At 51.5% G+C, this 122,819-nt stretch overlaps 1 protein-coding gene across 1 annotated transcript; it reads right to left on the bottom strand.

Moving 5' to 3' along the window:
* Positions 1-6,487: 6,487 nt before the first annotated feature.
* On the bottom strand, positions 6,488-99,413 carry LOC115648253 (beta-arrestin-1). The gene is made up of 17 exons (XM_030555567.1): positions 99,186-99,413; positions 98,779-98,840; positions 96,979-97,009; positions 62,979-63,039; positions 52,487-52,531; positions 48,972-49,168; positions 41,265-41,324; positions 39,584-39,651; positions 34,753-34,888; positions 34,218-34,302; positions 25,732-25,804; positions 23,399-23,536; positions 22,076-22,159; positions 19,357-19,380; positions 15,605-15,675; positions 14,717-14,768; positions 6,488-12,191 (listed from the first exon to the last, which is right to left on the bottom strand). The coding sequence occupies exons 1-17, from the start codon at positions 99,411-99,413 to the stop codon at positions 12,080-12,082; spliced, it is 1,527 nt and encodes a 508-aa protein (XP_030411427.1). The 3' UTR covers positions 6,488-12,079.
* Positions 99,414-122,819: the final 23,406 nt, after the last annotated feature.

Raw genomic sequence — 122,819 nt, 5'->3', positions numbered from 1 at the left:
AAGGCAGGTAGCAGACTGGGAAGGGGTAGAGGATGATGTAAAAACATGGGTGCAAAATTGTGTGCGCTGTGCAAATGACAAAGCTCGTCCCCCGCACTGGCAACCAACGATGCCCCAGAGACGGTTGGGACCATGGCACAGAATACAGATGGATTTTATTGATAAGTTGCCTAGAAGTAAAGAAGGATTCCAATATTTGCTGGTTATTATAGATTCATTTTCAGGATCAGTGGAAGCATTCCCCACTAGGGATAATAGTGCTAGAACTGCAGCTAAAAAGCTCTTCGCTGAAGTAGTGTGCAGATATGGAACCCCTGAGGTCATAGAATCAGATAATGGAAGTGCATTTGTGGGGCAAATTTTCACCATAATGTTACAAGCCCTAGGGATCACCCAGAAATTCCACATTCCATACCGACCCCAGTCCTCTGGCCAGGTGGAAAGGATGAATCGCACTATTAAAGAAGCACTGCGAAAAGTAGTAAACCATACTGGTAAGGACTGGCCTGAGAAACTACCTCTAATCTTAGCTGCCATTCGCAGTAGTGACAGGCTGAGAACTAAGATCCAGCCATACCAAATTCTTTTTGGACAATCAATGAAGTTAATGATTGATCCTGAACATTTTACTATACACCCAGAGGATCATCCGACAGCCACCCAGAATGATTATTTCCAATGGCTAAAACAATTACAAGAGGATAAAACCACATTACAGTACAGGATCAATCAGGCTATTGAACATATGAATGAAAAAATGCAAAAACAAAGAACCAATGAACCCACTTTGTGGGAAGTTGGAGATCGAGTAATGTATTTAAAATTGGGTAAGAAGGATCACACCTTAGAATCTAAATGGGTAGGTCCATATTCCATAGTTGACCGTCTCAGTCCTCTGGTATATCGCATTGAGAAAGATGGTAAACTTAAATGGGTCCATGTATCCCAGATAAAACTGTTTTCTTAATAGCATGTGCTTCATCCCTTTGTAGGTATCACTGTCATCGAATCCCTTATAAGGAATCTAGAGAGCTTCAGCTGATTGCCTCCAACCAGAATACTGGTATCATAAACTAATCAACAATTTTATTTCCCTCACAAACTGCGCAAGCGTTTACAGGAGAACTCCGGTGGAAACTGATTGAAGGACATAACAAAAATGTTACTATTTTGGGGATTCCTGGCACAATTATTCACCTTGGGGACATCCAGTGCGCATTGGGGGATCCAGTGGTTTAATTTTACCACTGGAAACCAGATCCAAATTGTACCAATATCTAACCATACGTTACATGAACCCTTTGAACTACTTACATTACATGTCTGGGTAAATATCACACCTTATGATCATGATTGTGTATTTGAGGTTAGCTCACCTACCCAGCCTATAGTAGATTATAATCATCATTGTCACCCCATCCTCCCTGGATACCATACATTCCCACCCTTTAAACCAGGATCCCTAGAGACCCGGACAATAACAGTATGGGTGAATGAAACCAAATTAGTAGGAAGTACAACAGTGCTGTTTTTAAATGGTCCACAACCCATAAAAGTGCCCTGTCCTCATTTGCTTAAGATGCAGCCTCCCATAGAGGCACAAGTGGCGCCATTAATTGTAACCTTACACCTTTCAATAAACTGGACCAGGAATAATTTAACTCTAACTCGGCCAGAATGTGCACACTATAGCTCCCCCCTATTTGAAGCGTGGTTCAAATCCTTACAACCAGAACATCCCTTCCCTCATCAGTGATGAGGGATAACAGATACCTTGTTAGGAGGTATAGGAGCAGGGACCGGAATTCTAAATTCGGTAGATCTAGAAGCACTGAAAAATAAGGCCAGAATGGTAGAAACATTGCATCATACTATTGTCCAGGGGCAAGAGCACCAGATTGCTGAATTGGTGCAAACTGGGGTAGACACAATGAACTTGCAATGGCAGACTTGGAAACATGTTAACCAGGCATTCTGGGCTCAATATGCCACCATGAGGGACATAACGAACAAAACAGCATTAGCTTTGTGGTGTTCTGAACAACAAATATTAGTGATTATGCTGACAGAAAGGGAAATGGACTGGGTACGAGCTAAAGATATGACAGTCTTAACTCCTCTGCTGACAAAACATAAAAATAACCTTTTCCTCCCTTATATTTCTGGATGGTACAAGGCCCTGGAATCAAATGTGTACACACTGACCCTCATGGGGCACATCACTATACAAGTAATAAGGGTCCAACCCCACAAATATAAAGTTACTCTGTGGCCCTTCATAGCCCTCCCAGTTCTCCAGGGCAGACATCCTTGGGCTCCTCGATTGGTGGGAACATATTTAAATGAACAAGGGGAAATCATAGACCATCGCTTGTGTTCCAGGTGGACTGCACAACAATGGGTATGTCCTACCTTACCAAAATTAGAAGAGCCCTGCTCCTTACAACATAAAAGTTTGGCAACTTGTTACTGGGATGAACTAGATAACAGTACCACAAAAGTGTATTTTGATAGGAAAAGTTGTGTCTGTGCCATTGGATTAGAGAGGCTTGTATGGCAAGACAAATACATCTCAGAACCACCAGTAGAGCAGTGTATGTGTAATATAACTATGTTAAAAACTCCCACCCTAACCTATTACTTCCCAACTCATGAGGATAAAAGAACTAACACACTGGATACCAGTAATATTCTAGACTTTAACTTCACTTTGAGGGTCAATTGGACAAATCTGTACAAACTAATACAGGAAAATAAACAAATTAGCCAACTGACTGAAACCACACGGACCCAGGTTCAAACATGCAGTTTGGCTATTTTACATCAGGGATCTAATATATTAAGAGTATCTGCACAAGCAGAACAAATCATGACGCATCATTGGTATGATATTTTAAAGGGATGGTCCCCCTCTTGGTCTTCAACTTTAACAATTATGTTACATCCAATTGTTGTTTTCTTTATTCTGATAAGCTTAATGTTAATTATAATGTGTGGTATGTGCTGCTGGATGAAAAGGCTGTATTTTAAGCTAAAACCACAAGCTCACATTGTTTCCCAATATATAGCCTTAAAACAATTGCATAAAATGTGACCCATTCAATGCCTCTGGATTGAAGGGTCAAAAGGGGGATAATGTAGAACTGATGTGAATGAAATTGTTTTTAGTTATTCACTGTATCATTGTAACTTCTGTTCACCATTTCATTACAATTGCCATTTTGTCTACATTGTAACTTCTGTTCACCATTTCATTACAATTGTCATTTTGCCTACATTGTAGTAACTTCTGTGCACTATTGTAATTCAAAACCCATTTTAAAATACTTACTCCATTTTGTGGAAGGCTTGTGCTACAGCCCCCATTTTTGCAAGCCATGCTGTAATATTATTAGTCTAGTTTAAATGTGTGAATGAGGTATGTATGGGTGATAGAATCAACCTCCAGCGCCAAGCCCGTCCTAATGAGATAAAGATCAAATACCAGCGGCTGAAGACGTAGACAACAGCCCTAAACAAAGTAAGAAGCATCCACCCTAAAAAGAAAAGGACAAAAGAAACAACAAAAGGAAAATCAAAGCCAGGTTCGAGGCTGAAAGTCACACCTGCAATTGACGGGTGATCCAGCACCAAAGCCAGAGGCGACGTGACACAGCAAGACCTATAGACTTTGAATCCAAACTAAAAGCCTATAAAAAGGAAGGCTGAGATGAAAGACTTTGGGTAATGTTCTGCTATCAACATCAAGGGGCATCGGTGCGCGCCCAACAGAGACCTGGCTCCTCCTCGTGCTCAGCTTTCCTGGCCAGTTAGCTGCCACGAGCTACGATCCCGAGCTGCAAACTCAAGCCACGAACGCAAGCTACAATCAGGACTTGTAACTATCCAGCAGCTGCAGAACGTACGTGTGTGTGCGTGCGTGCGCGCGTGCGCGCATTGAGGTATTTGCTAGTAGTTATAGATCAATAATAAATGTGGCATCTTTGTCTTGACCCCTAAAACGATCCTGTGTGGGTTTGTCTGTACAACAGTCCCTGCCCGCATCCCGCGCAGTTTGCATTGGCTGGTTCAGGGAGAGGGGCCTGCTTCCTGCTCCTCCCACCACAGAGAACCCACCATCAGGAGGCACCCCCTAGAGGCTGCAGGGGGCCAAAGGCTGCTGTGACCCCCTGTCCCCGTCCCCACCGGAGGGGCTTTTCACTGCTGTCTTGCACAGCAGCATGGTGCTGGTCGGTCCATCACACGCAGCGCCCGCTGCTTATGGGAACCAGCAGCAGGCTTTGCTGAGGTCCCAGCCGTACGGACCCAAGACCACTCTCAGGCTCATTGCACATACAGAGGGGGAACCGGATTACCACACGGGTGGGAACGTTCCCCCAGGATACACAGGCAGGGACCACAGACGTTCAGCACCTTTGTGTGGTGCACTGTTGGGGCAGGGCAGCATACCCCACGTGATCAATTTAATGCCAGCATTGAAAGGATGGGGCTCAAGTACCTTGGTCCTTCTCAGCTGCTTCTGCCTCCAGGACCAGGAAGACCTGATCATTTATAAAGGGCCTTATTTGGGACCAGACTCTGCGTTCAGTAAAACCAGCCTAAATCCAGAATAACACCACCAAAGACAACAGGGAAGCCAATCTTCTCAGTCCAAAAGCCCTATCAGAGCCGCAAGCGATGAGCACGGCCCCATGGAAAGGCCAGGTCCGTGGAAGAACGGGAAGCAGCACATTCAAAATATCTTTCTGCAGGCGCAAGGAGGTCCCAGCCATGGACTGAGTGAAAGTTGTAGGCCCACTTCAGGCTTAGACTCAAAGGGTATAACCCCTGCGTGAGTCTCGTGAGCCAGACTTGATGGGCTGTATGGAGCTAGCGTACACAGTGCATGCAAAGTGGCCCAGAGATCACCAAGAAGCTGGACATGCCAGGCCTCAGGGTACCACATGAACGTATATACTGAGCACTGGCCACATAGTTGGCTCTTTACTGAAAGGCAATTCGGGGGAGAGGGTTCCAGGTGTCAGGGCTGGCATGGCCGATGGTATCACATCTTGGTGAGTTCTCTGTGCGTGTGCAGGCCTCACTGGAAGCCAAAGGCTGCCATGTCTGTGCATCTGACAGCAGGTGTCATCCGGCTGGCTAAACTCTACCCCGTGCTATTACTGTAAGTCCAGTGTGACGGTGCACTCTATATGATTTTATGAAACGATGCTAATGAGTGTAAGCATAATGTAACTGGAATATGCTTCATGCAGAAGGTTTCTTGTAAGGTATCATTACAAAGCTTATAATCTACTGAGTGTGTTCATCCTGTGTGTATGAATGTATCATTCTTGTATCTGAAACTAGAAATATGAAATATAACTCGGAGGGCCTACTGTAATTATGCAAAGTGTGGGCCATTAATGGTGGTTTGGAATCTTGATGGCTCCCATTAACCAGGACAATTGACTGTGGATGGCTCTGCTTACTTGCAAGCCTTCGTATGAGTCAGGCCAGGAAGAATGAAGGCTTGGAGTCTCACAGGACATGTGACCATGTCACCTGGTACTGGAATCTATCTTAAACCTGGTGCTTTTCCATTTAGAAGGAGGGGTGGGGACCCAGAGAGACAAAAGATTCCCGTCTTGTGCCAAAGCTATGAAAGGGGGGAACAGAACAGAGGAGGCTGCAGTCATGAGAAATCCCCTAGTTACCACCTGAGCTGGAACAACTGCTGTACCAGGGGAAAGGATTATGCCCAGACTAGGAAGGCGTCCAGTCTGTGAAAGAAGCTTATTGAAACATCTCTGAGGGTGAGATTTACCTGCATTTAGTCTCCTACAGTAATAGGCTTAGACTTCGGTTTTTTTTTAATTTTGTTTGGTAATTCACTTTGTTATGTCTGTTATTACTTGAAGCCACTTTAAATCCTACTTTTTGTATTTAATAAAATCACTTTTTACTTATTAACCCAGAGCAAGTAATTATTACCTGGGGGAGCAAATAGCTGTGCATATCTCTCTGTCAGTATTATAGAGGGTGAACAATTTATGAGTTTACCCTGTATAAGCTTTAAATGGATTTATTTGGGGTTTCGACCTCATTGGGAGCTGGGTATCTGGGTGCTGGAGACAGAAGCGCTTCTCAAGCTGTTTTCAGTTAAGCCTGCAGCTTGTGGGGGACGTGCTTCAGACTTGGATCTGTGTTTGCAGAAGAGAAGCATGTTTGGCTCAACAGGACAGGGTATTGAAGTCCCAAGCTGGCAGGGAAAACGGGCTCAGAGATAGTCCCAACACATCAGGTGGCAGTTCCCAAGGGGGTTTCTGTGACCCAGTCTATCACATCCTGAATCACTGAATGGGTTCTTTCAGCTTTACACCAGTCTAGCCACATCAGCATTTGCCCCTTAATGGCCTCATCTGCGGCTCCCAGGACCCAATACTAAGTGAACCCAGCCACCCTTAACCTACAAAACAAACCCTCAGACACGGCAGGGCTGTGGTTTCTTCTCTGAGTTTAATAAACTAGAATAATTTATTTGACAGAACACAGAAACGTCACAGATACAGGGGAGAAACCGAAGAAGCAAGTTCTCAATGAACAGTACAAAGTAACCACTTTACAAAAAGTACCACATTGCCCAGTCAGGTTACCTAAAAATAACAACGGTTGGTTTTCTCTGTCTCTCTCTAGCGTGCCCGACGTGCGTATATACAGATCGAATGGCCAATGCACGGTCTCCGAACGTTCATGCTGAATGCAGGTGAGTAATGAATAAGGGCAAAGATAGTTATTGAATAGAACTAACTCATCGGTGAGATCGCTGCCGCCTCGATGGGTGTGTCGGGGATGGTACAGAAGGCGCTGTCTGACTATACATGATCTCATCCACTGTTGTCTGGGTTATTTTTTTCTCCCAGAGGATGGATTGTTACTTCTTTCATTGGGTGTAATGCTACAGAGCTTAACGTCCAACTAGCAAGCCTCGAAGTGTCGCTGGGCCCTCGCTAGAGCCAGGAGCACTGCCTAAGCTAGCGAGCACCGCTGGCTGTGAGAGCGCCTGTGACGGGGGTAAATCACCCACTGGCACATGCAGTTGCCCGAAATCCAGCACGGTGTTGGCAGGGAAATTTTACACACACCTGGTGGTGGAAGTGATACACTGTTAATGGCCTGATCCAAAACCTCTGAAGTCAAGTGGAGTCTGAATGAGGCACCCACTAGTTTCAGTGGACTTTGGCTCAGGCCCTAGGGAATTTTCACTGGGGCACGTTAATCACTCCGCTTGGTACAATGCAATTCCACCAGGAATGACTTCAGCCCACAAAGCAAAATGCTGAGCTGAGTTACGCTGGGATCTCTGCAGCAGCTCTGCTGGGGGTCAATGGTGCTATTCTGGAGCTACACCTGCGCAAATGAGATCAGCATCTGAGCACGGGGGGCGAGGGGGGCTGAGAGCCACTGAACCATGCTGTAAATCCTGTACATAATGGAATCCACTTCAAGTCACAGGGTACTGCCGCACCCCCCAGCACTCGCAATTCCAGCACCTATGGCCTCCAACTCACCCAGTGTAAGGAAGCCTAAGCTGGTAGAACACACATGCCGATGGACTGGGAGAGAGGCCAATAGCTGGGAAAGCAGGTCACAGCAGCTGTCAGTCAAAGTAGCCTCCCCGCACACACCATGACCTAAACACCATGCTCACGCCACTTCTCTTTGGCACGCTGCTCCGTCTCAACCACTCGTAACTTCCCTATCCCTAGGGCACACATGGCCACCTTCCCTTCCCCCTATTAGGTATGGCTCTGACGTGTTCCTCAGCATTTACTAAATGGGAGACTTTTCCTTGGCTACTCCCCACCCCTCCCCCAACCTAGCGAGTGCCCAAACGAACTGTCGCACAAGGCTGCTGTTACTATAAGTGCTTCCCTGCGAGATCTTAGCCAGCGCTGGATTCAAACCAGACTCAACAGAACGTCCTGAGCCCCACCTGCCAGTCAGGGATATTCCCAGCCGCTGCCTCCATTCTACAGTCATCCTGGGCTCTGCCTGCGAGGGAGTGACCACCTGGCAGCAATCAGCCAATGCGTCAGACCAACTAGCTCAGGGGCCTGTCTTCGCCATTGGTCAGGAACAGATGTTTCCAAGATAGATGCAAGGAGCTTCCCAGTGGATAGAACATTCTTGCCATAGGGGAAATGTCTTCCTATCCTGCCCTCGCCCACTGCACCAGTTAGAAGTCGGCTAATGCCTGAAGCCTACAGGTTTTGATCCCTTCTAAAAATAAAATTTTTATCTCCTCTCCTGAAATTGTGGCTGTTGTCACATCTGACTTTCAGCTCCTCTTTTAAACCCTCCTCTGTTCTGTGCTCGGATGTCCTGTGGTAGTGAGTTCCACAAGTTATTCTTGTTGTGTGTAAGGAATCAGTTTCACAGAGTGCCCCTTTGTCCTTGTGTTGTGAAATAAGAGCAGCTGATTTCCTTTCTCCATCCCATTACTTTGTATGCCTTCCTCATGCCCTCTCTTACTCATCTCCACTCTGAAGAGTCCCAGCATTTCAATCTTTCCTGAACCCACTCTTCTGGCCTTCAAATAACACCCCCAAACCTGCCAACCTCATCTGCAGAAGCAAGACACATCCAGGCCCATCAACTGAGAGCGGCACCAGACTCTGCCAGAACAGATGTGAAACCTGCAGACATCTCTCCACTGTTACAGTGACCAGCACTCCCCTCAACCTGCCTTTCACAACACATGGGCCCTACATGTGCCTATCTCAACATGTGATGTACATGACCCATTACAGCAAATGCCCCAACAATAACTGTGTGGGTGAAACCAGACTGTTGAATGAACTCACTCACATAGCAAAATTATGAGACCAAAACACCCTATCATCACGGGTGAACACTTCTCCCACTCCTGCTCCTCAAAGGAAATCTTCACGCTGCCTTCAAAAGACGAGCCTGGGAACTTAAATTGAGAATGCGGCTAGACACCAAAAGGCATGGTCCTGGTTTTATGGCTTGTTACAATTTGTAACCTACTAACCAGCCTTTGTCCTAGGACTGCAGAGGTGTTAATTTCCCACTTCACTGTAATTGATCTCTGGCAACATATGTTACCTCCTTATGTCTAATAACCTGTCCCACCTTGCTCTGAGCTGTGACTCCGAGTACCAGCCCCAGACCTGGAGAAGAGCTCAAAAGCTTGGCTCTTTCACCCCCATAAAGGCTATTCCCTCACCCAGCTTGTCGCTCTCATATTCTGGGACCAACACAGTCACAACATTGCGAACACCAGTATCAGCAGGCCTCGAGGTACCCAGAAAAGGCGTGGAGAATATATCAGATGGAGCGCGCTCACACTGGGTTCTCTGAGGGTTGACAGGAGAAGATGGTTTCTCATGGGCCCAGAAGAGCCCGCATGGATGCAGCTCACCACAACAGAACTTTATCCCAAGGGGCATCTTTCCTCTAAACTGTCTCTCAAATCATTTAGACAGTTAAATAATCCTTGAGGGCAGAGGAAGAGAGGGGAGCAAAGATGGACCAAATCTAGCCCTGAGGGAAGCCCAAAAACATCACTGGAGTTGCACCAGGGATGATTTTTGTCCATTGTGTGGAAAGGAGAGAGAAAATCAACAGTGGGCAGCAGGAGCTGCAGAACAGGTTCCTTCAGTACAGAGCATGGAGATGGGGGTTGTCTGAGTCCTCAGTGTCCTAAGAGGCCCACGAGGGAGGAATGGATTACGGGCTGAAGACTGCCACGGGAGAGCTGGCTATTTCTTTCTCCCAGTGTGAAAGGTTTTGTTTAAATCTAAGCTGGCCGCTATTGACTAGCCAGTGAGAGAGTGTGTGTGTGTGTGATATACATACACACGCATGCAGTCCTGGCACAGAAGATAAAAACGTTGCGGGTTTCCAAGACTCAACGATACTTTGGCTTCAACGTGTTATCTTCAGTCACAGGATCAGCCTCGTCCAATCCCATTGGCCCTGCAAATCAAACACCACCGACCTCTCCTGGATTTCTGTCTCCTGCATTCCTAGGGTCAGGCGTGTGCGTGGCCGTGGAGCTGAATAAACGCAAACACCAAATGTGCAGCTCACCGCCCTGTTCCAGCCACTCTGCGGGGACTTGTCCTAAGGCCAAAACTCAGCCAAAACTCATACAGGCTGCAGAGCATTTTGCCTTGGTCTCTTATGACTCAAACAACCTCGTCCATAGCCTTTATGGAGGAACTAGAAAGGCAAAGCCTAGGAGGCAGTTACTTCCTTCTAAGGCCTCACCCTAGGACCATTCCCTTGCTCCCGTGCTGGAAGGGACTGGGACTAGCATCTTGCCTGTTTCTCTCGTCATGCCTAGGCCCGGAAATTGCCACTTTCACCTTCCTCTCTTAACCCGAGGGATCCCAGCGCTCAGCATTTCACAGCCCCCCAGCCACACGCCAGACCTATGGGGTAGGGAACAGCGTGGGACAGCGCACGGCCTGGTCTATGCACAGCCGTGCGCGCCGGCTGGCGGGAGAGAAGGTGGCTGTGTTCACAGTGAGGCACATGTATCCCCGTGCTAACAACTGAGCAGTCGCCATAGACTATCAGCCTGACTGACTGATTCCTGCCTCCTGCAGCTGGCCCCTCTCACCTGCCACAGAACCTCTCACCACCTGGCAATGTCCAAACGCAGTCGGTCTCGTCCTTAAAGAGCAATGATGCCAGTTCGCCAGGCTGAGGCTGGGCCGGCTGGTGCCCACTGCCTCCCATGTGCCAGCGGGCATCAGAACTCACTCGGAACGGCTGCAGCTTGCGATCACGAGCAGCCCAAGTCCATGGCACGGCACACAAGGTGCAGAATGGGAGACAGGCAGCAGATCCCAGAGCAGCGGTTCCCCAGCCCTACGGTCTCCACCCTGGGAGCCAGCGCTCTGAGCACATGTCTGAACTGCTGGTGACCATCTCTCTCTCTGGTGACGGACACAAAAACCGTTTCCTGTCATACCTCCTCTAAACACGCCGGACTAGGGGGGCCAGTGTGTTGCAGAAGAAACTAAGATAGTGAGGTCGATCCCCTAGTGGCCCCTTTCTCCTGACTCTGTAGGAGCTGACTGGAACTGGCAGGGATCACGTAAGGGGATGCTTCCCTCAGGCAGCAACCCTTGTCCAGCCCTGCCTGCAGCTAACAGGGGGCTCTGCACAGCCTCCCTGAGTGGCCAGCAGGAGCGCCCTGGCCCAGCCAGTCCTCCCCCACTTCCTGCAAGACCCTGTGTGGGGCTAGGATCCTGGTGGGAGTACAGGGGTCAAAGCAGGGCCAGCATGGGACCCACACTGGGGAGTCTAGTTGCCCTCGAGCGAGGGAGATCCTTGCCATCAGCCAGCAAGGTGAGGGACAGGGGCTGGGGGCCAACAGTGCTGAGGTTGGGGCTCGGGCTCTGTGCTAACGGTCGGCAAGGCTCTTGGCCCAGATGAGCCATGCACAGACCGGCCTGCTTTGCCAATAGGCTGTGAACCGCAGGGAGGGCGGGTCACAGCCCGGGACTCAGTGTGGTCAGCAGATTGGTGTCACAACTGTTCTCCAGCCAGGGTGTAGCACTGTGCCCACTTTATACACTGTCCCATCTGCAGTGAAAAGAATTTGCCTAGAAAATAAACCCCTTTCACAGGCGTTGTCCGCCCCACCCCTTCCTCCCACCCCTGTAACAAAGATTTGTCTTGTGTGGATTATATAAAATGCATAAAAGATGCAGATCATATGAAAGGCTGAGAGCAGCTGCTCCAGAGTGAAAACAGGGCTAGGGACTAGAGGGGGCCAAATCCTAAGGGGTGCGGAGCGTCGGTGACACCTGATTGCTGCAGTTCCCCTTGGATCTGGCCCACCACCCTGTGCTCGTTCTCGAGACAGCTGACGAGACTTCAGCATAGGTAGCTAGATGCACAGTGATAACATGGCACAGCTGTAAGGTTATACTTGCCGTCACCATCTGGGTGATCCATAGGCTCCCGGTACATGTAGAAAAAAAAATCATACAAAATATAAGAAGCCTACTGCAGAGATGTTACCGGAAACAAACAAAACTGGTTAAAAGAATCCCGTTTATCTGTCATTCAGCTGCGGCGAGTTTGTCCCCTCCTCGTCTTCCTCCTTGTCGTCTTTCATGCCCTTCAGTCTCTGTCGGGCGAAGTCTTCGAACACAATGTCGTCATCACTGGCAGAAGACACAAGGAGAAGGTTACAGTGGAACAGGTGGGAGGCAACAGCATCCCCTGGTGCCCGTGCTGGCTCTGGCCTCACCTGATCATAAAAGTTGGGAAGGCTCGTTTGGTCTCTGCTGTTACTGGGTTCACTGTGGGGAAAAAGGGGCCGAGGGAGCGGCAAGCAGAAGCAGCCACTGAGAAATGCGTGCCAGAGGGAGCAGAGAGGGGGAGATGTAGTATATATAGGGCATCCTGTGGGGCCAGCTGAGTTTAGGGCTATGGGGATCCTATCCTCACCACAGCAGAAACCCCTTGAGCTAAAGAAACATCTTTATGTTTTGTAAGGGGAGGGGAGTGTGGATCAGATGTCGGTTACAGAAGCAAAGGGTTTGAAAGGCGCCTTCTGCCATGATCAGAACCTCAGAGGCCGTCGCTGCTCAGTACAGGCTCTGCGAGGGCTGGTCCTGCCAGGCACCAAGTGAGACATCACAGCTGGAAACAACCTCACGCCATCGTATCGTGCAAGGGAGCAGGATCTGAGAGAGAGAGGTTGACATCAAAGCCACAGACAGAGGTCTAGTCACCTCTTGGTTCTCCCAGCGAGCCCAGAGTGATTTTTAGTGGGGGAGTTACCCTAGGCACAGCAAAAGGAGATACTGGCACCTGCCAACTAACCATGGTCTGAACCCGCAGCGTCTGAGTTTCAAATAACTCCCAAAGTTTGGAGTTGTTTGGGCCCAAGGTTTTGATCTCTGCTCCCAGATCACCCCCTGAACCCTTTTAATCCTCTGGGCTTTTTTCACCCTCATAACTGAGGGCTGAAGAGGAACGAAGGAGTCTTTTCATCAGGAACTGTGTAGCATGTAGAGAGGGCTGGGGGATGAAGAAATTTGGGTGATGCAAGATGACGCGTGCTATAAAAATAATCAGGGCTGAGTTGCTAGGCAGAGCATTAGCTTTCCTCTTGTTGGGCAGATTAGGCCTGTTTAAAGGGGGTTGATTTTGTGTTAACACACAGAAATCAATCGAGCTAGCGTTGTCCGCTCTCTTCAGCCGCTGCGAGAGGATGTGTCCGAGACAGGTGGACGCAAACCACTGACCGACACAAACCAGTGCAGCTGGCACATGAGTACATGGGGGATTTCTGCATCACACCTTAGCTCAGAAGGTGCACGGGACACCCAGGACCAGGGGACACCTGGATGATGCGGTGGCTCCTCCTTCCAGCTCTACTGTACTGCTTAGTCTTAGGGAAGCATTAGCATAGTAGGGGTGTATAGTGACATTGAGCACAGCGTACAGGATGTACTTCCTTTGGTTAAAAAGCCCATCAGCCTTTGGAGAATAAAGGTACTTCCTGTGAACTGTCAACTCAAAGCTTTATTACTGGAACTGGATCCCACAATTCCAGCGGGGTCGGGGGCTCCAAGTACCACAGGGGTGGATGGAAGCAGATCCCTACAGAGTGACACAGACTCAGCATCATCCATACAGCTGCTTTCACTTCCAAGCTACCAGTTTGCTAGATAGGGTGGAGGGGACGTGGACTATGCAATAAGGCGCAGGGAAGGCAGGAAAAACTAGGCAGCGTTTCCAGCGGACAGGTACCAGACATGGTCTGATGAAGAGAGCCCTGAATTTCCATTCTGCGTGGAGAATTTACCATCTCATGACACAGCTGGGAAACGGCTTTGATTTAGTCCCCAAATTAAACACATTTTCATGCTGAGGCGGACAGCACAGTGGAATTCTGGTAAAAGGAGTGATGTGGTGCGTCAGGCCACGTGAGAGCGAGCTCCCTGGATCACATTGTATGGAGAAGCCAGATCTCCACAGTGCCAGGACTGGGTTTCTAACAGGCTGAAGGCAACAAGAGCTGCATCTGCCTCTTTGTGGAGCCAGGGGCTTGGTGGTGCCACGTCATGTTACCCCAAAATTTGAGGCACCCAAAATCAGTGGCCACTTCTGAAAATGTGTCCGTTAGCATCTGACTTGTGCCTGGGTTGCCTCCAACAGTAGGGGCTGGACTCCGTGAAGTCCATGAGAGCTGCTGAGACGCTCAGCCCCTCTGAAAAATCAGGCCATCCTTAACATTAGGTGGCTAAATATGGATTCAGTTTTAAGCACCCAAGGGTGGCCTATGGTTTGATCCATAGAACTTAACGTCTCCCACAAGCGACACTCACTAAACCCAGATTCCACTGTGTGAAGTCCAGCTGTGACAACACAATGACATGGATGCAACAGAGCAAAATACAACTCAGAGACAGAGAAGGTGGTTTCTTACTGTGCTTTTCCTGTTGCAAAACACATGCAAGATGGTTATCATGCCAAAAAGAAAGAAAAGAAACCCCATGCATTAAACGTTACATGCACGAGTTAATCATTGACTGTTACATGGAAATGATATTGACTGAATTACGTCTAGATGAGTTAGCTGGTTATTGAGTTACATGCAAATGAGTTGATCACTGATTGAGTTCATATGCAAATGATTCAACATTCCCATATAGGCCCTGGGATGATTTTAGCTTACTTTGTATCAAGCTCTATCAGATTTGTATCTATGGGAGCTTCATTCTCTGGAACTAAACACAGGGAATTATTGCACAGGGTTAGTTACTTGACAAAATAATTTAAATAACCGTTACACAGTTTCTTTCATCCTACAGCACCACAAGCTCTGGGCACAATCCTGCCAGCCTTGCTTGGACCAAACTCCTTTTGGAAATCAATGGGAATGGGATTTGGCCTCAAATGCACCAGACCAGGACTGAAATGCAGCCATCTCTGGGGTGAAGAGTGGCAATCAACCCATACATGGCATGGGATAATACTTAGTCCTGCCATGAGTGCAGGGGACTGGACCAGCTGACTTCTCGAGGTCCCTTCCAGGCCTATGGATTCTATGGCAGCATTGGCGAGAGGATACTTTAGCCGTAACATTGGAATCAACATGTAAAGAGAACCACGGCTCTTTCCCACCCACATGGAGCAGCCAGCTAGTCCTTCTGTGGCAATCCACATGGAGATCAGTGTATCTGCCTCAGAAGGATGAAGGACCTGGACCACATCTACTGCACCATTTACATGGGGAAAGGGATATTTGCAGCTGTGTCACCGCACATGCGACATGGTCTCTAGGCAATTCCAGGGTCTGCAGGACCAGCAGGAGCCCACACACTATGGGACTTTCAGCGGCTACTAATCTGACCCCTCCCCTCCCCGCAGTATTCTGCTTGTTAAGTGTTTACACAGACTCCTTTTCGAACACAAGTGGTGTCTGAAATCTCAGTTCCAGCACAGGCCAGTTCTGTATCTAACAAACCCACCCAGCCAGCGACATCCCTGCCCACCAGGCTTGGTTCACAACAGCAGAGCACGTCCCAAAGCCAAGAGGGCACTAGAAAAGGGGGAAACTTACCATCCCGGTGCAAGGGCTCTTCCTTGGGCTTGGGGTGCATCAGTGTGAAAGGCAGCTCCACCGCAACGTCACTGAAACAGACCCGGATGAGAAGCGATGCATGAGGGCGACCAGGTCTGCGGGGGCTTTGGTAGCTGGCTCCAGAATGACACTGCAGCTATTTTAATTAAATACTTTCCCCGGCCCTGGGAAGAGCCCGATTCCTGCCCCCAACTGACCTTCTGCCACGGATGCCCACAGAGCAGGCCCCAGCCCTGAAGCATGTGGTGTGGACTCTGAGCAGTGCAGTCTGTCTACATGACACTGCTGACCAGAGCTGGTTTGACAGCAGCTCTCTCGCGCCACCTGCTGGCGAGTTTGAGTATTGTGGCGGCCCTAACAAACTGAAGTGTTTTTCCAATTGCAAAAGAAGCGTCACCTGGTGTGGAGGCCAGATTCTGCTCCCTGTGACATCAGTGTAAATCTGCGCACTTTGATCCTGGATTTATAGTCGCCATTTTGATTCTCCTCTCACACCCATGTTTCACTAGGAGGGTGGTGAAGCACTGGAATGGGTTACCTAGGGAGGTGGTGGAATCTCCATCCTTAGAGGTTTTTAAGGTCAGGCTTGACAAAGCCCTTGCTGGGATGACTTAGTTGGGGTTGGTCCTGCTTTGAGCAGGGGGGTTGGACTAGATGACCTCCTGAGGTCCCTTCCAACCCTGATGTTCTATGATTCTAAGGCAGGCAGGACTCCATTGAAGTCAGCGGAGCACCTATCACTGTAGTAGCTATGCTCCAGGTGAAACTAAGCTACAGGCTGACACGTGCACACTGAAGTCAATGGAGTCTCAAGGAGTAAAGTTGGAGCTAATGAGAACAGCATTATACCCCTGAAATGATTGTGTCTCCTCACTACCCTTCCTCTAGCAGGCTCAGTGGCCTTGTCGGTTATAACGGCCGGAGAGCCCTACTCCTGGACGCGAATTGCCAGCCATCTCCCTAGAAGCATGCGCAACAGCTGTGGGGGCAGAAGGGGGAGAGACTTGGAAAGCTGAGCTCTGCATTTCTATTTTAGGAACTTCTGCATTTGGCTAGAGTCAGAGAAGCTCTCTGCCGCCAGTTTACTCTGAGATTAGCTGCAGGCCCCGTGAAAACAAGGATGGCTCGGTCAGGCTTGTTTTCAGTGCCGGGGCAAGGAGCTAGCCTTGCCGACTGACATCTGGCTTAGCCACAGCATAAATATGGGATCAGCAGAGACTGAGCAGGTTTCCCCCAAACTGCTCACCTCTGCGAGTGAGAGGGGAGATCAGGCACAGGGACCCATTCAATCCGTGGCCTCTCCACCAAAAGCTGCCAACAATGAGCCAAATGTGAGAGCAGCTGTGTGGCTACCTGTCTCTGACGGAGTGGACTGAGGCCACCTGCTGCCTACACCTGGCCAACGCACAGCTGCCGGGTGGTAGCAGCTCTTGAGCACTGCTAAATCTGAATTGGCAGCCACAAGACGCCAGGTGCTCTCTCTGTTACCAACCCGAGCAGCCATCCATTCCCCATCATGAAATAACAGAACAGAAGCTGGTTTCAATGGTGGAGAGGGAGATTGTCTGAGAAGGGGACATAATTCAAACCCTCCATCTCAGAAACACGTCCAACGCATAAACGCATGCGTTGCAGCTGCTCTAGCTGGAGTGCCTCTCGCTGCACCATTGAGCCTCTGAGCCATACTAAGCCACACCCTGAGGCATGTGATAACGGGCTACTGAGCGAGGTGGAAGAATCATACAGACCGCAAGCAGCAATCAGTCGTGTCACACGTCCAGCCAGGAGCAGAAGGACAATCCAGGCAGTCAGTCTGCACTCAGCCTGGGAACATGTTTTTGGCAGCTTACCCAGCAAAAGGTAAATGCTGGCTTTAGTTGTGATTTCTATCTCTTGTTTAAAGGCCGCTGTGTCTGGACAGGCTGTAGCTGGCACAAGGCTCCTCTCACTGTCCTACGTAGTGTGTGTGAGGCCGAGTTTAATAAGTGATAAAGCCATCACGCTGTGTGACATCCACATTTCTGAATGGAAAGGCTCGATTCATGCCCTTGCATGGTCCCCATAATTAGCGCCAGTTATCCTCCGCCTCATTAAAGCCGATTCCTCCCAGCACAGGTACACAAGTCAGGGCCTGCAGAATGTGCAATGTAACGGGCCAGGTGGTGATTGACAGGGAAGGCCAGGAAAGGACGACAGAGAAAAGGATGCGACAAGAAGGTTGCACAAAACTGTCTAGTTCTGCACTGTACTGACAAACTCTGCAGTTTATCTTTTGGATGTCTGGGACATTTGCAAAATGGACTCTAATTAGTTGCAAATTAAACAACCATCTGGAAAACATCTTTCTACAGACTTAGGTAGAGAGACAAATTGAAATTCATGGCCCGGGATGAAAGGGAATTCCAGCCCCACCGGCTGAGCAGCATTTGTTTATTCTCACTGAAATATCGGTTTCCATTCTTTGTGGCTCAGCACCACTGAGTTGGCAGAACATCAGTTCCACTTGGCTCCCTCCCTCTTCTCCTTTCACCTCCCTTCCCTGGGCTCCAAAGAGCTTTGTGGTTAGTCACTTGCTGAGACTGGCTCTGTGGAAAGACTTTCATGCCACAGCAGCAGCAAATCTTTCTTGGTGGCCTATTGGTAGAGAACAATTGATTGGATAAATCCAGCCCCGCTCACAGATTCCCCACTGCTGCTGGAGCACTTTTGTGAAGATGCTACTACACCCATGGCAGAGTTTCTCCCATCAGTCAGTCAGTCCATCCCCACAAGAGGCGGTGGGTATGTTGACAGAAGAAGCTCTCCTGTCGCCAGCTGTTTACATCGAGGGGGCAGGTTGCTGGAACTGCGTCGCTCAGGGCTGTGGATTTTTCACACCCTGGAGCGACTTAGTTTTACCAATGTTTGTTTGTAGTGCAGACCTGGCCAGAGACTGACTGTTTTTAAATGACAGAAACAAGGCAGGTCAGGTAATATTTGTTAGTGGACCAACGCCTGTTAGTGAAAGAGACGAGCTTTTTACACAAAGCTCTGAGGCGCTCGGAAGCTGGTCTCTTTCACCAACAGAAGTTTGTCCAATATAAGTAATTACCTCACCCACCCTGTGTCTCTCATCTGCTGGGACTGACAGAGCTGCAGCACCACTGAAAACAATGGAGGAGAGATTTTAAATGACAGCAGAGATGCTGAAGAACAAGACAGCAGCTCAGAGACCTGCTGGTTTGCCATACGAGCACATAGTGAGTGTCTCCGAGCTCTTCCCCTCACCCGTGGCTCGCCTCATTCTGCAACCCCTAGGCACAGCTCCTACCGGCGCAGAGCATCTAACAGCACGTCAGTAAAAGGCCTGAGTTACAGATACAATACGCCCTGACAGGTAAATTTAATTCTTACAATGATCCTGCAGTTATATAGCCAATGGCCCTGAACCAACAGAGGGCAACGCCTCCCAGTCTAGGGATTGATAAAGGCAGCAAAAAAGGAATCGAATGAATGGTTTAGCTGCAGAGTTTGTCATCTTCCTCCAGTTGGGAAGCCGGGAAGACATGCTGGGGTGTGGGTGGAGAAGGAATAGAAGGAAAAAGAAAAGACGAAGTGGGTGAATGAAAAGCTGGAGAGGGGTGACCAGGGTGAGGCGAACCACAGAGGGGTCTGAAATATCATGCATGAAAAAGCTGGGCTGCTGGTGTCCGGGTGGCACCGCCAGAGCGGGCAGAGCTGGAAAGCATTACCTGGATGCAAGATCTCCCAGCAGGCTGGCATAGTTCAAAGGAGACAAGAGAATTAGTCACCAGTTTCAAAAAAAAAAAAGCACAGGCAGCCAACAGGTCTGAACGCAGGAACAAGGCCCGAAATCAGCTTCCAGCTCCACAGCCCCTGGCTTGATTACATCGCCTTGAGCTACACGTGAATATGGGTGTCTAGCCCAGGTCCTGCTGGGAGTCCACATTATACCCCTCTCAAGCAGGCCTCTCGGTGACATAGGCCGCTTCTTGCCATGTCTGTGGGAACCCGCAGAGCAGTTTGTGGGGTGCTGCAGGACCTGAGGAGGAACTGGGGAAGTGGGGGCTAGAGACAGGACATAACAACCAGCCTTTCTCACCAGGCAGCTGGTAGAATCATAGAAATGCAGGACTGGAAAGGACCTTGAGAGGTTACCTAGACCAGCCCCTTGCACAGAGGCAGGACCAAGTCTTTCAGTGGCGCCTGCCCATCAAAGGATCCTGTCCTGTGACTTGCCAGGACCCGGTAGCAGGATGTCAGCAGATAACGTCAGGGGAAGGTTGCACAGCGGATAAGTGAGGCCTCCTCCCTACAAGCCGAGATACCTCACGCCTCTACCTGGGGAGGAGCCATTGCGCTGTGAGCTCACCTGAGTTGGCCCCTCTCAGTCAGGTCCTGCCCCACAGGTGGGAAGTGATGGATTTGGGACGGAGATTATGGATGTCTGTGTCCAGCACTAGGGCTGAGAATCTGAGCATTCAGCCTGGCACGAAGACAGAGGCAGGGCACAGGCGATGTGCACAGCGTGGCATTAGGGCCCAGGCTGCCGAGGGAAGAGTTAGCCAGAAAGGGGCTCAAACCTGAGGCTAGATCAGAGCCCGCAAGGAGGGGCCGGGCTCAAATACGTGGGACACGGGGGTCGGAGCAGAGCTGGGAGCTGGTTTAGTAAAAGGAGCAACAGAGACTAGTTCAGATCAGAAGGCAAAGCTCCAGCCAAGGAGCCTGACTCCCATTGGAGAAAACAGCAGTCTGGGCCAACCCATCAGGAGCCCACACCCAGATAGCGGCTGAGACCAGCAAGTACCCAGCATTCATCGGCCCCACTGAGAGCTCCCTAAAGATCATGGGGTTGCCAAGGGGGGTGGGGGGTTGGAGCCAGGTCTCCTCCACCGGGCAGCTCCCTGGAGCCATGGGTGGGTTTCTGAGCCACGTCTCTCCCAGCACGCGTCCCCAGTGGCTGCTCTGTTGTGCCATCCTGTAGTGGCTAAGCATCTCCCCCTGACTGTCATTTGCTGAGCCCGCCTGTCTGCGGGATCTAATCAGCACCAACAGGGCCTCATCACATCACTTCCCTGCAGCTGCTTGAGCTGCATGCAGCTGCTAGTCTTGCCACTCCCCGTACTAGGGGAGAGGGTCCTCATAATCTCGCCCCCTTTCCCAGCAGGCCTTGCTCTTAGCCTATAGTTCTAATACTCCCTGGGACTACAAGTCCCAGAATGCCTCAGATTTTTCACCACTACAGGGCAGGCCTGTGCTCAGCCTCCAGCCTGCCTTTAAGGAGCCTGCACCAAACTCTTCCACTGACATCTCTGAAGAAATCATTACAGTCCTCACCCCTTCCCCCTCACCCTCCCACTCGGGAAGTACTGAGACTGAATGAAGTTTTTGTCAGGTGCCATTCTCTGGCAGCGAAGGTTGCTGGCAAAGCTGAGCCTTCTGGCCAGGTGGCAGGATGTTTTGGGGCTTTGCCAGTCTAGGCTACAGAACGCTTAACTCCAGCCATAAACACCTGCCTCCAAAACCTTCTCCCCAGCTGCAGTCAGAGTCAAGGGGTGATTGTCACCTGACAGTTCAAGGCTCAGCCAAACAGTAGCAGCAGAGAGCACACACCAGACTGAGGGAAGAGGAGCTGTTGATGAGAAATCGGGACTCTTAGCTTCCATAGCTGGCTCTGCCACTGATTCACTGCATGGCCCTGGGCAAGCTGCTCAGAGAATTAACCAGTGCTTGTAAAGTGCTTTGAGATCTGCAGAGGAAAGGCACTGAGGGTTTGAGCCAAAGCTCACCGAAGTCACTAGAAGCAAACACTGCCACCCATCCAGATTCACCTGCATTAGAGCCGGAGCTGCTCCAGCCAGGAGAGGGAGGTTTGGAGCAGCACAAGCATCACTGCAGGCTACAGCGTACTTAAATGAAGGGGCCGTGTGGAGCGGCGACCACATCACTCAGAGCATGTATTGGGCGGCCATGCAGAGAGTTAACCAGCACGTTGTTAGGCCAAAGCAAGGAGCCGATAGCCCAGTCCTGTGAACATTATCCCGATTCAGGGCCAGACAAAAGAAGATTCAACAAACCCTCAATGTAAAAAACACCTCAAAAGTTTCTTCCTTCATGAATGTTTGAAAGCTCCCTGCAGCTTCTTTCTCAAACTTTGGGGGCATGGCCATGTGCTGGAGGGTGTGGCCATGGGGGCACAGCCAAGTGTGAGAGGGTGTGGCCATGGGGTATGGCCATGTGATGGATGGTGTGGCCATGGGGTGTGACCATGTGATGGAGGGCGTGGTCATAGGGTGTGATCATGTGCAGGAGAGCGTGGTCTATGAAGGCAGAGCTCTAAGTGACTGGATACATTTGCAGCAAGTTGCCCTTGCCTTCGTTTGGTGCAAAGGAAAGGTTGGTTTGATTTTTCCTGGCTGCGACTGGCCGCAGAAGTAAGAAGATACTCACCCTCCCCGAGACACCACCAGCTTCACTTTCACTTTATATGAGACAATGATTCCCAGAATCTCCTTATTGGCTCCATCTCTTAGTCTAGAAGAAAGAACAGATGAGGGATTTGTAAGGAAACGACTGCCAGGAGTTTGTATTAGAACCAGATGAAAATAGTAGCTCCCCTTCCCCACAAAGTACCCAAACACAGACTCACAATACGAGGCCATCTCCCAATTCTCCAAACCTCACCACAGTTTTGAAAAATGGCAGCAGTTTCCTCAGGGAATCAGGCAACATTTTGAAATTTCACATATTTAAAAGGGAAAAGTGACTAACTGGGAAGTATCAGAGGGGTAGCCGTGTTAGTCTGGATCTGTAAAAAGCGACAAAGAGTCCTATAACACCTTATAGACTAACAGAAATATTGGAGCATGAGCTTTCATGGGTGAATACGTCTGTGCATGCCTCTGACGAAGTGGGTATTCACCCACGAAAGCTTATGCTCCAATACATCTGTTAGTCTAACTGGGAAGGGATGTCAAATTTGGAAAATTACACCCTTTTCACCCGCAACAAATAGGTGAAGTGAAAATCAGCCAAACAGTTTTGGGAGTGAAAATGGGCTCCTCACTCTAACCATCCCAGAGGCTCTCCCAGGCTCTCCTCTGATAATGGAAGGAAAGAGACATACACACAAAGGAAAATCAATAGAAAGTGAAAGCGAGGAGGGTTAGGCACCTAAATACCTTTGTAAATCCCACCCAGAGTGACTAGCTAAGGACTTTGGCAGAAGTTTTCAAACCTGGGTGCGCAGGCTCCTCAATCCATTGTGGGGACCTAGAGTGGCATTTGGGGGGGGTGTCTACCTTTAAGCAGCCAGGTGTGAAAGTTTTTGCAATCATCTTTTTAGAATCCCAGAAATTAGCAATAGAAAGCGCTACCATTAGGTCTCCCATGCCATCCCTTGAAAGGCAGGCAGGCACTGCAGTACTGCCCCTACAGGGTATCCAACAGGGCCCTGGCCAGGGCACTTTTAAATGTCTCACTTCTACGACATCTGATCCTGGTGCCAACACTGAGGTTCCAACCCCAATGCAGCAAAGCACTTGAGCACATGTTTAGCCCATGGGCAGCCCCACTGAAGCCAGCTGGTATTGACATCAACAGGGCTACTCGTGTACTTAGAGTTAAGGCCAAGTGCTCTGCAGGACTGGCGCCTCAGCTGGTGTTTAGTAGCACAGAGATTCTTCACGATGGTCATTCTTTAGGTGACCCAGCTGCATTGCTGGGAGAAACAAACCACTCAGACATGCAGGGCAGGGAGGAAGGAGCTCTCACAACGTGCTGGAAGCCAGATTGGTGTCTTCATGTTTAAGCTTCCCATCCAGGGCCAGGCCCCGCTTCTCCCGGTTGTTGGCGAGAAAGGGGGTCAGCGTGTAGACTTTGCAGAACGTCGAACTCGGAGCCACCACATCACTGAGGGCAACAACGTGGGAGAATGAAACTAAGGTAACATGGGACCAAACCAACACCCGCACCTCCCCATCAGGTCCTAGAGCTCCCATCTCTCTAGGAGAAAGGAAAGTCTCTGAAGCACAATGCAGCGGCAAATCCCACTGGAGATCATGTGAATGCCTGACACCATCACGGTGGTTCCCATTGTGGAGCTGGGACGTGGCTTCCTCTCTGTGACACAGTGAAATCCTTATGCAAGAACTACCCATGGGGCTCTGAACAAGCCCATCTCACCCTTCACAGGACAATCGCAAGAAACGGTGTTCGCTGCAGATTCCTGACAACACCCGAAAACTGAAATTCACCTACGACCCCCCATCTTTCAAGGGAACTCAGAGCAAGTTGCCAGCTGACCAAGAGATTTCAGGCAGGAGCCATGTAACGCTCAGTGGTTTTGACTGCGTTTCACTCTGAGTTTTGAGATGTGATCAAAAGCCAGTCCAAACAAAGGCTGCCATGGCCCCAAGCAGAGCAGAATCGCTCTGTTATGTGCAGCAGTGACGCTGCGTTACAACGTCTGCAGCTTTCCACGGCATATTGATGCCACCTCCCCAGGGGTGATGGAATATCACAACTCTGAGCCATGTCACGACATGACAATGCAACAGCACTATACGCATCCAGTGCTATTTACAGGGACGGTCTAAAAATACCACCGTGGGGCCTCCCTGTTTCTTGTCTCAAGGACTCCAGATCACAAGTCAAGAGATGTTTCTCCACCAAACTCAGCCTGGGCCTTACAAGTCAAGCTGGGGTCTTTACACACCAGCAACATTAAAGATCCTGGACTCAGAACATGACCGACTGGAGTGAAAAGCAGTAAAGCCATGGCAAATCAGCAGGCCCAAGTTCAGAGGGGGGAAAAGAAACAGTGCTAACATTTCCTTTAAAAAAAAAAAAAAAAAAAGAACAGCGTATCCCTTTCCATCAGATCACATCACATCACTCCATTTACCCAGTCAAAGTTCTTCCTATGCCTCAGAACAGGCCTTCCTCCCCAGCCCCATGGGCAAACTACAGCCCCTGGGCCACATATGACCCATGGGACTGTCCTACCCAGCCCCTGAGCTCCCAGCTGAGGAGCCTAGTCCCTGGCCCCTCCCTCACTTTCCCCCCTCCCCCACAGCCATGCTGCCATGTGGGTCGTGCTTTGGCCCGCCGGTCCTGCTGGGCAGCGTGGGGAGTGCAGTTGGCTCTGGCCAGGTGGCGTGGCTGTGAGCTCCTGCTGCTGGTAAGGGGGTAGGGAGTGGCGGGGGAGGGGTTGGATAAGGGACCGGGGGGTCCTGAGGGGCACTCAGGGAGCAGGGGGTGGTTGGATGGGGTGGAGGTTCTGGGGGGGCGGTCAGGGGATGGAGAACAGGGAGGGTTGGGAGTGGGAGTCCCAGGGAGCCTGTCAGGGGGGTATGTGGATAGGGGTCGGGAGGGCAGTCGGGACGGAGGGGTTAGATGAGGGAGTGAGATCCGGGGGGGGCAGTTATGGGGGGGTCCCGGGAGGGGGTAGTCAGGGTACGAGGAGCAGAGGGTGGTTGGATCGGGGGTGGGAGTCCTGGGGGGGCTGTCAGTGGGCGGGGGTGTGGATAGGGGTCGGGGCAGTCGGGACAGGGAGCAGGGGGATTGGATAGGGGAAGGGGGTCCTGGGAGGGGGCGGTCAGGGGACAAGGAGCAGGGGATTTGGATGGGTTGAGGGTTCTGAGGGGGGCAGTCAGGGGGTGGGAAGTGGGAGGGGGCGGATGGGGGCGGGGGCCAGGCTGTTTGGGGAGGCACAGCCTTCACTACCCAGCCCTAAATACGTTTGTGCAACCCCGATGTGGCCCTCAGGCCAAAAGGTTTGCCCACCCCTGGTCTAGCCAATCAGTTCTTTCTCTCCTTCACCCCACCACATAAGCTTTATTTACGTAAGTAAACTCAGCTGCTCTGACTCTGGCACACACACGGGGCGCAGGGCTGTGAGTCAGAAGAGACCAGTTTTGCATAATCCTGGAGATCGGTTCTTTTATGGTCCTCAAGCTTGTAGGAAGCAGACGAGAACCATAAAAATCTGAGCTCCCCTGCTAACCTTGGGCTCAGTGGAGAGCCCCAGCAGGGCGAGATGTGACCTGGTCTCTGGAGACTAGCACAGCGTGATGCCACCAAACGAAGCAAGTGGGCATACTCACTCTGCCTCTTCCACAGCCACGGGGCACTTGTACTGAGCAGTGTTGAACAGGCAGATGTCCGCGTACTGGCGCACTGGGGAGGAGAGACAGACCCCATGGTTAGGGTGTGCTTCAGTGCAGCAGGCGTGAGAGCACCGGCCAACCTGTGCCATGTTGTTGGGCAGCCAGGACATGTGGTGGCACCACAGGCAGTGGCGGCTGGTCTCAGCACCACTTCTGGGGATAGTGAGACATAAGGGATCACCCTCCCCCCACCCCCTATTCCTGGTACCGCAGCCCAGCAATGACATGGGAGAATGGGGACAGGAAGACACACCTGGACATTTAGTGCATAACATCTTATATAGAGTTTAAGGCTAAAAGGTACTTTTAGATCTTCTACTCTGCCCTCCTGCCTATCACACGCCATTACATTTTACCCAGTTACCTCCCTACTGAGCCCGTTAACTTGTGTTTGAGCAAAGTTAAACTTGTGTTTGGCGAAGGCACGTCTCCCAGAAAGGCAGCCAGTCTGGATCTGAAGACATCAAAAGATGGAGAATCCACCACTTCCCTTGGGAGTTGGTTTCAGTTGCTAATCACCTTCACAGTTAGACATTTGAGTCTTATTTCTAATTTGAATGCGTCTGGATTCAGCCTCCAGCCACTGGTTCTTGGTCTGCCTTCGTCAGCTAGATCAGTGGTTCTCAAACTTCTTGTATTGGCGACCCCTGTCAGACAGCAAGTCTCTTAGGGTGACCCCGTCTTATAAATTAAAAACAACAGTTTTGATATGTAACACTATTTTAAATGCTAAATTTATAATCCTATTGTTTAAAGAGAACTGACCTTTTCTCACCGCTTTGAAATTATGACTAAAACACATTTTTGTCGAATTATCGTTATAAGCAGACAAGTTCTCTCTTTAATAGTTACTGTTTAATCCTGGGGGGGTGGGGAGGACACGTGAAGAAACTTTGTCAGTCTCACTTTTCACAGCAGACCCAGGGCCCCATTGCTCCCTGTGCTGCTGTTGGCAGCAGTGCTGCCTTCAGAGCTCGGCAGCAGCACTGCAGAAGTTGGGGGGGGCAATGGGGCACCAAGTCTGCTGCGGAAAGGTGCAGCTGTATGTTTGTTAATATCACTTTTCACAGCAGACTTGCTAGCTAGCTGGGAGGCTGTGGAAAGTGATATTAACAACTATCCAGAAATGACTTTTCACAGCAGGCTTATTAGCTAGCGGGTCTGCTGTGGAAAGTGATCTTTGTACGTTTGTTAATATCGACCCTCTCATGTTGCCTCAGTCTCACCCTTTTAGTCTCAAGATCACAAACCTGCACAACACAATACTACAGTCCTCAGAGTCCAATTTCCTTCATGTGGTGACAATACAAACATATATATTGTTGAGGAACAACGATCACTGCATGAGATGTTTATAATACTTTTTGAAGTAAATGCACTACATTGCAAGGGAAAGGAGTGTGTAATTTTCTAAAACGCTAGATTTAAATTAGCTGTTTCATAGTAGTTGCTGTCTGTTTCGTGCATGTACTCACGACCCCCACGTAATAACCTCAGGGGGTTCAGACCCACAGTTTGAGAACCCCTGAGCTAGATCAAAGAGCCTGTTAGCACCCATTATTTTTGCCCCATTAAAGTACTTATACCCTGTCATCAAGTCATCTCACAACCTTTTTGATAAACCAAACGAACGGAGCTCTTTGAGTCTCATCTGAAGCCTTTTCTCCAGCCCTCGGATCACTCTGTGGCTCTGTACCATATCCATCCTTTTCAAAGTGGGGACACCAGCTCTAGACCCAGTATTCCAGTACTGGTCTCACTAGCGCAGTATACAGAGGTAAGATCGCCTCCCTACTCACTGCGCCCTGGTTTATACATACAAGGATCTCATTAATCCTTGTTGCTCCAGCATCGCCTGGCCTCTTCCTGCCCCACCCGTGCCCCGCCCCGTTCTGCCCCCGCACCTCCCCCTCCCTCCCAGCACCTCCTGCATGCCGTGGAACAGCTGATCGTGGAGGGTAGGAGGTGCTGGGGGGAGGGGGAGAAGCTGATCCGCAGGGCTGCCAGTGGGTACTGAGCACCCAGTATTTTTTTCTGTGGGTGCTTCAGCCCCAGAACACCCCGGAGTCGGTGCCTGTGCCTGTGCAGAAACAAAGGACCCACGGCTGGCCCGGGTCAGTTGACTCAGGCTCCTAGGGCTCAGGCTGGCGCCTGGGCTCTGAGACTCCATGTGGGGGGAAGGGTCTCAGAACCTGGGCTCCAGCCTGAGCAGCGACACTGCAATTTTATGGCTCTCCAGCCCCAGCTCGAGCCAGCTGATCTGGGCGCTGAGACTCAGTGCCATGGGGGTTTTATCGCAGTGTGGCCATGTCCTGCATGTTGTTCCTCAGTTCTTCCCAACGTTGGCCATTCCTCCCCATTTACGGGCCCGGGGGAGGGATTCAGCATGTGGGGGAGGGTCAGGGCAGCTGCTGGGGGTCAGGGAAGGCCGGGGAGAGGGTTTCAAGGGACCCCAATGGAAGGAGGGGGTAGCCCAGCTGCGACAGCTTGTGACGGTCCCCTCCTGCCATTGTGCGCAGCCGATACAGGGAATGCAGGCTGTGATGCAGTAGGGACTGTCTGTGTGGGGAGTGGGAGAGCAGAGGAGGACTTTAGGGAATGGACGATGCCAGGGCCTGTAACCTGAGCTAGGTAAGGGAGGGGAAAGGTCAACACCTTTGCCCGGGAAGGGGAACAAAGGAAGGGAGTGGCAGGAGGGAAGCAGTTTGAGTTTTGGCTTGGGGCTGTGTGGGCGGAATTCAGGGTATCCTAGCTAGGATCCAAGCACCCTGAAAGCCCAGAAGGACTCGGTGGAGGGGTCCTGACTGTGCCTGCAAGCTCTGCTGTAACCTGTGTTCCTGTTGTCCAATAAACCTTCTGTTTTACTGGCTGGCCGAGAGTCACTGTGGGTCCCAGGAAGACGGGTGCAGGACCGGACTCCCCCACACTCCGTGACAACTGGTGGCAGCGGCGGGAGATACTGCACCCCGTGGACGGCGCTTCCTGCAGTAAGTGACTGGGGAGCAGTAAAACGAAGGGGTGGTTAACCCCTGGGAGTGTGTGCCCAGTGAGAAGGACTTTGCAGTAACAGGGTCCCCCGGGGGATTGCAGTGAGCAGTCCCAGGGGCGGAGGAGTCTGCAGCTCGACCCTGGCAGAGAGGTGGTGACTTCACGAAGGGCTGGTGCACTAGGGGTCCCCCTGGAAACCGTGGGGAGCGGCGAGCACCCCGGCCTGTGAGTGGCCAGCAGGAAGATGTATGCCAAGCGGCGCAAGTGCGACCTGCTGGAGCTGTGCAAGCAGAGGGGGTTGCGCCCGGGGAGGCTCAGCAAGGACCAGCTGATTGCCCAGCTGGAGCAGGGAGACCACAGGAATGAACCGAGCCCTGTCTCTGAGATGCAGCGCAGGCACCAGTGTCTGTCCCCGCTGGGAGTGGTCAGCCGGCAGACGAGGGCTTCCCGAGACCCCCCCTTCCTAGGTGTAGGGGAAGGGCGGGGAGGAGCCCAGTGTATACCGAGGGCACCGTGACACCCCCGGCCAGCAGGGGAGACTCACGGCGAAGCTCACCCCCCAGCAGGGGATCCTCCCGGCAACGCTCGGCATCCGTGGAGCGGAGGCGGCTGGAATATGAAAGGGAGCTGAGACGGGAAGAACTCGAGTTAAAGAGGCGAGAGCTGGAGGAGAAGGCGAAACAGCGTGAACATGAGGAGAACCAGCGTAAACATGAGGAGAACCAGCGCCAGCGTGAGTGGGAGGAGAAGGAGAAACAGCGTAAACATGAGCTGGACCTGGCCCGGCTGAGGAAAAGTGAGGCTCCGGCTGCGGTGAGTGAGGGGGGACCCAAGCCTACAAAGAGCTTTGATAAGCACTTGCTGCCCCGGCGTAAGGAGGGGGAGGACATAGATACCTTCCTGACGGCCTTTGAGAATGCCTGCGAGCTGCACAGGGTTGACCCTGCAGACAGGATCGCAGTTCTCACCCCCTTACTGGACTCCACAGCCGTGGAGGTGTACAGCCGACTGAAAGGGGCGGAGGCAGGGGACTACGAACTGTTCAAACAGGCCCTGCTCCGCGAGTTTGGGCTGACTCCTGAGATGTACCGGAAAAAGTTCCAGAGCCTGCGTAAAACCCGTGAGGTCACATACCTACAACTGGTCAACCGGGCGCAGGGGTATGCCCGCAAGTGGACAGCTGGGGCCCAAACTAAAGAGGACCTGCTTGACCTATTCATACTGGAGCACCTGTACGAGCAGTGCCCGTCCGACCTGAGGCTGTGGTTGATGGACCAGAAGCCGGAGAACCCACAGCATGCAGGCCAGCTGGCCGACCAATTTGTGGACAGTCGGGCAGGGGATGGCAGGGAGGACTCTCGAAGGAGCAGGCCTGCCTCAACACAGAGAGAGAGTCATCATGTGACCTCCCAAAGGGGGCCTATGGAGAACCCCCCCAAAAGGGGAACATCCAGCGGCAGGTCCCTCCGACCCACTCAAGGGGACCCACGAGATATGGGCTGCTATCGCTGTGGCCAACGAGGTCCCATACGGGCCCAGTGCCCCAAGCTCAGGGACAGACCAAGCAGACCCAACCGGCAGAGGGTGGACTGGGTAAAAACCCAATCGGAGGAGGGGCTACATTCCCAGGAAAGGGGGGTTGGCAACATACCACCTGTGGATGCTCCAGGTTCCGGGTTTTTGGTTTACCGGGTGGGTGCAGGGCTGCCCCTCCGGAAAGAGTGCATTGTTTCCCTGGAAGTGGATGGGAGGAAGGTCACTGGGTACTGGGACACAGGCGCAGAGGTGACGCTGGCCCGGCCCGAGGTGGTGGCCTCAGATCGGATGGTGCCTGACACCTACCTGACCATGATGGGCGTGGGCGTGACCCCATTCAAGGTACCCGTGGCAAGGGTACACCTGAAATGGGGGGCCAAGGAGGGCCCCAAGGATGTGGGGGTACACCAATATTTGCCCACTGACGTGTTAATGGGAGGGGACCTTGAGGACTGGCCTAGTAACACCCAGAGTGCCCTGGTCGTGACTCGTAGTCAGAGTCGGCAAATGGCCCTGCTCCCCGACAACGGGGAAGGTACTCGACCTGAGGTGCAGGACCCTAACTCAGGGAGCGGGGAACGCCCAGGGGCACAGTGCAGAGAGGCTGCGGCCTCAGACCCAGCCCGCAAGAGAGAGCCGGTCCCCATTCCTGTCCCAGCTGCTGAGTTCCAGGCCGAGTTGCAGAAAGATCCCTCCTTGCGGAAGCACAGGGACCGGGCTGACCTTAGTGCGGTACAGACCATGAGGAGAGGTTGCAAGGAGAGGTTCCTGTGGGAGAAGGGGTTCCTGTACCGAGAATGGGCTCCCCCAGGGGAAGTAGAGTCATGGGGGATCAGGAGGCAGCTGGTGGTTCCCCAGAAGTTCCGTCACAAGCTGTTGTACCTGGCCCATGACATCCCTCTCGCAGGGCACCAGGGAATCCGGCGCACCAGGCAGAGGCTGCTACAAAACTTTTACTGGCCTGGGGTCTTTACCCATGTCCGACAGTACTGCCAATCCTGTGACCCCTGCCAGAGGGTGGGGAAGGCCCGGGACAAGGGGAAAGCGGCTTTGAGGCCTTTACCCATCATAGAAGAACCTTTCCAGAAGGTGGCCATGGACATAGTGGGACCCCTCAGCAAGACGACCCGGTCAGGGAAGAAATACATCCTGGTGGTGGTGGATTTTGCCACTCGCTACCCCGAGGCGGTGGCCTTGTCCTCTATCGAAGCAGACACAGTGGCAGATGCGCTGCTGACAATTTTCAGCCGGGTGGGGTTCCCCAAGGAGGTCTTAACAGACCAGGGGTCCAACTTCATGTCGGCCCTGCTCCGGTCCTTATGGCAGAAATGTGGGGTCCAGCACAACTGGGCCTCAGCGTATCACCCCCAGTCCAACGGGCTGGTAGAAAGGTTCAACGGGACGCTGAAGATGATGCTAAAAACATTTATAAACCAGCATCCGCAAGATTGGGACAAGTACTAACCTCACCTGCTGTTTGCGTACAGGGAGGTACCCCAGGAATCTACTGGGTTTTCACCTTTCGAACTGTTGTATGGAAGGCGGGTGAGGGGGCCCCTAGACCTGATGAGGGACGAATGGGAGGGGAAGGCCGCTCCCGAGGGAGAGTCAGTGGTGGAGTATGTCCTGACCTTCCGGGAAAGACTGGCCGAGCTCATGGGCCTGGCCAGGGAGAATCTGGCCCGAGCCCAGAGGAGGCAGAAGGTCTGGTATGACCGCACAGCACGAGCCCGTGCCTTCGCCACCGGGGATCAGGTGATGGTTCTTATCCCCGTGAGGAGAAACAAACTCCAGGCCGCCTGGGAAGGGCCCTTCAAGGTTATCAAGCAACTGAATGAGGTAAACTATGTGGTGGAGCTGTCAAACCGGGCACATCACCGTCGGGTGTACCATGTGAACATGATGAAACCATACTATGACAGGGGGAATCTGGTGTTGGCCGTGTGTGGACATTGGGAGGGACAGGGAGATGACCCCTGAGTGGATCTATTCCCTGGGACAAAAGCTGGTTCCCCCCTGGGGGCGATTCCCCTCTCTGAGCAACTGACCCCGGGCCAGCACGCTGAGATCAGAGGGGTGCTGCATCTGTATTGACAGCTGTTTTCCAACCAGCCTGGACGCACTAATTTGACTGTCCACCGGGTGGAGACCGGGTCACATGCCCCTATAAGATGCTCCCCTTTTCGGGTCACTGGGAAAACTGCCCAGGATCTTGAAAGAGAGGTCAGGGACATGCTGGCTTTAGGGGTGATCCAGCCGTCTTCCAGCCCTTGGGCCTCGCCAGTGGTGCTAGTCCCCAAGAAGGATGGGTCAATCCGGTTCTGTGTGGACTATCGAAAGCTCAATGCTATCATCGTATCTGATGCCTACCCTATGCCCAGGCCTGACGAGCTCCTAGACAAGCTGGGAGGTGCTCGGTACCTCACCACTATGGATCTTACCAAAGGCTACTGGCAAGTGCCGCTGGACGCAGATGCCAGGCTGAAATCGGCCTTTATCACCCCTCTGGGGCTCTATGAGTTTCTGACCCTGCCCTTCGGCCTCAAGGGCGCGCCGGCCACCTTCCAGCGCCTGGTGGATCAGCTACTGAGGGGGATGGAGAGTTTTGCCGTGGCGTATATTGACGACATCTGCATCTTTAGCCAGACCTGGGAGGACCACATGTCCCAGGTTAAACAAGTCCTAGACCGACTCCGAAAGGCTGGGTTAACAGTAAAGGCTGAGAAGTGCAAGGTGGGGATGGCTGAAGTATCTTACCTGGGCCATCGGGTGGGGAGCGGCTGCCTGAAGCCGGAACCAGCCAAGGTGGAGGTGATCAGAGACTGGCCTGCTCCCCAAACCAAAAGCAGGTCCAGGCCTTTATTGGGATGGCGGGGTACTATCGAAGGTTCGTGCCCCACTTTAGTGCCATAGCCGGCCCCATCACTGAACTGTGCAAAAAGGGGAAGCCAGACAAGGTGATCTGGACTGAGCAGTGCCAGGAGGCTTTCCGGGCGCTGAAGGAGGCTCTGGTTAGTGGCCCAGTTCTGGCAAACCCAGATTTTGACAAACCCTTTATGGTGTTCACTGATGCCTCAGACACGGGACTGGGGGCAGTGTTAATGCAGGAGGATGAAAAGGGGGAGAGACACCCTATCGTGTACCTGAGTAAGAAGCTGCTACCCCGGGAACAAAGCTACGCGGCCATCGAGAAGGAATGCCTGGCCATGGTGTGGGCCCTTAAGAAACTAGAGCCATATCTCTTTAGGCGACACTTCACCATGTACACCGACCACTCTCCCCTGACCTGGCTGCACCAGATGAAAGGAGCCAACGCCAAGCTCCTGAGGTGGAGCCTGCTCCTGCAGGACTATGACATGGACGTGGTCCATGTGAAGGGAAGTGCCAACCTGACAGCGGATGCGTTGTCCCGGAGAGGGGGCCCTGAACTTCCCCAGGTCACTGGGCAGAGTGACCCCGCTCAGTTCAGTCTCGAAGGGGGGAGAGATGTGATGCAGTAGGGGCTGTCTGTGTGGGGAGTGGGAGAGCAGGGGAGGACTTTAGGGGATGGACGATGCCAGGGCCTGTAACCTGAGCTAGGTAAGGGAGGGGAAAGGTCAACACCTTTGCCCGGGAAGGGGACAAAGGAAGGGAGTGGCAGGAGGGAAGCAGTTTGAGTTTGGGCTTGGGGCTGTGTGGGCGGAATTCAGGGTATCCTAGCTAGGATCCAAGCACCCTGAAAGCCCAGAAGGACTCGGTGGAGGGGTCCTGACTGTGCCTGCAAGCTGTGCTGTAACCGGTGTTCCTGTTGTCCAATAAACCTTCTGTTTTACTGGCTGGCTGAGAGTCACTGTGGGTCCCAGGAAGAGGGGTGCAGGGCCGGACTCCCCCACACTCCGTGACACAGGCGCCCCCTTTACCTGAGATTTTAATCTTCTTCACTGTCTTGTTTGTATTGTTTGTCACATGGACGTTGACGTTGATTGGCTCGCCATGGTAGTAAATCTGCAGGAACAAGGGCCCCGGCCCATGTCAGCAGGAGGCAGGTGTGAGGGGGCTTCCTGCCTGTGCAGGTCAGGGCACCCCCCAATCAGGGGATGGCTTGTGGAGGGGGACCCTCACACCAATGTTTATTAACAACCCACAGAAGGTCTCCCCCCAGCAAGAGCCGTGCGGGGATCAAACAGCCAGGGTCTCTGCCAACCCTTTGCGGTGTTGAATCACCAGGCCCAGGGCCGCACTCAGCACTGCATTAAGCGGTGGGGTGGGAGGGCTTCCATGGTGTGGAACCCGTTTGCACCTGCTGTGAAGTTGGGCACCAGGATATTTCCCCAGTATTTCCCTTGGGACCTGCTCCTCGTTCGAAGGGCTCAGGGCAGCCGTTAGGCACCGGCGTGAGGGCCCCACGCTGCCGAGTGGCACAGCAGCCCCAGGGATAGGTGGGGTGTGTCGTACCTCCTTGTCCAGGGACGCCTCCAGATGCAGCGGCTTGTCGGACATTAGGAACTGCCTGGTGGTCTCTGCCATGGGCTGGGGGCCCGGTCGCTCCGGCGCGTACTGCACTTTGCGGATCACCAGGCGCACGGAATTCCTGCCAGCACATGTGGAAGCAGAGGCTGAGCCCGAGCCTGCAGGGATCTGCCCCGAACTCAGACCAATTAACCCTGCCAACCCCCCTCAGGGGGAGGGAGAGTTTTAACCACCTCTTCCTGAGGGAGGGGCTGAGACCCAGAGCCAGGGGTGGGGTCAGAATGACGCGGAACCTGATCCAGTCCTGCCATGGCGCCAACAAATCAAAGCGGCCTCCCATCTCCCTCTCTTTCACCCTTCTTTCCTGGCAGCGCCTCAGGGCTCCACGAGCCCCTTCCCAGCCCAGTCCGACTCCTTGGATCCTGCCTTTAGCCAGCTGCAGGGAGACAGGGGAAGTGACTTTTTAGAGGCAGCGCTAAGGACAGGACCCTTGTTACCACACTCAGTTCTAACCACTAGGTGACTCAGTCACTTGACTTGGCTCAGGCCAAATCCCCCCATCAATCATGCGCCACTGTCACAGCACGTCAGGACATGTGCTCAGGGCGAATGAAATACAAGGTTCCTGTCACCTCCTGACGGGACAGGCACAGAAACACCACCAGTGGCAACTCCCCCTTTGTAGGCTCAGGTGAGCCAGGCTGGAGCTTCCAAGGTCTGCGTGTGAGTCACTTCGCTTTGACCACAAGATGGTGCAGCTGGCTCTCCCAGCCAGGGCCAAGCCTGTGTGGAGTCAGCAAATGCACCCTTCCCTTCCCGCTTGGGAAGGCGGGTGCTTCTCAGCTGTTCCCTGAGAGCCAGGTTCAGTGTTGGCTCTAGTGAGGCTCAGTTCATCCAGACTTCCCCTGGACCTGTCACAGCAGCTAACACTGACACAACCTCACCAACAGCCAGTCATATTGAGCCCCACACACAAAGTGTCATAGACCCACACATGCGGGGGAAACGAAACAGTGGGGTGGGAGAGGAAGGGGCCTGTGTTTTTGCTCTTCACACATTAACAGCTGGCTTGGAAATTCACTGTACATATGCAAACGAACCCAAAAAGCTCTCCAAGCGCAATAATCAAAACGTACAGCTAGGCAAAGGAAGAACAGGCTGCTGGAGAACCGAGAGTTTTAGACACGATTTGGGTTTTAATGTTCCTAGAGCTTGAACTTTTTGGAATCTCTGCATCGCTTGGCATTACGTAATGCTTGTCGGGTTCCCCCAGAACTTCCTGTTACTGTGAGAATTTAAATCAAAATCAGGAAAAATACTTGGAAAGAAACACCAGTAATATCCATCCAAATGACAAAAAAATAAAAATTGAATTCTGCCAAGCCTAATTAAGAGCATGAGGAAAGCACAGGGGCACAGTGGGCCTTCAGCTCAGCCTGTTAATAAACGTACAAACACCCAAAGCTAGCTCCCTCGCCACTGGTGTACAAACACCCAAAGCTAGCTACCTCGCCATTGGTGTACAAACACCCAAAGCTAGCTACCTCGCCATTGGTGTACAAACACCCAAAGCTAGCTCCCTCGCCACTGGTGTACAAACACCCAAAGCTAGCTCCCTCACCATTAGTGTACAAACACCCAAAGCTAGCTCCCTCGCCATTGGTGTACAAACACCCAAAGCTAGCTACCTCGCCATTGGTGTACAAACACCCAAAGCTAGCTACCTCGCCATTAGTGTACAAACACACAGAGAGCTCCCTTGCCATTGGTGTACAAACACCCAAAGCTAGCTCCCTCGCCATTGGTGTACAAACACCCAAAGCTAGCTACCTCGCCACTGGTGTACAAACGCCCAAAGCTAGCTACCTCGCCATTAGTGTACAAACACACAGAGAGCTCCCTCGCCATTGGTGTACAAACACCCAAAGCTAGCTCCCTCGCCATTGGTGTACAAACACCCAAAGCTAGCTCCCTCGCCATTGGTGTACAAACACCCAAAGCTAGCTACCTCGCCACTGGTGTACAAACACCCAAAGCTAGCTACCTCGCCACTGGTGTACAAACACCCAAAGCTAGCTACCTCGCCACTGGTGTACAAACACCCAAAGCTAGCTCCCTCGCCATTGGTGTACAAACACCCAAAGCTAGCTACCTCGCCATTGGTGTACAAACACCCAAAGCTAGCTCCCTCGCCACTGGTGTACAAACACCCAAAGCTAGCTCCCTCGCCACTGGTGTACAAACACCCAAAGCTAGCTACCTCGCCATTAGTGTACAAACACACAGAGAGCTCCTTCGCCATTGGTGTACAAACACCCAAAGCTAGCTACCTCGCCATTGGTGTACAAACACCCAAAGCTAGCTCCCTCGCCACTGGTGTACAAACACCCAAAGCTAGCTACCTCGCCATTGGTGTACAAACACCCAAAGCTAGCTACCTCGCCATTGGTGTACAAACACCCAAAGCTAGCTCCCTCGCCACTGGTGTACAAACACCCAAAGCTAGCTCCCTCACCATTAGTGTACAAACACCCAAAGCTAGCTCCCTCGCCATTGGTGTACAAACACCCAAAGCTAGCTACCTCGCCATTGGTGTACAAACACCCAAAGCTAGCTACCTCGCCATTAGTGTACAAACACACAGAGAGCTCCCTTGCCATTGGTGTACAAACACCCAAAGCTAGCTCCCTCGCCATTGGTGTACAAACACCCAAAGCTAGCTCCCTCGCCATTGGTGTACAAACACCCAAAGCTAGCTACCTCGCCACTGGTGTACAAACGCCCAAAGCTAGCTACCTCGCCATTAGTGTACAAACACACAGAGAGCTCCCTCGCCATTGGTGTACAAACACCCAAAGCTAGCTCCCTCGCCATTGGTGTACAAACACCCAAAGCTAGCTCCCTCGCCATTGGTGTACAAACACCCAAAGCTAGCTACCTCGCCACTGGTGTACAAACACCCAAAGCTAGCTACCTCGCCACTGGTGTACAAACACCCAAAGCTAGCTACCTCGCCACTGGTGTACAAACACCCAAAGCTAGCTCCCTCGCCATTGGTGTACAAACACCCAAAGCTAGCTACCTCGCCATTGGTGTACAAACACCCAAAGCTAGCTCCCTCGCCACTGGTGTACAAACACCCAAAGCTAGCTCCCTCGCCACTGGTGTACAAACACCCAAAGCTAGCTACCTCGCCATTAGTGTACAAACACACAGAGAGCTCCTTCGCCATTGGTGTACAAACACCCAAAGCTAGCTACCTCGCCATTGGTGTACAAACACCCAAAGCTAGCTCCCTCGCCACTGGTGTACAAACACCCAAAGCTAGCTACCTCGCCATTGGTGTACAAACACCCAAAGCTAGCTACCTCGCCATTGGTGTACAAACACACAGAGAGCTACCTCGCCACTGGTGTACAAACACGCAAAGGAGCTACCTCGCCATTGGCTCTGGGGGCCCACTAGAGGGCAGTCACAATATTTAAAGGGTTAGTACCCAATTCCTACACACTAGAGTGGGGTTGGCACCCACTAGTACTGACACATGTGCCACAAGCGCTAACCCATCCCCCCACAGCTCCCTGGATAACAGGCTTCCTTGGTCTGGTCATTTACCCTCTTGGTACCTCAGTTTCCCCATCTGTATAACAAGGAGGATAATACTGATCTGTCTGGCAGCGTAACCATGCCACAAGTGGGGACCAGAGCCTAGAACTACCGGAGAGGGAGGCCTGGACAGTTACTACCTGAGCTTAATGACTCTGTGACATGGGGGGAGCTGTGAACCCAGTCATGTTTCTGAGGGGGAAACAGCTTCCGTGCCGCTCAGTGGGTTGCCAGCGCTGGAGCTCACCTGCTGTTCTCCCTCAGCGCATCTGCTCCAGCCCCACCATACCCCTAACAGGATCTCTCTGACTAGCACTTCCACCATCCACCCCCAGCGGGCCCCAAACGCTGTGCTCCCTGTCATTGGGGGAAATCTCTGGGCTAGCGACCCACTGGGCCACCCAACAAGGGCTGCGAGGGGTTAGTGTGGGGCTCTGCCCCCGCCTGCATGGAGACCTGGGAGGGGCTAGATGCTACCCTGGAGCAGGATACACCCAGAGACCCTCTGTGCTGTCTGCGGGCTGGGGAGCTCCAGCACAAGCTGCGTTCAAAGGGCACTGCTGCTGCCTGTTGCTGGGCTGGTGACAAGATGCTCGAGGGGATCATGGAGTTAGCTTCCGACGGCTGTTCGGGGGAGAGGGCGACTGTTCCCTGTCCCTGCCCACTTGCGTCAGGATGCGCTGTGGACGAACGGAAACCAACCACCCCAGTGGCTGGCGTAGGGAACGCTACCAGCCTAGCGCAGCTGGAGCCCATGCGGGCAGTTGGGCTCCAGCCCTCGGAGGGGCAGACCAGACTGGGGTGGGAACCTGGCTCCTTGCCTAGCTGGGGGAAACCGCTGGCCCCATGGGCGAGTGGAAGGAAGCGAGCAGCAGACTAGATATCAGAACAAGGCGTGTGGAAGGCCCACAAAGGCCATCAATGGCTGTGGAGGATGGGGTGTATAGGGCAAGCCGCTGGTATTTCCAACTAACACCGACCAGCTGCTGCCGGTTGGTGGAGCCGCCATTATGGGACCGAGCAACAGCTCTGCTCCGCTTTCAGCCTGCCGTGTCAGCATCCTCGGCTCCATCAGGGCAGTGGCACCGGCTTCCCCAAGAGCTGATCTCCAAGGCCTGTTCACAGCTGGCTGAACCGTTACGTCCCCTGGCTCTGTGTTCTCTCCCCAGTGCCGCCGGGTGGTGTCAATACAAACATAAGCCCCGTTTACCTCTTGTGGATTTTCTCCTCCAGGTTCTCTGCACAGAAAGCTTTCACCTCGTAGTCAACGCCACAGGCCTACAATGCAGAACAAAGTGGGGTAGGAAGTTGGGAAATCATCTCTCCTGGCCCTTGCTTATCTCCCCAGCCGGGGTCTAACGGCTTTGACATGTCCGTACACGGTAAGGTGCCAGCTGGAGCGTGTGTGCGTGCCACTCTGCACTCCTAGACCAGTTGTGTGCACCACTATCTGTGTGCACCACTATCTCTATTTGAAGGCCTCAGAAATGCTCAACTTTATCATAGCCCCCATACCGCTAATGGAGATTCTCCTTTAGCTCATGTGGCAGGGATCTGGGCCTTTGAAACAAAAGGATTTAAGTTCCAGCCCGAGTATTACCACCACGTTCCAAGCGGCTAGCCTGCTTATGAATCCTAGGTATTACAGCATCTACATTTGAGCTGTGGTCTCGTAGCGATCGCTAAGACTAAGTAACCAATTCCCGTTTCCACATGCTCCTACCCTTCCACAAAGCTCATCTTCTGGGCTGACATGTTCAGGATCTGGTCTCAGTGCAAAGGGTCATTTTTTGGGAGGGAGGAATGTGGAGGAGTTGGAGCAGAATCCCCGTAGCTGATTTGGAATGGTGAGTGAGTGGAGAAAACTCGACTTTTCCCCCAGGCAGAAGTTTTCCACCTGCCATGAGGGTGGCAGGCAAGAAGCACCTGAAAATCAGGCTGGTGGAGGGTGAAAATCAGGCTGGTGGAGGGTACAGACAATGGGGCAAATGCCACCATGCTAAGTTTAATGGCGTTTATTACTATGGGATCATTAATAGTCATACAGAGACAGGACACCCTTGAGTTGTAAGGGGCTGTTCTTGTAGAAATTGCCCTTCCTTGCTCAGCAGATCTGCCTGTTGTGCATGTCAGAGCCAGAGCTGCTGGCTTTAGTGACCACAAGTCTGAGCCCCCTTTAGCCTTGCAGAGCAAGCAGGGCTCTGGGAGAGGAAGCTGGAGTCTGTTTGGGGGGGGCATCAATGGAATTGTTCATTTACAGGGCCAGTCTGCAAGTCCATGGAAAACCCATCGTGACCCCTTTGCTATTAAGGGTGCCATTTGGCCTGTGGACCATTTATTTGGTTATGAAGCATAAGAAGGGAGGAACCCAGCTTGACTCTCAGATCCTGGGGGAGCTGGTAGGGCAGGCAGTACTGGGGATCTCTGTACTGCGTAGTGACTTTGACGTCATTCCACCAGCACAGCTGGGCCAGGATGATAATCCCAGTACTGAGAATCCCTTAGCAGAAATCTTTTTGTTTGAAGCTGGTCTGGAAAGGACTGAGACACAATAAATAAGGAGCCTCCCACCTTGCCGTTGGCTTACAGTCCCCTTTCAGAGGGCAGCCATCTCTTTAAGGCCACCTCGTCATCCCCTGGAAGCTGCATGGAATTCGCTCCATGCTCCTCAGACACGTGAAGAGCTCCGAGTGGCGTGAGACAGCGCCACCAGTCCAAGACGCTGCCACCCGTTGCTCGGGCACTCAGAATGTCTGAGCCAACCCAGGCCTTCTGGAGCAACCCACCCGCCCCGGGATTGGAGGAATCTGGCTGAGTGATCACCATGCCTCTGAGGAGCAGGGGAGAAGCTGGGAGCTACTGACCGACAGAGAGGACACAAACGAAGTTACCTTCCCCGTGTCCTCCGGTCCAGGCTGCAGTGTGACGGAACACGGCAGGTTGGGAGGGATCTGAAACAGAAATGAAAGGCGGGGTTGGATTGTAACCAGGGGTAGCCCACAGAAGAGACCAAGTACCCGCCTGCTCCACACACACTCGCTAAACTGCAGCATGGGACTTTAGTGACCTACCTTGGAAGGATGAAGGGCTCAGCCGGCCTCCCAGGGATTTGAACCTGCACTTCCAGGGTGTCTCAGCGTCCCAGGTCGAAGCAGGGTTGAATTTGGGGGCCCGAAGGGTGAGTTACACCGGGGGAATTTGGCCCTGGTGCTGAGTGGCCCAATCCTGCAAGGTGCTGAAACCTCCTGCAGGATGTTGTGCGCTCCTTGCCCCTGGCTGAGGGCAGGTGCTTGGCATCTCACCGGAGATAGCCAGCCCCTTGGAGCACTGGAGTCAAAACGCAAGAGGCAACCCGGCCTGCATCCATATCCCGGCTACTGAGGGTTGCTGCAGCCGGCCTTAGGGAGCTCTGGCATCTCCTGAATGTTTCCCAGCACTTTGCAGAGCAGCCCCACACACATATCTGTGGGCTGCTTTCTGCTCTGCTGCTATCCCCAATGACCTGCACGGACTCTCACTGCACCTCAGTGTGCAAACAGCTCTCTGGCTAAGCCAGGGGTGGTGGGCAAGCAGGGAGTGTGATCCAGAGACCTCTTGGTGCCAGCTAGCGATGGCTCAGGGGATGCATGGAGTTTTACAGGGCCCTCTGGCTCAGATAGATGCACGATAATTCGCTAAAGGGTGGCTTGTGACATCTCCACCAAGACCCAGAAAGCCACAGGTCATGGTAATTGCTGTGAAATGTGCGTATTTAGAAGTTGTGTGTCTCCAGTGAAAATTCTGTTCTTACGGCAGGAAACCAGGAAGTAACAGATGCCTCACCCTCTGTGTGCACATCTCACAATGGACACAGTTAGCAAACTGCGCCAGGCGCTAGTGAACAGACTGTGAAATCTTCAAGAGGGGAGAATTTACAGGGAGAATAACCAGCAGGAGAGGAATCCTGCTCAGGAGTAAAGACACTGGATGGCTGGGGTATCTATGGGAATGCAGAGACATGCCCTGAATCTTTCATTGAGAAGGGCTTGTCTCATAAATGGGAGATCCCAGCTGAGGAGCTGTGAAAAGCTGGAAGGACCTCAGGCAAGCAGCGATCTAGTTAAATCTAGGCTCTAGGAGGAGTGTTGTGATTTGATTATATATGTAACAATGTGCTTCCAATACTCCTACTTGAGTCTTTATACCGGTAAATAAACTTTTCCTTGTTTTCACCATAAACTTATCTAAGAGTTGCGTGGTAGCGGAGCAATGACCTGAGGTGGACCTGGTAAGCTGGGGTGTCCTGCTACTTTGGAATCAGCATATCAGGGGCTGTATGCTCCGGGGGTGCTCGAAGGACTCAGGGGTTGGGCTGTGCCTGTCACTGCGCAGGCCTAGAGGGGAGGGTTTGGGTTGCCTGTGGGGCTGAGGAGCTGACCCCTGACAGGCTTCCTCATGCTAACGGCCGGTGGCAGCAACTCCGGGAAGCGTCACAGCGAACATTCTGCATGAGACGGAGACCCTGGAGCCGCAGCTTCAAATCCCCTGTGTCCAGCTCTCACTCACCCCTAAGGGCTGTTAACGAAACAGCATCACAGCAACAGCAGCTAAACTGCACGGCCCTTTAAGGAGCAGAAGGGCGACAGAGGCCAGCAGCATGCCCTGCTCCCTTTGCAATGGCTGTCCCAGGGAGGAGCGGTTCCTTGCTCCAGCCCAGATGTGCGGACAAGGCAGTGACCTCCAGCAGCAGTTCCAACAGTCAGCCACTAGGGGGCACAATTTAACAACAGCAGGCCAGATCCCCTGCCGGCAACCATCCCAGTAGCAGTATGGAAGTAAATGGAGATTCTGGCCCAGTAGGTTTCCCCTTCCGTCCAAGGCTCTCAAAACTCCAGTTCTGATATTATCCCCAAGAGCAAGCTGTAGGATACGTAGCAGGCTCATAGGCTCAGAAACTTTAAGGCCAGATGGGACCATCATGATCATCTAGTCCAGTGGTTCCTGTACCCCAAAGTGGGTCACGACCCTATTTTAATGGGGTCGCCAGGGCTGGCTTAGATTTGCTGGGGCCCAGGGCCGAAGCCCACGCCCCACTGCACGGGCCCAAAGCCCTCGGGCTTCAGCCCTGGGTGGGAGGGCTCAGGATTAAGGCCCTCTGCCTGGGGCTGGAGCCCTGGGGCTTCAGTTTTGGCCCCCTCGCCCAGAGCGGCAGGGCTCGGAGGGGGCTCATGCTTCCATCCCCCATCCTGGGGTCGTGGAGTCACTTTTATTATCAGAAGAGGATTATGGTGCAATGAAGTTTGAGAAACCTTGATCTAGTCTGATCTCCTGCGCATTGCAGGCCACAGAACCTCACCTACCCACTCCTGTGATAGACCCAGAACCTCTGGCTGAGTCACTGACGTCCTCAGGTCATGGTTTAAAGACTTCGAGTTACAGAGAATCCACCATTTACACTAGTTTAAACCTGCAAGTGACCCATGCCACACCCTGCAGAGGAAGGCGAAAACCCCTCCAATCTGACTCGGGGAAAAATTCTTTCCCAACCCCAATTATGGGGATCAGTTAGACCCTGAGCATGTGAGCGAGTCCCACCAGCCAGACCCAAGAGAGAATCTCACCCATCACTGAAATGCAGCCACCTCGGAGGGGGAACACAGCACATGTGTAACAGCTGAGTGAAGAATGCTGTATCCAATTTAAAGCACAGATGAGAGACGGGGGAATGTAGACAGGCAGAACAGAATTAGCTGAGTAAACGTTATCCAGGGTGTTGGATCCAAATCTCTTACAAAATGTGCCATGTGATATTTAATGAGCACGAATAGCAAGACCTCAGCACCCGTGCTCATCTGACAGAACTTCCAGAGCATGGTGCCCCCTAGTGCCACACTAGGGCATTGGGCCTGCCATTACTCAGAGGGAAGAGCACCCCCTACTGACTCAGTAATTCCATAGCTTAATGGAGTAGAGACTGTCTTATTTAGATACAGGGTAACATTTTCTAAGGGTCTTACATGACTAAGGAGCACAAGTCCCATTGACTTTCAATGGAATTTGGGTGCCTAAATCCCTTGGGCACTTTTGAAAATGTTACCCACAATGGCCAGCACAATGGGGGCATTATTCTTATTGGGGCTCTGGGCATTACTGTAACACAACTAACTCATCTTCATGACAATTGGTCAATTTCTAATCAGTTTCACTTACTGGTTTTCAGGCACTACAGTATGCACTGGGAAACTGTCAGGTTTAAATAGAGGGTGAGAACCATTTTCACTGAAATGAAGAAACCATCAGAAACATTCTGTTCAGATTAGACTTTGCAACGCTCCCTACTTTTAAAAAGAAACAACCAATCCCTCAGTTCAGGATCTAGTTTAAAGCAAGTGGGCCTTTAAATATCCCAAACCCAAGAAGTTATTAAATGTATAAACACATTTTTAATCTGTGGGTTTCAGCGGAATTAAGGTTGCTTTACAGGGACGTGGGAGTGTTTACAAATCTGGTGACCCAGGGGAGCTTAGCTGCAGCCTGAGGCATGGGAAATATTGCTGCTTTGGTTTTCTGCTCTGCCATGGTGGAGCCCCATGTGCCTGTGCTCGCCAGCTGGGCACAGCCTGCGATCTCAAACAACTCCCTCATTGTCCTCCTCACCTCTTTTTGCCAGGAGGCCGACGAGTGTCAGGCTACTGGTGTGCAGAGACCACGGCTTGTCCTGCCGACCAATTCGGTCTCATTGTGTCCTGACACTCCCCGTCAGTCTGTCTGTCTCCCTCTCTTATCTTATACTTAGATTGTAAACTGCCTGGGGCAGGAATCAGCTTGTTCTCTGTTTGAACAGCGCCTGGCACAATGGTGTCCTGGTCACGGCCGGCTCCAGCATTTTTGCTGCCCCAAGCGGCGAAAAAAAAAGAAAAGCCGCAATCGGCGGCAGCTCTACCACCACCACTTCATTCTTCAGCAGCAATTTGGGACCCGCTGCCGAATTGCGGCCGAAGAGCCAGACGTGCCGTCCGTTTCCATTGGCAGCCTCAAGCACCTGCTTGCTGGGCTGGTGCCTGGAGCTGGTCCTGGTCCTGGGCGGCCAGTCCCCCGGCCTCCCGGGGAGGCTAACCCCTGGGCCCTCCCCTTGTGCCCGAGGCCCTGCCCCTCCCCTTCTGCCCCCCCTCCCGCACAGGACCCCAAAGCACCCCCACCGCGGCCCCCTGACCCCAGCGCCAGATGGCCGAAGGCGAGGCCCCAGCAGCCCTGGTGTGCCGCAGCCTCAGCACCCACAGCCCCAGATGGCCCCCCAGCCCTAGGGCTCCAGGTGTCTGGGCAATGCGGTTACTGCACCCCCGGCTGCCCCCAGTCCTGGTATTTGGGCAGCAGCCCCGGAGCACCGGACAGGCAGCCCAGCCCAGCACCAGCTGCCGTGGCAGCCCTGAGTCTCTGCAGGAGGCAGGCTGGCCTGGAGGCACGGCCATGGTAGGCTATTTGGGGAGGCACAGCCTCCCCCTGCCTACAGTACCGCCACCCATGGTGCTGATCCATGGCTGGGTCTCCTTGGCACTACGGTAACACAAATAATAATTCACCCCTAGCCCAAGCCCTTTCGCGACCCAGCTATAGGTTTTTATGCAGTCTGTATCACTGTGGTACCTACGTGCTGCTTTCCCTCCTATTCCACCAGCTATTGCAATCTGTAGCATTTAGTGCAGGGGAGTGGAGTCTGGGCTTGCCCTGCTCCAGAGTTCTCGCCGGGGTACAGGGTGGGGGGTTGCACCATGCTGCTCCTGGAAGCAGCGGCATGGCCCCCGCTCCGGCTCCTACGTGCTCCAATGGCCCCCTCTGGCGCCCCAAAAGAAGGACACGAGGTAAGCGCCACCTGGAACCGGCATCCTGGAGCCTCTCCCTGTGCCCCAAACCCTGCCCTAGCCCTGATCCCCCTCCCACCCTCCAAACCCCTTGGTCCCAGCCCAGAGCACCCTCCTGCACCCCAAACCCCTCATCCCCAGCCCCACCCCAGAGCCCACACTCCCAGCTGGAGCCTGCACCCCTCCACCCCAATCCCCAGCCTTGATCCTCCTCCCACCCTCCAAACTCCTCGGTCCAAGCCCAGAGCACACTCCTGCAACCCTAAACCCCTCATCCCCAGCCCCACCCCAGAGCCCGCACCCCCCAGCCAAAGTCCTCACCCCCCCCGCCCGACTCCCCCACCCCATCCCAGAGCCCCCTCCCACACCCTGAACTCCTCATTTCTGGCCCCATCCCGGAGCCCGCACCCCAACCCCAATTTTGTGAGTGTTCGTGGTCCACCATACAATTTCTATTCCCAGATGTGGCCCTCGGGACAAAAAGTCTGCCTCCCCCCCCCACCTCCGACTGCCTCGCCTCTGTTGTGTCTGCAGGATTCTCAGACCAGGGCATGTTTTAGTGGCTCTAATGGGATGTCTGTCTGGTTACTGGATGCTGTGAGATCTATTTAATTGTGGAATAGTTTCCCCATGGAAGAGGCAGAAACTTCACCAACTGAGTAATTCTGAGCTAGACTGAACATAGCACTGGAGAATATGCTGCAGGAAACAACCGTGTGCCAGACTAGATGCATTGAGCCAATGTGAGGCAGCACACCACCGCTGCAGGGTATTTTTAAGGTCCCATCAGTGTCTGCAGAATTAAAAATGTTATGTTACAAACAGCTCCTAGCTCTAAGGGTTGCAAAGAAAGCTTTCCCTATGCGGCCCACTGCAGCTCTGCCTTCCTGAATCTGCAGAAAGCCTGCAACAGCAGCTCTGACGACTGGCACAAACTACAATGGGGCATTTGCTCTGATGCAAAATGAGCATAATATCAACCCTGTTAACTATCTCACTGTATATGTGCAGCTCCTAGCACATTGCGTGTGATACTTGTTGTCCCATTTTTTTTCCAGCACTGCTGGTAAAGCAGAAATGTGCAGCTATTCTGGGATGGTGGGCGGAGCATTGGTTTGTGGGTGGGGCTTTAATAGAGCACAAAGTTTATTTATTTTTGCCCCTAGTCTGATGCCTGGGACTTTCTCCAGTTGAAAACTGTTCAGTTTGGGCTATCATCTGTGATCCAGTTTATTCGCACATGGGCTGGTCAAAGGGTAGAGGGGAAACCGGAGTTTATAAACCCAGAAACAGAGAAGCATGAGAAATTTAGGAGGTTTGCGGCCTTGCGTGGGATCATGCCTGATTGTCTTGTCAAATCTGCAAGTGAGAGCACTTACAGAACCGTTTCATTCTGGATGACTTGCGGATGGGGTATTTGGCTGTAATCTGTAACTGCCCTGTGCACGGCCCTGGGCTCTGCGTAGCATTTATAACTGGGCAGTACTGCCGAAATGCTGTTCTAGTGCGATTCTTTATCAAAAGACATAAGTCAGAAAAGGCTCTTCTGGGTGTGATTTCAACCTGACTCAAACCAGGAATGACCAGGGAGCTCCAGGAAAAGACAAAATCTGGGCCCCGTTGTGCTAAATGCTGAATATACATGTTGTGAGAGATACGCCCTGCCCCAAACAGCTGTCTAAATAGGCAAAGGATGGGAGGGGAAACTGAGGCATGGAGGGGCGATGTGACATGCCCGTGGTCACCCAGCAGGTAGAGGCAGGAATAGAGACAGATCTTGTGACTGTCCGATCAGTACAGCAAAGTGCCTGTCCAGGATCAGGGGAGGTAGCAGATGCAACAGAAACAGATGTTAGACCACTCCCTTATAACTGGATATTTTTCTTTTCGTTACACTTTAATCAGTATGGGAGGTCACAGGACAGGCCTCTTTGCTTCTCTGCATTTTAGACAACATTTTCCAACCACCCAGCAAGCTGCTCCTTTTTGCACTCCAGACACCAGGGAGAGCTCATTTCGCTCAGAGCAATTACAACTCGGTGCAGAGCAACTGTTTGAAATTGCTGAGCTGATAATAATGATGGACATTTAGAGAGTGGCTCTCAGCCAAGCGCTTCACAAACTTAGATTAAAAATTCTGCATTATCAAGGGATCACTTCAGCCCGTCGTCAAAACGCAGGCACCTCCGGGGTGGAAAGCAACGGCCTTTAAACAGCGCGCAGCAACCCTGCCCAGCAGCTTGGGACAAGAAGGGAAAATGAATCCTGTATCCAACTGAAACTATTGGGAGAATTTAAGGTCCAAAATGTAAATACAGATTCCAAGAGTCCAACGCCAGCAAAGACCATTGTGATCATCTAGTTTGACCTCCTGCAGAACCCAGGCCAGAGACCTGTATGGGCTCACTACAGCCATTGTTCTTAGACTGCATGAGCAGTTCTTAATGGACAGGTTCAGGGCCCATTGTTGCTGGATCAGACCCTTTGACAGTAAGAGTTTGCACCTTCCCTGTATATGTGCAGCTCCTAGCACATTGCAGGTGATACTTGCAGTCCCATTTTTTTCCCCAGCATAGATAGCAAAGCACCACCTACCATGTTGCCAGGACCATTTCCTGCAGTGATATGGTGTTTCTATGGAGACATCTCCTCCAAGTTCCGATCTGGCTCAGCCCTGCCTTGGCTTGGGACGAAGGCACTGCCCACGGGGCATGAGAGATGAAGGAAGACAAAGGAGAACGAAATGGGAGAGACTCCTACCTCGAAAGTGAAGGGGTAAGCATGCTCGCCGAGCTTCTTCATCAGCCGCTCCTGGAGTCGAGTCAGGGGTTTCTTCTCCTCAGGGACCGGGGGGAAGGCCTGGATGTTGGCCACAAACAGGTCCTTCCGAAAGGTCAGTCCCAGCACGTCCAGATCCTCCCGTCCGTAGCGGAAGGCGCATGTCAGCGTGACAAAGACTGCGGGGGACAGAAGGTATCAAACAGGAGAGATCAGCAACAATCCCCTCATCGGCGCTAGCATCAGTGATAGGCAACCGGCAGACAAAGTGCTCTGCCCAAGTTCCCACAGGCGACGTGTGGCACAGCTGGGACTGGAGCCTACATTTCCTGCCACAAGAGCAGGCCCATAAATGAGGCTGGTTCTCCTGATTCCCACGGGTGTGACGGGAGGGTCAGGGCCATGGGCAGCTGCGAGCATGGCATGTTTTCGTGGGTTTGATGAAAGATGTGGGTGCAGACGTGCCTTCATGTGTGCGTGGGGGTGGGGGAATGAGGAGGGGAACAGACGGAGCTGGCAGTCGAGACACGAGGGTGGGAGCCTGGATTTAATTCCACAAGTCAAGGGGCGGTTTGCAGCCATTGCCTTGTGTGTCTCGCAGTACTGCAGCCAGACACAGACAATGACATGATCAAACCAAGCACCCAGGAGAAACGACTCAGACTAGGGGGATGGGACCCAGCTGCTGCGCTCCAAATCTGGGTGGCAAGTATCAGAGGGGTAGCTATGTTAGTCTGGATCTGTAAAAGCAGCAAAGAATCCTGTGGCAACTTATAGACTAACAGACGTTTTGGAGCATGAGCTTTTGTGAGTGAATACCCACTTTGTCGGATGCATGTAGTGGAAATTTCCAGGAGCAGGTATATATATGCAGGCAAGCTAGAGATAATGAGGACTCTGTGTGGCTGTCTCCAGTCTCATCGGCCCTGCTGCCTGCAGCAAGGTCCAGCAGTCTCTCACGCTGCCCTGTCCCGCGCCGGAGTGCGGGTGACTGTGGGGGGCAGGAGGGTTCGGAATGAGTTCGACCCCTAGATCAGTCTCTTCCCCAGTCAAACATGTCGTTAGCAAAGCTGGGCCAATATCACCTTGTTCATTAGCTTGGACATTAGATCCCCACCCTTCTGCTGCTCATGTCTCTCGTGGATTGCAGAGCAGGGACTGTCTCTAGCTGCATGCTCGGTATCTCTGCTCCAGCACAATTAGTGTTTCCATTACAGTCGTGGCTAGAGCCTGAGATGGAGGGTGCTGTGTCGGCCTTGCCTTTTGCCCACAAAAGCCCCAAGCCCAGCTCCCATGCAATACAAAAAGGACCCTGCGCCAGCCTGGAAAACGAAGGGAGAAAGGACAAACCCCAGGTGCCAGTCACTGCGCTCAGATACTCTGGAGATGGGCGCGCTGTGTAAGAACCGGAATAGAACCGACTAGTGCTAGAGACTGTACACAAGTTGTACGAGACAGTCCCTACTGCAGAGAGCTTGCAATCTAAGACGACACGTAAAAGGGGGTTAAAAGGAAATACCCTCCCTTGTCCTGTAGCACCCTCTTCTGGCTGAATGTGGTGCTGCAGGCACTCCCTGCCTCAGTTTCCTCTGCAAGGCTTTCTGTCTCTCCTGTGGGGTTCGTAGGGCTTCAAGTTCAGTTCCCTTTTGGGTAGCAAAAGTCCAAACAAACAAGAAGTTCTTTTGATCCATTTGGGTTTTTCTGCCCCTCCTTCTGGACTCAGCTCCCAGCCCGTTCTGAGCTACCTTTGCATTTCTGTGTCGTGGGACAGAGTGCTGACTCCCTGGCTGCTTCCCTTGAGTCCATTCCCCACCCCAGACCCTATTTCAGGGTCTTCCATGGGCACCCAACATGCTGCCTGCGGTTCCTCCTTTACACTGAGTTTTCTTAGCCCTTTTAAAGAAATCCCCCCGCTTGGGAGGAGAGCGGAGGTGTGGTGTTTAGATGTTGCTTGTAATTATTAGAACTGGGAGCACTGGCTGTTGGGAGTCTGAAAGGAGAGGAAACAGGAAGGAGCGGGGAAGAGTTGAGGCAGAGCGAGAGTTACAAGGGTGCAGCAGCAGCTTGGTAAAGAGGTTTCCACTGTCAAAGTCCTGTTGAAGTTGTTAGTACCTTGCCTGGTTGTTACAACAGAGTGCTAATCTGGTACAGGCAGGGCTGAGCCCAACTCCCCTTAAAGGGCCAGCCAACCTGTGATACCCTGTTGCAGGCTGGCAGGTCCCTGAAGGCAAGCCTGGCCTATGACTGAGCAGCTACCCATCAGCCTTGCCCCCAGCCTAGGGCAGTTCGTGATGGAGCTAGAATGACTGACCCCAGCCGCAGAGGCCTACTCAGACACCGCTGGGGGAGACAACCCAAGAGAGAGGAGGCAGAGAGCTCCCTCTCTGGGACAGGCCTGGGACAGGCAGACCGAGGCAGGCTGCAGGAACAGAATTAATCCTGCGGCAGCAAGATCCAGGCAGAGATAGCAAACAAGGCAGGACGCTCCTACATAAAGAAAGCCCAGGGAGCAGGGTAGGTTGCTGTGGGAGGGAGTTCTGAGACAGGGGTGGGAGGTGAACACAGAACTACTTCTACAGCCCCAAGGGGTGGAAGGATCATTCAGATTTGCCAGGACTTTCATTTGGACCTTTTGGTTACCCTGAACTTTGTGACTTGGCCGGAGGGTCGAGCCCCAGAAGACCCAGTGAGAGGCAGGCAGCCTGTAGGAGGCGCTAGGGCCAAGGACACCAGTGACATTACACACACAGAGACATAAGGGGGCGCTCTAAGGGTGAGCATGCCCCATCGCACACCCCCATTTCACAGACAGGAAAGTGAGAGGTTGAGTAACTTATCCAGGAGCACAGGGGAAGTCCCTGACAGACCTGGGACTCGAACTCAGTTCTCCCCTGAGTTCTAGTCAAGCACCTTAACCAAACAAGCCTCCTTCTTTCTCTGTGACCCAGGGCGCAGTTTTCCAGCTGAATGAAATACTTTGTACTCACCAGTCTTCACAATCAAGACCCCCTAAGAGAACGGAATTCTAGTCTTGAGGTTTCCTCCCGTCGCCACATGGGACCTTTCGGAGCTTTGGTTATTTGGTGGCAATCCCCGCCCCTATTCTCTAGGCTGAGATTATCTGTGTGATTTCTTCTAGTAGAGGTGCTGAAAACGGCTGCTAATCCTGAATGAGCCCTGCGCACCGGGTGCTCTCCTTGCTCTTGGGAGATCCCTAGCCCCTGCTTTGGTGCAGCGGATAACTGACCTACCTGCACCCCCCAGCGATATTTAGGAGCCATGTCTGTGTTTTTCTGTTGCCATATAAAGCAAGCACCTTTTCAATGGGGCTCCTGTTCCTTGCTGGTCAGTGTAACCTACAGGCTTGGAGAAGGGGATGGGAAAAGCGCATTAGGATGCCCTGGCAGAACAGGGGAGAGGCTGCTTTCCCCATGTGGGTTTTGAAGCCCCTGTTAAACACTGCAGAGTCAGCTGGAACCAAATGGCTAAGCAGTTACCTTTCCTTTCTTTTAAGTACTCTGGATCAACCAGCACCACGCCATCTGAAAGAGAAGACAGGCAGAATTAGGAGGGAAAGTCAGAGCACAAACTGGTCTCCCTTGCACTGGGGCCCAGGGTGGGAGGGGAAGATATCTCAGGTATGTCCCATAAATGCAATTCCCTGGTGTCCCACAACAGCCCGTCCTACACATTATGAAAGGACAGTGTCACAGAGTCCCCGGGCGATGCTCTGGAACTGCTCCCCACCAAGCCAGTCAGGACTTTGGGGAGCCTCCTCTCCCTTGGAGCAGACTTGTTTAGGGCAAGAAGCTCACATGTCTTCACCTCCTGGGTCTCTCCTTGGAGCATTCAGCATCCTCTGCCCTCCGGGCGCTTCCCACAGCGAGCCCGCCCCAGCGGGGTCCTGGGGAAGCCACAGGGTCCTGCACCCCCACTTTGCAGTCAGACATTGACTCTCAGCCAGCCACTAAAACAGAGGTTGACGATCACGATGACAGGAACACGATCTAAAACAGAGCTTGTAGATACAGCGAACCGGACCCCTCGGCCGGGTCCATTCTGGGGGGGGCAGTGAGTCAGACCCCCACATCTGCACTTCACTCCTCGTCTCCAGCCAGCTCCAGACTAACTACCCCCTCCAGCCCCTCCTCCTCTGCTCAGTTCCTTTCCCGGGCCAGGAGGTCACCTGACCTCTTTGTCTCCAACACCTTCAGTTGGCACCTTTGCAGAGGAGGGGCCCAGGCCATTAGTTGCTAGGAGACAGAGTGTCAGGCATTTAGGTGCACTGGCCCCTTCCTTTGCAGCAATCACACACCCTTATTCCACCACCTAGATATTAAGAACTGCCTAGGGGACACTGAGGCACCAATACAGTATTCAGAGAAAACATTAAGAACATTCCCAGTTTGTCACAGACGGGTCTGCCTGTTCCTCACCGGCCTCACACACCAGCTCCATCCATCTCTGTAATGCCCCTTCTCTCCCACATGGGCCCCGTCTCTGATCCAGCTCTCCTTCCCCTTCGGTCCAGCTCTTTCCACCCCACCAGAAACAGATCTAGTGATCCACAAGGACATTACAAGCATTAGGCCTCACAGGCTGTGAGGATGGGCAGTATTATTCTCACTTTGCAGATTGGGAAACTAAGGCACAGATTTATTTTTTTTAAGGCCTAGATCTTTCAGTGGTATGTAGGTGCCTAACTCCCACTGATTTCTTTGGGAGTTAGGAGCCTAGATTTTGAGAATCTGGGCTTCAGTGACTTGCCAGAGGTCTCACAAGTCAGAGCTGGGTTTAGAACCAAGGAGCCTTTGACATCCAGCCCTGTACTCACTGGCGAGTGTCTCGAGAGGCGTTTCTCTGCAGTAGCTCATCTAGGAGACTACGGCCCACCTCTTTCTTGGCTGTGGATTCAAGCAGGGCCGCCCAGAGGATTCTGGGGGCCTGGGGCCATCGGCGGCAGGCGGCTCCGGTGGACCTCCCGTAGGCGTGCCTGAGGAGGGTCCGCTGGTCCCGCGGCTCCAGTGGAGCATCCGCGGGACCAGCGGACCCTCCGCAGCCATGCCTGCGGGAGGTCCACCGGAGCCGTGGGACCGGCAAGCGGCAGGGGGCCCCCCGCGCGGCGAAATGTCTAGAGCCGGCCCTGTTTAGCAGCGGGGGGGCCTTCTGTTCTGGGACCCGCTGCTGAAGTGCCCCGAAGACCTGCAGCGGGGGCCCCCCACCGGCGAATTACCGCCGAAGCGGGACCCGCCGCCGAAGTGCACCCCGCTCTTCGGCGGTAATTCGGTGGCGGGGGGCCCCCACCGCGGGTCTTCGGGGCACTTCGGTGACGGGTCCCTGAACGGAAGGGTCCCCCGCCGCCGAACTACCGCCGAAGACCGGGTTGCACTTCGGCGGCAGGTCCCGCTTCGGCGGTAATGCGATGGCGGGGGGTCCTTCCGCCCCGGAGTGGAAGGACTCCCCCGCCAGCAAAGACGGGGAGCAGAAGAAGCTCCGGGGCCCGGCCCCACGAGAGTTTTCTGGGGCCCCCGAGCGAGTGAAGGACCCTGCTCCAGGGGCCCCAAAAAACTCTCGTGGGGGCCCCTGCGGAGCCCGGGGCCTGGGGCAAATTGCCCCTCTTGCCCCCCCCCCCAGGCGGCCCTGGATTCAAGCACATTTCTTCGGGCCATGGACTGGCGGCTACATACCAAACGGAGGATGGCTGCTCTCCAGAGGCAGCTCCCATCGTGAGTTGTACCAAGGCTGCTTCTTGAGCTCTCCAGGGTTCTACCAATTCTACCTGACCCGCCATTGTGCGAGGCTCCTTGAACCAACCGGCTGCACAGCCCATGATGGAGGCACCGTGATTTACATTTTGAACCCCTTTTATAGCGAATACTCAAGGAAAAATGTCCCTCTACACGACCCTCGTGAGGTCTAGGGCGTTTACCCTCTCCTTGCTCTCAGTAACTTTACCGATGGTTAAACACACACCAGGCCAGGCCTTGGGGCTCTGAAGCAGGCCAAAGCTACTACAGAAACCCAAGACAGCTTTGCACCAACCATCACCTTGGTCATCATCAAGGATTGAACTTGGGACTTCCAGAGTGAGAATCATGAGACGCTAATGCTTGAGCCAAAGGATTGTAAGCCCTTGGGAGGGACCGTAGCAGAGTCATACCCTCTGTGGAGCAAGCCGCAAGGGGGACGTGTAATACACACTGAACAGTGGGGTACATAAGGACTAAGCAGGAAAGCCCAGATCCCAAAAGTATTTAGGTGCCCACCTCCTATTGATTCCAGTGGCAGCGAGGTGCCTAAATACCTTGAAGATCTGGACCAAAGTGAATAAAGGGTGGCTCTGGAGTAGAGAAAAGGTTCCTCTCTGACAATGGGCATTAGGAAGCCGGGTGACAACACACGCTTCATAAATGTTGTCTCAAGCCTGCTTTGTGTACAGAGCTTCTGCTCCCCAGCCCGGGGGGAAAGTTACCATTCCACCCACACAACACTGAGAGCGTGAGCACAGGCAGGACGCACTTGGCCCCACGAGAAATCACTAGTTGTGAGAATCGAGTCCCGTTGGCGAACGAACCAACTGAGGCCATCCACCGGACAGCTGCTCTCCTCCAGCAGCAGAGATGAGCCATCTGCACTCGCAGCTTCGGAGAATGTAGGGTTGGGGGGAAAGGTTTGGCCATAGCAGAACAAGAGCCCATCCAGGCCTGGCATCCCTTCTGCAGGCCTGGTCTGAAGGGAGAAAACACTCCTGCTGGCCTCAGTGGGCTTTAGCTCAGGCCCTGGGACAACAGTCCTGTATCTACACCACCGCACAGGTGCAATGCGAAGGTTTTCCTGCTGAGCCCTGCAGCTGAGCCGTTTGTGCCCTCTTCATTTTGACTCTGACTAACTTATAACACCGCCAAATCATCATCCATCAGTCCCAAGGCCAGAGGGACCATTTGATCCTCTCGTCTAACCTCCTGCGGAACACAGGCCAGAGGATTTCACCCACTTACCTCTGCCTTGAGCCCAGTCACTTTGGCTGGACTAAAGCATCTCCCAGAAAGGCAGCCACTCTGGTTCTGAAGGCGTCAAGAGACGGAGAATCCAGCCCTTCCCTTGGGATTTGGTTCCACTGGTTAATCACTGCTAAACAGTCCCACCTGCTCTGCTAGACTAGAGAGCCCTAGAGAAACCAGGACCTATGCAGGTTGTTTGGCTCCTACGATCGTCTCATTAGTACTCTGTAGCAGCAGGTTCCCCGGGTTAATATGCTGCCCCAAACACTGCCTTGTCTCCTCGGTAAATCGGTTGCACCTTCCTTAATTCACTCCTAACAAAGCACTGCTGGGGATGAAGGCGGAGGCAGGACACTAGAGGAGGGCAGAATGGCAGGAGCCTGGGAAGAAACGCGGTGTGAGATGTAGGCAGGACCGATGTGTACCATGCCAGGATGGTGAGGACAAGCAAGCTGGATCGAGAGGAAGGCTTAGGGACACAACTCAGACTTCCCCCCCTCCAGTTCTGGGGTGGATTCACAGCATGAAGGTATCTGCTTGCTGGTTTTGGTTTGGGGAAGGTGGTGGTGTCCTGAGAACATCCCCAGCTGGAGCGTTTGGCCCAGTCCCTCTCTGCGCTTATCATTCCTCCCTCAAAACCTCTCCTGAGCCACACAGCTAGCCAAGCTCGTCTCCTCTGCGCCTTTTCCCGTGAGAGCTGGAATCGCAGAACCAACCAGGGTCACTTGTCAGTATCCCTGGCTGAGCCTTATCTCCACGCAGGGCCCAAGCCTACGAGCCAAAAGTGCAGGGGAGCTTGGGTCACGGCCCTGCACTGGGACTCAGGAGCGCGTTCCCAGCTCTGCCACAAACTCCCTGGGTGAGACCTGAGCAGGCCCCTTCATCGCTCTGTGCCTCAATTTCCCAGCTGTAAACCAGGGATCGGGATCCTTCTTTTCTCCCCCACTTTGTCCATTTTGTCTGCTTAGCTGGTGAGCTCCGTGGGGACAGGGGCTGTCTCTCACTCAGTATCTGAGTGCCCAGCTCAAAGGGGCCCTGATCTCAGCCAGAGCTAGGACTGGTCAAGACATTCCCTTGTACCTTTCTGACTGGGAAACTGGGCTTGGCACCAGCCAGTCCCTGTCACAGGGAGCCCCTGCTTTCTTTCCTAGAGGTCTGGTTTTTTATCAAACGCCCAACCACTGGAGTGTTTTCGGGTTTTCCATGAAAAGTCAATTTTTTCTGCTGAACAGTTTGATGAAAACTGTTCCCGCCCCACCCCCCTTCCCTATTTTCATCAGAAATCTCAGCCATAGGGCTTGCTGCTTCGAGCAGCTTCACCCAGGTGCACTAAACACTTTACTCAGCAGGACTGCAAACTCCTTGGGGCAGGATCACAGCCTGGCATGTCTGTAAAGTCCTATGCATGTTTATGCTGCTGACGGAGGAGGTAACCATGGACACGGCAGGGAATGGCTGATGGCCACCGCCAGGAGATGCTGTGGATACCTCAAGGCTATCAGTCGGGCACTACCCATTCTAGCAAAGTGTTGAAAGGCACATGAATAAAAGCAAACAAACATGTCAATCTGCGAAGCCCCTGTGCTCCAATCCGTGACAGCCATGTGCTGATATTAATTAGTTTGTTGGGGGTAAGGGCAGAGGGAAGCTACATAAAACCAAAGCAGAAGAATTTGTATCAGCAAAAGTTAAATTGGATTAACTTATGTTGGATTCGACGCGTGGATGAGTCAGGTTTACGAATTCCCAGGGAGGAGAAATTAGCAATTTGAAAAGCTTTTTTTTTTCCTAGCTAAAGTAATCAAAGGCAGGACTGTAATTAAATATTTAAAAAGCCACCATGTGCAAGAGGACAGAAAATGGAGATGCATGGCTCTCTGCTACTCTGAGTAATTAACCCGGGGAAGCTAAGTGCATAATAAAAAAAATAATGATAATTAGAAATTGACTCTAGTCCACATTCCCAGGTACTGGTGACGGGACGGGAAGCATCTCCAGACAAACGGTGTAACATGGCTCTGAACGTTACCGTGGAAAGAGCTATGTATATATCCTGAAAATACATGTTTAAGGTCTGTATCGAAGTATTAGTCACTAGCACAGGTGAAAACCCAGGGTTTCCTCCAGAAATGTCTCTCTCTTAGGCGGGGTTTAAAAGAAGCACAGAAAGCACAGTGTTCTTAGTGGATGCCTGTTTAGATACAAAATCAAATGTTAACAGAGATGCAAAGCCCACAGGGAAGGAGCACAAAGAAAAAGGAACGAGCCACGTGAGGTTATCCTGTGTCTGAGCAAAGACAATGAATTTGGGGGGTATTTCTAGAAGGCAAAGAGGACACCCCTTGATCCAGCACCCCGGAAGTAAAGGCATGGTGCGTTTGCATTCATGAAACCAGAGTCTCACCCAGCCTTGGTTGGAAACCCTGAAGAGGACTCTGGAGGAGCAGATGTCTTTCGACAGGAGGGTAACCGGCTAGTGCAAGCAGTTTTTGTTTGAGATGTAACCATTGGTTTCCAGCATCCTCATACACTAGCTCCTGAATCTCCGGTCTTTGAATCCAATGAAGTGGGTATTCACCCACAAAAGCTCATGCTCCAAAACGTCTGTTAGTCTATAAGGTGCCACAGGATCCTTTGCTGGTCTTTGACAATAAACTTATTCTGGTTTTCACTCTGCATCTAGCTCAGGGCTGTGGTGTGGAGCAAAGTGCTAGTCCTGGGTTGAATCTGACAAGCTGGCATGTCTTGTTCCTTTGGGAACAGCCGGCCTGGCAGTCCTGTGAGTGTCCAGTGAGAAGGGGCTGGGCACTGCAGGGAACGCTCCGAGGCCGCGGGCATTGACGTGTGCCATTCGTTGCCTGGTTCAGAGAGGGCGAGGCCTGTGGGGGCCGGTGGTTTCAGGGAGGTGCCTTTGCGCTAAGGGCAGAGAGTGGTGAGAGCGTCACACAAAGGTTTTGCCTGATATTCAGCCACGATCTTCCCTTTCTGAAGCTCAGATGCAGCAACCCACTTAAGCATGTGCCTGACTTTAAGCATGTGCTTTAAGTCCCATTAATTTCAAGCAGGCGTCTAAGTGCTTTGCTGAACCTGGGCCTTAATTTCACCTTCTTAGTTCTGCCTCCAGGTTCCATCCTCCCTCATTCTCCCCTCTTCCTGCTTCAAGTACTTGGACACTTGTGCTTCCCCACCTTAGCGGTCACTTTGCCAGCCTGCACATTTCAGCTCTTTTAATCTGTCCTCCCATGGCCGGGCAGCCACCTGCCAAGCACCCCTTGTGGCCTCGGGTGGCTCTGCAGCAGCCTGCCTCAGTTTCCCCATCACTAGGGTGCTCCGTCTCTCAGGGATTCATGCGGCTCCAGGTCCAGTCCCCATTTGGGGTAATTGAAGTCCGAACAAACAATAAGGTCTTTTGCCCACTTGGGGGCTCCTCTTCCACTTGTCTTCTGGGCTCCTGTAAGTCTTTCTGAAGAGGTGTTTTACTGGCTGTCATCAGACCTTATTAGTCCTGCCCGCTTAAGCTGGAAGGCCACTAATTATGGGACAGGTAAAGCTGGCCCCATTTACCCTTCAAAGGGCCAGTCACCCCATGGCACCGCCTTATAAATGGAGCCCTCCTTTCTTCTGATCCTTTCTGTTGCTCTTCTCTGCACGCCCACCCATTCGGCAACATAGTTCTGCCAACCTGCTACCAAGGTCCAAACACGATATCCCAGGCCCTGCTGCACCTCAGCCACATAGCAAGAGACCACTGCTCTCAGCTCTCTGCCTACTCAGCCCTCAGTCAGGCCAATTCCAAACTGTTGCCTATTATTTCCTTGATGGAAATATTCCCTCAGTGGTCACTCTAGTTCAGACTCTCTGGACCACCCCATCTTGTACCACTATGGGCTGGGTTTTGTACTGCAAAATTCTTATGACAGGGGAATTACAAAATTCTACAGTCAACCTGTGGAACTCCTTGCCAGAGGATATTGTGAAGGCCAAGACACTAACAGAGTTCAAAAAAGAACTAGACAGATTCATTGAGGATAGGTCCGTCAATGGCTATTAGCCAGGATGGGCAGGATGGGTGTCCCTAGACTCTGTTTGCCAGAAGCTGGGACAGAACGACAAGGGATGAATCACTTGATGATGACCTGTTCTGTTCATTCCCTCTGGGGCACCTGACATTGGCCCTGGCAGAAGACAGGACACTGGGCTAGATGGACCTTTGGTCTGACCCAGTGTGGTTGTTATGTTCTTAACTGCCCCCAGGCAGTAACAGGTTTTGGTTACTGCTGAGCTGAGCCGGATCTGCAATCCCAAGCCAGCCACTCCTCCCTGCCTGGCACTTTTACAGGTTCAGTCTCTCCATTGGTGCCTCCCATTCTCAGACAGCCTGACCTGACGCTCAGCGAAGGGAGTGGAAGGGCTCCCAGGGACATCAGTGGGGTTTGGATCAGGCCCAGATGGAGACGAGTGAGAGAGCAGCAGCAGGGGGAACATTTTCAGAAGTGACTACGTGGTCTTTCCAAAGACGTAGGTGCCTAAGTCACTTCTGAAAATGTTATCCAGGGGCATGAGTAGGAAGGCTGGGCTTGTAGCACCGGCTCAGGGGAGACGGGTTCAATCCCCGGCTGTCACAAACTCCCTGTGGGACCTTGGGCAAATCCCTGGATCTCTCTGAGCTCAGTCCCCAAGCTGGGAAATGAGAGGATAACAGGACTGGGGTCTGGTTTGATTTTAAGCTCTTTGGGGCACGAGCTGTCTTATTACATGTGCGTCTAGTCCTTGGCACAATGCGCCTCCAATCTCCAACCTGGGGATTACAGTGGACAAGAAGCTGGATATGAGTCAGCAGTGTGCCCTTGGTGCCAAGAAGGCTAACAGCCTATTGGGCTACATTAGTAGGAGCATTGCCAAAAGATCAAGGGAAGTGAATATTCTCCTCTATTTGGCACTGGTGAGGCCACATCTGGAGTATTGTGTCCAGTTTTGGTCCACCCACTACAGAAGGGATGTGGTCAAATTGGAAGGAATCCAGCAGAGGGCAGCAAAAATGATTAGGGGGTTGGGGCACATGACTTATGAGGAGAGGCTGAGGGAACTGGGCTTATTTAATCTGCAGAAGAGAAGAGTGAGGAAGGATTTGATTGCAGCCTTCAACTACCTGAAGGGAGGTTCCAAAGAGGACGGAGCTCGGCCGGTCTCAGTGGTGGCAGATGACAGAACAAGGAGCAATGGTCTCAAGTTGCAGTGGGAGAGGTTTAGGTTGGATATTTGGAAATACTATTTCACTAGGAGGGAGGTGAAGCACTGGAATGGATTACCTAGGGAAGTGGTGGAATCTCCATCCTTATAGGTTTTTAAGGCCCTGCTTGACGAAGCCCTGGCTGGGACGATTTAGTTGGGAATTGGTCCTGCTTTGAGCAGGGAGTTGGACTAGATACCTCCTGAGGGCCCTTCCAACCCTGATCTTTTCTGATTCTGTGATTCAGCTGGGGCTTCTGGGTGCAACTTCAATACAAATAATAAATAATACGAAGTAAAATCCTGGGAAATGATCTCCCAGTGTAACCCGGGACCTCTGCTGGGAACAGAGCTGGACTAGTTCCCTCTCGACAAATCAGAATCCCGTTGTGTCAAACCCTCCCAGGAGCTCACTTCAGCCCCAGAGGCTGTGTGCTGTGTTGTAATCCCGGTAGTGCGCCGCATGCACGTGAGCTGCACACACGACAAGCCCTCACGGGGATCCTGATAAAAGATAGTCACTGCACCCAAAACCGGACAAGTTGTTTGTTGTTTTCCAAAGGGGACACTAGGCTGCAGGGGATGTACAACCAGAACTCCTCTTATTAAATCAGAAACTGTTTTTGGAATTTCACGCTTGAAACAAAAATAAACCTCCCCCAGAGCTAGTGCAACTGTTATCCTGGCACATGCATAGCCTAGACACACAGAAACCAGCTCATTCCCAACCGAAGGGGAGTTCAAAAGGAAGTGATCTCCAAACCTGGGTGTCTCTGCTTGCTGAATTTGGGTCAGAAGCACACTTTGGCACTGACCAATGGCCCAAACCTGCAGACACCACAGCAATGGGGAGTTTGGCCACTGATTTTGATAAGTGACAGCACGCCTGGTCACTGGGGGCTTGTGTGCAGCTGGTGTCTCCCTGCCTGAGCTGCCACAACAATATAGTCACAGCGGTGGAAACCCAGGCCGCTGATGCACTGAAGCGGGGTCGAAGGGGACATATACGCCATGAGCTGCAGGTCCCTCTTTATGCGGGCACTGCATGTCCACACTAGGGGTCTGCATCATTATGGCTAGAACTAGTCCATAAACCGCAGCCCTGTCTCCTTCCAAACCCCTCTGGAGACCCTCTTGTGAAGCTTCTAGGCAGCTGGGATTGCTCCTATCTACTGTATTGTCCTATCTGGATCTTATTATTTATGGCAATCCAGGTGTTTAATAATAGTACTTAATCGACCTGACACTATGCCTAGCCAGCCTGTGCAAATGCACGTTCTTATTAACCTGATCTGATGCCCGTTCTACCTATACCCACTTGCATCTGGCCTCTACATCATAATGGGAGCTTGCTGAGGCATGAACTGTCTGCCACCATCCTGCCCAATGGGGCCATTATCCTGAGCCCCTGGGTGCTACCGTAACAATACTGCTAGGTCTCAGGAGTGTAGAATCCAGTCATTTAGCAGTTAGAGGAGAGAACATTCTCTCTTCATGCTTAAAATTGGCATTGGAACAAACCCCATTAGCAGCGGAGGGAACATGCTCCTGTGGAAAACCTCTAAATCTGATGTCTAATTGGAATGTACAGCAAACTTGTTATGAAATACAAAGTTCTGGACGTGCTGTACTTGGAGTTAATACAAAGCAAAAGTACCTTCTACCAGCACACAGTGTTTTCTAGTAACATGACGTCTGCCCTGCGAATTCAACCAAGTCCCTGTTACATTGCACTAAACCAAACCGAACGCTGACTTACCAACAGGATCCACAACATCTATGTGGTCGACAAAGTCCCTCTTCCCAAGGTAGACGGTGAGCTGGTAAGAGAAGAGACAAACACAAAGGAATTAGAGGCAGGACAAAGCATCATCGTAATTTCACCTTTCCTCAACACTGCTTGTGTTTAAGAGAGGCCAGAATACAAAGGCAGTGATTGGGCAACAAAATGGCAAATGAAATTTAATGTGGATAAATGTAAAGTAATGCACATTGGAAAAAATAACCCCAACTATACATACAATATGATAGGGGCTAATTTAGCTACAACTAATCAGGAAAAAGATCTTGGAGTCATCATGGATAGTTCTCTGAAGATGTCCACACAGTGTGCAGAGGCAGTCAAAAAAGCAAACAGGATGTTAGGAATCATTAAAAAGGGGATAGAGAATAAGACTGAAAATATATTGTTGCCCTTATATAAATCCATTGCACACCCACATCTCGAATACTACGTACAGATGTGGTCTCCTCATCTCAAAAAAGATATACTGGCACTAGAAAAACTTCAGAGAAGGGCAACTAAAATGATTAGGGGTTTGGAACATGTCCCATATGAGGAGAGATTAAAGATGCTAGGACTCTTCAGCTCGGAAAAGAGGAGACTAAGGGGGGATATGATAGATGTTTATAAAATCATAAGTGATGTGGAGAAAGTGGATAAGGAAAAGTTATTTACTTATTCCCATAATACAAGAACTAGGGATTCATCGTGGATAGTTCTCTGAAAACATCTGCTCAGTGTGCAGCTGCAGTCAAAAAAAAGCTAACAATGTTAGGACTCATTAAGAAAGGGATAAATAATAAGTCAGAAAATATAATGCCACTGTATAAATCCATGGTTCACACACATCTTGAATACTGCATTAGTTCTGGTCACCCCGTCTCCAAAAAGACATAATTAGAAAAGGTGCAAAGACAGGCACACAAAAAGGTGATTAGTGATTAGATTAAATTGGCTGGATTGGCCAAGAATGAGCCATTAAAATCACTGGGTTTGCCAAATTTTCACCACTAGGGTGCTTAAGTAGGACAAATATTAACATTATAAAGAAAATCCTCAGTGCTTTGTGAAGAGGTTGTGACAGTGTATCCCATAAGACTTCATGGGAATATGCTTATGAATGTAGATATGATATAACTGGAATATGTTTTATGTTACATATGCCATGTAACCTGTCTATGTAAAGTTTTGATCTGCTGAATACGTTCATCCTATCTGTATGCATGTATCATTTTTGTACTTGAAGTTAGGAATATTGGCTGTATACTTGCTTGATTTCTAAGTAGCCTTTGTAAAGCATTTGGTCAGGTTCTTGAGACAGGAAAGTGCAAATTAAGTGCTCAATCAAGAAGCACTTAAGGGACAATGGATCTTGGGAGCTCCAATCCAGATAAGAGCAGGTAAGCCATGGCTGCTGCCTGTAAAAACTGAGTCATGCATGGACATGTGACTTGCCCATGTGACTCCAAAACTCTATCTTGGAGCTGGACTTTGCATAGGAGAGAGGAGGGGGTCTCCACCCACAAGAGAAAGTCTATTTAAGCCTCCACCCCCAAGGATACCCAAAAGAAACTGGAACAAAGGACAGTAACTAGAGGGGGTGTGAGTGATTGCTGGACCCAGACTAGGAGAGTAGTCTGTAAAAGGAAGCTTATTGGAACTGGTTAGGTTTTATTTGTATTCAGTTCTCTTAGACTTGCATATTCTATTTTATTTTACTTGGTAATTCACTTTGTTCTGTCTGTTACTACTTGGAACCACTTATATCCTACTTTTTGTATTTAATAAAATCACGTTTTACTTATTAATTAACTCAGAGTATGTATTAATACCTTGGGGGGAGGGCAACAGCTGTGCATATCTCTCTCTCTGTGTTATAGAGGGCAAACAATTTATGAGTTTACCCTGGATAAGCTTTATACAGGGTAAAATGGATTTATTTGGGGTTTGGACCCCATTGGGAGTTGGACATCTGAGTGTTAAACACAAGAACACTTCTGTTAGCTGCTTTCAGTTAAGTCTGCAGCTTTGGGACACGTGGTTCAGACCCTGGGTCTTTGCTGGAGCGGACAGGCGTGTCTGGCTCAGCAAGACAGGGTGCTGGGGTCCCAAGCTGGCAGGGAAAGCAGGGGCAGAAGTAGTCTCAGCACTTCAGTTGGCAGTTCCCAACCCGTGATCCAACCCGTCACAGAGGTAAAGGACCCTACACTGGGGAAGGTCTCTCCCAGTGCTCCTCCTGGTTATTTATTGAATGATTTTCTTTTAATATACAGGATAGCCCCATTAAACATGACAGCTTGTTTACGAGTTCGTGCCTGGGTCTTGTTTCCATTATGGTGCCTGCTTTCGGCTGCTGTGTATATCTGTTCCATGGAACAGTCCCTAAGTGCAGCTGGATAGTCCAGCTCTTGCCTGGTAGGATAGCTAGAAAACTCCATATTCAGTTACTCTCTGCTCAGTCCAATTCCCACCCCCGGATGGTGGATGCTCTCTGGATTAGAGAGCTGTATCTGTTTCCATCACGTTGGGTCTCCTGATCATTTCCTAAAGGGGAAACCTGGGTGTAATACAAACCTGAAACTCAAACTTAATTGGACGAAAGCTTTCCTGATGCTATGGCAACCCACAAATAAGCATCTGTTATGAATCCCCTCCTCCTTCCCCTCCCCACCTCTCCCACCACATGCCTGGTCTGTGCAGGCTGTGAAGCTGCCACAACTCCCAGCTAAGGACTTTGTTCTTTGGCTTATGTTGCAGAGGAAGATTTGTGTAGCTCTGGAGTTCTCAGGGTCAACCTCTGGTGATGGCCAAGATGGCAGTCGTTACATTACCAAGCCTTTGCTGAATGCAGCATAAATATCAGGCAAATCAATATAACATTCTGGGCCTGCACCAAGTTACGTTTTGGGTGCAAGAGATTAAATTTATGGTTTCAAGCAGGAAACATCTGAAAGGCTCTGCGGAGGAGGTGTTGCCTTATATATTAAAAATGTACACACTTGGACTGAGGTGGAGATGGACATAGGAGACGGAAGGGTGGAGAGTCTCTGGGTTAGGCTAAAAGGGGTAAAAAACACAGGTGATGTCGTGCTGGGAGTCTACTACAGGCCACCTAATCAGGCGGAAGAGGTGGATGAGGCTTTTTTCAAACAACTAACAAAATCATCCAAAGCCCAAGATTTGGTGGTGATGGGGGACTTCAACTATCCAGATATATGTTGGGAAAATAACACCGCGGGGCACAGACTATCCAATAAGTTCCTGGACTGCATTGCAGACAACTTTTTATTTCAGAAAGTTGAAAAAGCTACTAGGGGGGAAGCTGTTCTAGACTTGATTTTAACCAATAGGGAGGAACTTGTTGAGAATTTAAAAGTAGAAGGAAGCTTGGGTGAAAGTGATCATGAAATCATAGAATTTGCAATTCTAAGGAAGGGTAGAAAGGAGTACAGCAGAATAGAGACAATGGATTTCAGGAAGGCGGATTTTGGTAAGCTCAGAGAGCTGATAGGCAAGGTCCCATGGGAATTAAGACTGAGGGGAAAAACAACTGAGGAAAGTTGGCAGTTTATCAAAGGGACGCTATTAAGGGCCCAAAAGCAAGTTATTCCGATGGTTAGGAAAGATAGAAAATGTGGCAAAAGACCACCTTGGCTTACCCTTGAGATCTTGCGTGACCTACCAAATAAAAAGGCGTCATATAAAAAATGGAAACTAGGTCAGATCACGAAGGATGAATATAGGCAAATAACACAGGAATGCAGAGGCAAGATTAGAAAAGCAAAGGCACAAAATGAACTCAAACTAGCTATGGGAATAAAGGGAAACAAGAAGACTTTTTATCAATACATTAGAAGCAAGAGGAAGACTAAGGACAGGGTAGGCCCACTGCTCAATGAGGAGGGGGTAACAGTAACGGGAGACTTGGAAATGGCAGAGATGCTTAATGACTTCTTTGTTTCGGTCTTCACTGAGAAGTCTGAAGGAATGTCTAGTATAGTGAATGCTTACGGGAAGAGGGTAGGTTTAGAAGAGAAAATAAGGAAAGAGCAAGTAAAAAATCACTTAGAAAAGTTAGATGCCTGCAAGTTACCAGGGCCTGATGAAATGCATCCTAGAATACTCAAGGAGTTAATAGAGGAGGTATCTGAGCCTCTAGCTATTATTTTTGGGAAATCATGGGAGACAGGGGAGATTCCAGAAGACTGGAAGGGGGCAAATATAGTGCCCATCTATAAAAAGGGAAATAAAAACAACCCAGGAAACTACAGACCAGTTAGTTTAACTTCTGTGCCAGGGAAGATAATGGAGCAGGTAATCAAAGAAATCATCTGCAAACACTTGGAAGGTGGTAAGGTGATAGGGAATAGCCAGCATGGATTTGTAAAGAACAAATCATGTCAAACTAATCTGATAGCGTTCTTTGATAGGATAACGAGCCTTGTAGATAAGGGAGAAGCGGTGGATGTGATATACCTAGACTTTAGTAAGGCATTTGATATAGTTTCGCATGATATTCTTATAGATAAGCTAGGAAAGTACAATTTAGATGGGGCTACTATAAGGTGGGTGCATAACTGGCTGGATAACCGTACTCAGACAGTAGTTGTTAATGGCTCCCAATCCTGCTGGAAAGGTATAACAAGTGGGGTTCCGCAGGGGTCTGTTTTGGGACCGGCTCTGCTCAATATCTTCATCAACGATTTAGATGTTGGCATAGAAAGTACGCTTATTAAGTTTGCGGACGATACCAAACTGGGAGGGATTGCAACTGCTCTGGAAGACAGGGTCAAAATTCAAAATGATCTGGACAAATTGGAGAAATGGTCTGAGGTAAACAGGATGAAGTTCAATAAAGATAAATGCAAAGTGCTCCACTTAGGAAGGAACAATCAGTTTCACACATACAGAATGGGAAGAGACTGTCTAGGAAGGAGTATGGCAGAAAGAGATCTAGGGGTCATAGTGGACCACAAGCTTAATATGAGTGAACAGTGTGATACTGTTGCAAAAAAAGCAAACATGATTCTGGGATGCATTAACAGGTGTGTTGTAAACAAGACACGAGAAGTCATTCTTCCGCTTTACTCTGCGCTGGTTAGGCCTCAACTGGAGTATTGTGTCCAGTTCTGGGCACTGCATTTCAAGAAAGATGTGGAGAAATTGGAGAGGGTCCAGAGAAGAGCAACAAGAATGATTAAAGGTCTTGAGAACATGACCTATGAAGGAAGGCTGAAGGAATTGGGTTTGTTTAGTTTGGAAAAGAGAAGACTGAGAGGGGACCTGATAGCAGTTTTCAGGTATCTAAAAGGGTGTCATCAGGAGGAGGGAGAAAACTTGTTCACCTTGGCCTCCAATGGTAGAACAAGAAGCAATGGACTTAAACTGCAGCAAGGGAGATTTAGGTTGGACATTAGGAAAAAGTTCCTAACTGTCAGGGTAGTTAAACACTGGAATAGATTGCCTAGGGAAGTTGTGGAATCTCCATCGCTGGAGATATTTAAGAGTAGGTTAGATAAATGTCTATCAGGGATGGTCTAGACAGTATTTGGTCCTGCCATGAGGGCAGGGGACTGGACTCGATGACCTCTCGAGGTCCCTTCCAGTCCTAGAGTCTATGAGTCTATGAGTCTATGAGTCCTTCATGCTTTCACCCGAGAACTAGGAAAAACTTGCCCATTTGGGCTGAATGTTGCCTTGATTTGGGATTTATTCGGAGTTTAGCTAGGCAGATATTCTTCTCTCATCAGCTCGCATTCCCAAGGGTAATGATCATCAGCCAATGTATAGGTTTCTAGACAGCAACAAGGTAAAAACAGCTGACTGGGATTGCTGCCAGAATCCAATCAGGTGCATCCAGGAACCCAGTTCAAGTTAATCTGCTTATTTTATATGTGTTAACAAGATTGAGAAAATCCTCTGTTTGGCACAGCTGACTTGGTTAGCTGGGGCATCAGGCTGGATTCCTCATGTCTTTATTTGCCTGTGTTACATAGTTCTTTCCATTACATGCATCTGAGGAAGTGAGTATTCACCCACGAAAGCTCATGCTCCAAAATGTCTGTTAGTCTATAAGGTGCCACAGGATTCCTTGCTGCTTTTACATAGTTCTAGTTCTCCCTGTGGCCGAAGGAATGTCCTGCGGGAAATCAGTTAGACCTATTTGAAGTGTCTGCATGGGTGGAGTCTCTCTGGCTCCATCTCCAAAAGAAACCCGTAAGCAGGGAAAGCAGAAGGGCGAAGATTTGAATCAGTGTAATAGAGCTGTCCAGAGGACCCTCTGAGACGAGTTATGAGATGTACATGCTGCCAACAGATGGTATCCGATAGTTTACAAGGTCGTTTAGATGATCTGCAATAGTGCAGCACAACTTTTTATATATCACATCCATCTGACATGGCTTTAAAATAAGATTTGCAAAGCCCCTAATAAATCCAGTGGTTTATACTTGATTTGTCGGTGTCGGATTTTATCATGGTTTGGCCCCTAAATCCTGCCTGGATGACAATCATGTGCTTAAATGAGAAGTTCTGAAAGCCAAATTCCCCACACAGCGCTGAAGAAAGAAAAATCAGTCACCAGCATTTGTGTCACAGGCTATGGCATCTTTCACCCATTGTCCATCTACATGGGAAGGACTAGGACACAGCAAACAACTAGTAAGCCAGGCACCTAGCAGCGCTCTGATCATGTTGGCTGTGTGCTGTATCACTTGCCCCCAACACTTCATCTGTCACAGGGACCCGAGGGGGAGGAAGCAGCCAAGGTAGGGTTAAAGTGCTGCAGCTCTGAGAGATGGGAGAGGAGCGTTTCTCTAGGAAGGGCTGGGATCCTGTCAGTGCTCACCCTGATCCCCGAGTCCCGCAGGGATGGCCTGATGCTTATGGTGCAAAGGGATGAATATGGAAATCTCCTTTGTGCTTTGGTTTGGTGCCTTCGGACCTGTGCTTCCACTTCTAGCCGCAATGGAAAACGATGCCAAATCACCCTGGCCCGATCTATCGTAGGGTTTCTTAGTGATCCCCGTCACCCTAGTATCTGGGCACTGTCCACGTCACGTGACAGCGTTAGTGATAGCGATGTGCCAAAAGGACTTCACAGAGCCCTTGGCACATCATTAAAACGTCCCCGGGATAGGGCAGAGGTAATCCACCTGTTCTCACAAAATTCCATCCCTGGTAATTGCATTCTGCCCAGCCAGAACTCCCCCATCACCCTACCCTGAACTGTCCTGGGGCATTTCTGTCCCACACAAGCGGCAGGAACTCTAAAAGCAATGTATTATTTCTTTAAAAGTGAATGTTGTTGACTAGTAATTGCTGAAGAGCTGATGTATCACACATTTCTCCCCTCCTTTGTCTAGCTACATTATAAACTCTTTGTTGCAGACTTTCTCTTTTTATGTGTATGCCCACACCTAGCGCCCTGGAGCCCTGATCTTAGTTGGGGTCTCCATGCACTAAATGATTGCAATATTAAATGATGTGGCAGTATATGTGTTAGTGCATGTCAGACGTGGACACATGAATACACGTGTATCTGCGTGTAGGAGTGGATGTCAGTTTCCACAGATTTATTGATATAGGTCTCTGGACAGGTGCATTTCTGTGGCTGTGCTTTATGGATTTGTACTGGGGCTTCAGGAGTGGGCCGTTAATGGACCCATTGTAGCTGTGATAATGTGTGGTCCTAATGGAGGGAGGGGGGATAGAGTGGGGGCGGGGCCTCAGGAAGGGGTGGGGCCTTGGGGCAAGGGGGAGGGGTGTTTGGTTTTTTGCAATTAGAAAGTTGGCAACTCTACCCCGGACAAGCTTGACGAGGCCCCTGCTTCTCATTACCTAGGTTTTCCCTTCCCTGCGTGGCACCCAGACTCCGGGCAGCCAATCGGCAGCAAATGCCCAGCTGCCAATCTCCCTGCTAATGAAGCTAGCGGTGGCTCAGGACCAGCTGGCCACCCGGCTGCTTGCTGTAAACATTTCCCGGGTGCCAGCTCCCCAGATGTGCCCGTGCCAAAGCACTCCGAGATTGCTTGCGTGGCAGGATCCCCCGGGGGAGCCGCTCTCTCACCAGATGGCACAGCTACGCACCAGCCGAGCAGTTACCTGCTGTGCACCACAAGGGATGGACTAAGACACCCAGTGTTGGGCTTAAACCATGAAGCTGCACTAGCCCCTAGGAATGGGGGATGAGAAGGAGCAAAGCCATGGTGCTGTCCCCTGCAGGAAGGGAAGGTGCCGGCACGGCTGTTTCAGCTCTGGGCATGGGATTCCGGGGCCGCAAGGCACCAGGCTGGTGCCGCTGTGCCGTTCTTCTGGCTCCCGTCCTTTGACTCAGCTGCTGGGCCACGTCTGCTCCTCTCCGGGGGGGCAGTTAAACGCTCATTATAATTAATAAAAAACGACTGTGCTGTAACATGCTCCAGCCGGTCGGCAGCAGCACGTGCAGCATTGCAGCTGAACCCATCACTCTTGGGAGAGACCCTGGGGGACTCCACCCATGAAAGCACAGCAGGGACGGGCAGCTTGTCTGGGCAGGGGCTTGTCACAGGTACTTGTCTGCGACTTGCTCTGCACACACGCTAAGCACCTCCATGAACGGAAGTGAGGATAGTAGCGACTAACAGGAAGCATCCAAACCTGAACGGGAAAGGGCTGGCAGGGTGTAGCGCTCAGAGCACTTTGCACAGGGGGGTGAGCAGCATTACTACCCTCATTGTCCCAATGGGGAAACTGAGGCACAGAGCGGTGACGTGACTGGTCCCAACGTCCAAAGGGAGACAGCGACAGAGCGATGAATATAACCGAGACTCCGGACCTGCAGCTGCTCCCTTAACCAGTCTCCTTCCCTGGTGCTACTAGGTGGGGCTGGGAATAGGTCACGGAGCCTTTGCCCTTCCCTGGCTGGAAAGGGCCATAGACACACAGCTCCTGTCCCCACCCAGAAGTCGTCACTCCAGCTCAGGGCGAAGGTCCAGCAGCACAACAGCCTGGTGAGGAACGCACAGAAGCCACTGCTCTCCAGAGCTCTCAATGCAGCATCAGTCGCCAGTGTGTCTACACAGCTAGTCCTGACTCTCCTCCTCCGCCAACCCGGCAGCCTTGACTCCTGCACGCCTCCCTGCTTCTCCCCTGGTCTATTCCAACAAGCGGCGCTGGCCCCCTCCTTTCATCACTCCTCTCTCCAAATCCCTTCACTGCTTCATCCAGCCCCAGCGCCACCCCCTCCAGGCCTCCACCCCTTCCTCCGGCCTTCCCCAGTCAGCCCCAACGCTGCCCCCTCCAGGTCTCCACCCCTTCCTTCGGCCTTACCCAGTCAGCCCCAACGCTGCCCCCTCCAGGTCTCTGCCCCCTCCTCCAGCCTTCCCCAGCCAACCCCCAACACCGCCCCCTCCAGGCCTCCGCCCCTTCCTCCGGCCTTCCCCAGTCAGCCCCAATGCCGACCCCTCCAGGTCTCTGCCCCCTCCTCCAGCCTTCCCCAGCCAGCCTCAACACCGCCCCCTCCAGGCCTCTGCCCTTCCCCAACCAGCCTCAACACCGCCCCCTCCAGGCCTCTGCCCCTTCCTCCAGCCTTCCCCATTGTGACGAACAGGGAATGTTCTTAATGTTTGCTCTGAATACTGTGTTGGTGCCTCAGTGTCCCCTATGCAGTTCTTAAGTATCTAGGTGGTGGAATAAGGGTGTGTGATTGCTGCAGAGGAAGGGGCCAGTGCACCTAAATGCCTGGCGCTCTGTCTCCTAGCAACTGATGGCCTGGGTCCCTCCTCTGCAAAGGTGCCAGCTGAAGGTGTTGGAGACAAAGGGATCAGGTGACCTCCTGGCCCGGGAAAGGAACTGAGGAGAGGAGGAGGGGCTGGAGCGGGTTTGGGAGTCTGGAGTTGGCTGGGGACAAGGAGTGAAGTGCAGACGTGAGGATCTGCCTCGCTGGGCCCCAGAATGGACCCAGCCGAGGGGTCCGGTTCTCTGTACCTACAAGCTCTGTTTTAGACCCTGTTCCTGTCATCGAACAAACCTCTGTTTTACTGGCTGGCTGAGAGTCACGTCTGACTGCAAAGTGGGGGTGCAGGACCCTGTGGCTTCCCCAGGACCCCGCTGGGGTGGGCTCGCTGTGGGAAGCACCCGGAGGGGCAGAGGATGCTGAATGCTCCAAGGAGAGACCCAGGAGGTGAAGCCGTATGAGCTTCTTGCCCTGAACAAGTCTGCTCCAAGGGAGAGGAGGCTCCCCAGAGTCCTGACTGGCTTGTGGGGAGCTGTTCCAGAGCATCGCCTGGGGACTCCGTGACACCCATCCAGCCCCAACACCACGCCCTCCAGGCCCCTGCCCCCTCCTCCGTCCCTGCTACCCCGTCCCTTCTCCTGCTCTCACCCCCATGCCTGCCCCTGGTGCCTGGAATTTCATCCCGCACTAAAGCCACCCCCGCACCTACAGTCAACTCCCTCCCCTCCAAGCTCAAGTCTTCCCAACAGAGACCCCCGCCCAGGACAGCGCCCGCTTAGCCCTCTGGCCCCGGCCCTAGGACCACGCTGCCCCAGGGATACTGGGCAGTGAGCCTGACAGCGGGTCAGTCCAGGGGCCAGCCCAGGGCTCTGTGGGGGAGAGGCTGTGTGCGTGGTTCATGCAGCAGGGGGTTAATCCAAACAGCCCCAGAAGGGTATCAGCGGTGAGGACAATGAGATTGAAAAGACGCCAGGGAAGCAGCCTGGCCTGGGCACATATGGTCTCCTGGCTAGTTCCATTTCCCTTCAGAGCCCTGGAGGCGCGTGGGCTCACGTGTCAGCCACACTTGGAAGAGAGGGTTGTAGAAACACATGCGATCATTAGCAGCCCATAAAACGAGCCGTGTGGCTGTGACGGGAGGTGCCAGAAGGCCTGTGCCCAGCTCCGCTGTACAGAATGAGGTCACCTATGCACGGTCCCAGCACACAATCCACCGGCTCTCCGCTCTGCAGGGAGAGGAAACAGGAAGGGCATCCTACTGGCATGCAGAGTCAGAGGCAGGGCTGATGAGCTGAGGCACGGCACAGGCCTGTGTGCCTGGCAAGGGCTGGATGACTAAAGCCCAGTGGATTGCGAGTTTAAGATTGTGGAAGCACTGAGAACCCAGGCGGGAGCCCTGGCCCTGCTGTGGTAGGTGCTGCTCACACACGTCCTGGCCCCACAGAACTGACTGTCTCCATGTCAGACAAACCAGGAAGGCAGCAGTAAAACCATGAGTAGGTACTGCTGGGATTCAAACTCCCCCCTGCAGACGCTGCAACTCTCACTGGGAGGGAGGCACCTAAATACCACTGAGGGTCTGCGCTGTTTTCTTTTGGTGCCTCAGTTTCCCATTAGTAAAATGAAGATAAAGGTCCCTTTCTTGCAGCCCCTGTCATTTTGCCTGTTTCAGGTGGGGGCAGGCTCTTGCTACGTGTCTGCTAACCACCTTGAGCAAGGGAGCTCTGATTCCGTTAGGGACTCTAGAAATGCAAAGAAATGACCCAGACACAGTGAACGGGCAGCATCAGCGGTGTGCAAGTTCTGGCGGTGCTGTGTTCAACTTCCACCAAGGGTTTGATTCTGTCACCCAGCACCAGAGCATCTGGGCACCTTCCCCGTAAAATCAGCAGCAATAACAAAGAGCCTAGTGTCCTTCCAGGAGTCTCCGGCATCTGCCATGCCTCAGTTTCGCCCTGTAACACAATGTGGGAGGGGCAAGGGAGACGGTGAAGCAAGCCTGCTCAGGTTAATGAGCAGCAGCATCCACGTGTCCCCTGCTTAGCCATGCAGGGGCCGACAAGCCCATGTTAGGACGGATTCTGGAGAGGATTCAGGAGAGCTGAGTTCTACTCCCAGCTCCCAGTCTCTGCCCGACCGCGTGATTCTGGACAAGTCACTTCACCTCTGTTCACCTTCATGTTGTCGTCTGTCTTGCCTCTATAGATTGTAAGCTCCTCTGGGCAGGGTCTCCCACTCTGTGTATGTACAGAGCCTAGCACATAGGGCCCAGATTGCGGCATGGGCCCCTGTCAGCTACCGTAAAATCGAGAACAGGAGAACAGGCTTCATCTGGCAGTTCCTGGATGTTCCCAGGCAGGGTCAGTGTGGAATCACTGTCAGAAGAGCCTGGAACATGGCCCCAGGGCTCTTCACAGACCTCAGCACGGGTCTCAGGTAGGTGACAGTTTGGGTCATGTCCTAGTTTACCTGGACAGGCTGGCTGCTGACCTGACTCCAAAAGGCTCAGCTCGCCCTCCTGTTTCCAGAGCCATCTGCGCTCCCCAACATCATCTCCCCCCCAGTGGGAAAGGAGCAGAGAGGTGCACCATGCATGCCCCGGGGAACTGATGCACAAGGTTCCCGCTGCACTGCAGACGCTGCCACGATGAGTCACGCCGTCACTTCATGAGCTGTTGAAATTCAGATCAGGCTTCCTGCGGCTCACAGGACCAGCCTGCTCTGCTCTGCTCTGCTCCCTGGATAAGTGGAAGCAGGCAGAAGGGAGAGAGACAAGCTGTTCATCTGGAGACAAGAGAAGGGAGGAAGAAAACAGAGCTGGTTTCAATTCTAATGGCCTCCTGGCAGAACTGTGTTAACTGGGGAATTGCTTTAATTACAGGTGCTGCCACCAGCTCGCTTTGCATAAAGAGATCACTGGCCTGCACTCAGAACTGGATTCAGGCTCTTCCTTAGCACACGGCTCTGCATGAGAGAAGAGGCTGATGTTCGCTGCCAGCATGGCTCCAATTAAAGCTGTGCCCTCAAGCGGCCTTCTGCTAGTCTCTGAGCTGCACTTTATCCCCGGCTGCATTTTGCTGTCGGCAGCAGGTAGCCAGCTGCCTGGCCCTGGCGGGATGGAGCATCTCCACCGGCTGCCTTGGGACCCATTGTTCTGCACTAGCAACAGCAGCCGGGAGATCTGCAGAGGCTGACAGCCAGTTCCCAGTAGAGTCCAGCTTCACTCACGTGTTTGCCCGGAGGGATCCAGCTAGGCCTCAGCCGTGCAGAGAGCACACAGAGTGCCATGCTCTTCTCTCGGCTGGAGTGGCCAAGCTGAGAGCTGTGTCTGGTGCCCAGCTGGCAAGGACTATAGAACAAACTCCACGCTGGTGGGCAAGCCCGAGAGATGGCAGTGCCCCAGAGCTGCCCCACTGCCGGTTCTGTGGGTCAAGCGACATTATTCGGAGAGAGAATTATGGCCCCGATTTAAGGAAGTTTCTAGGAGTCTTTCCACTGACTTCAGTGGGCATTGTATCCCTGGTTCAACAGCCACCCGTGGAAAGGATATCCTTCCCTGTTCAGGTCGTAGGTCTCCATCCAACCCTGCTAAACGCTATCAGGTTTTTCTGTAAGGGCAGACGTAGTGCGGCTTTATGCTAACGGCAAGTGGTCTCCACTGTGTCTTTGAGCACTGCTGATCCAGCTGATGTCCACTGGGGGTGCTGCAGCTACACGGCCTCATTCTCTCCCACCTGGAACTCTGCGTGGCAGGATGTGGGGTAGATGAGTGGATGGGGGATACATTTCCCAGGAGACGGACAGCTGAGATTCAGCGTTACCGTTATGTGCATGATAGTAGCACCTTGATCAAGAGCACTGTACATACCCAGCAAGAGATGGTCTCTGCCTTACAGACCCGGCAGAGGAAGGATCCGTCAGTATCCCCATTTCACAGATGGGAAATGGCCCCAGAAAGATTGAGTGACTTGCTGGAACTGATTCCAGCCTAACTCCTGAGCCACAAGCTGGCTCAGGCCCAGCTCTCATGCGGGAAGGGGACCTTGAGCCGTTCGGAATTGACCCGTGATGGGAGGAGAAGCAGCGGAATAAGCTCTGATTTGGACACACCTGGTTTTCCCTCAGTAGGAGGCAACAACTAGTGACCGAGCCCCGCAGACCGCCTGGGGCTACATCTATACTTAAGGAGGCCCAGTTGCAAAGTGGACATTCCTCCCAGTGAGGGGAGGAGGTCTCTGTAGTTACTCCACTGCCCCAAGTGGTAGCCAGGCTAACAGAAGAACTCGCCTGCCGACCTAGCGCTGCCGACACTGGGGTCACAGGTCGCTTAATGACATTACACACACGTCCCCGCAGCCAGGGCGACATCCCATGGCATGGCCTTCTGAGCATATAGATTCTCATAGACTCATAGACTCTAGGACTGGAAGGGACCTTGAGAGGTCATCGAGTCCAGTCCTCTGCCCTCATGGCTGGACCAAATACTGTCTAGACCATCCCTAATAGACATTTATCTAACCTACTCTTAAATATCTCCAGAGATGGAGATTCCACAACTTCCCTAGGCAATCTATTCCAGTGTTTAACTACCCTGACAGTTAGGAACTTTTTCCTAATGTCCAACCTAAATCTCCCTTGCTGCAGTTTAAGCCCATTGCTTCTTGTTCTATCATTGGAGGCTAAGGTGAACAAGTTTTCTCCTTCCTCCTGATGACACCCTTTTAGATACCTGAAAACTGCTATCATGTCCCCTCTCAGTCTTCTCTTTTCCAAACTAAACAAACCCAATTCCTTCAGCCTTCCTTCATAGGTCATGTTCTCAAGACCTTTAATCATTCTTGTTGCTCTTCTCTGGACCCTCTCCAATTTCTCCACATCTTTCTTGAAATGCGGTGCCCAGAACTGGACACAATACTCCAGCTGAGGCCTAACCAGTGCAGAGTAAAGCGGAAGAATGACTTCTCGTGTCTTGTTTACAACACACCTGTTAATGCATCCCAGAATCACGTTTGCTTTTTTTGTAACAGTATCACACTGTTGATCAAAAGCCAACAGGAGCAGCTTACAGACCCACCTCATACCCCCAGCTCTTCACTCTCAAAGCCACCGCAGCAGTGGGCAAGTATCATCAGTCCCATTGTACAGCTGGGGAAACTGAGTCACTTGGCCAAGGTCCCAGAGTGTGATCAGGGGCAGAACGGAGATCTCCCAGTATGACACCCTACCCACAAGCCCAGGCTGCCTTTCTAAGCACTCCCATTCCTGCTTTAGCTGAGAAAATACCAACGTTCTGACTCAGCAGGTCAGAGGTTCATAAAAAGGCTAAAAGCTGGCTCCATCTGCAGCCAACCCCGAGGTATCTAGGCCCCGAGATGCACCTAATTCTCCCCATGTAGCCCCCCTAAAACATTTGTTCCTGTCTGCAGCAGTGTCCACATATGGGACATTCTGCAGCAAAGTGCCCACTAAATCGCTCGGTTAAGTCTGTCTTTGAGCCTTGCAGCATCCTTGTTTCCAAGGTGTACAGCTGGCGTGTCGGGTGAGCGCATGCTCCCTGCAGTTGGAAGGGACCTCAGGAAATCATCTAGTCCAACCTCCTGCTCAAAGCAGGCCCAATCCCCAGACTCCTAAATGGCCCTCTCAAGGATTGAGCTCATAACCCTGGTTTAACAGGCCAATGCTCACACCACTGAGTTACCCCCCCTCAAATCTCAGGTGAGATCAGGGCCCCATGGTGCTAAGCACTGGGCCTACACATGGTAAGGTAATGTCAACTCTTCAGGGGGAGGGAGTAGCTAAATAAACAAGATGGTGCAGGGGAAACTGAGGCACGGAAAGGGGAAGTCAGAGAGAGCACAGTAGGTCAGAACCAGGACTAGACCCTGGCTCTCCAGACTCCCAGCCCTGTGCCCTCACAACTAGACTTGCTATTGCACAGTCACTCCCCTCTGTTGGAACCTGATGCCTGGCCTATGTCCCCACTTTGCCTTCAGGATGGAAAGTCCTGTGGGCAGCAGAGTCAGGGCTGTCCCTACGCATATGCAAAGCACGCAGCTGTGCAGGGCACCAGGAAATTTGGGGCACCACATTTCCTGGTGCCCTGCGCAGCTGCGTGCTGCTCCAGCCCCTGCTTCGCCTCTTCCTCAGGTGCCCCACCCCTGCTCCGCCCCAGCCCCGCCCCCACTCCCCTGAGGACTCCAGAAGCAGTCAGGCCTGCATTCACCAGTTCCCCCCTCCCCACAAGCCTGGGAGCCAGGGGAGCAGAGCAGGCTGGGGCCGAGTCACTCCACTTCCCACAGGAAGCAACCAGCCCCCCTCCCTCCCATCCCGCACAGAGGCCTGGGGCCAGTCCCCCCACCCCGCAGCTCCCTCCTGCAGAGGCCTGGGGCTTTGTAGGGCACCAAAATAACTAGGATGGCCCTGAGCACAGTTGCCAACTTTCACGCGGTAAATAAGCACCCTGACTTTCACAATAAGCCAAAACTCAGGCTAATCCCATTTCAAAACAAGGCCAAAACAAACCAACCCCTAAGAACCCCAACACTCGATGTGACTAGATCCCCCCAGACTGTAGTCTGGGTCCACTGTGCACCCCCACTCTCTCCCTCCCTTGTCCCCCCTTGCTGGGAGCCGATCTGAAAAACAGAAGCAACAAGCCACAAGCCAAAAACTAGCCAACAAGCAACTCACACACCAATTAAGCCAAAAACAAGCCCAATTTCTGCATTTTTTCCGCGGGTTTGGCATGTCTAGCGGGCTGTGCATGTGGGCGCCCTGGTGCTGAGAAGGGTGCTGTGCATCACTGAACAGTAACTCCTCTAAGGTGCCGCTGCATGAACGTACATCTGTTTCCAGCTCCTTGGTGAGCAGGCTGCAGCAGCGAAGCCTCCCTTGCCTGTGGGTGCAGTGGAGGCCAGTAGGTATAAGGGAGTCAGAAAGGGCGTAAGAAGGAGCTGTGACTGACAGGGGTCTCAGGATCACATGGCGATAAGTCGATGTGGATGGTACTGCAGCACACACACACGAGGAGAGTACAGAACAGAAGAGGTTTCTGAGTAGAAGAGGGTTCTGCTGCCCCTGAGAAAGCTGCTCTTGTAACTCAGGCACTCAGGGCACTTGGAGGACTAGAGGTCCTGGGTTCGAATCCTGCTGTCAGCCCAAGAGGGGGTTGCTTACACTGGTAAAATAATAAATAAGACAACAATATAGGGCCAAATTTTCCACTAGAATAAGTCCTCATAGCTCTGCTGAAGTCACAGTGCTGCCTATTTGGGAGCCAGAGAGCCAGACCCCCAGGAGGATGTGACCCAGCCAGAGGGAAAGGCTTGCGTGGCATGACCTGCAGTGAGGGGCAAGGGCAAACAAGAGTCCTTCAGGGGAAATTCAGAGGCCCCTGATCAAACAGCAGAAGAGGCTGCAGGACATCAGCCTTTGTTTTATTGAACTGAGTTGGTTTAATGAACTAGAGCCTGGAAGTAGGAGTGTTGGATGTTCCCCAGCGTCTGGAACGGACCCCAGGAGTGGGGCAAGTGAGATAGGGCTGGCACTGGCACTGGGCGAAGTAGGTTACAGGCTTTGCCTGCTCTGTAGATACAGACGACTTCATCCTTCAAGGCTGTTGACGTGGCATCTTCCACCTGCCGGGAATTAACTCGAAACGCTGCTGTTTATCTGGAGGCCTCGCCAAAGTGCCTCTTGGGCCGTGCTTATCTCCAGCCAAGCCAGGTGGAACAGGAACAAAGAGAGCAATCTCTCCCAGAGCACTGCTCAAGCAACACACGTGATGCCCTGCACAAGGCAAGATAAACAGGCAAGCCTGGGGCTTTGTCCTCCGCCAAGCAAAAATGAGCCCCAGCTGGTATACACCTGCTGGAGACGCCAGCAGAGCCATTGTCTGAGAAGCAAAGAGGATGCTGCTTGGCAGAGAGACGCACCGATGTGCTGAGAGCTGCAGGCAATTAAACGCCACTGGATACTGTGTGAGGAAAGCACACCAGCAGGCAGAGCCGGCTTTAGCAAGTGCAGGGTCTGATTCGTACTCGTCCGATGGCGCTCTGGGTCTTCGGGCGGCGAGTCCTTGACTTGCTCCGGGTCTTCGGCGGCACTTCAGCGGTGGGTCGTTCACTCGCTCCGGGTCTTCGGTGGCAGGTCTGGCACTCACTCCAGGTCTTCAAGGCACTCAAGGAGCTGCCACCAAAATGCTGCCAAAGACCTGGAGTGAGTGAAGGACCCGCCGCTGAAATGCCACCAAAGATTCCAGGAGCACCGCTAGGTGAGTAAAAACTAAAAAGGCGCAGGGCCCTCTTAGGCATGGGGCCCAATTCGGGGGAATTGGGCGAATCAGTCTAAAGCCGGCCCTGCCAGCAGGGTTCCCAGCAGCCGGTATTCAGGGCTGTAATGAACGTCATCCATTATGGAGTGAATAAAGGCTGCTGTGTCTTGGCTTTCATCTTGAGTCCCTAGATTTATAGATGTCAGTATTTCAAAGGACTTGCTTTCCCCCCAGCGTAATCAGGATCAGACCCAAGCCAGTCAAGGGTCCCCGTCCACTCCTGGTACAGCTCCTACGGCTAGCACCACAGCACTGGGGCAGAAACAGCCTGGGAAAACGTTTCTCTGTCCAACGAAGGAAAGGGCTTTTCCAGGAGCTAGTCAAACAGCCAGGAGGGTTCAGCTCCACAACCTGCAGATGCACAGCACAGGCCTCTGCCATCTGAGCTATAGGAGCGTTTCCTTTAGCTAGTAGCAGCAGTAGGCTGTTCTCTCCTAGCGGACTGGCTACTCGAGGCAGAAATGATGCACACCATGATACTACTAGTGTAGCACACCATGATACTACTAGTAAAGTGTAGCCACAATGGCCTTGCTATTGTCCCTTTAAGAGACCCCAGGCTGGCTGTATTGAGACAGGATTGTGTGGCAGGCAGAGACGCTAAACTGCCTGGCTCTGAGCTGGTGTAACAGCATCCACAGCCACACCAAGAACTGTCGCACCTTATGCTCTGCACCAAACCTGCAATGAACTGCACAACTTTCTCCTCCAAAACTACAGCCCTCCGAGGAACGATGGCAGATTTCAATCTGCAGCAAGTGTATTTAAGCTGCGTCCACTAGAGGGTGACAAGGTCACTCCCACATCTTGTGCAGGTGAGCTGCTCTGACACTTTGCCCTAAAGAGGGCAGTGTGCTCACACTAACGCTGGCCATTATACCGCAGTGCGCAGGTCAGAGCTAATCAATCCATTTGAAGTCCTCTCCTTCTGGGAAATAACAAGGAGGAGGAAGAATTCTACAGGGGGACCCAAAGGGTCATAACTAGCTGGGATGAAAACGAGCAAAAGAAAACTGGTTATAAAGCACACCTCTTATAGACTCACAGACTTTAAGGTCAGAAGGGACCATTATGATCATCTAGACAAGAAACCCCTTAGCGCAGGACTGTCATTTGATGTGTACATGCAGCACCTAGCACAACTGGGCCCTGAATCTGGGTGGTGCCTCTGGACGCTACCCTGATAGAAACATCACTGAATAACAGACAGTAGGCCAGACTTTCATTTTTAAGGTCTCGTCCAGTAAGACCCACCCATAATAAACCACATGGTGCTCCATTTAGCTCCCTTGCCAGGATGAGGGGACAAAGATGTTGCTCTCTGGATTTGAACCTGTGACTTAAGGGAGTCTGCGAGACAGATTTTGATTTAGCGACACTGGCGCCAAACTGGAGAAGCTGATTGAGAACGTCCGGATTTGGCTCTGTAGCTGAACCCCTTTGGGGGCCTTTAGGCTAAAGGAGGGTGTAGCAGGTAAAATCTTTGCTATTTTGGGGGACGACAGACAGAGTGGTCTAGTGGGCACAGGCCTAGGAGTCAGAAAACCTGGGTTCTATTCCTAGGTCTACTGCTGGGTGACCATGGGCAGCAGATATCTGAGGGCTGAGCCTCCCCTCACTGAGACTGTGGCCCCATTCATGCTGTGCCCTGAGGCCCTGCTCTTACTCTAACCCTCTCCCCTGAAACCAGGGGGTCCTCAGCTCCAGCCAGCAGCCTGGGGCTTGGGCCAGTCAGTGATCTGGGCTGGCAGCCAGGGGCAGCTTGGGAGCCAGGCTGAGGGGGTTCACCCACCACCCATGTGGGTGACCCGATATTCATCTTTAAGTTTGAAAGGAGGATAAGCACCATTGTCCTCATTTTACAGGTGGGGAAACTGCGGCAGTTTGAGGCTGTGATATGGTACCCGTTCTTTAAAAATCTGTGATTGAAAAGCACCATATAAGAGCCAGCAGCACAGGAGCAGAGTCAGAGCAGAGTACAATGCCCAGATCCAGTTATAGTCTTCCAATAACTACGAGAGCTCATACCACAAATGCATTCAGAGAGTAACTCCATCTGATAAGTGTCATTTCTAAGCTTCAGCGTAAAGCTGATCCTGTCCTCAGATGACTGATGCTGGCTAGAGCCATCAGTGCCAATGGATGCATCTGCCGAAGGCCCGCTCTTCGTTCCCGGGGGTTCGCAGGGCCTGTCAATCAGGACTCGCAATAAACCAAAGACAGTCCTTGCAGACACTTCCTCCGTGACAGCATGAGTTTAACGCATGGAGAATTTCTCCAGATGCTCTGGCACTTGAGAAGGATGGATCGGCGGGGCGGGGGTGTGTGTGTTATATGCTGAAAGCAGCAATGTTGGCAGCTTTCCTATAAAAAAGCTGTAAAAATGCCTCTTCTAAGAGCAAAAACAACAAGAAGTCCTTGTGGCACCTTAGAAACTAACATTTATTTGGGCATAAGCTTTTGTGGGTAGAACCCACTTTTCTGGAAGATCACCAAAGGATTGTAGTTTCCTCAGGAAGTCAGTGGTGTCTCGAAGATAGCTGGGAGTGCTGGTAGCATAGGGCCTGAAGAGGGAATCTACATAGCCAGACAATCCTGCTGTCAGGGTGCCAATGCCTGAGATGACGGGGACAGAACGCCACTAGCCGTCACGTACCGCCCCTAACTAAAACTTTTCCAGCGCATCAAGGATCTACAACCTATCCTGAAGGATGATCCCTCACTCTCACAGACCATGGGAGACAGTCCCACAACCTGAAGCAAATACTCACCAGCAACTATACACCACACAACAAAAACACCAACCTAGGAACCAAACCCTGCTACAAACCCCAGTGCCAACTCTGTTCACATATCTATTCAAGGGACACCATCATAGGACCTAATCACATCAGCCACACCATCAGAGGCTCATTCATCTGCACATCTACCAATGTGATATACGCCATCATGTGCCAGCAATGCCCCTCTGCCATGTACATTGGCCAAACCAGACAGTCTCTACGCAAAAGAATAAATGGACACAAATCTGACATCAGGAATCATACATCCAAAAACCAGTCGGAGAACACTTCAACCTCCCTGGTCACTCAGTAACAGACCTAAAAGTGGCAATTCTTCAACAAAAAAACTTCAAAAACAGACTCCAATGTGAAGCTACAGAACTGGAATTAATTTGCAAACTGGACACCATCAGATTAGGCCTGAATAAAGACTTGGAATGGCTGGGTCATTACAAAACCTAAACCTAATTTCCCCAATACTAATTTCTCCCTACTGTTACTCACACCTTCTTGTCAACTGCCTGTAATGGTCCAATCTCTTACCACTTCAATAGTTATTTTTCTTCCCTTGGTATCCTGCTGTTAATTGATTTATCTCATTAGACTGACCTCACACTTGGTAAAGCAACTCCCGTCCTTTCATGTATTTATACCTGCTCCTGTATTTTCCACTCCATGCATCTGATGAAGTGGGTTCTAACCCACAAAAGCTTATGCTCAAATAAATGTGTTAGTCTCTAAGGTGCCACAAGGACTCCTTGTTGTTTTTGCTGATACAGACTAACACAGCTACCACTCTGAAACCTATCTTCTCAGAGCGTGCTCTAGACATTCACAGTGGCAGGTCAGAGATGGAGCTGCTGTGGTATAGACTAGTTAGGAGGGTCTTAAATGGAGCATAGGCCTTGGGCTAGCCATCTGCACAGGGTGAATTTCACTCTCTAGGGGGAGCCCTTACCAAATATTAAATCTATGGCTAAACATAAATAAACTTTGGCCCCGAAACTCCTCGATCCTAGCTCTTCTATGCTTGTAAATCTAGAGTGCCCTGCACGAATCCGCATCCAACCTGCAACCCGCAAGCATGGTCTGTGGATATAAAGCAGATATATGCAGATTTGCAGGGTTCTACAAATCCATCCCCATTCTCAGCAACGCTGTGCACACACGCCACTCCCTCCACTCCATCTCTGTCCCATCCTCATCACCTCTTCCCAGCCAATCCAGCACCCCACGCCCCAGCACAGGCCAGATGCTCCTGCCACCTGCTTGTCTGAGCAGTTTGGACAACCTTCATCTCGGCCAACACATCTGACATCTAACGAGGCATCCCCAGAGCTGAAAGAATGAGCAAGTCTGCTACTTGAGCTAAATAGCCAGGCTGCCTAGCTGGGTGCTGTACCTGACTCATCTCCTCTGAGGGCTGGGCACAGAGAGGCATTCATAACACACTGGCCAGCAGGCGACACCAGAAAGCCCATCCCTGGCTCCAGATCTGTTGGCTTATTCATTTCAGGAGCTAGTTTGAAAAGGAACTCGTTGGCCATAGCTAGCCACTCGAGGAGTGGGGGTACATCCTCAGCAGAGCGCACAGAACTTTGCTAATTCAGTGATGGGGGCTCTGGTGATCGGACAGACAATCCAGGCACTTCACAGTGGGCTAAGGACCTTCATTGGCCACCCTGCTGGAAATCACTCTGCGTTTTATGGGGAGCGGGCTCCCTCCATAGAACAACTGCGTGCGGGTTGACTGCTTTCATGGGTGCCACTCTTGCGGTCAGCAATGGAAGATACTACTTTCTCCAGCTTTGCCTCCAGTGACCAGTTCAGAAATGTGAAGTCACTGCTTCAGCTGTGTCCAGGTGGCTTATTCCTGCCCCGGGGCTGCCTCATATAGTTGCGGTGCTACCAGTACATTAGTGACGTTATTTGCTTTTCTATGGCACCCTTAGCCCCACGATGCCAGAGCATTTTGCAAACATTAAATAAGCCCCACAACCCCCCCGGGAGGATGTGCTGTCATCCCCATGTTCCAGAGGGGAAACTGAGGCATGGAGCAGCTAAGTGACTTTACTAATATCAGCAACGCAGCTAGGAACAGAAGCCAGGAATCCCTTAGTCTTTTGCTCTAACTACCAGCCAACATTCCTCTTCATCTAATGTATTAGATTTGTTAGGGGCTGCTAGTCAGTGTGGATCAAATGGTTCTCTCGCTTACACAGATGTAAATCTAGGGCATCCCAGTGGAAATCACTGGCGTTTCTTTGGTTTAACAGAGAGAAGAAGAATCTGTTCCTCAGCAAGAACCAACATAAGGTTCACATTAACTCTGATGTAAACTCACCGCTGTCAATAGGTCACATCAGGGCTGGCTTGGCCCCTACATTTTGTTTCTCCAGCATTCAGGCCTACCTCGTCATTATCCATGAGAACGCATATCCCCTCCCTTGCCTGCTGCCCCAGCTCAGATGGCTGATTGGCCGTCAGAACAAATCAGATTGGAATTCGCCCACACTACCCCTGGAATTCCAGATGCAACTCGTTAGCTCCCCAACCCCAAGATTCATCCGATTAGCTTATTGAATAAACTTCCATCTCAATCACAGTTAGAGCGCTGGCGCTGGCGAGCTGGCAGGATGACTCACTGGCCAGCTGTATGCACAGAGACATTCAGAAAACAAGCTTTTCTCCAACTCCCAGATTCATTACCCCAACAGTCGCTCTTTTGTGCTGTCTTGATTTCTGGGCATTTGGAGCTCTTGCCACCGCTCCTTGCAAAGCGGTGGCTCTGACTTCTCTGCAGTTACGCTGCATGGCTACAATGCCCACTAGTGAATACAGCCACTCTCCATGGGCCCATCCCAGGGGAGCAAGCCGAGGTACGAGTATTCATGGCCTCAGCCTCGCTATGCAAAGCAGCCATGTCCCAGTCGGCCGCTGCCTTGGGTTTTCCAGCCCTCTAGGGGGCTGGTCCCCAGAGGCTGAACGCCCGCTGCTAACAATAACCCAGCAGCATGGAAGTACCCGCAGAGATAGAGTCGCACCTTTCACAAGCTGAGGCGTGAACAAGCCCTCCACTGAAGAGGTTTTAGGTGAGGCCCCTTAACTAACGCCTAGAGCAGTGTTTCCAAATGCGGCCACTGTATAGGTTGAGATTTGGGGGCACGATTTAAAGGTTCAGCCACCTCCCCAAACAGCTGGTGTCATCCCCCCTCCCTTTGCCCTCAGGCTCCTCTCCTGGAAAACAGTGGCCCTTCCTTGCAGCACCCAGCTGTTGTTCCTGAATAGCTGTTACCAAGGGCAGCCAGATGCGCCGCCTTGGTGTTTGCACTGGTGCTGCTAGCAGGGGTGGGCGCCCTGCACCACACAGCCTCCTCAGGGACTCCAGCAGCCTCTCTGGAGACACATGGGGCCGGCATGCGCAGCACCTGAAGCAGCTCGTGTCAGTGGAGGCAGCTGTGGCATTCGGTCACCAGGGCGCTCCCCTGGGCAGTTCCCCTGCTCCTGCCTGACCGAGGCCCAGAGAGCCTGGCACTTTGCAGGCAGAGGTTGACTTCCGGAGCCCCCTTCCCCAGGGCAGGTGCTCACTGAAGGGCTGCAGAGACAGAGACAGGTCGGCACTTGGGCATGCAGACGTATTTCATTATCCTAAGATTAAGTACGTACTTGAAGGAAAATCCTCAAGGCAGCCCACAGCAAGAGTTGGTGGCCATGCTCTGAGGTCACCACAAATTAGTTGTGAGAACCCCTGGCCTAGAGTCTGCTCCAAGGCTTGTCAGATTGAAATGGTCCACAAAGCAGCCCAAACTCACGGAGGGTGGGGTTAGAGAACAGGGATGGGTGAGGCTGGTTTGCATCATGCTGGGCTGGGGGGCATGGTCCAATTAAAAACAGAGCCCCAAGAAATTTAATGGCCGGTGTTGTACATTAGGTCAGACTAGATGATCTAATGTTCCCTTCTGGCCTTAAATGCTATGAATCCTTGGCTCTGCTACTGACTCGGTGTGTGACCATGGGCAAGTCCCTTAATCTGCTTGTGCCTCGCTGCCCTCCAGTAAAATAGCAATAAATGAGACTCCCCCTCCCTCCCTTTGTAAGGTACTTGGAGGTCTCTGGATGGAAAGCTCTACTTTGCTTAGGTGTTTGTGGCATTTGCAGAAATGTTTTTTTTTTAATCTATTTCTCTGAATTGCTTTAAAGCTTCCATGCCCAGCAGCTATTCAACAGTCATCGCTGATTTGCTCTGCACCAACGTCTCGGGTGAGCGGAAAGGGGAGCAGCATTTCGGTTGCACAGGGGCTCTCTGATGTCAGAAATCAGCACTTGGGAGGCCTTTGGCAATCGAGCAATTTATGAGAAGGGTGGAAATATTTCCACTGTACACAGCTGATAAGCAATACTCAGATCTGGGTGTCGAATCACCAAGAGTCCAGCCCCTCGGCGATTCCTTCCAGCTTCTGGAGTGAAATTCTCACCCAGCCACCTGCTGGCTAAAACTCACTCTTTGCAGGTTCCTTAGTGGGCAGGTCACACAGCTTGCACTGTCCTCCACCAGGTTACCACTTAGACCCCCAGAGGAAAGACTATTCTGGACGCATCCAGCATTGTTACCAGCTGCTATGAGCTTATTCAGGCAGATCCTTACACTCTCAATGCCTTGTACGGCTTCTCTCCACCCCCACACAAACACCGTCCCATCCACACTCCTGGTGGGGCTCTTCTCCCCTCTCCCTCCCGCCTGCCTGTCCCTGCATGTCCTAGCCTCACAGCTGAAACATGTCAGCTACCTGGAGTCTCCCCTTGCCATCACTGACTAGCAGCAGAGAGAGCTCAAGAAACCATTGTCAGCTTTCAACCCTCTCCCAGCAGGGCAAGCCCTTTTTAAGGATTAGCTTGCAACCTCTGTGCAATTGCATTGACTCTCCCTTGTAGCCAGGACCACTGGGAGACTGCAGGCCCAAGGGCAGTAGCATGAAGGAATGGTGCTTATCCAACCCCGCATCTCTCCCCTCCTACACACACACTGGATCTCCTCCCCACCCCTCCCCGTGTTCCCTTCACCCCACACTCCTCCATTCTTGGTCTCTTTACCACTGGGTCATGATCTCCTCAGCTAAGCAGGGCCAGGTGAGGGGGGCACTTGGGCAGGAGTCCTGCCCCTGAATCCAGGGCGCTTCAGGGAGTGGGGCTGGCAACTGGAAATTTCCACTCCATGCATCCGATGAAGTGGATATTCACCCACAAAAGTTCATGCTCCAATATGTCTATTAGTCTATAAGGTGCCACAGGACTCTTTGCTGCTAACTCAGCCAGTAACTCTCTTCCCTCCTCTGCACATTTCTGCTGAGTCACTGCATCTGGGGTTGGGATCAAGGCAACTGGGTTGGAGGTTGCTTTAAACTACCTTTGTGCTCCCTGCACTCATCTGACGAAGTGGGTATTCACCCATGAAAGCTCATGCTCCAATATGTCTGTTAGTCTATAAGGTGCCACAGGACTGTCGCTTTTTACAGATCCAGACTAACATGGCTACCCCTCTGATACTTTGTGCTCCTTGTAATCTGGGGTTACGAAAGGGTTTTCCCAGTTTCCAGCATAAGATAGAGTAGCCTCAGGGCTGCTCTAATCTACACTGTCTTTCCATAGCCTCACCTGTTGGCTCTAGTAAGCATAGAATAGCTGTTCTGCAGTACACTCTGGCCCCATTAGCTCTGCACTGGCCAGGAAGGACTCAAGCACAAGAGATTCTCAGGGGGTTGTTTCCCCCCAGTCTAAAGCTCTTTTACACTGCCGGTCAAGCTGTGAAGAGTCCTTGTTGTGACTGAGAATCATGCCCTCTGTAACAATACAGACAACAAAAAAAGATTCAGGAAATGTTTTTTGACAAATAGGTTCCTTACTAGGCATATTAATACAGAACTCTGAGTAATAATTCATTTAAACTACAATACAGAACTGTATTTCCCACACCCCTCAGAAGCAGTGCAAAGGCTGTGGGGGAGTCCGGGGTAACGGAGGAGCTGAGGGAAAGGGAAGTAATTGCAGGGAAGGAGCCTGGGTGTGAACTTGGAAGGTTGTTGAGTATGGATGGGAAAATTATGGAATAGGATTTGTTTTTTTTTTTGTGGGGTGAGGGTGCAGGGAGGGATTGTTAGGGATCTTCCCGCATGCAGACCCTGGCTGACACCCAGCCTCTCCCACTCAGTCAGGCACATCTGTCCTGTTCCCATGTGTTTCTCCACCTCCACTCAGACACCCACTCCCCCATCCCCATGTTGGCCTGCACCCCCTCCCCCTGTCCACCATGTGTCTGTGCCCCCACTCAGCCACTCCCTGTCCCTATGTGTCCCTGTACCCCCTTCCGCATCACCATGTGGCCCTGCACCTCCCTCCCTCCATTGGCCCTGCACCTCCATTCCCATTAAGCTCCTGACACAGTCTGACCTCCCCCCACTAGCCTTCTGAGCCCGTCTGCCCCCGTCCCCACAGCACACCACACTGTCTGTTTCCCCATAGCCTGTCTCCTGACCTGGCCTGACAGGTGCTGCAAAGAAGGCAGGCTCTTTCTCTTTCCTAGCTGGCTGGGAGCTGCTGCTCTGCTCTAATGCCACAGCGCCCTCTGGTGGGCAAAAGGCAGAACTGCAGCAACATTCCAGCAGAAGCTTTCTTCTGCGCAAAAAATTAAAAATATGCATGGCTCATTAATTATGCACATGCACAGTAGTGCAGAATTCTCCCAGGAGTATGTGTGATATTTGTAGTGCTGTGCTGCCCAGAGGCCTCAGCCATGGCCCCATTGCACGAGAGGGTGTACACACATAGGGAGAGACATGGCTTAGAAGCTAAACTGACAAACAGCAGGAGGGGGAAGAGAGGCACCCAGAGGGAAAGTGACCAGCAAGGCCCCCAAGCAAAACAGTGGCAGTGCTGGGAGCTGAACTTGAGTTCTGGTCTCACGGCTAATGTTGTGCTCATAGCTGCTGTGAAGCTGTTACTGACCCAGAGCTGTTGTGATTAACTGGCTCAGGCAGAGGACAAGGCTCCAGTGCCTCATCCATATCTGTTATATCAACTTGTTGTTGTAGAGCACCCACTGGCAGCAGGCCATGAACTAAGTGCATCTGCCCCCCGTTTCCCTTTAGGCCACCCATTAAAACAAGTACAATCTCTCACTGTCTGATACCAAGGCCTACCCCCAGATATAATTTATTCATTTATATGTACAATAGTCCATAAAACCTTTGTGGTACAACCACTCACCCGATTCACGCAGTAAAATATATAGAGGTCCCATGACTGTCCATTACCCTCACCCATGAATCCCCCACCACTTGGTTCCTAATTCTGTTCTGCCTCGTTCTAGAGTCCCACTCGTCAAGCCATCCACCTGACAGTGACCAGTCTCACATCGCTTCTACTTAGATTCCAACAACTCAGCCCGTTGCAGCCTCCTGGCAAAGGCTCTACTCGGAAGGTCAGCTGGCTAGCCCCTCTACCAGTCTCCTAGCCAATTCCTCCTCCTTCCCAGGGATTGCCCGCAGAGCGTTCCGCTCTCTGGAAACATACGCTCAATGTTCAGCAGAGGTCAAAAAAAGCTAACCAAATGTTAGGCACCACTAGGAAAGGGATAGATAATAAGACAGAAAATATAAATCCATGATACATATGCCAACACCTTGAATACTGTGTGCAGATCTGGTCGCCTCATCTCAAAAAAGATATATTAGAACTGGAAAAGATACAGAGAAGGGCAACTAAATTGATTAGGGGTATGAAACAGGTTCCATATAAGGAGAGATTTAAAAGACTGGGACTGTTCAGCTTGGAAAAGAAAGAGACGACTAAGGAGGGGTCTATAAAATCATGACTGGGGCAGAGAAAGTAAATCAGGAAGTGTTATTTACTCCTCCTCCTAACACAAGAACTAGGGGTCACACAATGAAATTAATAGACAGCAGGTTTAAAAACAAACCAAAGGAAGCATTTCTTCAGACAATGCACAGTCAACCTGTGGAACTCCTTGCCAGGGGATGTTGTGAAGGCCAAAACTATAACAGGGTTCAAAAAAGAACTAGATAAGTTCATGAAGGATAGGTCCATCAATGGCTATTAGCCAGGATGAGCAGGGATGGTGTCCCGAGCCTCTGCCAGAATCTGGGAATGGGCGACAAGGGATGGATCACTTGATAAATTGCCCTGGTCTGTTCATTCCCTCTGGGGCACCTGGCACTGGTGACTGTCAGAAGACAGGACACTGGGCTAGATGGACCTTTGGTCTGACCTAGGATGGCCGTTCTTACATCCTAATGTTCCCTGCAGCCTGTCTCCCAGACAGATCTCACCTGCCCCTTTCCTTGCCCTTCCAGCCTGTGCTCTCAGGCAGCTCTGACTCATCATGTCTCTCCCCTCTAGGCTCCAGCTGCCCTTTTTAAGCCCAGTTGGGGGCAAGCTGACCAGTCACATGTGCAATGACTTCCTCCCACCCTCCTGTCCTGGTTTACTAGATAAGTCCCCTTCTCAATCGCCACCATATTTCTCCCCTTGCATCCAGCATTTTAATCCCTTTTTGCGAGAAACAGGTTCCTTAACTGAGTAGCCTGCTGCAAAACACTGTGACAAACACGTGGTATTAGCAGCATGTAGGATGGGCACCGAGTCTGCTCAAAGGCCATAGGATCACTGTAATGGGGACGCAGACTCTCCAGCTCCACTAGCACAGGCCCCCTGACCTTGGGGAAAATCTCTATGAGCAGTACGGTTCTTATGACACACAGAGCAGTCCTAATTTCATCCAGCAGGGGGGAAGTGGTACTGATACACTAATCCATTCATCCCAAGACCTAGTCTAATGGGCCAGCTTGCTGTTTCGAGTTCCATTTCAGATTCCCTAATTTTCCCAGCAAAGTAAGATCATCGCATCATCAGGGAGAGGCAAATCTATAGTTCATTTTCAAGCAAGGTAAACACTCTTCCTCCCAATGGTAGATAAAACCTCAATCCTGGATTGGCTGCCCTCATTGACCAATCAGATGCCATGTCATCTTCTCTGCAGAATTCTGGGTAACTGACTGACAAACAGACCCAGCTGGTCTCACTTCGCAAGTCTCTGCTCTCAGCAAGAATGCGCCTTTTTAGGAAAGAGAAACTGCCCAGGGAGCTACAGAGACATTTTTTAATCCCCTGTCAACTGAAGGGGAACAGATCTGTTCCCTGATTCATTTGCTGTTGAATAGAGCTGGAGCTTCAACAAAGCCCTGGAGGTGAATTAAAAGCCAGATTTTCATTTTGCAGCTTGATTGAGTTTTACACTGGGCCGAAACAAATGCCTTGCTCTAGACACTCCTTACCTTTGACTATTTGCCAATTTACAATTGTATTGTGAGTCATGACATTCAGGGGGTTTCTTAAAGCCCCAGTTCCTGGATTCATGGAACTGCATGACAATTTCAGCTCACTCTTTTTTTAAAACAAGTTTCTTCCCCTCTGTCTGCAGAGAAAAGCTTGAAAACATGACCTAAGCACCCTGTGACACCCAGGCACCCCAATATTCACCAGTTATGTAGTTATGTTTTGTACAAAGTGTGCCTTGTGAGGTATCATTTTAAAAGTCTAGTTCTGCTAGACATTAATATCTTGTTGGATTGTATGTGCTATTGTCATATGTGAAGTTAGGCTATGTATGTGTCACTGAAACACATTGTGAGGTTGAAAACACCCACAAGCAGCCTTTCTGGCACAACAGTAAAAAGGCCAAACCATGTTAGTGGCTTATTGAAGAAATTCACACAAGCATAAGGATTACCCCAGGAACTGTGCACAACAGAAATCTCTCAGCAATAGCTCGACACAATGGGAACTGTTTGACCCAGCCAGTGGGAAGAATATATAAAAGAGAGACAATGACATCATGATGGTACCTCACTCTCCCTACAATACCACACCGGGAAACACCTGAGGAATATAGACTGAAGGGGCTCCCAGGCTGAGGGATTGCTAGCCTGTGTATGAAAACTTGGGAAAGCCAAGGCAGCCTGTGCCTTAAGAATCTGCCAGCCTGTTAACACTCAGGGTGAGAATTCGCTAATTTATAGCCTACCTATTTAGTATATTAAGTTTAAATTGCATTCTGTTTCTTTGCTAGGTAATCTGCTTTCCTCTGTTTGCTATCCCTTAAAATCTATTTTTGTAGTTAATAAACTCGTTTTTGTTTTGTCTAAAACCAGTGGGTGGAAATCATAACTGGGGGGCGGGGGCAGAAAGCTGTTGCACCTCTCTCTCCACATTGAGAAAGGAGGTGACTTTCATGAGCTTATGCCGTACAGTTTCCTGTGAAGTGCAAGATGGTATAATTTGGGGTTTACACTTCAGGGGTGGGGGGCTGCCTTAAGAACTGGAAGGTGCCTTAGCTGAGCCTTCCCATGCAGAGCTGATCTCAGCACCTGTGTGTGCAGCTGCAGCTGGGTGTGTCCTTATGTGTGCTGGTGAAAGTGTGAGACCAGAAGCGTGTCTGCAGCTTGTCATAGCATTACAGCATGAGTGGGAGTCCAGGCTGGTGGGTCAGGGGACTCAGTGGTACCCCAGTTCCAGGCAGCACCCTGAGGAGGAGAACCCAAACCCCCTAATAGCTCAGAAACCAAAGGCAAATAAAAAAGAACCCCACATTCATTATTTTTAAAAACCCTCATTATTTTTACACCAATCTCATGATTTTTTTGGACCTGACTCACAAGATTTGAATACCCGGGGATGGCAAGACTGTATCCAGATCTGAATTTTGCAGTGTGAGGCAGGGCCATTGCTTCCCGTTTCTTCCAAGAACCCAAGACGGTTGGGTACCATAAAGTGAAGAACCAGCTTCTCTACTGTGGAACAAGCACTGTACATTTTACGGTTTAAAAATGCCTTATTGGCCAGGTTACTTACTTCCGCATTCCCTTCATTAAGTCTCGTGTATACATTTCATAGCACATTCAGACATTGTCACGTCACGGCCACAAAAGGAGCCCTGGAATTTTGACAGGGTGTGATGTTATGAGTGTAATATAATATCTCATTGACAGGGCCAGAAAGAGTTAATTAACTCACAGACTGACCTAACACATGGCTGAACTGTAAAGACTGGTTAGGAAGATATGTAAATGAATAGAGCTTTGAAATGCAAGTCTGTATTGTTAGAGGTAGAAGAGTAGATATTTGCTCAGGTCTTGTGATGTAAGCGAACAAGTCTTGTCTATTACTCTAGCTTTGATTCAAAGATCACCAAGGAAGTATTAGTATTTAGGATGACACTTGAGGGAAATAGTATTATTGTCTATATGTCTCTTTGAAGGTTGTGGTAACCTGTACCTGAACTGTTTAATGGATAAATTACCCTGTGCTAATTGCCAGGATGTTTGGAAGAATGAGACTTAAGCCTATTGTTTTCTTAGGCCAAAAGGCTGCTGGAAATGTATAAGAACCCTGGAACACGATCCTACTTCATCTCAGATCTGCTTTGGGTTTCAAGACAGGGAAACCTTAAGCCCGGAGGATTGAGATCCCCAGTCACTGACTGAAGTTACCCTGAATATGGACATTGGACACTAACCTATGGACTATATCTAAAAGGACTTTGGCAACTACCAGCTCATCTCTGCTATGTATCTGAACCTCAATAATTGAATTCAAGTCTGTCTGTATATTGATCTTTTAACCAACACTCTTTCCTTTTTTAATAAATGTTAGTTTAGTTAATAAGAATTGTCTATAAGCGTGTATTTTGGGTAAGATCTAAGTTAAAATTGGACCTGGGTGTGTGGCTGACCCTTTGGGGTTGGAAGAACCTTTTCTTTTATATGATGAGATAAGATTTTCAGTAATTATCATCATATGTTTGACGTGTGTCTGGATGGAGGCCTGAGGCTGGGTACTTTAAGGAAACTGCATTGTTTGGACTTCTGAGTAACCAGTGAGATACTACAGAAACTGTTTTCTGCTGGTTTGGTAAATCCAAGTATTAGAATATCCACCAGCATTTGGGGTTTATGTGCCCTGTTCTGTTTGCAGTTCACCCTGATTGAGTGACCTCAGCTGGCTCCCACAGGCAGCACTGTCACAGTGGCGTAGTCGGCAGGATCCTAACAGACAGAAATTTTCTGTTGTGAATGGATTCACTGACTTTCCTTTTGAAAGATGCAGTGTGGATCCCTTTGATAAGGTCTCCGATGGTATAAAAGCTGTTAAAAAAGTTAAGCAGCCCTATAACCTATTGGCTGTGTTTGGCCAACTTGTTGGGAAGACAATGGTGTTGGAACAGGAATGTCTCCATTCTAATTCTTTAAGTGAGCAGTCTGTGCTTCAGGGTCTGAGAACAGATTTGGTTACTGGTCTTTCAGAGCAGAACAATTTTATGGCTGAATGCTTAAGGATGCAGGGGAGAGCAAGCAAACTCTCACCCTCGGACCCTTTGGATTTGTGTAGTATCTCTGTAATACAGAGTCCAGCCTTAAAATTGGTAGCAGCTAAGAATTTAAAAACTAGTGTTTGTGTTGATGCGAATTACCTGCCTGGCTGGGAGAGGAAAGACTTGCTAATAGCTGTTAGCACAGAGAGCCCACCCAATCAACCAGTGAATTCTGTTAAGCAAGAGAAATCAAGGTTTAATCTTTCAGGAGAAGGAAAAAGAAGAAAACTTGATTTTGCAAAGGGAAGCCACAGGTTAACCCTAAAAGGCCCAAACCCCAGTGGTATTGAGCCAAAGGTGTGGCATGACAAAAATAATTGTAAATGGATACTTGCAATGGATTTGTTGTTATTGCCAATGGTAATTTTTGTAACTAATGTGTTGCTATTACCAGAAACTTTAAAAATGTACAATGTGACTAATCTTTTGGAAAATCCCTTGAACATGTTGGTAGTGATACATAAGAACACACCTTATGTTAAAGGGCCTGGTTATACTGATGTTTCACAGTTAATGCCTGTAAACAGTATTGGAACTTTTCACAGAAGAAAGACATTCCAGACCTAATGTGCTGTGTAAGAAAGGGAAACTGAGTCACACTCACAGGCAGCACTGTCACACAGGGCACACTTGAAAAAAAATGGCTTTTGACACACCCCACTCCTGGCTTTCAAAACCCAAAGACACAAGGATGATGGACTCACCTTTCCATTGGGACTCGCTTTCTTAAATACTCTGCAAAACAAGGAAGGGAAAGATTTGTTAGCAACAAGAGAAGAGAGACTTTGAATCCAGGGCGAATTTCGTGGGTGCATGCAGCAGTACTGGCATAGCTAAACCAGGGTAGCCAAAACACAATATAGACAAGCCCAGGGCTTATTACACAACTCTATATATGGACTTTGATATAATCTGTCTGTCTACCCCGTGTTTAACCCAGAGTCCCTAAAGTTTGCTCCAAACTCTGATCACCATTAGCTGATCTTTTAACTCCTTCTCCAAACTGGGTAAAACCCAGTGGAGTGCAGTCATCACTCAGGCAAGCTGCGCACTGAAATCAGGGGCAGCTGGGCCTGAGTCACGACTGCAAGTCTGTTTAAAGCCAGCAGTCTTCTCAAGGGTGGAGGCAGGAGCAGAGATTGAATTCTGGCAGCACATTTTGCAGCTAACACTCAGTATTTTGAGCTCAGCTAACTAACAGCAGGCAGCAAGGTCTAGCAGAATGGTGCCAGGCTAGGGCTGGGGACACTCACATTATATTGCCAGCTCTGTGTGACCCTGGGCATATTGCTCCCCTTGTGCCTCAGTTTCCCTATGTAAAAGGGTGGCCCCTTCTCTGGCAGACTCCAGCACCTAAAGGATGCCTGCCTCTATCCCCTTCAGTCACCCACGCAAAGGAACACTGTCTCTCAGTAGGAAATTCAAATCCTTTTATTCACAAAGGGCCACAGACCCCTCAAGAAAAAATCAGTTCCCCCCCAAAGGAAGACCCAGGCACAACACTGCAGTGCTTCACTGTATAGCCCTCTGCCCTGCTTCCTTTAGCTCCTCTGCCTGTGTCCTGCTCTCTACATCTCCTACCTGAGACTTCCAGGACAATGTCTCCCTGTGAACCTTTGCCTGCAGCCCACTCCCAGGTGAGTCCTACCCCTGCTCTGGGGGGGAACCCCCTCCAGAGTCAATCCCTTGCTTCTAGGCCCAGTTTGCATTTACCATACTGGTTCTTCCCCTCATTCCCTGGGGCCCACTGCATGAGCCTTCCTGCAACATTCATTCAATCCCTCTCTGCTCAGTCTGTTTTCATACAGCTTTCCTGGTGCCTGCTCTCAACTCCAGCTGGGAGACAGCTGGCCAGTCACTGGACGCTGCTCCCTCTTAAAGCAGCCTGTCATCAGTGAGAGGGCCCCAATCTCAGTCAAGGCCTAGATAGGGTGACCAGATTTCATAGAAGATCAGGGTTGATAGGGAACCTCAAGAGATCATCTAGTCCAACCCCTGCTCAAAGCAGGACCAATCCCCAGACAGACTTTTACCCCAGTTCCCTAAATGGCCCCCTCAAGGATTGAACTCACAACCCTGGGTTTAGCAGGTTAATGCTCAAACCACTGAGCTATCCCTCCCCAGCAAGTGCATGCAGGATGCCATGTGGGGCTGTCCTGAGCCACCTGGCATTGCTGCTCACCTGAGACATCCCACACCTTGCACGGGGCTGTCCCAAGGCCACTTGGCTTTGCTGCTCACCTGAGCCGTGTGCCCTGGACTGACTGCTGAGCCCCACGGTGCCTGGCATTGGGGCTGTCCAGCTGAGCCCCATGCCACCCTGGGCTGACCACCCAAGCCCTGCGCTGCCTGGGACTGGGGTTGGGGCTGAATACCTGAGACCAGCGCTGCCCCGGGATGATTGCCCGAGGGATGATTGCTCGAGCCCGGCACCGCCCAGCACCTCGTGTCGCCACTGGCCTCCCCAAACATTCCTCCACGCCCCACTAAGGGGCTCGACCCACTTGTTTTGCAAAACTGGACATTTGTTCCCTTTGCTCTTGCCAATGATCAGAGCAACTTGCAACTGGCAAGAACAAACAGGACAAAGGTCATTTTTGCCCCCCCCAAAAAGTCAGCATGTCCAGGACCAGGCTGAAAAAAGGGGACTGTCCCAGCAAAAATGAGATGTATGGTCCCCCTAGGCCTGTCACATTAGAAAACATTCTCTGCAAAGCTGATGCTCTGTGCTGAGGCTGATCCATTTGCTCTAGGGTTGCTAGAAACCAGGGGGGCACTTAGGAAGGAAGTCTGGGTTGAGAGCTGCCTCCCTGGTGGATACATTAGCATCATGCAGCTGAGGAAGGTGAAAATCCCTCGGCAGAGGCAGCCGTGCTAGGGGCTTATCATCACCTGACTGCTAGTGACAGACTGCCAGGTGCTTGGCAATGGACCCCGTGTCGCCGCTGCACGTCCAGATCGTGGCTGCCATAAGAAAGTCAAACACTGGGGGTTTCTTTAAGGAGGCTGGTGAAGTGATAATTGTGCCGAGCTGGCAGAGAGGATCTGCTACTGCAGCTCGGGAATAATTCACTGCGTCCTCCCGAATGGGACTGCTGGAGGAAACACCGCCTGAGAGCTTCTGGCTGGCTAGACTCATCACCAAGGGACCCCAATGCCTCACAAGGAGTAACCACAGAGCAGCTCTGCCATGGTCACCCAGTCCATGGATAGAGGTAGGGTAAAATTACCTAGGACCCCCATGGCACCCACTGCATAGAATATCCACACCTAGACAGATGGGAAAGGAATCTGGTGTCTCTTGAATCTGTCCGAGTTCTCTGAGCACAGGGAATCAAGGAGATTAGTTATGGCTGATATAACTTATTTGGACGCTGAAGAAGCCTTTCGAAAGTCCCTCACGAGAGGCTATTAGGGAAATGAACAGGCCGAGAGGTGAAGTGTCATCCTGGATTCACAAGAGGCTAAGAGACAGGAAACAAAGATCTGGGGCCAAATGGTCAGTTTTCCACATGGCTAAAGGAAGCAGCTGCCACAAGGCTCCATGTGAGGGCTGGGGTTTAGCGGAATTATTCATGCTTTGGAAGAGGGAGAGAGCGGGGATAGGGGACGTGTGCAGATGACACAAAGTCATGAAGGTTCATCAGGGCTAGAGAAGACAGAGAGGACCGTCGGAGGGACCTAGCAGAGGTAGGGGGATGGGCACCACGATGACAGTGCCGGCAAATGCAAAGTGAGGTGCCTTGGGAGGAACAATTTGGGATTGTGGCACACGTCACTGGGATCTGACATAACCGTAATCACCTGGGGACAAACCCAGAGGGCCCAGTGAGACCCTCTATCCATCCGTGCTACGCTACCTATGTGCCAGGGTGAGTTCTGGTCACCCTAGCTCCAAAAAGACGGAGCAGAAAGACAGGGGGCAGCTTGTGAGAAGAATTAGAGGCCTGGCGAGAAACCCACAGCTGGAGAGACCGAAAAGACTGGCACTGTGTAGTGAGAAGCCGAAGGAGGGGAGGCGTACTAAGGTGTAGGACACACACTGACTGGTGCAGAGAAGGGTAATCGGCTGCTCCTATTTGCCCTTTCATAATGCAAGAGTAACCCATGTGTGAGTTTGTTACAAGGCACCGTCTGTGCCTGATCCACAGAGGACAGAAATTGTGACAGCCCGTAACTGGGGAACCTCAGCTCTGGAGGTGCCTGATTCGATGTCTAGGGTGTCAGCCCAGGAACCAGCCACTGCACAGGCACCAGCAGACGTTAACACAGATCAATAACTATTCGCTGCCCACTGTGGGGATTCGGACTCTTGCACCTTGCGCAGCAGTATGTGGTGCTGGCCACGCTCTGAGCCAGGCTGCTGGGTTCGGTGGGGCATTGGTCTGATCCAGCCTGGCAGCTCTTAGGAGCTGAGACCATCTGCCAGAACTTCCACGGGCTGTTCCAGAGTATAGCTCGTGGGCTCTTAACATGATTCATTGTCTGGAACAGCACGCTGGGTTCCCAGTCAGGGACCAGGACCCCGTCGGTGCCGTACGGATTATCCCAAAGTGTTTACTCTCCAAGTAATCTCCGTAACAATGGGTAAACAGGCCAAGGCATGTACAGGGTCCCTGCTCCCGCGGCCTTCCTGCCTTGGGCTAGGCAGGGCTTGCGATTTGCTCTTTCATCTCCATTGGATCCAATATCCCCAGACCGTTTTAACAGAAGCCGGGCTGAAAAGACCAGGTCAGCCAGTCCAAGACGGGATCTCTGTGTTAGAAAAACATCTGCCCTTTACAAAGGCTATTCCAATGCTACTAACACCGGCGGGCACTCACAGCACTGCGGGAACTTTGGCTGAGATTCTGAAGGGGCCAGAAGGATTTAGGCACCCACTTGAATTCAATGGGAGTTGGCCGCCTCATAGACTCATAGACTTTAGGGTCAGAAGGGACCAATATGATCATCTAGTCTGACCTCCTGCACAATGCAGGCCACAGAATCCTACCCATCCACTTCTATAACAAACCCCTAACCTATGTCTGAGTTACTGAAGTCTTCAAATTGTGGTTTGAAGACCTCAAGCTGCAGAGAATCCACCAGCAAGTGACCCATGCCCCACGCTGCAGAGGAAGGCGAAAAAACCTCCAGGGCCTCTGCCAATCTGCCCCGGAGGAAAATTCCTTCCCGACCCCAAATATGGCAATCAGCTAACCCTGAGCATGTGGGCAAGACCCACCAGCCAGCACTCAGGAAAGAATTCTCTGCAGTAACTCAGATCCCATCCCATCTAACATCCCATCACAGACCACTGGGCATACTTACCTGATGATAGTCAAAGATCAATTGCCAAAATTAAGCTATCCCATCATACCATCCCTTCCATAAACTTATCAAGCTTAGTCTTAAAGTCAGATATGTCTTTTACCCCCACTACTCCCCTTGGAAAGCAGTTCCAGAACTTCACTCCTCTAATGGTTAGAAACCTTCATCTAATTTCAAGTCTAAACTCCTAGTGTCCAGTTTATACCCATTGTTCTTGTGTCTACATTGGTACTAAGCTTAAATAATTCCTCTCCCTCCCTAATACTAATCCCTCTGATATATTTATAAAGAGCAAGCATATCCCCCCTCAACCTTCTTTTGGTTAGGCTAAACAAGCCAAGCTCTTTGAGTTTCCTTTCATAAGACAGGTTTTCCATTCCTCGGATCATCCTAGTAGCCCGTCTCTGAACCTGTTCCAGTTTGAATTCATCCTTCTTAAACATGAGAGACCAGAACTGCACACCGTATTCCAGATGAGGTCTCACCAGTGCCTTATATAACGGTACTAACACCTCCTTATCTTTGCTGGAAATACCTCACCTGATGCATCCTAAAACTGCATTAGCTTTTTTAACGGCCATATCACATTGGCGGCTCATAGTCCTCCTGGGATCAACCAATACTCCAAGGTCCTTCTCCTCCTCTGTTACTTCCAACTGATGTGTCCCCAATTTATAACTAAAATTCTTATTATTAATCCCTAAATGCATGACCTTGCACTTTTCACTATTAAATTTCATCCTATTACTCCAGTTTACAAGGTCATCCAGATCTTCCTGTATGATATCCCTTCCAGGGGGTTCCACGGGTGCCACAGAGGTGGGGAATGAACTGAAAAGCCCAGGGTCCATGCCAAGTCACCTCCCATTGGAATAAGACCTCGTTTGCTCTTGGCCCACCACAGTTGATGGGATGCAGCCCTATGTCCCCTGTTCTAAAGGGGAGGTTGTCACATTAATCAGGACACTCTCTGGTAGACTGCCTTTCCTTGTCTCACACTCGACACAACACGACCAGTACACAGCACAATACATAGCCTCTGAGCTTGCGGGTCACCTTTGTGTGTCAATTTCACCAACTCTCCCTCCCCTTTCAGAGGCCACCTGTCAACCCTGGCAGCTCTCGCCCACCTAATCCACCCTTCCGAAAAGGTTCATAGACTCAGCCACTGGGAGGCAGCGTGGTTCAGTGTGGTGGGCTCTGGCCTGGGAGTCAGGGACCTGGGTTTTAGTCCCAGCTCTGCTACTGGGTGAGCATGGGCAAGCCACTTCCTGCCTCAGTTTCCCCTCCCACCCTTTGTGTTGGCTTGTCTCTTTGTGTTATGCAGCACCCAGCATAATGGAGATCCGGCTGTGTCAGGACCAATGTTGTAATGCTAATAAACACCCACAGCAGGGGAGAGAGAAGCTGACAAGCCAAAACCCAATTGAGTCTTGCTTTATTGACTCAGCAGCAGCTAAATGCTTTGCGTTGAAGCTTTTCCCGGCTCTAAGAAGTGTCACATCTTTGCCACCCCAGGCTCCCCTGCCCAATGTTATGTCTTCAGCTCTTGTTCTCCCAAATCGGCTGCGTGCCTTCCCGACTGAAGCCAGATTCCCCTCGGATGTTGGGGGTTATTGTTTGCACACTATGCAGTGGAGAGACGGTCTTTGTGCTTCTGTTCCGCCTCCACATTCGCTGCGCAGCAGCAGCAGCTTCACAGTGCTCAGAGAATCGCGGCATAATTGGAATGATATTTCCCTTCCCTTTAACATCCCTCCAGCTGCTCTGGCTCCTTGTCATTTCAAAGGCAGTGCCTGCACTCTCCATTTCACTGCTGGAGGGTGGCATCTTCTCCTCCATCCTAAGGCAAAGGGTCTGTGCCAAGAGACAGTGTAGCCGAGTGGTCAGAACATAGGAGCAGGGCTCGGGATGCCTGGGTTCTAGTCCTGGCTCTGATGCACTCTGTGACTGCACATCACTTGGTCTCTCCATGCTTCAGGTTCCCCCAGCGATGAAGGGATGTACTAGCCGCTCGCAGGGAGACTGGGAAGCTTAGTTCATTAACACTTCCAGAGCTCTGTGATCCTGGGGGGAAAGGCACCCCGGGAAGCTCAGAGCGATTGAAAAAGAGAGAGGTTCTCCCCCAGGCTGTGTGTATCAGCCCCTCAGCCAAGCTGTTTCCTTTCTCAAAGCGAGCGCTGGCCGGTTTATGGCACGGTGTATCCTCTGGGCTTCGAGGGCAAAGGCAGCAGCCTGTGGGTGTGAAGCGGCGAGAGGGAGCAGCAGGAGGGTCAGAGCTCACTGCTGTGGCCCAGCGACAGCTGCGAGAAAGGCGGGTGGGGACCCTGGGATGCACCTCTGGCTCCCTGTGCTTTCTGGCCAATCTGCCAGACTCCTTCGGCCAGGAGAGCGGCGGGCGGCGTGGCGGATAACCAGTGAGATGCCAGCACCTCTGCTCCCAGCTCAGTGGGGGTATTTCTACAGTCGGGTCCCAGGGAGGCAGAGAGCTCGCTATGCACACGCAGGGAAGTGAAGCAGGCAGGCACATACTGGGAAATGAAGCCCGCACACAGGGGAACCCGAACACAGAGTCGCTGCCACAGGGAAAACCAAAGGTCATATAGAGGCACTCACAGACACACCCAGAAAGATGCATGTCCACCTGAGCACCAAAAACACAGCTGCACGTGCCCACAAACACACAGAGATAGCCCACCCCACCCCCTGTACAGCCTTGCTTTGCTCAGTCATAGCATCATAGAAGATTAGGGTTGGAAGGGACCTCAGGAGGTATCTAGTCCAAGCTCCTGCTCAAAGCAGGACCAACCCCAACTAAATCATCCCAGCCAGGGCTTTGTCAAGCAGGGCCTTGAAAACCTCTAAGGAAGGAGATGCCACCACACCTCTAGGGAACCCATTCCAGTGCTTCACCACCCTCCTAGTGAAATAGTGTTTCCTAATATCCAACCTAGATCTCCCTCACTGCAACTTGAGACCATTGCTTCTTGTTCTGTCATCTGCCACCACTGAGACCAGCCGAGCCCATCCTTTTTGGAACCCCTTCAGGTAGTTGAAAGCAGCTATCAAACCCACCCTCATTCTTCTCTTCTGCAGACTAAACAATCCCAGTTCCCTCAGCCTCTCCTCAGAAGTCATGTGCCCCAACCCCCAATCATTTGCAGTCTTCCCCACTCTCACGCCCCAGCTCGGTGTCATGTCCTGAGGCCAGCGAAGCATTTCCAGCTCCTCCTTGGCGTGCCGAACCCAGAGCTGGTGGCGCCCCTCTCCTTCGTAGCGACTGACCCAGTTTGCTGCGTCACTAGCAATTAGCTACACAGCTCCTTCCCCGGAGAGAGCATGGAGTGTGCTGCAGTAGGGACTGTCTGTGTGGGGGATGGGAGAGCCGGGAATGTCTTTAGGTGAGGGACAGCACCAAGCCTGTAACCTGAGCCAGGCTGGGGGGGAGGGGTCAGCACCTTTGCCCAGGAAGCCGGACAAAGGAAGGGGCCGGCTGGAGGGAGTTAGTTCAGTTTCGGTTTTGGGCTGGGTGATTGGAATTCAGGGAATCCCAAGCTGGGGACTAAGCTTCCTGAACCCCCAGAAGGACCAGATTGAGGGGTCCTGGTTGTGCCTACAAGCTCTGCTGTAACCTGCATTCCTGTTGTCCAATAAACCTTTTGTTGTACTGGCTGGCTAAGAGTCACTGTGAGTCCCAGGAAGAGGGGTGCAGGACCTGACTCCCCCACATTCCATGACATGGAGCTACCACCAGGCCATTGTACACCACATGCGCCCGCTTGCCAGCATTCCCTACGGACCAGCAAGCAGCCTGAGCTCCCGTCACCTTCGCAGGAAGCACCCAGCTCCTATTAACCTCTGGCTGCTGCAGCCACTGACTGTCACCATCTCTGTTTTGCTCCCTGTTGTAACGCTCTCCGAACCACTGAACTACCCTAATCCATGCCCATCAATCCAGGGCACAGTGTGACCGTCTCCATTTTGTCCCACAAAGTGCCATGCAGATCACACTGAAAGTCACGGCCCAGAAGCTTTACAATCCCACTGCCTGGGTGAATTCCAGGGGACACACCGAGTCCATGCACAGTAAGAACCAACAGGCAGGACAAGCTGGTGTGTACAACAACCAGGTCCAGAGACCAGTACTGAAAAATACAGCCCGTGTATGCCATGTTCCCCTCTAGCGGCTAGTCTGCACAGAAGATAACAGCCACCTACTGCTGCCAGCGAATGGAGTTACTTCTTTAAGTTCAGGTAACAGTGTGGTGTGCGCTGGGGATTTAAATGGCTCTGAAATGCAGCCTGAGCCTACATGAAAAGGCAGTTCCCAGCACAACGCAGCGAAGTTTGCACTCTGCAGCACCCAGGGACTGATGGGCTCTGACCAGGAGCACTGCAGGAATGGGCCCGTGGGGACCTAACGAGGAGCCTGGTCAGAGATGACCAGTTCTGTTAGAACTTTAATTAGCAGCTCCTGATTACATTAGCATCCGCCCCGGGCCTACCCATTATTCATCCTCAAACTGGCCCCCAGCAGTGTTTTACTGCCCACCCCAGGCAAAGTGAGATTGAAAACGCATTTCCGTTTTCCTGGCAAGGCTCATAATTTTAGTCATGCCTCCATGAATTTTTCATTTGCCACCCTCCTCCTTTCCCCCCTCCCCCCTTCGGGAAGCTAGGACGGATTTCAATTGGGCGTTATGTGGCCTCGACAGAAATCAAGAAGCGGCAGAGGGAGCGTGCCTGCCTCGCGGCTCTGGCCCGGGGAACGGACAGGAAAGGAAGCCGAGCCTGCTGCAAGGGCGTCTGCAGCGCTGGTTCCCAGGGGAACATGGGGCGCTGATGTTGTAATGGAAGCTCTAGCTGTCTTCTACCATTTCCTGTCTACAGGCCAATTAAGGGCAGCTCTTTACAATGGAAATGGCCCTGGAAACAAAGAAATCCTGAGCTGCCAAGGCAGAACTCAGAGGCCTGCTGGCTCTGACCCAGATCTCAGCTCACTCAGGACATCATGGGGGTCACTATGCAACCCGCCAGGAGGCTGGGTCAGCTCACACTGCTGCATGTGCCAGCAAGACCAACCAGGTTCTAGAGCCACTTACCAATCTTGGCAGAGGGGGGGTTTGGCAAGAGAGGGCACACACTGGGGTCGCGACCAACACCAGCGATTCATCAGAGGTTTTTAGGCTCCTGCTGACAGCAGTCAAAATGTTTTCTTGTAGCGACATGCCAGGGCAAGCGGGACTAGTCCTGGGAGCTGCGAATCAGACTCAGCGCTTGTTTTGGGCCATACGTGCCCCGCAGAGGCATGCTCCCCTGCGAGTCCCTCTCCCCTTGATATTCAGCATACACTTTCCTGAGGCACATCCCAACACTCCTAGCAAACTCCCCTAAGCAAAATCACCATCACTTCACTTCCTCTCGGCCACGTTATACACATAGGGCAAAATTCTGCCCCTGTGACCCCAGCATACGTGCTCTGATGCCAGGAGTCCGCACCAGTACCACAGAGCCCACAGCACTTAGCTCCTGTCGCCTTTCCCCTGCTCAGTTCTGCTGCTCATTTCTGAACAGCTTCCAGTTCCTGGCTCCCTCACTCCCAACATACCCAGAACTGAACAGTCACCCCAGGTGCTGTTTCTGTCCGGCTCTGTGCTGCTGCGGACGCAGCTCGCTCCTCACCGGGCCTATCTGCTGCCGTTTGGCTTTGCTCGCTGTGGCACGTTCATCCCACTATCTCAGCCTCATACCTTCCCAGGACACTCCCACGGAGTTCCTCTGCCTTCACCTGGCTTCCCCCAGGTGCATTAGCCTGCATTTCTCCTCATGCCAATCTCTGTTCAGTAGTTCCTAACCTCTCCCACCCCCTTTGGCTTCTTTCTCCATCCTGGTGTTTGCAGCTCCTCGCAGGTCAGTGTCAGCTGCACACGGACATGTTATTTTCTCCCTTTTCCAGATCACTCACGGTGATGGTAAATACCCAACAGTGATCCCTGAGTTATGAGCCAGCAGGCAACTCCCCCAAACAGATACCATTGATGTTTAGCATTCCACTTTGGCCCAGATCCATGGCTGCATGAGAGCGGCGTTCAGCACAGCTCAGAGAGCTGGGGGGCAGGGTGGGGCAGAGGGAAGAGTAGACTTATGCCATCTTTACATCTGTTAGTCCTGGGTCCAACCAGTTACCTAAGTGATCTCTGGCATAAAGTGGGGCAGCCTCAGGGTTGTTCTACTTTGCACCAGCTGCCAGTGGCTCCAATAGGGCATAGAGACACCTCTTCCATGCCCCCTGTTCCTGGGGCTGGTCGTGGAGGTGGGTGTGATGTAGTAGGGACTGTCTGTGTGGGGGATGGGAAAGCCGGGGATGTCTTTAGGTGAGGGACAGGACCAAAGCCTGTAACCTGAGCTAGGCAGGGGGGAGGGGTGTCAGCACCTTTGCCCCGGAAGCTGGACAAAGGAATCCGCCGGCTGAAGGGAGTTAGTTCAGTTTCGGTTTTGGGCTGGGTGATTGGAATTCAGGGTATCCCAAGCTGGGATCCAAGCACCCTGAACCCCCAGAAGGACTCAATTGAGGGGTTCTGGTTGTGCCTCCAAGCTCTGCTGTATCCTTCGTTCCTGTTGTCCAATAAACCTTCTGTTTTACTGGCTGGCTGAGAGTCACTGTGAGTCCCAGGAAGAGGGATACAGGACTGGACTCCCCCACACTCCGTGACAGTGGCGTAGGAGCTGCTTCAGTAGTTCTATACCACCTGGAGATTTTCATGCACAAGGGATCTCCTCACCGGTCCAGGAAAGCAGGGCAGCAGGACAAGATCTGCCTCTCCTTTTATAGCACCTAAGTCAGTTTTCAATCTACCAAACAGTATTTCTCCCCAAATCATTCCAAATTAATTCACCGGGGGAGATTGTGAGAGACATGGTGGTATCACACACCCTCTGCTACTTCCCCCCTTCACTCGCTCATTGGGCAATTCGCCCCAAGACACGACACCGGTTCATGGGGCCCCATGCTTAGCGCTCATGCTGCTGTTACCCTTCGGCTAGTTAGTGATTCAGGCCGTTTCATTGCTAGGGACAGACCCACAGCGTGGAAACAACCAGGGTCCCTCTGCTTCCTTCCTCCAGAAGCCGTTGCCTATTTGCCTTTCTATACAGCTGTCTGATATGCCCCGTCCCGCTCAGAAGTACCGTCAGAGGAGCAGTAAGACCTTGGTGCAGCTGTGATGGAGGGAGGCTGAGACAGAGCCATGTCGGCTTCAAGACCTGCACTGACACCCAGAGCAATGTTAGCAGAATCAAGCAAACCTGAGCCAGCCTTGACAGGTGTTCAGCCTGTTCTTAAAAACCTCCCGTGACGGGGATCGCAGCCCCCTTGGGAATCAGTGCCAAGCGTAACTCTCCTTAGAATTGGACATTTTTTCCTAATCCTTAAAACTCCCTTTTGGCCTCTGTGGAGCCAGGCTGTGCTGAGCTGGAGATGGATTCCATCTGGAGCTAAGCTAATCCCAAAGTATGAAAAGCAAACAGCTGTCGTGGGGCTAATGCTCCTGGTGTTATGGTCCAGGTCCTAGTTACTCCTCCTGCTGACGCACTTAGATGATCTTGTGGTTCAGACCCCAGGGACTGGGAGGTGGCAGTTCAATTCCTGGTTCTACCACTGACTCCCTGCATCACTACAGCTCTGTGCCTCAGTTTACCCACCGGCGTAATAGACACAATAATACCTCCTTTGTAGGTTTAGAGCGCAGGCTCTTCAGGATGGAGATTCTCCCTTACTGCATGAGTCCAGCACAATGGGGCCCTGATCTCCAGCCCTCTAGGCGTGTCCCTCCCAACTGAACCCAGCCAGCAGAGTGCCAAGCAGCAGGTCGGGGAAGGTGCCGCTTAACTCAGTTCATATGGCCCTAGCCAATAGCAGAGTCAGAAAACCAAATCCCTGGAGCCCTGCTCAGGCAGTGACCGAGGGCTCACAAACTGTAGCAGCCAGCTCAGCTTCTAGTCCTCCCCTACTCAACTGCCTGTTCCTGTTTACAGGGCCCAGCCCCTCCTCGACTGGCCCAGGTGCCTTTGGCTGTGTGCACCAGGCTGTCCCCCAAAGGGGCAGTACACCCTGTACTGTAGTACCAATGATAACGTCTGCACGGACCACACAGGGCTGACTGATCTGTCCCAGCATGCACTGGGCAGAGCGTAAAACTGGGGATGGGTGTGCAGGGGTGGTAGGCAGTGGTGGGTCTGACGGTCTCTTCCTGCCTGTTCCACAGTCCCAGCCAGGAACCTGGAGGGGATATTGCTGAGTCAGGAGGGGGTCACGCTCTGACGCCAACTGGAATGTCCCGAAGGCGGACAGTCTCATTCGCAAGCACCGTGCACTGCAGGAACCGTGCACTGGAGTCACACAGACCTCCCAGACAAAGCCGAGCGCAAACCCAGCTCCCGATTTATTGCATGGTCAGGACAGTCCTCGCCACACAATCATGGCCGCTGGCAGATAACAGAGGTCATGACCCCCTCAACAAAGCTTTTCCCATAAATCTCCCCTACTGAAAGGTGCCACCTTCCAGTTATTAATCTAACCCTGGCCCAGCTACTACATTACATTAATGGACTGGGAATGGCACCATCTCGCTCTTCTCTGCTTTATTTATGTGATCATAAATCTCCAATGCTTACTCCACGCAGCAGAAGCTAATGAGCCAGATCGGAGGAGCCAAGGGGCCAACCTGTCTTCAGCACTAACCATTCAGTGGAGGGTCGTGGAGGGAGAGAAATAGCCAGGCCCTGCTGAAAAATAACGGATGCCTATGACTCCTGAGAGCTCAGCAGCCTGAGGATCAAAAGGTTAAACCGCAGGGTGGCATGTTTTCAGTAGACAGGCAGGCTGGGTGAAAGGAAGGCCCCATCAGTCCAGTAGAGCACCGGTGGGGAGCACTTAACAAACAGGGCACGACCTACTCCCAGAATTCCTACCAGAAGCTGGCGCACACCCAAACCCTCCCCTATGCTCAAGCAGGGAGGGGAAGGTGGAGATTTCAGGATCTCCCACTCCAGAGATGCTGGCGCCCTGTGTTTGAGCGATGTTAGCGCTCGTGGCCTGGGTGGGCCTCCACTCACCAGGGGGCAATATAATGTTATGCTTGAGCAGGTCGGATATTCCAGCCAGTAGAGAAAACGCTGGTAGTTCAATTCCCTTCTCTGCCACGGACTTCACCTGTGACCGTGGGTATGTCACTTAGCCATTCCGTGCCTCAGTTCCCCATCTGTGCCATGGCGATAACAGCCCTACCCTGCCCCAGGGGGTGTGTGAGGATAAAAACTGTGAGGTGTTCAGATGCTCTGGTAAGTACCGAAGACAGATCCCCCAATGGACCCTGTTCAGTAAGAGATCGAGTGCTTGCAGCTCTCTGTGGGCCCGGTTCTGCAAGGCGCTGAGCATTCGCAGCTCTTGCGTTCTTCCCTGTGAGCGCAGGGTGCTCAGCGGGACGCAGGGTCCCATTACATGGCACACTCCCTCTGGGGGACAGTCCAACCCAATTTACGGCTCAAAGTCAGCCAGGGGTGGGAGGGTCGGCAGGACCCATGGGAGATTCACCCACCTCTGAGGACCAGGTTAGAAGGATGCAGGGTCACAAGGGTCTGGCGCTGCTCTTCTGTGAGTGCTCTGCAGGTGAGCTGGTACGTTCTCCACCCACAAAGGGCAAAGCGGGCAATGTAATGTAAGCAAGTCAAACCAAAGAAAGCCCCACTCACAGCAGATTTGCTCCAGCCCCCGCCAAGCAAGAAGGGCCAGGACAGATCACCGGTCGGCTCCATCATGCTGAGACACTGTGGCCCTTGGCCAGGGAGAGCACTCAAAAGTCAAGTAGCAGTTAGCTGGCCCAGCGTGAAAAGCTGCAGTGAGCAGCTAGGGGAATGAGAATGGACAGGACTGGAGGGCAGAGTTGAATGGAGCCGCGGGCCACGACCATCCACAACATCATCTGCCAGCCACGAGATGTTTACTCCACTTGACAGAAACTGTGCACTTTCCTCAGCCTCTGTTCACTTGCCACCAGATCCTCCTTTCCCATGACATCCAGCCTCAGATGTGTGCACTCAGGAGCGGATTAGAAACTCTGCCTTGTGGTGCTCAAAGAGTTCAATCTATTTAGCTTAAAAAAGAGAAGGGGTGACTTGATTACAGTCTAAGGACCTACACGGGGAACAAATATTTAATAAGGGGTGTGGCAAACTGGGAATGTTCTTAATGTTTGCTCTGAATATTGTGTTGGTGCCTCAGTATCCCCTAGGCAGTTCTTAATATCTAGGTGGTGGAATAAGGGGGTGTGATTGCTGCAGAGGAAGGAGCCAGTGCACCTAAATGCCTGGCACTCTGTCTCCTAGCAACTGATGGCCTGGGCCCCTCCTCTGCAAAGGTGCCAGCTGAAGGTGTTGGAGACAAAGAGGTCAGGTGACCTCCTGGCCCGGGAAAGGAACTGAGCAGAGAGGAGGGACTGGAGGGGGTTTGGGAGTCTGGAGCTGGCTGGGGACAAGGAGTGAAGTTCAGATGTGGGGGTCTGGCTCACTGCCCCTCAGAATGGACCCGGCCGAAGGGTCCGGTTCTCTGTACCTACAAGCTCTGTTTTAGACCCTATTCCTGTCATCGAATAAACTTCTGTTTTACTGGCTGGCTGAGAGTCACGTCTGACTGCAAAGTGGGGGTGCAGGATCCTCTGGCTTCCCCAGGACCCCGCTGGGACGGACTCGCTATGGGAAGCACCCAGAGGGGCAGAGGATGCTGAATGCTCCAAGGAGAGACCCAGGAGGTGAAGACGTGTGAGCTTCTTGCCCTGAACAAGTCTGCTCCAAGGGAGAGGAGGCTCCCCAAAGTCCTGACTGGCTTTGTGAGGAGCAGTTCCAGAGCATCGCCCGGGGACTCCGTGACAAGGGGCTGTTCAGTCTAACAGAGACGGATCGAACACGGTCCAATGGCTGGAAGTGGAAGTGACTGGAAATAAAGTGCAAATTTTTAATAGTGAGAGTAATTAGCCACTGGAACAATTTACCAGAGGTCATGGTGGATTCTTCACCACTGAGAATTTTTAAATCAAGACTGGCTGGTTTCCTAAAAGCTCTGCTCTAGGAATTATCTGGGGACAGGTCTCCAGCCTGTGCTATGCAAGGGGTCCGACTGGATGATCACAACGGTCCCTTCTGGCCTGGAAATCTAGGAATCTATGATCTCTACCTATCATCTCTCATCTGTTTCCTGCTCAACCATCTGATTTCCATTGTCCCCCTTCTGGAGCATTCCTGGCACATACATCTGTGCAGTGCCTAGCACAACTGGGCCCCGGTTTCTAGCGGTGATGCTGAGAGGAGAGGAAGAATTGAGAACACTGCACCAGATCCTCAGCAGGTGAAAAGCATCATAGTCAGTTGGCTTTAATGGAACTACGATGATTTACAACAGCTAAGGATCCAGCCCTCGGTTTTCTCTGTCTCTCTCACTCCCCTGCTATAGCTCCCACTAACATACGAATCCATAGAGCTCCCACCGCCACATGCCATCAGCAGGGAATGCACCTGGCATCTCCATCACTGAAAAGCACAGCCGCCTATCCCTTGAGCAACCCCTATATGCTGTGCAAACAGCCACTAGAGGGGGACATTCCACACCTAGCCAGCCTGTTACACAAATGTCAACTGTTTAGCCAAATGGTGCATCGGGCACCATGGGGTGTGATACAGGAGTGCTGGGAAGAGACTGAACTTTCCCTCCAAGCCCCAGACACCTGACGCTGGAAAGGGTGACAAAGCCTTGTACTCTGGTCACACAGCAAAGGTCAGCATCTCTAGACTCTGAGAGCCACCATCACACAGTGGAGTGGTTAAGTATGGGGCGAAGATTCCAGCTGCCTGGTTTCAGTTCCCAGCTCTGCCTCGCACGTTCTGTACGACCGTGGGCAAGTCAATTACATTCTCTGTGCCTCATGTAAATGGTGCTCCTGATATTTACCCACTTCATGGTGGAGTGGGAGGGAGGGGAAGGGCACTGATATTTGGACGCTGCTTTGAGGTCCTCAGATGAAAGATGCTGGATGGAGAAAATATTCTCAGGATGGCATCCAACCCAGTTTTAACTGGCAGTAAAATGATTACCTAGCGCTGGTCGGAGACATTTCGACAGGACCGTATTCCAACAGAATAGGCAGTTCCATTGGAATCGAAACCCTTTGTGAAATGGGGTCAGGCTTGCTAGAATTTCATTCTGGAAGAAAACCAGAAAAAGGTTCCAACAATGTCAAAATGCCCCATTTGCAGCACAGCTGGGAGGGATCTGGGAGTTATAGAGGATCACCTATCAGATATGAGTCAACAAGGCGATGCTGTTGCATGCTAATATCACCCTGGGTTATGTTAACAGGAGTGTGGTATGTAAGACTCAGGAGGTAACTGTCCTGCTAGTCTTGGCATTGGTGAGGCCTCAGCTGGAGTATTGTGTCCAGTTCTGGGTGCCACACTTAAGGAAAGATGTTGACAAATTGGAGAGAGTCCGGAGGAGAGCAACAAAAATTACAAAAAGTCGAGAAAACCTGAGCTGTGAGGAAAGGTTAAAAAGACTGAAGGTGGGGGGAGGGGGGAACCTGAGACCAGTTTTCAGATCTGTTCAGGATTGTTATCAACAGGACTGATCGACTGGTCTGCATTTCTGCTAAAGGTAGGGCAAGAAGTCCTGGGCTTAAGCTATGGCATGGAATATTTAGGTCAGATGTCAGGAAAAACTTTCTAATTCTCAGGGCAGTTAAGCTCTGGAACAGGCTCCCGAGGGAGATTGTGGGATCCCTGTCACTGGAGGTGTTCAGACCAGGCTGGACAAACCCCTGCCAGGGCTGGATGTACTTGGCCCTGCCTCAGCACAAGGGGCTGGACTCGACGACACTTTGAGCCCGACTGTTCGCAGATTCTGTGTCAATGGAGTAAGGCTGGCACAGCAGGCCCGGGACTGGCCAAGGGGAGCTTTACAGGATTGGATAAGAACGGGCAGCAGTGGGAGCCTGCTGCTGCCAAATGGGCCTTGCCAATCAAAGCGCTGCCCTGGGATGATCCTGACCTTTTTAATATTCCCCCTTATTCTCTGATCTCCCTTTCTTCGGCTTGCTGCACAGGCTGAGCTGAACTGGTCCCAGGAGCAGTGGGAGGCGAGATGGTTAGCCAGGGCTCCTGAAAGGCTCAGAAAGATCCCCAAGGCCTGTGAGACAGTCTGATGGGAGCTCAGGCGTCAGTCACCTCTCCTGACAATGGCGGAAATGGGAGGTCAGAGGATATTAATCCACCTGTGCCCTGTCCTGCCTGTCACCCTGCATCTTGGCTATCAGCTGTAACTGTGCAATTAAAGTAGTCACTAATTAGGCATGGGAGGTAGTAAAGGCCCCAAGTTGAAAGCCAGAAGATCACAGGATACTTCCCTATGTCCAGGAATCTGATTTGGTGGAAAAGAAGGATGGTGCTTCTCCCAACTCCACCCAATTGTGCTGCCAAAGTGAAAGATCAGTCTCACTAGACTGTGCAGATCTGCCTATTACGACAGTCTCTCTCGGGCATGCTTTGATCAGCAGCTAAAGGTTTAACAATAATGACATATGAGTTTATCCTTCAGCATTACCAGAACCAACATCCATTGCAACCAGCAGGACCAGTTCCCACCTCTCTTTGCGCTATAATTTCAGGCTCTCGGCAGACTCAGGCAGACATTGGCTTAGCATTGGAAGGCTCTCTTTGCCGTCAGAACACCCCAGAAACATTCTGAAATGAAAGCTGATATTCTGGAGCAAAAGATGCAGCCAAGAGAAAAAGCCCAGCCCAGGCCGCTCAGCTGGAGTTCTGCCTGCCAGAGAGGGATCGAGAGGCTAAACTCCCGCACCCATGTACAGTGCTTTGATCCTGCAACGCAATGACTCTACAGGTGCAAAGGAAGAGTAACAGGACACTAGGCAGGCCCTGCAGCGGGCATGTAGATGTCTTCAGAGTTTAGAATTCTCTCTAACCTGCAGCTCAGGAAGGTTGGATCACTGAGATCACCCCCTCGCCCCCCGACACACACACGCACACACACACCCCAGGCCCAACGCTCCAGTGCCTGAGGCCCCTGTGACCCAGCCCGTCAAGCAAAATGTACTGTTTGGGGGCCCCCCCATGAACTCAGGGCTCCAGCACAATAGCTGCCCTTTCTCCCCCCTCTTGTCAGCCCTGCCTGGGCTAGCAGAGATTTGGTTAGGTGAGATGCCCAGAAGGGGGCTCTGATTTCTCCCATCAAGCCAGATAAGGTGTTTACAATGTGATAATGAGCCAGTTTCAGCCAGGCCCAAATCTGCCTGGTAATCACTCCCCAAGCAGCCCAGGGGAGGAGGGGGTGTGTGAAACCTGAGCTTAAATCAAGGCTCCACCAATAAACAGCGTATGAATATTCATCACACGATTAACAGACCCAGCCACAGCCTTTAATAATGCATTGCACGCGTGTGGTCTGAAGCGTTAGCTACACCGGCCGGAGCGCAGGATGCTGGAGTGCGATCGCAAAGCCAGGCCCCTCCAGCACTGCTGCAGGCCTGAGCCCTGTTCTCCACTCGTGCTGCCATTCCTGGGACCTTCCCTAATTCAGCACCGGCTGCTGCGGAACGGCCTCTTCTGGCTTGCAAGGCACAGAGGAGAGTGTGGTGGAGCCACGACAGAGCCCATCAAAGCTGCCAGGGAACGATCCATAGGGAACGATGCATTAACTGGGACTGGATGGACCAGTGCAATTGTGCATCTCTAGAGGCTCCGATCCTCCACACAAGTTGCACGTCACTCCCTCCCCCCAGCCCATTCTGTGCCTCACGGAGCTGATAGGTTACATTTCTCTTCTCCCAGGCCAGATCCCTGTTATTGCTCAAGGACTTGGAGGGGCAGGGCTGCCTGGTGGAGAGGACTCCACCGTAGGAGTCAATAGACTTGGGGTCTATCCATCTCAAGGCTCAAAATGCATTGAAACATCTGGCCGGGACAAACGTCTGCACCGAATGAGCTGTCACAGAGCAAGGGGTAAAGAAATGACAGACAGGAGAACGGCCAGGCTGGTTTGCTCTGCTGTTTCTCTTTCCCCAAAGAACCATCCTGAAATCTAGCTCCCCGCTAAGCTAGAGGAGAGGCAGAAATACAGAATGCTCCTACTCCACAGGTCGTGGTGTGCGTCGGCAAAGTCTAGTTTAGATTTCTACGCTGGACTGCTGATAAACAAGCCTGTTCCAACGGAGTCATGCCACCCTGTAAATTGTGGTCGAGCAGCTCAGCATCCCCCGGCTGCCGAGATTGGATCAGGTCCATCTGCCTTTGCAGGGAGCTGTAATGGAAAGCTGGGTAAATAGCCTGGAATGCTTTGTTGATTTAGCACTGGCTTAGCTTGTTGGGGTTTTTTCCCCGCCCCCCTGTTCTCAAATGAGTCGGAGAGCTCCTCGGAGCCTTTTGTTTAGTGTTCTAGAGAACATTACCCTGGCTTAGACAACTCTGCAAACAAGCGGAGGCTTAATTTAGAAATGCAATGAGTCAAGGCCCAGGAGATGGGCTTGCTGGTTAAAGCACAGAACAAGGACTCCTGAGAATTGAGTTCTGCCACAGATGGAACCGGGGCAATTCTCTTAACATCTGTGTCTCATTTTCCCTGCCTTCCCCACCCGCTTCTTCAACCACAAATGATGACGCTTCCTGCCGGGATTGACACTCCATGGCCTGGGCTATGCAGGAGGCCAGATGAATGATCCTGATGAGACCAGCAACTGGCCTTAAAAATAATCTATGAATCTAAAAACCTGTGACTCCAGCTGTCACACGGGGATGGTGCTTCCTGCCTCTGGCTTGTCTGTTTAGATTGTAAGTTCTCTGGGGCAGGGACTGCCTCGCACCATGTGCATGTGCAGCACTGTGAGGCCCTGATCCTGGCTGGGACCGAGCCGTGTTGCCATTAGTAACAAGGTTTGAAAAAGGACAAGGCAGATGAGACAAAGCAGCTCCAGGAAGGAAGGAGGCTGGGGTAACGATAGCAAAACATGTGTTAGCTCGGACGAGCCCCGTGCGCCATTCACAGGCGTAGTGAGCCATCGATAGCAGGAAAGGCAGCAAATCGCAACGCAGCACCACCTAGCCCATGTAAAGAGGTTGGTGCTGCTAGGCTGTACCCACATCTCCTGCTCCAACAGCATAGCCCTGCCCCCCACTGGAGGAAAGGAGAATCTCCATTAGCTGTATAGGGCCTATGACACTTTTCTCCTCCCAAACAGGCTTTTCTATTACACTGCCCACCCCAGCTGCAAGCACCTCACAGTCGTTAAATAATTTTATCCTCACTCCCCTTTGAGATAAGGGGCTGCTCTTATTTTTATTTCGCAGGGGAGGAAAGTGAGGCCCAGAGGGATGAAGTCACAACAGAGCAGAGAGAACAGAGCACACAACAGAGCGCACAGCCCTCCTTCTTCCCAGCTGAGATATTCCGACCCATCCAGGGAAGGCGGAGAGGCACAAATGCTGCAATATCCTAGATCCAGAAGCTGCTAAGATAGTTGTATTTTGTCCATGGAGCTCCGGAAGACTCTAACGGCAGCCCTCTTCTGTTGCTAAGAGGCGGGAAAATGTCCAGCAGGCACCGCGGGCCGAGATGACTGAAGAGATTTATTATTACTACTAACAATAATTATCTGCATTACTGTCATGCGTAGGAGCCTCACTCATGAACCAGGCCTCTGTTGTGTGAGGTGCTGTACGGACACAGAAACAGCTCTGGCCCCTCATTGTACAGATGGGGAACTCAGACACTGGATAGGGAAGTGGCTTACCCCAGGTCACACAAGATATCTGCGGTGGAGCTAGGAATTGAACCCAGGCATCCTGAGTCCTGGTCCCTAGCCACTAGGCCATCCTCCTTAGCCTTTCACTTCCTTCCCCTCTTGTTTATATGGTCTGTCATTTTCCTCTTCAGATAAGATACACCCTAAACATGAAAACCGCCTTATCCGACTTGTTCGGCTGGAAGAACAATTCTCCTGCCATGAGGTGGAAGACCCTCAACAAAGCACTAGTTTAAGGAGTGAACACAGGGGTAACTTGGAGAACAGGGTACTCCTGCAAAGAGCTTGGCAGGACAGCTCTCCACAGAGGGTCTGGGCCAGGCTCAGGGGTGATATGAATGGTGGGGGTGGGAAGCCATACAACACCCATAAAGAGATCAGATAGTAGCTGTGTGACTTGCACTGACTGGAGTATCAGTGGGGTACACAGCAATTGTATCTGGCATGCAGAGAGGATGGGAGGGGGTTGCCTCAACTCCTACTTGGTCTTCAGCCCTGTCCATACTGCGGGGGGAGAATTCGCCCTTCCAATCCAGCCCGTGTGCGCCTCCATAAATTGGAGCAGCTGGCAGTGATTGGGACGTGGACGGTCGTGCCTTGGGCTGGAGCAGGAGGCGTTAGGCAGCCTAGTGATCAGAGCAGGAGTTGGAGCCCAGGGTCAGAAACAGAGTCAGAGGCCAGATGTCCATGTCAGAGGCTAGGAATTGAAGCCCACATCACAACCGGCTTCCCTGGATTGAGGCAAGATAGGGGCAGGGCTGGGGCTTGCCACAGCTACTACAGGAGAGGGAGCTAGAGTGTATTCTGGATCATGCATCATCACCAAAACCGGTCAGAGATTGACGTACATCAGGGAATCCAGCATGGTATTCAGAGCAGCAGAGGGTCACCATTACCCACTAGACCCTACCCAAAAGGCTTAGGTAGGGAAGAGACTCAATATCCCAGATAGACCCCTCATAGCATAGTGGGGCATTGCCACACATTTGCCTCAGTTTCCCCTCTGTGTTGCAAGATTAACCAGGAGGTGAGACAAAGGTATTGATCTACAACTGATGGCCGGGGGGGCCCATTCTCTGCAAGAAGGCAGTTGGCTGAGACAAGTTGGAGAACAAAGAGTTGAGGCAGAGACCAGGTGACCCTGTTTGTCCGGGAAGAGGAACAAAGGATGGAGGAGGGGCAAATGGGCATGACTGAGTGTCGGCTGTTGGAAGCACATCTCACTGCCCTGTTCTGGGATCGGGGGCTGTCATAACTTTAGTCCCAGATTTGGACCTTAGCGTCCAAAATATGGGGGTTAGCATGAAAACCTCCAAGCTTAGCTACCAGCTTGGACCTGGTACTTGCTGCCACCACCCAAAAAATTAGAGTGTTTTGGGGCACTCTGGTCCCCCTGAAATACCTTCCCTGGGGACCCCAAGACCCAAATCCCTTGAGTCTCACAACAAAGGGAAATAATCATTTTTCCCTTCCCCCCTCCAGGTGCTCCTGGAGAGATACACAGACACAAGCTCTGTGAATCCAAACAGAGTGACTCCCCCTCTCCGTTCCCAGTCCTGGAAACAAAAAGCACTTTCCTCTTCACCCAGAGGAAATGCAAAATCAGGCTAGCAAATTCAACACACACATAGATCTCCCCCTGATTTCTTCCTCTCACCAATTCCCTGGTGAGTACAGACTCAATTTCCCTGAAGTAAAGAAAAACTCCAACAGGTCTTAAAAGAAAGCTTTATATAAAAAAGAAAGAAAAAATACATACAAATGGTCTCTCTGTATTAAGGTGACGAAATACAGGGTCAATTGCTTAAAAGAATTGAATAAACAGCCTTATTCAAAAAGAATACAAATCAAAGCACTCCAGCACTTATATTCATGCAAATACCAAAGAAAAGAAACCATATAACTTACTATCTGATCTCTTTGTCCTTACACTTAGAAACAGAAGATTAAAAAGTAGAAACTACTTCTCCAAAGCTCAGAGAAAGCAGGCAGACAGAAAACAAACTCAGGCACAAACTTCCCTCCACTCAGAGTTGAAAAAATCCGGTTTCCTGATTGGTCCTCTGGTCAGGTGCTTCAGGTGAAAGAGACATTAACCCTTAGCTATCTGTTTATGACATGGGGAGAGCCAGGACTTTGGGCTCTGGGGTTGACCAAGGTGAACTTTGCTGTACCTTCTTGTTTTCTGAGCTAACGCTGTGCTCCAGACAACTAATGAACCCTTCTGTTTTACACCGCTGGCTGAGTCACTGCTGATGGCGGAAGCTGGTGCATGAGTCCCCTTGGGGGGTAAAGCTTCCCCCGGGCTCCGATTCAGGTGGCCTCACTGCGGGGGGCTCACAGCATGGAACACGGGGACTGAGGGCTCTGGGGTCGGTCCCAGGAGGCGCTGAAGCCAAGGAGACGTACCCTAGTGAGGGTGGGAGCTGAGGAGATTACGCTGAAGGGGGTCCTGCCTGGGTTTGATTCAGAGTTGTTCCAGAGCCCCGAGCCTGTGCCCTGGTGACACCCTCCAGCCCAGCCCTCACAAGAGTCCAGCAGGAATCTCAGTGCAAAACGAACAAAACGCAGCGTCTCTGCCCCAGTCTGCAGCCAGGCTTGGCCTCTCCCTCCCGAGGATCAGGGCCGTCCTTAGGCATAGGCAACATAGGCAGCTGCGTAGGGCACCTGAAAATTTGGGGCACCACTGGGTCTTAGTGTCCACTCTCTTGTTTTCCTATCCCTGTTCTGACCCTTCCTGCAGGCTCCCACAGATGGCTGCTCTAGCCTGGTGAGTCTTCCTTGGGAGGGAATCTAGTAGTTAAAAGTGAAAAAACCTCCAGCCTGCCAGACCTATTAGCACAACATTGAAACTGTTAAAGAGACATTCAAGGGGTAATAAAGCCATTTAACAGGCATTTGCTAACCCCAAGGTACATACTGACAGGTTTCAGAGTGGTAGTCCTGTTAGTCTGTATCAGCAAAAACAAGGACGAGTCCTTGTGTCACCTCAAAGACTAACAAATTATTTGGGCATAAGCTTTGTGGACTAGAACCCATTTCATCAGATGTCCACGAAAGCTTATGCCCAAATAAATTTTTATACTGTCAGTTTCTGACTTTACTGACAAAAACAGTTGTGCATTAATGTAATATTTACACAGAACATGTCAGTCTACAGGACCTTAGTTTAAAATTTGCTTTAAAAATATTTCATTGGTGAGCTGGTGAAGATTATAAAATCACATTTCTAAAAAATGCTTGCATAGAGTTTAGATGCACAATCATCTTTAGCCTTAAATGTGTGGATCTTCACACATAGTTTTTTAAATAAATTCTTCAAAAGGCCTCCCTTATCTAAAATACACATTTTAATTACTATAGTTAAAAAAAAAGTGCTTCCAAGTCTTCCTGTCCTTTCTGTCCATCCCTTCACCACCTCTCCCCCCACTCCCCACTGAAGAGAGCCCTTAAAGGGACAACAGTCCTTCCCTTCCAGATAGCGGGACAAAGAGTTCCCTTTCTTTACTTCTGATTATCCGACAAACTAGTTTTAAAAGAACCCTCCAGCAAAATCAGTACCTTAGTAAGACAAAATCCTTGTTATACCTAAATCTTTGGAAACATATTTTTTTAAAGTTGGTGAAATTTCATAACCATGTCTCTTGTTATGGAGATCACACAAAGTAAATTACTGTTCCCTTTTTCTAAAAGCAATGAACATTGTTATGAACACACTAAACCTCTCTGATTAATTTAAAAGAATGTCTTTGTTTCAGTGAGTTAAATATGTAGTAATCTGGAATGCTGGCTTAAGATTTGAGTACATTTAAAATATAAATTCAACTTAGAAATACTGATGAAGAAAATGTAAAACAGAGAAGAGCTGCATCATGTATTCCATTATATGTAATGTTGTATTCAGCAGGAGAGCTGACTCACCCTTACTATGAAGTTTTTGCAAATAAACTCTGACAAACTTCAGGGCATATCAAAAAACCTGTGACTGACATTTTTTATTCCCAAATTTTAGTGCTTTTAATTAGGTACTTTCTTCATGTCCATTCTGCATGAGGGAGAGTGCATGGAAGTCTCTGCGGGGAACTGTGACTCCCGCCACCATGAGGCAGGCAGGGCATCTCATTATCCTTTGCTGTCAAGTCCCTCCTCCCCCTCCCCACAAGGCTGTGAGCTTGGGCTGCCATCCGGCATAGGGGCACCAGTTTAACAATACTGCCTAGGGCCCCATAAATTCTAAGGACAGCCCTGCGAGGGATCTGTCGTCTCTCCTCTAATCTCAGACACTCTTCTGCCCACCCTGCGGGCTCAGCTTTCGCCCTTCCTGGGCGACTTCCACATTTCCCTCAGCCCCCCTGGGCTCCCTGCGCTGCTCCCTT

The sequence above is a fragment of the Gopherus evgoodei genome, chromosome 1, assembly GCF_007399415.2.
Source record: "Gopherus evgoodei ecotype Sinaloan lineage chromosome 1, rGopEvg1_v1.p, whole genome shotgun sequence".
Lineage (NCBI taxonomy): Eukaryota > Metazoa > Chordata > Testudines > Testudinidae > Gopherus > Gopherus evgoodei.
This window is presented reverse-complemented; position numbering and strand designations above follow the sequence as displayed.

Coding starts and splice junctions, on each gene's coding strand:
- LOC115648253 (XM_030555567.1), bottom strand. CDS start 99,413: ATGAGTCTAGCCAGCCAGAAGCTCTCAGGCGGTGTTTCCTCCAGCAGT. Junction 98,841..99,185: donor CCATTGCCAAGCACCTGGCA/GTCTGTCACTAG, acceptor TGTTCTTGCCAG/TTGCAAGTTGCTCTGATCAT. Junction 52,532..62,978: donor AGATGTTGTGGATCCTGTTG/GTAAGTCAGCGT, acceptor CTTCTCTTTCAG/ATGGCGTGGTGCTGGTTGAT.